The sequence below is a fragment of the Caretta caretta genome, chromosome 3 (assembly GCF_965140235.1).
Source record: "Caretta caretta isolate rCarCar2 chromosome 3, rCarCar1.hap1, whole genome shotgun sequence".
In the NCBI taxonomy this organism is placed as follows: Eukaryota; Metazoa; Chordata; order Testudines; family Cheloniidae; genus Caretta; species Caretta caretta.
Window position 1 is genome coordinate 30,667,662 of NC_134208.1, and position 144,179 is coordinate 30,811,840.

The following is a 144,179-nucleotide window of genomic DNA, read 5'->3' on the forward strand; positions in this document are numbered from 1 at the left end:
TATATTATGAACATAAGAATAGCCATACTGGATCAGACCAAAGGTCCATCAAGCCCAGTATCCTGTCTTCTGACAGTGGCCAAAGCCAGGTGCCCCAGAGGGAATGAACAGTACAGGTAATCATCAAGTGATCCATCCCTTGTAGCTCATTCCCAGCTTCTGGCAAACAGAGCCTAGGGACACCATCCCTACCCATCCTGGCTAATAGCCATTGATGGACCTATCCTCCATGAACTTATCCAGTTCTTTTTTGAACCCTGTTATGGTCTTGGCCTGCACAACATCCTCTGACAAGGAGTACCACAGGTTCACTGTGCATTGTGTGAAAAAATACTTCCTTTTGTTTGTTTTAAATCTGCTGCCTATTAATTTCATTTGGTGACCCCTAGTTCTTGTGGTATGAGGAGCAAATAACACTTCCTTATTTACTTTCTCCACACCAGTCATGAATTTATAGACCTCTATCATATCCCCCCTTAGTTGTCTCTTTTCCAAGCTGAAAAGTCCCAGGCTTATTGATCTCTCCTCATATGGCAGCCAATCCATACCCTATTAATTTTGTTGCCCTTTTCTGAACCTTTTCCAATTCCAATATATATATTTTTAAATAGGGCGTGTGACGGTGCCCCCCATAAGGCTTTATGGAAATATGCTTAAGAATATATATATGATATAACTGGAATATGTTTTATGCTACATATGCCATGTAACATATCTCTGTAAAGGTTATGATCTATTGAATCTATTAATCCTATTTGCATGCATGTAACATTTTTGTATTTGAAGTTATGAATATTTACTGTGTACTTGCTTGATTTTTAAATAGCCTTTGTAAAGCATTTGGTCAGCTTCTTGAGAAAGGAATGTGCAAATTAAGTGCCGAATCAAGAAGCACTTAAGAGACAATGGATCTTGGAAGGCTCCAATCCACATAAGAAGTCTACCTGAGGATGTTCAAGGTAGCATGTGACTGTGGCTGCTACCTATAAAAAACGGAGTCATGCATGGACATGGGACTTGCCCATGTGACTCCAAAACTCCATCTTGAAGCTGGACTTTGCATAGGAGAGAGGAGGGAGTCTCCACCCACAAGAGAAAGTCTATTTAAGCCCATGGGAGACCCCTCCATTTTGTCTTCAGCTGGCTAAAGAGATAGCCTCTCCACCCCCAAGGATACCTGAAAGAAACTGGAACAAAGGACAGTAACTACAGGGGGTGTGAATGATTGCTGGACCCAGACTAGAAGGAGACTAGTCTGTAAAAGGAAGCTTACTGGAATTCCTCTGAGGATGAGATTTTTATCTGCATTCAGTTTTCTTACTGTATTAGACATAGACTTGCGTGTTCTATTTTATTTTGTTTGGTAATTCACTTTGTTCTGTCTGCTATTACTTGGAACCACTTAAATCCTACTTTCTGTATTTAATAAAATCACTTTTTACTTATTAATTAACCCAGAGTATGTATTAATACCTGGGGGGGTGGGGGGCAAACAGCTGTGCATATCTCTCTATCAGTGTTATAGAGGGCGAACAATTTATGAGTTTATCCTGTATAAGCTTTATACACGGTAAAATGGATTTATTTGGGGTTTGGACCCCATTGGGAGTTGGGCATCTGAGTGTTAAAGACAGGAACACCTCTTAAGCTGCTTTCAGTTTAAGCTGGCACCTTTGGGGCACATGGTTCAGACCCTGGGTCTGTGTTGGAGCAGACTGATGTGTCTGGCTCAACAAGACAGGGTGCTGGAGTCCCAAGCTGGCAGGAAAAGCAGGGGCAGAAGTAGTCTTGGCACACCAGTTGGCAGCCCCCAGGGGGTTTCTGTGATCCAACCCATCACAGGGCGACCACATCTGCATGCAGTATTCAAGATATGGGCGTACCATAGATTTATATTGGGATAGCTATGTCTCTCAGGATGTAGAAAAATCAACCTTCCTGAGATGTAGTTAAACTGACCTAACCTTCAGTGTAGACAGTGCTAGGTCAATGGAAGAATTCTTCCATCGACCAAGCTACTGCCTCTCATGGAGGTGGGTTACCTACGACAGGAATACTCCTCCCATCACTTTAGTATCTATGCTGAAACACTAAAGCTGCGCAGCTTCAGCTGTATCCTTCTAAGTATAGACATAGCAAAGTGTGGTGTACTGCTTTAACTATCCAGCATAATTAAATCAGTACAAGTTTTGTGTGTAAATAGCCCTTAGTGATAGTATTACAATAGCATTTAAGACCCTAATTCTGACTCAGAACAAAATATGTTAGGTGCTTCATATACATTAGAGACAATTCCTGTCCCAGAGAACTCAGTCTAAATAGACATGACAAAGAGTGGGAAGAAGGAATTATCTCCATTTTGCAGAAGAGCAACTGAGGCAGAGAGAGTAGTAAACTTGGCCAAGCTCAGGCATGTTTGTGGCAGAAATAGGAAGAGAGGTCTCCCTACTCCTACTCAAACACTGTTCATAAAACTGTTTCCTCCCTCATCTTTTTTAGGATCATTTTCCTCAGGCGGAAATGTTGGAATAAAAGACTTCAAAAGGGACTAACCAGTCTTATTAGGTCAGATCTTGGACATTAATTGGTGTTAGAGCATTAATTTAAAGGGGCTTATGTTGTTACATTTTGGACTTGTCTGTGTAGATGGGAGAATACCTATGTTATAATTATGTTACAGTCTTAGCAAACTATTTGATAGCCACACTGGGTACACTGCTTTGCCTGGAGGCATCATGATAGCTGTCCTATTTTGGCATACGGTACACCCTTTTGTTCTACTGAATGACACAAATATGGGAATGATCAGGCCCTAAATATTTCCCTAGATGGCAAATAACCCTAGATTAGACTAATCTTCACATCAACTCCTGAACACTTTGAAGAGCTTCTTTTCAGTCAAGAATTTAGCAAGAACCAACTTTACTTTTCATATATTTCTACGTGGATGCGTCTGCACTCAGGTAGATCAGAGACCTCTGTTTTCAAGATCAGCCTAGTATAGGAGCTTCAAAAGACTGAAATACAACAGCACATTTTAGTACCAGCAGCAGGCTTTTTTCCAGTGCTATTAAACGTGATTGCAAACTTGAATTCATGCACCTGAATGCTAGCAGTGATTGGACATTCTGGGTATCAAACTTGTTCTGTGGAGAGGACTGAACTGCATTTTTAAATATGTTCTATGGGCAGGGGCATATACTAACCTTAATAACATAAAAAAGATCTTTCACATGACAATAGTTCACTTGTGCATTCAGATATCCTAATTACATGTCATCATGGTAAGCTGTTTATTGAAAGAGAAATACCCTGAAGATTAGACTCCTCATTAGGAGTCTTTATCACTATTGAGATGAATATGGCAGGGAATGTCTACATGGGGAATTTTACCAGCATAATTATACTGGTGTAACTCCCCACATGCATGCTTATTTTGGAATAAGCGTGTTCACATGGAGAGGTATACTAATATACTTATACCCCTTGTGGACAAGCCCTAAGGTCTGGTCTACACTACAGAGTTAGAGCAACGCAAGGCAGCTTACATTGACCTATGTAAGTGTCAACAGTTAAATTTCACTCCTGCTGATATAATTGCCCTGCTATACCAATGTAAAAAGAAAAGGAGTACTTGTGGCACCTTAGAGACTAACCAATTTATTTGAGCATAAGCTTTCGTGAGCTACAGCTCACTTCATCGGATGTAGTAACTCAACCTCCACGAGCGGCATAGAGTCAAGGTTGATGCGGCTAGGTTGATGCAGAGTCAGTGTAGACACTGCATTGCTTATATCGACCGTTACTGGCCTTCAGGAGTCATCCTATAATGCCCCACACCAACAGTACAATTGATACAAGTGCTCCTGGTGAGGATGCACACCCGCCAACACAAGAAGCAAAGTGTAGACATGCCCAAGAAATGTAATTACTGCGGTACCTGTATGCCGACATAAATTAGATGAATTTAATTTTGTAGTGTACACTTGGCTTAAGTCTTACATCTTTACAATACCGTGTCGCTTTATTTCCTGCAGGAGTGAATTGGAGCCGGATCAACCACCTCTGGTTGCCAACCTGTGCTCCTGGATGTAACTTTTTTTTTTTTTAAATTAAACCTTATGGTTGCAAGATTACATCAGGTTACATTTTTGAAGGTTAACAGACAACCTGAAACAACAGGTCACAGAAAAGTGTGAACTGCTCCATTTATCTCACTAGGTGTTAACTCTGAAGCATAATTACGGTATTAACAAGTTCACCAGTGATCAAAGCACACAAGAAAGAAAAGGAAGTTGCACTATGGAGTTCTGCAGGCTCTACTGTCAGCAGTATTTTGTTATAGTATCAGGAAGGGGTAGAGCTGGAATTGTAGAAACTGAACACTGGGAAAGTAACATCGCCCACACACAATTTGACCTCTGATTTCTAGCAATTTGCATGTCAGGTATTCTGATCTCTTTCCTCCCTGTGCTTGGCTTGCTGTTTAAACTCTTGAAGACACTTTGTTCAGGTGTCAAATTTCCATTAGTATGTTCTCCTCTTATCTAACTGTTCCTTCAGTGGGTACTTTGGAAGATCCTCCTCATCCTCCCATCAACTTTCTGAGGGTGTTCCTGCAACATACTTCTCTCTGGCCTTGACAAACATAACCTTGCCATGCTCATATCCGTTCAGAATGGTTCTGCAAAGAACATTTTCCTAACCTACTGCTTTGACCATCTCACCATCCTTTTGCATCCTTACAATGGCTTGGTCTTCTCTGCTGTATCAAACAGCTAATCAGCACCCTATCATCTCTCATTCACTTCAATCAGCTCATGATGTCAGCCTCCACAGCTTGACATAGAATCATAGAATATCAGGGTTGGAAGGGACCTCAGGAGATCATCTAGTCCAACCCCCTGCTCAAAGCAGGACCAATCCCCAATTTTTGCCCCCAATCCCCCCAAGGCTTGAACTTACAACCCTGGGTTTAGCAGGCCAATGCTCAAACCACTGAGCTACCCCTCCCCTCACTTGTTAAGTTTTTCAAACAAGTTACTGTGTGCTTTAATCCACCCTGCCCCTCACACTTGTGAAGAGCTACCTGTAAATATCCACAAGTCTAATTCATTATCCCTCTTAAAATTTTCCTGTTCTGTGATACCTAAAAAAACCCCCTGACAACAGTAAAGCTGTTAGCGGCCTGAGGCCGCTGAGCAACGCTATCTCCTTGCGTCCTATCTGTCATTTCCTCTTAGACTGTAAACTCTGTATGGCAGGGTCCATCCTCTTGGTCTGTGTGCATTTGTACAGCCCCTAGCACACGGGGGTGCTGGGCCGTGACTGGGGCTCACTGGCCCTGCAGCAGTGCAAATAAGGAGACAGGCGCGCTCTTTATCCCGCTGCCGCTTCCTGACTCGCCCCCTGGGGCTGCAGGCGCCTCCACTCTGATCCCAGTGACTTGTACCCCCTGCTTCGCTCCAGCTGTTGCGCTCTCAGTTCCCGCCCGCGGGCCCCCCTCCCATTAGCGGGCTTCCCCCGCTCCGGCTCTGACTCCTCTAGCGCCCTCCCCGCCCTCCGGTCTCAGCCAGCCCCAGCTCGGCGGAGCGGCTCTAGCCACAACCAGCGGCTCAGGGCCCCGGCCCGCGCTGCAGGCGCCAGACAGCCGCTGGAGGGGCGGGTCCTGACCCGCGCTCCGAGGCACAAGCCGCCACTAGGCCTCCCCGGGAGAGCCGGGCTGGAAGGAGGAGTCTGGAGGACCAGCACCTAACGGCTACTTTCCGCCCCCTCGGCGCGCGGGAGGGGGTCACTCGACACTACCGGATCAAAGGGCAGCCGGAAGTCCCGGCGCGAGGGATTCGTTCCGGGTCGCTGATCCCGTCGCGTGCGCTGACTTCCGCTTGGCCGGCCACCCGCCAGCAAAGCGAGAGGCGCGGGCCGGCAGTCAGAGAAGGCGGCGGCCATGCAGGTCTCCAGCCTCAACGAGGTGAAGATCTACAGCCTGAGCGCGGGCCGGAGCCTCCCCGAGGTGAGACAAGAGCGGCCGCCGCTGCCCGCAGCGGGATCCTGGCCCTTTCTCCGCGGGTAGGGGGTGGGGCGCAGTCTCTGCTCCCGCGTGGGGGGCGCTGCACGGAAAACACCCCCGTGCTCCCCCTCCAGGACCTGGACAGGCGTGTCTGCGGCAGGGGAACCGCTGCCTCTGCTCCGCCTCATGTCCCCCCCCAGCCGCCTGGGCGCTTCCCTCCTGGCCGGGCCCACGTCGGCGGGGGAGGGGGCGCTCAGGCTGGGAACACGGTTGCTGAAACCCCTTTAAACTTTGTGCGTGAACCTGACAGAGCGACGGAGTTTCTTCTAGAACGGCGGTTTGGCGGGGGGGCGTGTTCAGGCCTGTTTTTCTGACTCTAAAGCCTGCCCCTGTCCGGGTGAAGATCTGCTTGAACAACAGGCGAAACGGTGAAACTTCCTCGACAAAACCTGCTGCCAAATGTGCAAACGGGCCGGGTGGGGGTGGGGGGGGGGGGGCAGAGAACTCCCTACATCAGTGGTTTTCACCCTTTTTTCAGTTGCACATCCCCTAACAAATTTCCAGTGGAGGTGGCGATTGGGGGCTGTGTACACGCTACAGTTTAAGTCTGTATAAGTAATGCCACTCTGTTGTGAATAAGGGTTTGTCTACAGTGGCAATTAACAGCGCTGCAACTTTCTCCCTCAGGGGTGTGAACCCCCCACCCCCACCACCAGAGCGCAGCAAGTTGCAGTGCTATAAAGCACCAGTATAAACAGTGCCCCAGCACTGGGCGTCATGCCCCTTGTTGAGGTGTGTTTTTTTAGAGCGCTGGGGGAACTCTCTCCTGGCACTGCGCCGTCACCACACAAGGCACATTAAAAGTGCTGCCAGTATACGCTACCCCTAATAAGCTACCCCCCTGAGTGAAGTACATTACACCAACATAAGCACTGGTGTGGACAGCGCTGTCCCGATGACATAGCTGTTACTGCTCATGGGGACTGGAGTAATTGAGTTGATGGGCTTAGCGCGTCTGCACTAGCAGGGGTGCAGCTGCAAGCTCTGTAGTGTAGCCATAGCCAGTGAACCTGCAGGGGTGTGCGGACCACAGATTGAAAGCCGGTGCCCTAGAACTTTCTTCTCTAGTCTCTCTGGGATCAAGGTTTCAGTAGCCTTCAGAAGGAGATTAGACCCGTATGCAAATAATATTAATATCCAGAATTATATTAGTAAAAACCTCTAAAAAGTAAATGTTTATGGAGAAATATAATACCTCAGGTTTCAGAGATTAAGACAACCTCTAACTATTAGAGGCTGGGGAAAGGTGAGCCGGGGTAGATTATCCCCTTTTTTATGCCTTCCTGCATCATGGTTTTTTTGCAGCTCTTCCGAAGCTCATGGTATTGACTACTGTTGGTGATAGGATACTAGGTTAGATGTACCTGTGGTCTGATCCACCTCTGCAATTCCTCTGTTCATACAGATGTTATAAATTGTGGTAATAGGTCTTAAAAATTGGGTTTTAAGTTGATGGTGTCCCCTTAATATTTTTGTCCGTGTCTCACACGGATATCTGAGAAACAGAATCATAGAATATCAGGGTTGGAAGGGACCTCAGGAGGTCATCTGGTCCAACCCCCTGCTCAAAGCAGGAGCAATCCCCAATTTTTGCCCCAGATCCCAAATGGCCCCCTCAAGGACTGAATTTACAACCCTGGGTTTAGCAGGCCAGTGCTCAAACCACTGAGCTATCCCTCCCCCCAAAGACAAAGTGGAGTGGACAAATAGGAATAGAACAAAGTGAAGAAAACTGAAGAAAAAAAATTTTGTCTCATGACAAAATTGTAATAATTTTGAGTGAAGTCTGTGCTTGTTTTACCTAAATTAACTGCCCCAATAATAACCTTTTACATATTTGTGGATTATATCATTCTCTCCCACCCCATTCCTAGTCTCTTTCTTGACTGCTGTCCTATTCCTTGGAATTGTAATTTGTAGGGCTTTTAGACTTAGATAAAAGTTGTGTTGCCAGTATGTTAGCTAGCACATGCTAACTAATACATTTGAAAAGTTTAGTGTAGACTATGAAGTTTATATACTTTAACGTGTGCTAAACTGTTAGAGTTACAGCTAGGTAGGAGCCTTGTCTACACTAGGCTGTTAAAACTTGTTAGTTAATTAACATGCTAACAGCACATCTTAAAGCCTCATCTAGACAAGGCTAGAGTTGATGGCAAAGCTGGTTTTGGGAGTGTAAAGGGGCTAAGCCAGGGCTCGACCATCTCCAGGGCGGTGGGGAGCCACACCGGCTCAATACACGCAGTTATCTTTGGGGAATTTGTCTGGCCACTGGAGTCTCCCTCGGCAGTCCTTGCGGTAACTGGATTGAGCACTGTAGGTCCGGGCAGGGCACCTAATAGTCAGTAGTTCAGGCCCTCAGGCAGGGCTGAGCAAATAGCCCAATGTTAGTAGGCCAGGCCCTGGGTCAGGGCGGGGCACCAAATAGTCAGAAGCTCAGGCCCTCAGGCAGGGGCTGAGCAACACAGCATGTGTGAATTAGCCCAGGCCTCCAAGGACCTGGAAGAGGGAGAGATTGCCATCCACGAGTTGAGTGGCAGGAGGGACACAGGCCCACCCACTCCACTGCATCCCAGCCCGGGGACCTAACAGCAGCAAACAATCCGCTGCTGGGTCAGTGGGGATCCTGACCGCAACACACTGACATGGGTTCTGGCAGAATTACAGCCAGACTAGGGTCGGCTGTCCCCGGGCTACTTCCTAACTCCCCTCCTTCTGGTACCTGGGTCCCGGCAGTGGTCTCCAGGGAGGTCCAGCACCATTGGTTCCTTGGGGCAGTGGACAAGCGGCTGGACTGGTAACTCCCCTGGATAGCTGGCGCAGGGCAGATCCGGCCAGTCTTGGTGTGGACCTGAGGCCGTGGGGTTTTCCCAGTCGCGGGCTAGGCTGGCTACGTCTGGCCTCCCCGGCGGCTGGTCCTGTAGTGAGCTCTGAGGGCCCACCTTTCTACTTCTGGATTGCCGCCTGTCCCTCTGAGGGGCGGGCTCAGAGCTTCCTGGCTCCGTCCACTCTGGTGGCTGGAGGGGCTCGACCCTCTCCGGGGAGCCACACCACCTCGCTAACCCCCTCTCCCCCAAGTCTGGCTCCCGCTCGTCGGGATCAGACTCTTCCATCCCTCCTAGGCGGGACAGGAAGTCTGCGTTCACATGGTCCTTACCAGCCCTATGCCGGATGGTGAAAGCGTAGGGCTATAAGGCCAGATACCACCGCAGTAATCGATAGTTGTTATTTTTCATTTTTGTTAACCATTGGAGGGGGGGCATGGTCCGTGACTAACGTAAATGGAGCCCCGAGGAGGTAATACCGCAGGGCGTCACAGGCCCACTTCACGGCGAGTGCTTCCGTTTCGATCACGGCATAGTTCTTCTCGTGAGGGAACAGTTTTCGGCTGAGGTATAGGACCGGGTTGTCATCTCCATCCACATCCTGGGATAGGACAGCCCCGAGCCCCACCTCCGAGGCATCGGTGTGGAGGATGAACCCCCAGTCAAAGTCCGGACTGTATAGGACTGGCTCCTGGCAGAGACACGTCTGGAGTGTCCGAAAGGCATCTTCACAGTTTTGGGACCATTGCACTCGCTGGGGACTGTTCTTCGTCAAAAGTCCTGTTAAGGGGGCTGTGATGGAAGCAAACTGTGGAATGAACCGCTGATAGTAGCCAGCGAGCCCCAGGAACTGTTTTACTTGGTGTTTCGTAGTGGGAGGCGGACAGGCTCCCAGGGCTTGCACTTTCCCCACGAGGGGTCTCACTCGTCCTTTCCCTATGATGTACCCAAGGTACATGGCCTCCTGCCACCCGATGCAACACTTTTTCGGGTTGGCTGTCAGTCCCGCCTGCTGCAGTGATCTCAGGACCACTGCTATGCATTCTAGGTGGTCCTCCCAGTGGCGGCTGTATATCACGACATCATCCAAATAGGCCACCACATAGGCTTGACGGGATCGCAACAGACGATCCATCAGTCGCTGGAACGTCGCCGGGGCCCCATGGAGGCCGAAAGGCATCCGGGTAAACTGGTAGAGTCCCGAGGAGGTCGCGAATGCAGTCTTCTCCTTAGAGGTGTAGTCGAGCGGGATCTGCCAGTACCCTTTACTGAGGTCGAGGGTGGTAATGAACTGGGCCTCCCCCAGGCGGCCAAGCAGTTCATCTACACGGGGCATAGGGTAGGCATTGAACCGTGAGATGGCGTTCACCTGCCGGAAGTCTATACAAATGTGCCGGGTGCCGTCGGGCTTGGGCACAGAGACCACCGGACTACGCCACTCACTCTGTGATGGCTCAATGACTCCTAAGGCTAGCATGGCCTGTACCTCTTCCTCCACTTCCTGTCGCATTCGGTATAGCAGCGACCTGGTCGTCTCCCAGATTACCTTTCCCGGCTCTGTCTGAATGGAGAGATGGACCAGGGTCGTATAATCGGGTAGGGCCGTAAAGGTTCTCCAGAATGCCTGTAGCAGACATTGAGCCTGCTTGTGCTGTTCCTCCATGAGGGTATTGCCGAGCTGGGGGCTGGCAGGGTCCTCGGTCAGGGGTGCGCAAGGACCCAGCTCTGGCGGGCAAGGGTTAATCAGCAGACCCTCCCGCTCTCGTCACGGTTTCAACAAATTCACATGATACAGTTGGGTCTTCTTGCGCCGGTCGGGCTGGTGGATCTTGTAGGTGACAGGCCCGACCTTCCAAGCCACCTTATAGGGTCCCTGCCATCGGGCCAGCAACTTTGACTCGCTCGATGGCAGGAGGCGCAGGACCCGATCCCCTGGTTCAAAGGCACGCACCTGCGCGTCCTGGTTATAGGTTTGTTCCTGTATCTCCTGCACCGCCTTCAAGTTCTCACGAGCTACGGCTCCAGCCTGAGCGAGGTGCTCCTGCAGCTGGAGGACATACTTCAGGAGGCCTTGGGGTGGAGAAGGGGACTGCTCCCATGTTTCCTGCATGAGGTCCAACAGGCCCCGTGGATGGCGTCCATATAGCAGCTCAAACGGGGAGAACTTCGTCAACGACTGGGGTACCTCTCGGATGGCTAGCAGCAAGGGAGGGAGCAGCTGGTCCCACTGGCGTAGCTCCTCTGGGGGGAACTTCTGCAACATCTCCTTCAGGGTCCGATTGAACCATTCCACAAGCCCATGCATCTGCGGGTGATAGACGGAGGTGCGTTATTGTTTCACCCCTAGGAGGTTGCATACCTGCTGCAACAACCGGGAGGTGAAATTGGTGCCTTGGTCTGTTAAGATTTCCCGGGGCAGGCCCACTCGGGCAAAGACCTTCACCAGTTCACCAGCGATGGTCTGGGCGGTGGTGCTCTGCAATGGCACGGCCTCCGGGAACCGGGTGGCGTAGTCAACGATGACCAAGACATACCGGAACCCTGAAGCACTTTTTGGAAGCGGACCCACCAGGTCCATGGCCTCTTGCTCGAATGGTGTCTCTATTATGGGCATGGGAACTAGAGGGGCCCTGGGTACTCGCGGGGGACCGGCTAACTGGCACTCTGGGCAGGAGCTACAATAGTTCCTCACTTCCTGGTGAACACCGGCCCAGAAGAACCGCGTCAAAATCCGGGCGAAGGTCTTTTCATGGCCTAAGTGCCTGGCAGTGGGGATGTCATGCGCAAGCTTCATCACAGCCCGTCAGTGACACCGTGGTACCAGCAGCTGCGTTTGTGGTTCCTTCGTGCGGGGGTCGCAGTCAATCCGGTACAGACGGTTCCAGCGTAGCTCGAAGTGGGGCCACCTGATTGCGCACTGAGGGTCGACCATAGTCCCATCAAAGGCCGCTAGGTATTTAAAGGCCTGGCTCAGGGTGGGGTCGGCTTTTTGGTCCTGGCAAAAATCAGCATGGAGTTGGGATTCGGCAGAGGGCCCCAGCAGGGGGCCGTGTGTTTCCTCAGTCCCTTCTCCAGGTTCCGGGGTCCCGTCCTCCTCCTCCGATAGGGCCTCAAATTCTCCTTCCAGCATCGGGGTAGAGCGGAGTCCTCCTCGAAGGCGGGCCAGTCCTGCCCCAGGATCACCGGGTATGCAAGTCGAGGGGCCAGGCCAACAACGATTCGTCGGGTGACCCCGGCCACTGTCAATGGGATCCAGGCACTGGGGTAGGGCCGAACATCGCTGTGGATGCATTGCAGCTGAATTGTTCCCAAGTGGGAGTCCACCGGTGGTCCCAAAGCCTGGCGAATCAGTGTCTGCCCGCAGCCGGAGTCTAGCAGGGACTGGGTGGGATGGTCCCCGACAGCTACCGGAACTGTGATCTTGGGAGCCTGTGGTAGCCGGGCCCCGGTTTCCCCCGCACAGACAAGGCCGAAGCTGCAGTCCATTTCTGTGCAGTCCTGCTGCAAATGTCCATACTTCCCACATAGAAAGCAGGGCCCGAGTTCAGGGCGACCACGCCGGGTGGGGGCTCCTGACGGGCTCCTAGGTGCACTCCAACTGGTCCCTGGGAAATTCAGCATGGTGGTTGCAGACCTTTGTTGAGGGGGGAGCTCAGGGCGTCTGGCCTGAGGCCCTGAGCGAACCTTTTGCCAGCGGGGGAGGTTCCATCGCTTGGTCGGGGTGCCCCCTTTTCTTTCGGTGTTAGTGTGCTCTGGCCCAGGGGTTTGGGTTCGGATGACGGGCCTCACCAACGTTTCAGCTGTGAGGAAGTCTTCCATCAGCGTGACGGCGGCTGCTAACATTGCTGGCCGATGGTGGAGCACCCAGGCCCGTCCTCGGGCCGGGAGGCTGTGTACGAATGGTTTTAAAATGATTTGTTCCATGACCTCCTCTGCTGTCTTCCTGTCTGGTTGTAGCCACCGCTTGCACGTTTACTTCAGGGTTTGGGCCACCAGCTGGGGTCTGGTGCCTGTGGGGTATGTCTGACTTTGGAACCGCTGTCAAAAGGTGTCTGGGCTGACATCCAAGGCGTCCAAGATTGCTGCTTTTAGCTGCTTATAATCCTTTGCCTCACATGTAGCCAGCCCCCGGTATGCCGTTTGGACAGTCCCGGTCAAATGTGGGGCCAAAAGAGTGGCCCATTGGTCAGGGGCCCACTCAGCAACCAGCGCCACCCGTTCAAATGTCACCAAGAAAGCCTCGGGGTCATAGTCAGGTCCCATCTTGGTTAGCCGGACTGGCACTGTGGTGCGTGAGGACCCGGTCGCATTTCCCAGCTGCGGCTCCGCAGGGCGCGGTGATGCCGTCACTAACTGCTGGAGCTGGGCGGCGGCTTGCTGTCGCTCCTGGGTCTCCATCAGGAGCTTAATTAGTCGATCCATCTCCATGGCTCTCTCTCCCTTCTCACAGGGGCTGAGGGATCGTGCCTGCATTCTCCACCACGTGTAAAGGGGCTGAGCCGGGGCTCGACCCCCTCCGGGGCGGCAGGGAGCCACACCGGCTCGCTACACACAGTTAACTTTGGGGAATTTGTCCGACTATGGGAGTCTCCCTCGGCAGCCCTTGCAGTAATTGGACTGAGCACTGTAGGTCTGGGCGGGGCACCAAATAGTCAGTAGCTCAAGCCCTCGGGCAGGGGCTGAGCAACACAGCATGTGTGAATTAGCCCAGGCCTCCAAGGACCTGGGAGAGGAGGAGATTGCCATCCACGAGTTGGGTGGCAGGGGGGATGCAGGCCCACCCACTCCACTGCGTCCCAGCCTGGGGCCCTAGCAGCAGCAAACAACCCGCTGCTGGGTCAGTGGGGATCCTGACCGCAACACACTGACATGGGTTCTGGCAGAGTTACAGCCAGACTAGGGTCAGCTGTCCCCGGGCTACTTCCTAACTCCCCTTCTTCTGGTACCTGGGTCCCGGCAGTGGTCTCCGGGGTGTCCAGCATCATGGGTTCCTCGGGGCAGTGGACAAGCGGCCGGACTGGTAACTCCCATGGATAGCTGGTGCAGGGCAGGTCCAGCCAGTCTTGGTGTGGACCTGAGGCCGTGGGGTTTTCCCAGTCGCAGGCTAGGCTGGCTACGTCTGGCCTCCCTGGCAGCTGGTCCTGTAGTGAGCGTGAAGGTCCCACCTTTATACTTCCGGGTTGCGCCTTTCTACCTCCGGGTCGCCACCTGTCCCTCTGAGGGGCGGGCTCAGAGCTTCCTGGCTTCGCCCACTCTGATGGCTGGAGGGGCTCGACCTTCTCCGGGGCAGCGGGGAGCCACACCGCCTCGGTACAGGGAGGCTGTGATTCTTAAGATTTTATGTGGGGAAAAAAAATGTATAACTGCTCTGATTGCAAAGATAAACGTTCTGAATTTAAAAGCTGTAATAATCAGGTGAGTGTTGAGAGACTCACAGCACACTCAAATTTTCAATTACTTTTTTTCTTAAGTGTGAAATTATTAAATATCTTCATGGAAATGCTTGCTTTGCTATACATAGCACAATAAACAGAAAAAGAATTAATTTGACTGTTAAATCCCAGCATTGTTTCACTGGCAAATTTGATAAGTCTAACTCACACTTTCTTTTCCTAGCACTTTAAATTAGTACTGACAGCAATTATTTTCCTTTTCTTACAGTGGCTTTCTGATAGGAAGAAGAGAGCACTACAAAAGAAAAATGTGGGTAAGTTGTCCTTAACACATACTGTTCGGTAATGGGTTGCATTTACATAGCATCCTAGTCCAGAAGTAGATCAAAAAACTTTATAAACTGATTTAAGAGCTACAATTATATCTTGCTTATGTACGTAGATAGTTGGCAGCCACCTTTGGATTGAAGAGGCACAGCTGTAAATTGTTGTAGATTATGGGGTCAAGAACTAAACTTTCTCATGCGCAATATTGTACAGTTGACTGGATGAATTATGGGTTGTTCTTGAATTCCTATGAAGCATCAGGTGTCGGCCACTGTAGGAAGTGGGACAGAATATATGCTGGACCCCTTTTACATATACATTATGATAAGATTATATCTGCATCAGAAATGTGACAATTATGATCCTCAAGGACAATGCAGTTGATTATACTCACATTTCTCAGCACTGAGTACTGATATCAGAGCATTCTTTTCTGGCAAGAAGTCCTGTCACCAAGATCTGTTGTTTAATTAAAATGTGGATTTTACATTTTGAGTTGAAGCCTCCTCTTCTTGTCCGAGACTCTATGCTGTTAAAAAATGCCCAGCAAACAAAAATTCCTACCCATGTGTAGTCATGCTCCTCTGCCTAGAGATCGGGAGAAAAAAAAACCACCTTTTTACTCTGGATTTTTATGCTCTTTTGTTTTTGGGATAAATACCATAGTGATAACTGCCATACGGAAAGCTAAAATAGATATATATATTGGATTTTATTGCATGAATCTATAAAAGAGGGTAATGTGATACACTATATCAGGGTTTCTCAGCCCATGGGTCTGGACCCAAAATTGGTTCGCCAGAATGTTTCAGAGCGTCGTGTGGCAACTCCTGTGGCTACAATCCTGTGAAGCTGGCTGGGCTGCCTCCCTACTCCAGGAAACCTCCGGGGTCCCGGTGCCACTCAAGTTCACTGCAACCCTAGAAGTTGCAATGCCTGGAGTGGAGAGCCATGCCCAGCCAGCCCCACAGCACAGGAGCTGCAAGAGCCGCCACTGTGGGGTGAGTGCTGGGCAGAATCTGCCTGAAACTACCCCAGGGCCTCCATCCCCAGATTATTTACTGGGTCATGACAGGCTATAAACATTTACAGCCCAAAAAGGTTGGGAACCACTGCACTATACAATGACAGGTTTCAGAGGAACAGCCGTGTTAGTCTGTATTCGCAAAAAGAAAAAGAGTACTTGTGGCACCTTAGAGACTAACCAATTTATTTGAGCATGAGCTTTCGTGAGCTACAGCTCACATCTGATGAAGTGAGCTGTAGCTCACGAAAGCTCATGCTCAAATAAATTGGTTAGTCTCTAAGGTGCCACAAGTACTCCTTTTCTTTTTGCACTATACAATGTTTCTGCTATATAAGGTAAAAAGCTGTTTAACACACTGTCTGTACTATAATTATACTACTATACCATAACTGAAATGACGTGATTTGTTCTATATTGATATAGTCTACTTCTGAAAATTCACAGAATTTACTCATCTGTAAATTTATCACTCAGCATATTTTTGGAAGCAGTATTAATTACTCCTAGGAGAATTCTGCGCATCTGTGGACTAGCAGAATTCATTTGTCTCACATAATCTTGTAAAAAGAAAAGGGGTACCTGTGGCACCTTAGAGACTAACAAATTATCCGATGAAGTGAGCTGTAGCTTACAAAAGCTGATGCTCAAATAAATTGGTTAGTCTCTAAGGTGTCACAATTACTCCTTTTCTTTTTGCGGATACAGACTAACACGGCTGCTACTCTGAAACCTGACATAATTTTCGGTTTTCTTTTGACATAATTTTGTATTTTCCCACATAAAAAACACTTTGCCTAAGAAGTGCTGAAGTTCCGCCTTTTGCCCAGAAGAGGCCGCTGTGGCACTAGAACAGCCAGCATGAAAGCAGCTGGCTGTTCCGGCGCCACAGCGACTTCTGGTGGACAAAAGGCGGAACTGCAGCACTTCTTAGGCAAAGTGCTTTTTATGTGGGAAAATACAAAATTCTATTCCCAGTGCTGCAGAATTCTCCCAGGAATAGAGTTCATCACAGCACCCTGCCCGCAGAGCTAGGTTAGGACAGAGTGGGGCACACAGGGCTGCTGGGGGTCACAGACTGGGGTTCAGAATGGCTCGTGGGGCGGGGGGACAGACTGGAGCATGGGCTCAGGAGCTGGTGGGGTGACAGCATTGAGCCTGGGGGAGGGGCGGGGCGGGGTCAGGGGCAGACATGCCTGACTGAATGAGAGAGGCTTGGGGTCAGCCAGGGTCTGCATGGTGGAGGCTTCGCAACACCCTAACAATCTTTCCCCCCACCCCTGCAAAGAAAAACCTCCCACCAACACCCTCCAGGTTCACTCCTAGGCTCCTTCCCTCTCCCTCAACTCCCTGTCTCCCCCAAGCCTTTGCACCGTTTCTGACAGGTGCAGGAAATACAATTCTGTATTGTAACTTAAATGACTTACACAAAGTTCTGTATTAATTTGCCTCGTAAGGAATCTGTCAAAAAAAATTACCAGAATCTTTTTTTTTTTTTTTTGTCTGTGTTGTTACAGACATACTTTCTGACAGATATTTTGAAACAAATTACCAAAATAATTGTAACTGGCTTAATTATATTGTGTTATTTTGACAAATAAAATATGCAGAATTTCAAATATTCCGTACCAAATTTTAAATTTTTTGGTGCTGAATTTTTAATTTTTTTGCGCAGAATTCCCCCAGGAGCATTATATTAAATGTTAATCATGCTTAAAATGAGGATTTTTGTCCTTTGTTTAGTTACTAATGATGCTGCCTTAGAAAACTTTGCCTGTCAAACAAAAGATGTTACCAGTTTTCTTTAATAGGAATGTTTTCTCTTCAGATGTTCGCAGAAGAATTGAACTTATTCAAGACTTTGACATGCCCACAGTTAGCACAAAGATTAAGGTATCAAGGGATGGACAGTATATTATGGCAGCTGGTGAGTTAACTAAATGTTTATGTATGCCAAAGGCTAAAATATTAGAAAACCTTGACCTGGAGCTACCTTACTGAAGGAGAGAAGACGTTCTAGATAATTTTTAAGTGTCAATGTATAGGTGCTTTTTCAGCTTACTGTTACCAGGTGGTGATCCTGGTAGCTCACATGTCATGATGCTCCATGAAGCACTTCTTTGTAGCACATGGGTATTTGTAGAATTTAATTAAGTTATTTTTTGCAAATGGAGGCTGCCCTTGACACTTCTATTACATGTATATGAATCTGGCTTTCAAAATAAGTTTTTAAAGTTTAATTGATTGAAAATCCCAATGGCCACCAAACTATTTACTGATCCAAATTTGCATAAGTAATGAAACCTGGTTTTGATTGATTGTTTTTTTTTTTAAATCAAAAGTAAAAATCAGTGAAACTCTAAATATTTAATGGATTGGCCCAGGTAAACCATATATTATTTGATATTAAATGTACTATTTTAAGACATGATAGCTGCATGTCTGACTTGGTGAATGAACAGTAAATGTGGTCTTTAGTTATGAATCTCACTTTAATGGTAAAGTGTAAGGAAAATGTTATCTTCCTATTCCATTCTATGGGTACTTCAGCCATTTTGATTAAAATGCTCCTGTTATGATTATTATTCTTGTACAATAATCATATCTTCTTTTAAATTAATCTGGTATTCTTTAAAAGGATGGAGGTATAGTACTACAACTAAACTTCACAGAGAGAACAACTGAGAATTAGTTATTTAAGCAGACCTGGGCAATCTAATACAGTACACAGGCTTAGCCTTTCAGACTGATTAGAAGGTACTATTGTTAAATCCAGTCACAGAGACCGTTATCTTCAGCTTAGATGTGTTTGTGTGTGGTTTTCAGAATAAATCTGCAGCACCAAGATCAAGGTTTTCAAAAACGGGTCCCTAAAGTTATGTCCCTACGTGTCTTGATATTTAAAAGTTGCAAGCACTCAGCAGCTACCATTGATTTCTAGGGCTAAAGGTCCCAACAGTTGAAATAATGGCAAAAGTAAACACTGTGCATACTTAAGACCTGACTCTGTTTAACTGATTGTTTTGAAAACATATTCTCTGCTTTGCTTATGTCAGTGATAAAACTGTTTTGCAGGAACATATAAGCCAAGGATCCGGTGTTTTGATACCTATCAATTATCCCTGAAATTTGAAAGATGCTTGGATTCTGAAGGTCAGTAAATGATATGGCTTTAAACTGTATATGGGAAACAGTGTAGACCTGTGAGTAGAGCACTGAAGTGGAGTAAAGAGACCTGTGTTCTGTCATTAACTTCTTGTGATTTATGCAAGTCACTTTTTCGTACCTCCATTTTCCCATCTGTAAAAGGGGGATAATGTTACTTAACGTATGTTGTAAATCATTTTGAATTCTGTGGGAACTTAAATAACATATCTAAAGCAAAGCACAGGCTATCTGATTTACCTTGTAACTTAAGTTTGTAAGATCATAAGGTTTTACATTGCACTTTTCTTGGTAATTGTTAGATCCAAATGTCCATGTGTATCTTTGGTCAACCCAAATGGGATTTCCGTAATCAATAAGATTGCTAGAAAGTGAGCCATCAATCCTAGATAAACATGCTTTTATGGCTGGCTGGCCTTTTACAATTTTTTTTTTAATTACAAAAAAAATCTAATCAAATAACCTTTATCTAATCAGCTATCAAGAAAAGCAATAAGTACAGAGTAAAATTTACTAATTTGCCTACTCCTGTCTTGAATAGTAGAAACTGTCACACCAGTATTGCAGTTTCTTCTTTCCAAGTGAATCAATCTAGTTAGTGTTCTAGAAAACTGTAAAAAGCTTTAATTTTTTTTATTCGGTATCAAATTTAAATCTGTAAGCTAGTTAAGGTTATTAATTATATGTTAATTGCTTACATTCTGAATGGAATTTGAGCTTATTTGCCTTCTTTCCTATCTGAAAAGCACTTTACATGTTGTGAGTGCTACTAGAAATGAATAAATAATTTCATCTAAAAAACTAAATTAAGATATTATTAAAGTTGTGTGGTTAAGTGCTCAAGATATGACAAAGGCAAGGTTGTACTTTGTGCATATTCGTTATGATAACTTTGTGCATATTCGTTATGATAACCTTTAATTTCATCATTACATCTCCATTTGTTTTAAACACGTGTATAGTCTTCTAGTATTCCAGAAAAACAATCTGTGAAAGTCATTAATTTACAAAGAACTCCTTCAGAGTAAGTACAACAGTTTAATAGTGGACACCTGCTGGCATATAAAAGCTGCCTAAATTCACCAAAAAAAATTGCCTTTCTCTGACTTAACTAGCATCTAACTAGACTGAGTCAAAAAAGATATACTTGAGTATTATTTTAAGGAAAATACATTGTTTACAAGAATGATAAAACATTACGAGATGCTACATGTGTATCTCTAAGGCTTTAGAAAAGCATATGAAGATTGTATTTGATCATGTAATTAAAGATTGCATACATAATGCATTGACGTCAGTGTGAACTACTTACATGATGAAAGTTAAGCATCAAAGATCTAGGTCACTGTTTGTAAATCATGTTTACATAATTGATTCTTAAACTTCCTTTATTCCTCCTCCTCCCCAGTGGTTACATTTGATATTTTATCAGATGATTACTCAAAGGTATGTTTAATATTTTATTTTTAATGTCTATTGAGAACTGAATTATTTTAGACTTCTAAGTATTAAAGGGATACTGCCAATACAAACTTTTGAAGTTGATGAGTTAAAAAAATGAAAGTCCAGTTTCTTTAAATAGCATGTCCTGACTCTTTAAAATGATCTTTAAAATGTTTTATTTTTTTCTGCCTCTGTTGTTTGGATGTCTTCTCCTGAATAGTCAGGATACAGGACAAAGAACAAAACTGGAAGTTAATGCAAAGTTTGGTCAAAAATACAAAAAAATGAAATGTGAAAAAGAAGGAAATGTCTTTACTAATTTCTTTCAGTTATAGACATTTTAGGCTTCGTCTATATTAGTAACAGTGTATCGGGTATGCGTACCTATATGCCTCAGTGACTAGCAGGCTGCGTCCACACTGCAGTGTACAGCTACACATGGCAGTGGATGGTCCTCTCCTCACTGCTTCTCCCCTTTCCCTGCTGCCAGAGCCTTCAACTTTGACAGGGAAAGCTCCCACAGCAGGAAAGGGGCAAGGCAGTACACTGCTAAAAATAGCAGGGTAGATGTGGGAGGCATTTTTCAGGTGTGTAAAGAGCTGTGTAGGATAGATACTCCCGCGGTTCTGGTGCATCTTTACTCGCCTAAGCAGTTCCTCACCATTTACAGTACTGTTTATACTCGTGCTGGGGGCTATTCTCTACACACCACTGTAAATATAGACATAGCTTTAGTCACAGTCATTCACAACTACAAGGTAGGTACAAATTTTTCAGACAGAAATGTGATTTTTTTTCAAATTGACTGTTCCTTTAAATGTGAATGTATTTAAGGTGCTGATTGATCAAGTTGTTAACATGTGTCTAATGTTAAGCATGTGAGTAATTTTGTTGACTTCAATAAGACTACTCAGATGTTTAAATTTAGACATATGCTTAAGTACCTTGCTGAATCAGGACCTCAGTTTCCCTGGACAGACATTGCCATTTTATTGGATACATAATCTTGTTGCTTTTCTAGATTCAGAATGTCTAAAATTCTGCCACCTGCTAAATAACTAAGAATAACTGTGTCGGCATTGAAGGGGAAAAGGAGGGAACTGATTCTATGAGTTACAGTAGTCTTCCACCTGCTTTCTCTCTAAAGGTACGTCTACACTATGGAGACTATACTGGCATAGTCCAGTAGTGTAGACGCAGCGTACATTGACAGAAAGGGGTTTTCTGTTGGTGTAGGAACACCTCGTCCCGAGCGATGTTAGCTACATTGATGGAAGCACTCTTCCATTGACATAGCTGCGTCTACACTGGGGTTTATGTTGGCATAGCTGTGTTAGTCAGAGGTGTGATTTTTTTTCATACCTGTGACCAATGTAGCTTTCTAGACAAAGCCTAAGAGAAAATGCTGGCCATCTTAAGGACTGAAAAAGAACTTGTGAGGTTATCAGAAGACATTTTTGTTTACAAATTAGTTTCCTGTCTGGTTACTAAATATAGTCTTGCTTTTTTGTGTTTAGCTGAAATTGCCAATATATTCAGATGTAGAAAAACTATCTAGAGAACTTGTCTAACTCCATATTTTCCTTGTTGTATGTCTTTTTTTAACTTTATTATCCAAAAACATACTATATAATCAATAAGGAGAAAAACTGAAAACCAGTCCAAATAATCCTACCTACTTTAAATTAGCAAAAAAAAACTAGGAGTACTTGTGGCACGTTAGAGACTAACAAATTTATTTCGGCATAAGCTTTCGTGGGCTAAAACCCACTTCATTCGCCCACGAAAGCTTATGCCCAAATAAATTCGTTAGTCTCTAACGTGCCACAAGTACTCCTAGTTTTTTTTGCTGATACAGACTAACACGACTACCACTCTGAAACCTGTCACCATTTAAATTAGTAGTGCATTCAAGATATTTTTAATCGAAGAGGCATTACTCTGGAAGTATTTACTATTGGATGTTTTTATGACTCACTGTGTAGGTTTAGTAAGGAATGGTGTTTTTGTTCCCTGACCTTTTCAAAGAAGGTTGTCTTTCCATTTGTCTGTTACCCGTAGCAGTAGCCAGATACATTAGGGAAGTTGATCTTGTCATCCAGTGGTTTTATTCTCTAGGAATAACTCAGTGGTGGCAGAAACTGACATGATGCTAAGGGAAAACTAATATAAAAAAGTTCCACTGAGTTGGATCTATTTATTAATAAAGGAAAACCTGAGTGTTTTCCGTTCCAGTATTGTAGAGACTTTCCAAAAATATCTAAAACAACAATTATTAGAGATTGAGGGAAACTTCAACATTTGTATGTCCTTTAATTACTCTGAGCTTACTTTATGGAGGCATGAAATTTGATTGTGTTTTATTTTTTAGGTACATTTTGAAAAGTCTTTAAAAATTCTTTTTGTGTGGGAAGTAAAGGAGGATGAATATTCAGATTTGTCCTTGAAAATAAACTGCATCTCTGCTCCCCGTGAGAGTGATCCTTTGATGTCTTTCCCCCTTTCCTTCTGTCGGTGGACTTAAAACATGCTGTTAAAGCTTAAATTGAATATGATCTCATTTTGCGTTAATCTCTTTAACTTATTTTCTATACTGCTCCATGCTTCAGAAACTTCCTTTAGTTTTACTAGACTGTCAAGTTAGAACAGAAGAGATTCTAGTTAGACTAGAGAAGAGAATTGACCTGGGCATCGTTGTAAAAAGCTGAATGAAGAGCTCTGCTTAATGTGCAGCTGTGGTCAAAAGCCAAGCAAGATGTCATAGAATCATAGAATATCAGGGTTGGAAGGGACCCCAGAAGGTCATCTAGTCCAACCCCCTGCTCAAAGCAGGACCAATTCCCAGTTAAATCATGTTAGGCTGCATGAGGAATTGGATGGAGAATAATTTGGAAAATGTTGTTATGCCATTATATAAATGAATGAGGTGGCCTCATTTGCAATATTAATCACCCACATTGTAAAAAAATAAATAAATTGCAGAATGATCAAGGGTGTGGGAAAACTATGTTGAAGAGAGAGTGAAAATATCTGGATCCTTTATGTTAGAAAGGAGATGAATAAGAGGGGACATGATAAAATTATGTAAAATAATTAATGGTCTTGAGGATGTAGATCAGGAATTTCTGTTCTCCCTGTTTCATAACTCAAGAACAACAGATATTCAATGAAATTAAAAGGTGGCAAATTCAAGTAATTTTTCGCACAACCTGTAGTTGAATTCTGGAACACATTGCCACAGGAAATTGTTGAGGCCAAGCATTTAGCAAAATTCAAAATAGGTTTGGACTTCTATGTGAATAACATGAATATCCAGAGTTGCTATAATTAATGGTAACAAATTGTGGGGAATGGATATTCAACCTCTAGCTTCGGGGTTTAAGTCAGTCTCTAGTTCTTGGATCATGAGACCTAATGTATGGGGCAGATTATCTTGCATCTATCTGCTGCAGCATTCTTACACCTTCCTCTCAAGCATCTGGTGTGGCCACTCTCTGAGACATGAAACATGATATCAAAGGTGCACATCAGTTAGACATCGGTCCTTCCCTTCCCTTCAGGGAGTGGTGATGGTAGGGGAGCTGTTCATATATGCATACAAATTTCAGACAAATGAACAGAAAACGCCACCACCATTATGCAACTTTTTAAACGCATGTGTAAATTTCACTAAAAACATTGATCAAAGGCTACAGAAATCATTTGGAAAGATTCTCTTCAAATTATTTATCAAAATCTCTCCCCATACCCAATGAAAATAGCGAGTCAGGATCAATGTTAGTAAATTTTACCACTGTTAGTTAAATACAATGTTGTTTAAAAATAATAGCCAAATCAGTTGGTTTTGATAAAAACCTGTGAGTTTGAAAAATAACTGGAGTTTTCTTTAAAGAAAGAGTAACGAGGGTGGGGAAGGGGAGGAAACCATCAGAAAAACAACCAACCAACCCCCAAATCCTTTCTGCTTTGTGTTTTCAGATTGTCTTCTTGCAGTGTGACAGATACGTTGAGTTTCATTCACAACATGGCCGTTATTACAGGACAAGAATACCAAAGTTTGGTAGAGATTTCTCCTACCACTACCCATCATGTGACCTGTATTTTGTAGGAGCAAGGTATTGATCCAGATGGGCTGGTCTTTGTTTTCATTTTTCTTAGGACTGTTTGTTTTTTTTTCTTCAAGTATAAAATGAAGCTAAAAATATACTGTAAAAATTGACAATTCCATCTACATGCATAGTGGAAAATAATATTCTTCGGTGAAGAGTAGAAAATGTTGGTGATAGAAAATCTAAGTTGGTTCATTAAACAGAAGACTTTACAAAATTAATTGCAATAACACTCAGGAAGGAAAAATCATACACAAATACTAATTTGGGAATAACTCTGTAGACAATAATACTGCAGAAAAAGATCGGGGGAGGATATTGGATCACAATTTGAATATGGGCCAACAATGCGATGCAGTTGCAAAAATGGCTGATATCATTCTGGGGTGTATTTACAAGATTATCATATGTAATATATTGGAGATAATTGGCTCTCCTTGGCACTGATGAGACCTGAGCTGGAGTATTATGTCCAGTTCTGGGCGCCATACTTTAAAAAGATGTGGACAAATTGGAGAGAGTCCAGAAGAGAGCAAAAAAAAACAATAAAAGGTTTAGAAAAACCTGACCTATGAGGAAAGGTTAAAAAAACTGGATACATTTAGTCTTGAGAAAAGAAGAGTGATATGTCTTCAAATATGCGAAGAGCTGTTATAAAGAGGATATTGATTGATTTCCATGTCCACCGAAGGTAGGACAAGAAATAATTAGCTTAATTTTCAGCAATGGAGATTTAGGTTAGATATTAGGAAGCACTTTCTATAAGAGTAGTTAAGTTCTTGAATAGGGGACGCTGTGCAATCACCATCACTGGAGGCTTTTAAGAACAGGTTGGACAAACACCTAGCAGAGATGGTGTAGACATACTTGGTCCGGTCTCAGCACAAAGGGCTGGGCTAAATGTCCCCTCAAGGTCCCTTCCAGCCCTGCATTTCTGTGATTCTTTAAGTCCTTTCATTTCCTTAGTCTGTTACCATTGGATAGTTCTATGCCCAGTTACGTTATGTTTTTGAAAATAGCTGTCAAAAATTACAACACAACATACTGTCATGTTAAATCATGTGTATTATGTAATTTAAAAATCAGAAAAATCCAAAAGTCAATTTATATTTTTCCATGTTTGTCCTTGTTGATGATTTTGTTATAATTTTACTAAATTGAGTTAAATTGTGTAAAAGCATGAATTATAGAGTCCCTAGGAAGGCAGGGGAGTGAAAGCCATATGTAGACCTTCAAAGTTTCAAACCAAGATGAATAGTTGGTTGTGGGTTTTTTTTAAGGAAATAATTTATATTTTATCTATAAAATAAATAACAAACAACAGAAAATACTGAGAGTTGCTAAGGTAACATGTTAGAAAATTAACACATTCCTTATCTGGGAAGGTGTAGTTTTTAGTATAGTACCAACACTTTTTGTTGGTGAACATTTGGAGATGGGAAGAAAGATTAGTTGGGCATAGGAGTTTCCCTGTGCTATTCAAATTAAGTTCTGAAAATTTATATTTGCTGTAAAAATGAGATCTAAACAAGAATTGTCTTATGGTTTTCACTCATTTAAAATATGCAGCATTTAGAGAGAAATAATTAACTTTAGCTTCTTTGTAGTTCTGAAGTATACAGATTAAATCTGGAACAAGGAAGGTACCTGAATTCTCTACAAACAGATGCTTCGTAAGTAACTACAGTTTATCATGTTCATTACAATTTTTCCAGCAGGGGGAGCCAAATATTTATCTTGCTCATTATCAATAGCACATTCCATGTGCAATCCAAATGCACTTTAATGTAAATAAAGGTATATAGTTAGGAGGAAGCATGGTCAATTCTGAGCTTCATACTTTAAAAAAATCTTCGCTCTGACAGTTAGACGTGTTCAGTTTATTTCTATGGATATTTTTTAATTGTCTAATCTGCTCTTTAAAATAGATTTTATGAAACTTCCTTTTGATTAATGTGCCCTCATATAACCATCCCCAGTGCTCTTCTGTCTAGCGATCATATGTTGGCTGATTTCTTGCAGTCTTCATGGCAGAAGTGGGTCTTGAGAAGGGACTTGGAGGAGGTGATAGACTTGTAAATCATTTCAGGGAAGATTTCAAGTACAAGAGGGGATGAGAAACAATAAGATATTTATGGAAGGAATGAATAAGCAGGCAGTTGAGGGTGGGATTGTTGGTAGGATCTTGGTTTTGGGATAAGCGTGATAATTAAAATTGTTGTAGTTCTTCTAAGTCATTTTGTGGGTCATTAAACTTTGCCCCTCTTTCTATTCTAGGGAGAATAATGTCTGTGACATAAATCCCATACACTGCTTATTTGCTACTGGGACAGCTGAGGTAAATGTTTAAATTAACCTTTCTAAATTAACCTTAACTGTGGTAGTATTTCTTTCTCATTTCTTGGTGATCATATGCAGATCATAGAAGTGAATCATAATATATAGCTGAAGAATTAATTTGATCTAATGTATTACGTTAAATGTGAATTGATTAAGATGTTGGACAGCATGGCTGTTTTCAGAGCATAATGCAAACACAATTTCTTGCACTATATTGGATGTGGAGACACTTATGATTCCACAAGAAAACAAAGAAAATAATCATCACATTTAATTTTAAAATATAGACATATGTATAACTTAAGTAGCCTACACATATCCTGTTACTATTTTAGGATTTAACATTTTAAAGATATTCAGATCTGATCGTATTTTTTTAGAAAAAGAAGAAAACTAAAATGTGGCAATTAGCATGTGATCACTTAAATCCAATTCTTCCATGAGCTGTTCACCTTTACAATTAAAGTGGCTTGTCAATAGATCCAGCATCCTCTCTAATTTTGATTTCTGGTTTCTGACAGGGCTAAATAATTGCACTGTAATCTTGAATTATATATTTTTTGTCATTAATTGTTTATTCTGTATTTAGGGGAAAGTGGAATGCTGGGACCCTAGAACAAGAAATCGAGTTGGTGTGTTGGACTGTGCTTTAAGCAGTGTAACAGCAGATACAGAGTAAGTAATGATTGGCTGTTAGTGCATAATGTTAGGTCCTGATCCTACATTCCAGTCCTGCTACACATCAGTAATCTCGTCAACATTAGTGTGTAAATGCTGTAGAATTGATCCTTTATCTGGAAAGTTAGGTCTCTTATTTCATTGGTCTGACAGGCAAAGGCTAACCTTTAAAAATGCACATCAACACAATGCTTGTGAAGATGAACAATAATATTTCTGAAAAATGTATGTCATTGGTGTCCCCATTAGTTTTTGTATCTAATTTCTGAGTATATAAATAAACATTCAGTATTTTAAGCCATTAACTGTAGGCATTTTAGCAAATATTCACAGTCTTTACTAAAAGGAAAATATAATTATAAACATTGTTCTTTTCAGGATAGATGGCTTACCATCTATTTCAGCACTGAAGTTTAATGGAGCTTTGAATATGGCTGTTGGCACATCCACTGGGCAGGTAGGCGTGCTGTTGAATTAACTTTCTTTGCCGTAGATCTTGAGAGATACAGTTCTTGTACCAAAGACCTGGATCTTTTCAGACATTCAGTATAGTTGTTCTGAAGCCAGTTTGTACTAGCGAAGGAGTAAAATATACACAAACAAACATTTTTGTTTGCATACAAGATAGTAATACTCAACCTTAAGGCACAGAGTAACTGCATCAAGAGGAATTAAAGAGCTACAAAATAACAATGTAGTGATGTCCTAATGGGATGGCACAAAATCTCCCCCACATGCACAACATCTCAGTGTAACTTTTGGTTGACTCAGTAGTGTGAGGAAGTTACTGTTTTTTGTGGTTCTTCAGCTGTTCAATTCAATGTATCATATCCACTCTCCTCCTACCCCACCTCCTGGCTATTGTAGTGAAAGGGGTTATTTTTCATCTTTCTTCCAACTGCTCCCGGGTGAAGTTAGGGATTGGCCAACTCCAGTTTATTGATTCAGTATTACTTTGGCTGTCCATGTGTAGTGCAGTGTTACAATTTCTTCTGTCTTCAGTATTCTGTTTGACTGTAGAGCCCCAGGTTGAGTATTGTTTGTGTACATCTGCTTTCTGAGTACCTGTTCTGTATGTTTTGAGAGAGCCATTCACCTGAATGCTTGGGGTGCGAAGTCTAATGTTGCTGAACCAGAAGAATATTTAGTATTAGCATAGCTCTGCTCATGTGTAGAACTGGGTGCTTTACAAAGGTAAGTTAGCATTAGTCTCCACACTTCACATTTAGGAAATTGAGACACTGTCCAAGGCCCGATGGCAGATCAGTGGGAGAACCAGGACTAGAATTTAAGTCGCCTGAATTCCAGGCCAGGGTTCTTACCTACTGGACCACATTACTTCCCATAAAGGGAATGTGAACACTAATGTTTTCAATGAAAGAGTGAAAATGAAATTCCCAGGTAGTAAGTTGATTAAAAATTGCTAAATCCCAAGGGGCTTCTAAGAACCTGAGTTACATATTTTACTTGAAGTTACCTTGCCTTATCACCATCTTGTGCCATAAAGGAAAAATAGCACTGGAATACACTAGGCAGATGACAGCACAGATAACACTTCATTTTCGGTATTTACTAGGAAGTATGGTAAATGCTTACGTTCATATATGATTATCATAGTACTGAAGCATCCGTGTGGTATTGGTTTAAGACAGAGGTGGGCAAACTGTGGCCTGCGGGCCACATCCAGCCCGCGGAACCATCCTGCCCAGCTCCTGGCCGGGGAGGCTAGCGCTAGCCCCAGCCCCTCCTCTGCTGGCCGCGCCGCCATGTGGGCAGTGCTCCAGGCGGCGGGGCTGTGCGCTCCTGCAGTGCAGAGCAGCAGTGTGTCTAGCTCTGGCCGGGCGGCACGGCTGCCAGACATGCTGCTCTGAGCAGCATGGTAAGGGGGTGGGGGGCAGTCAGGGGACAGGGAGCAGTTGGATGGGGCAGAGGTTTGGGAGGGATGGGGGGCAGGGAACAGGGGGGTTAGATGGGGGGGTCCCAAGGGGTGGTTATGGGCGGGGGTCCTAAGAGGCGGCAGTCAGGGGACAAGGATTGGGGGGTGGTTTGGATGGGGGGGTTTTTGAGGGGGGCAGTCAGGGGGTGGGAAGTGGGAGGGGGCAGATAGGGGGCGGGGCCAGGCTGTTTGGGGTGGCACAGCCTTCCCTACCCAGACCTCCATACAGTTTCGCACCCCAATGTGGCCCTTGGGCCAAAAAGTTTGCCCACCCCGGTATAAGAGATTAATTCAGAGTAAACCAGGCTTATTTCTTAAACAATAATCCGTTCAGAACTTCAACTGCTTCTTAGTTATATTTTTACAGACTTGTCTAAATGCAAAAGTTGTACCAGTTTAACCTAAAGGTGATGTTGTACAAATTTAGTTTAACCGGTACAACACTGAGAGTAGGCCAGGTCTAGGTTGAACCCTCTTGATTAGATAGTACAGGGCATTCCTGTTGTCTTTATTTTTCCAGGTTTTATTGTATGATCTCAGATCCAGTAATCCATTAATAGTCAAAGATCACCAATATGGCCTGCCTATTAAATCAATCCAGTTCCAGGATCCATTAGATTTAATAATATCTGCAGATTCACGAATCGTAAAAATGTGGAACAAGGACACAGTAAGTCTATTAAATTATTTTTCTTAATTTTGTTCGTGATTTGAACTTATGTCTTATGTCTGCATTTCAATATAGTGAGGTTTTTTTGTGTATCCTAATTTGCTTAGTATTGTTAGATTCTGTTTGACTTTACAAACACAGCCTTGGGAAAATCTTCAGTAAGCTGTTGTGTATTCAGATGCACAGACTGTTTTCAGCAGTTATATAGTTGCTTATAAGCCTTTTTTAAAGAAAAGTAAAGGTCTAAAACATATGTAAAATTGGTGAGATGTAAAAAAAACAAAACACAAAATGTTTTCCTTCCTCTGTCCTTTTGGCACAAAGTCTGTTTTGCCCAAAATGCCCTTAATTCATTTCTAACCCCTGTGATCAACATTCTGTAATTCAAGGAGTCAGATGCTTATATTTATATAACTATGCCAGTACAAAGAAGGAGAAATTAAGCCTACATTCAAATTGCAATGTGCAATATGTTATATATTGCATTAACTGAGTCATTTACAGTAGATCTTTTTAACCTTATAAGCTTAAAAGGCAGAGATACAGTTGAGCTCTCAGCCTGAATATCCATATGATGCAGGAGATGTCATGTTTGTTGGATGTGTGACAATCTTTGTCTTATGATGAAGTGATATGAATCTGATGAAGTGAGCTGTGGCTCACGAAAGCTCATGCTCAAATAAATTGGTTAGTCTCTAAGGTGCCACAAGTACTCCTTTTCTTTTTGTCTTAATCTGTGCATTCATACTAATATTCTGTATGGAATTTACTATGCACAAATTAGCAGATCCATAATAGCGCTGTTGTAACTTAGTTTCATTTCAGGGTCTTGCATTATTTGCTGTTTTTCTCTTACAAGTGCTTGCATTACAGTCCTCAATGACTCACTAGCTGTTCTGCTCCTGTACTCCTCTTCTGACTTGATGATGGACTTTATCAAGAGAAGTCACAGCCCATTTAGTAGTTTCCAAATGCTTTATAGCCTATTTCAGTCAGTTTCAGGGTTGCACTATTATTTCTCCACCACAGGAAAACTACTTGCCTTTACAAACACTGAGAGGCCTTTTAGGTTCACCAGCTTTCTTACAATTTTCTATGATCACACATGGGTTGGTTGGTAACAAGCCCCTTTGCAGTAACTGTATAGTTAGTTACAAGGCTTGATAAATCCTTGACTAGTGTGTAAACACCAGTGCTAGCCTCTCTCCATTTTTCTTAATTTCATACATTTCTCTCAACGACAGTTAAGCACCATAAAGCTTAGTAGGTGGCTCCTGAGGTGGGAAGAGAGAGAGTTTCTTACTGCAGGAGGCAGCGCTGGGTTTGGACTCTTTCCTAGAGTGGGTGCCAACTGGCCCCACCTCCACCAGATGTTGGTTCCTGAATATCTCTGGCTGAGTGCCAGCTGTGCAGAGGGAGATTGGGGTGGAGAGTCTCTGGCTTTGATACCAGAGTAGCCCCGTGCTGAGACGTGCCTTCAGGTGGGGAGCGGGAGGCTTTTGTCTGCTGAGATGGGGGTGGGAGAATGCTCTTCTGTTAATCATCAGGGAAAAGACCAGAAGTGGGTGGGGTAACAGCATTCGCCTGGGAGGTAGGTGCGACTGCTGCAGGGAAGGAAGAAGAGACGAGAAATGGGATCCAAGTTTGCTCTGCTTTTGTCCCTCATTTTAGAACACTGAGGACGTGTATGATCATGCTTTTAGTACTATGGCCTAAGTCTTAGAGGCTTCTTTCTTACTGGCTGTCTTTTAGGTGCTTTTATAAGCAAACATATCTGTGCTGTCTGGGTTTTCCCACTCTTAAAATAGTCTTGCTTCTGAGTCCCTCTAAATTTGCGCAATAATTCTGGATTCAGTGCAAAACAGGTTCTGACCATTGTGGTCATTAAAGCTCACTTGGCACATTTCAGGTGAGTAGGAGTAGATGTGCCATTTCTTCAATGATAACAGAAAGGGAAAGAATAATAGGAATAACTACAAGCTGGCAAGGAAGAGTATGAACCAAGTGGGTGCCAAATGGCTATTTCAGGGCTACAGCTGCTTTTCTCTGTCCAACTCAAAGGGCCAGTCATCATAAAATTATTCTGGGAAAGTTTTCTATGAACGAGTGACCCTGTAGTCTGTGCAGTCGGAGAGAGGTGCTTGCAGAGAAGGGACTGAATTCCTACATTTTCAAGCAAATCCTTTGCCTTTAGACATCCGCATCTTTGGTAGTAACCTAATGCTTGAAATATTTTTATATATTAGAATTTCAAGCGCTATGTTTCAGTGTGTTTTTTGCTGATGTTTCTATAATGAAAATGGAGACGGACATCAACTGCTTCCCTCATTCAGTGCCCTGCCACACACGGTAGTTTCATTGTCCAGGCACCATTCTAATTGGTAATCACATTCTTCCTAGCTAAATTCCCCCTGTAGATTCTACATACGGTTTTCTTCACTTTGTCTAAATTGATGTGTAGTGTTGCTATGCGTTGTTAAACAAATCACGTTCCACTCAAGAACAGGCTGTCTTTCAGTTACGGGTGAAGTGATCGGCATATATCACTCATGTATCTCAGTTCATGGTTGAGGATTTGAGATCCTCAACTGAACGGCATTGTATAAATGCCAAGTGGTTTTAAATGGCTATTTATGATATAAGATTATACCCAGAATATACTGTATACCTAGTTTTCACCTCAGTGTAATTAAGAAGCAGGTTTGGCATCCTTCTATGTCAATTTGTTAGAACAGGCAGAGGCTCATTCCTTCTATGCTGTCAGTAAAGGGATCCATTTTAAAATATTTAAAAACAAAACTTCATTAAAAAAACCAACAGTTTGGGTCACAAAATTATTTTAATGCATATCTTGCCTATCAGTGGGATTATGTGTAGCAACATGAACTGAAAAGGTTGTTCAACAACAGATCTTACCCTTTTCTTAATGTTGTGCAGCATTGTTTCCTGTTTATCTATTTCTCCTGTTCTGTTACTTTGGATATTTTTTAAAATAGTGTCCTCTTGTCTTACTTCACTATAGTAGTTTGGCTATAAACTGAGATGTGTCTTTTTTTTTTTTCTTTTTTCTTGATATATCGAGTCAAATTCCTGAAGAGACACACAATCCTTAAACTGCGTACTTTTAATATCATTATTAAATCACTATTAACCTCTATTCCAGTCTTTCTAAGTTACTTACCACTGGATCCTTTTATTCAGACCTCTTTAATACAACGTTAATAAATTACAGGTAGTGTAAAGTGCTATGCCATGCCTTATGTTACACACAAGAATAGGGTGGGAGAACCAAAGCCCACACCCAACCTGTCATTTCAGCTCTCTAGTATAGATGGGTTACTTATTAAAATGAGACTACATAGAACTGGCACATTCAAACTTTGCCGAAACGAGGGCTACATTGGCAATTTGCCTTGAACCTGAGGGCCCCATCCAACTTAAATAAAATGGAGTAGATTGCTGACATCCCCATCTTCAATGCAGCAGTTCCAAAAGGGAGATTACAAGTCCCAGCATGCAGTGTTGTATTTTGAGTTGAGCAACCGGTAGGCCACATATTCTTATTGAAGAGCTGGTCAGCCAGGGGCTACAATGTAGAATTCCTTGAGCTGCCTTTGCCATCATAGTGCAAAGCCTTGTTTGTACCATGCCTTGCCTGCTGTACTCTTCCACTATATTTTTAATTTCCATAAGGGCTACTTTTTAATCGGTTTGTTTTATTGAACTTTGTAATTGCATCATTTGAAATCTAATGTATTCTTCCTACTATTTCAGGGGAAAATATTTACTTCCATGGAGCCAGAACATGATATCAATGATGTCTGCCTTTATCCTAATTCAGGTATTTAAAATACCCTAAATACCTATTACATTCAACAGGTAAAGCACCTCCTGCCTTAGGCTGTGATCTCCTTAGCTGTCATAGTGATGGAGAGTCAGGCTTGGTTGACTTTGGTTGGTAGACTTTTTATGGAGCTTAGTGTGGTCTTATTTGTATCCTCCTTTCCTCTGAGTCGGTAATGAATCAGTGGACACTATGGTTATAGGCCACTGTACTGTCATTCGGAGGATCAGCTGCTTTTGGCCATTGAAAATCCCATGCCATTTTTCATAAGAGTAGTGGTTTTAGCTCTGTGTCCAGGCCAGGACCTAATTTGAGTAAGGAAAGTTTTCTTTTCAGAACTGGACAAGTTTTTTTTTCGTCAGTGTTTTGACAAAAAAAAAACAAAAACACACATTTAAAACGTTTGGGTTTTGTCATAATTTCCCATTTTAAAACCGACAATTTTGATTGTTTTGAAAAGGAATAATTTATTTTCCCATTCTGTCAATTCTCCATTCCCACAGACGTTTTTTCAGTGTGTGTGGGAAGTTAGATGGGTGGGGGAATCTCAAAAAATTAAATGTTTGAATCTCAAATGAAAGGTTTTTTATTAGTTTTTTGTTGTTGTTGTTGAAAAACAAAACAAATTTTGAAAATTTTGGTCAGATTGGTTCTTTGGCAGCAGGCATATCCTTTGATTCACTATTGTTTTGCGGGAGGGTAAGAGGACTGACTGTTTTCACAGTAAAATCTGCTGTGTCATTGGCGTGTTAAGTCATGACGATGACAACACTGTGTTACAATTCAGTTTGGTCTTGCCTGTTATACGGCAAGCCAGCTCTGCTATAGTTAAGATTCAGGTGCACTTTATAATCTGCATGTCTACTTGGATTATCTTGAAATTTACTATGCTTCATAGAGGTGTAGGTGGTGTTAGTTGTCCTTGTTTGGGCTCAGAAGAGTAAGGGGTTCCTGAGATACAGCCCCCTTGGAAAAAACAGCATTTTACAAAATCTGGTTCTTATAATATTTTTTGCATGCACACCTGGGACTCTACCTACATCTCTGATCATCCTCCAACTGATCTTAGTCTGTATTTATCTCACCTAGTGCATGGCACCCATTGCTTCTTTGGGGAAGCAATATTGACGAAGTTATTAAAGAAGAGTTTAGTCTCTAGAATGGCACATACCAAAACTATCAAGTCAACAAGATTGAAATACAGATGTGCAGCAAAAGTAGGACTAGAGGGTTTCCAGACACCTTGTTGACAGTATCTGGGTAGCTCAAGAGAAGATGCTGTGGTTATTGAACAGAGCTACACCCATGCACTGAGAGTTCAAACCCTAGCCTTATCAGGAATCTGAGAATGATCTGTAGGCATACTGCTACTGTCTGTCTCTGTCTCTATTAAGGGTTTTTTGACTTTTGGGAAATGTGCCCAGTCAATTTAGAAGGAGCTCTGTTTTCTGAATGATAATCAATTACACGTGCCCTGCGTAAATATATTAGAGTAATTGCTGGGTACTTGCTACTTTTCCACCTGGGGATTATTATAGCAGAGTGCTAGCATTGATTAACTGGAAGGAAGATGAAAGGCCTTTAGGATAATGTAATCATGTTTCCTGAACAATGAAACTGAGTGTCATTAAAGGAAACCAGGTCGCAGGATCATTTGATCAAGGTGTACCTGATACACAGCCCTCTCATACAAGGTGCTTATAACATTGTTAGATTCTTATAACTTTGTTGGTGCAGAGCTAGGGAATACAAGGGGTCAGAGCAGTAAGGTGGAATGTAGGAGGATGTTGGAGTATTGCTGGAGGTCTGGGGGATGAGAGGGCAGAGGAGAGGGGTCTAGGTGATGAGGGGGATAAATGGAAGGGCGGTAGGGACAAGGGATTGTGGGTGTCAGGCCAAGAGGAGGGAGTGGGGATTAGGGATGGTAGGACGGATGGGTGGCAGGAAGTGGGTGGGGGATTAGAGGTTGGAGGCTTGTCAGCTTCACATTCTCCCCTTCTGTGTTCTGAGTCCCTCTCCCTGTTCCCCTGTGTGTGCCAGGATCTGGGGAGATCTGAGGCTGCCTTCCTTCCCCCCATGTGTGTGCTGGAATGTGGGTTGGGAGGGGAGTCTGCCCCTCTCTGTATTTCCCCATGTGACCTGGTATTTGCGGGGACCATGGTTCCCCTGGAGGATCTGAATTCCTCTCTCTGTCCCCATGTGTGTGCCAGGATGCAGGGGGTGGGAGGACCCTGTTCCTCTGCGTGGTGAGCTGAGAACAAGCATGCATGGAAAATGCACCAAGTATACAGTGCTGAGTCCAGGATGGGGAGCGGCAAGGAGTATCTGTCCCTCCCCTCAGAAAATGTCCCCACTGACTCCATGCTAGTACCTATACTGTTCCTGCAGCCTCTCCCCAGTTCCTCAGTCTGCAGCTCCCACCCTGACACCTGGCTCGCCACGGGAGGACTCTTGTGGAGGGAGAACCAGGCCATCTTGGACAGCAGAGACGGACAATGAGAAGATAGCACAGAGGGAGTGAAGGGATTAACAAGCAGCCAGTGCATTCTGTGGCCAGTGTAATTGTTGACAGGGATCCAGAGGCAGTGCAAAGGGAGTGCTGGCCTGTGGTACATGGGGATGCTGAGAAATAATTTTTTTTATAAAAACAAGGAAATTAAATGTCCCCAACGTCCATTACCTCATAATTAAGATTGCCTAGTGGAGCCTCGTACCTTTCTGGAACATGGAGGCTGGCTAAACTTCTGAAAACCAGGAAATAGAGTTACAGTAATGCAAACTTCTGAAAACTAGGAAGCAGAGTTAAGGTGCAATCCATTGCAGTCTTAACTCTGCCCTTGGAGTGATGCTCCAATGTGCCCATAATATGCCTACTAACAATCTGCCTTTGCAGTTAGTGCAGAACACTCAGGGAACAGGGCACATGATTACTGTAGCACAGAGTTTAATACTTTATGTTTGCTAAAGTAAAACTTGTATTCAGGTGAGGGGTACTAGCCAGGAGCTACCTATACCTGCCCTGCACTCAAACACAGCCTTCTCCACAGACACAACAAAAAACTTGCTAAAGTGTACAATCCCTTTGTCCTTTTGCACAGGATTTCATCAAACACTGTACTTTCATTTACCCATCATTAAACCTACAGACCACTTTCACATCCCACCTCACTATGGCAAGAAGGGCCCCTATGCACCACTACTCACACAACTTCAGAACTAGTGCTGAAATGAGGCATACTGCGTCCCTCAGGCTACACACGCACCTCTTTCCTTTTATATCACACACAGGGGGTGCCTTGGAGAGAGGCTCAGATCACTCCTTCTGTATATCTCCTTAAATCACAATCACAGTTTTGCCAAGCTACTCAGCTAATCCCTCCGCCACTCGATACAACTTCTCATAACATAATGAAGGCAGCTGGAACGCATGCACATAATTCCCAGTGACTGTTGCCATCTCGGGGGTGGGGGTGCAGAGTTAAGGTTGAGTTGGCATGTACCTTATCTGTACTTCCTGGTTTTCAGAGGTTTATATTCGGCCATTCTCCACGGTTTTGGAGGGCATGAGGTACCACTGGCCACCCTTAACTCTGAAACCTTAACTCTTCGTTATCTAAGTTGTGTTAACTAAGTTTTTGGGTGTATAATATTGATTGAGACATAATCATATTTCCATTGAGTAGAAGTCTCTCTGCCCCATCTGCTTCTGTTCACTGCAAGTTTCTAAAGAACTTGTTTTTTTCAAACAGGCTCCAAATTAATACTTCCCATTGAAAAGAGAGTTCTTGCTTATTCCAGTCTGTGAAATCTCTTGCATATAAGAAGATTAGTCTGGTCTGTGGTTTGATAGGTGTGTCTCTGTTCTCATGAAAGATGGTCAAGGCTAACAAGCTGAGACAGCAGAAACATGCATAGGAGACTTCTTTGATCAAGACTCTCTTTTTCTGTTTCTCAAATTTCCCCTGTGGTATACACCCAGGTACTGTCCCTGAGACAGTTTCCTCCTCTAATTGTTGGTGGAAACTTCCCAAGATGCTTACCTTTACTGTCTTCTTTGAAGCATTAGGCATAATTGGTAAACTGCTTCTACCGTTCTGTCTTTGGGGTTTTCCCTGTTCACTGAATGAACGGTTTTTCCTTTTCTAGTGGTAGTGAAATGCTAATGCTCCAAGGCACTGTTAATCCATGAAATAACCATAAATCGTTCTGGTTTTGTTTAGGTTGCCCGTAAACTTTTCTGCACTTGGTTTTTAACCTTGCTACTGTGACTCTCTTGGTGTTCCAGAAATATTCAGCCCTTTTTTGGTCTTCTAGAGTCCAACTGCATTGTGTATTTTTAATAAAGGGATTGTCTGGAAGGGATTATCCCCACCCATATTAATTGTGTGCCTCTATTTGGGTATAAATTGTATTTCTCCCCTCTGGCTACATGATGATTGATTGCATTATTCATAGTCTCAGTGGAATCTTTTAGAATGTTTTTAGGTCAGAAAGTTATCTAAATTGATTGCCCCCCCCCACACACACAACACACACTCCCCTTCATGCTTTTTCTTATTTGTATTATTTAAAGGTCATTTATGTAGGAAAGTCAAATGACATAAATGCAGAAATATATGCTGAATGTCCTTACCTACTAGTTTGGGGGGGAGGGGGAGGGAGGGGAGTATAGCATATCATTTGTCACATCAAGTTTGTACAGAGCCTGTTGCCAGTTCTAGGTTTGCTTAGATTTAATAATACTTGACACTTGTACCTCTCTTCTTGTCTTCAAAGCATTTCAGTTTGCACAATTCCTCTATAAGAGTAGGTATTTCCCATTTTAAAGTTGCACAAATTGAGGTACAGTGATAAACTGGCTTGTTCAACAATATCATAAATACAATTGACATCTGTGTCACAAGATCCTGGCTCCCACTTCTGTACTCAGACCATACGTCTGATTCCCAGAATGATGTATTCTGGGCCATCACCAATACTGTAAATGGCAGTTGCTTCACTGAGACGGTCTATAGATCCCCAAGTAACAGGAAACTAAAAATTGCTACCGATGAGGACCCTATCAATGCGAAGGAAATTTTTCAAAAATTTCACCCCAGAATTAACATTGTTTCATCTCCATTGGTGCTGACCACCAAGTTAAGCACAGTATTAATTAGACGCCCTCTGAGCAGAGTGAGAGGACCGTAGCAGCCCCTGGCAGCCTACATACAGTGGGGCTCATAACAGTGCTCACATCAGTGGAGATGAACCAGTATTAGCAATAATGGGATTTTTTTAAATAGGGCAATGAGGCAGGGATAAGCAACTTACTTGGGGCGCAGTTGACAGGCTCTATTCAAGTCCTAATCAGTTCTGTTTCGATATGCTGTAGTTAACACTTTTTTTTTCCTCAAAGATCTTTCATGTTTACTCAGATTGCTATTCTAATAACTGTTCCTTTTTAGTCTTATTTTATTTTATTTTATTTTTAGGAAAAAATAATTTAAGGGAAATGGAATTGATGTACAAATCTGCTTTGTATTGAATAGGACCTATTTTCTTAAAACACTTCTAAATAAAACAATAAAATAGATAAGCTAGTCTTTTATGGCCATTGTTTACACCATGTAATTGTCTCTCTCTTTAGGAATGCTGCTGACGGCCAATGAAGACCCTAAAATGAACATCTATTACATTCCAGTAAGTAATGCAAATAAGTTTGGCCCTGCTAGAAATATTTATGAAATATTGTTTTAAAACTGTCAGCACTTTAATGTAACACATTTTCTTGTCCAATTGTTCTATAGTAAATTTTGTGTGCAGACTGAATTAATTCTGGAAATTTATAAATAAGGCTTCTACGCATGTGTAATAATTTGTAAAATCTATTGCTTAATCTCATACTAAACTAGGTATTGGAAACAAAGTGTGGTGTATTTATATTACATCATTATTTTATTGAAAATCAAACCTGAAGCTTGCCACACTCTTAACAATTCCTAAATTGACTAGTGGCAGTGGGGAAATTCAGTCAGAGCCCAAGAGAGAGAATCTATCAACTTGTTAAGATAGATCATTAAATATAAAATGTGGAACTTACCGTCAGGATATAAACTGTCTTCTGAAATAATTACCCTAGCATCATAGTTCAGCTATAAGCACTATATTCATGGCTGCTGCTCTGACAGCCATCTTAATTTTGGTGGCAGTTCTTAGCACCTCGTTACCCAATGTCCTATTTGAATTGGAGCTTTTGATTTCAGAAATTTAAATATATCCTCAATCTTGAGGTATATTTTAACCAGGCTTGTACCCAATCTCTAGTTGCTCACATACAGCTACGTCTGCATTTTAGTCTAACGCATGCGTGTTTGGATTCTCTTTAAAGTGTATGCACACGTCTTTATCTCTACAGTGTTCGGGTGCTAATATACATGTGAACAATTTTACATGCAGAAAAGGAGGCCACCTCTGAAAATAGATAGGCCTTTCACCAATCATTATATTCATGTTGGCTCTATATCATGCATATAAACCAAAAATGTTGGTATATCTGACCACAGAGAGGGCCACCAAGCCTTTTCAACATTCTGGCAACGCTGCCCTTCCACAAATCTGACTTGCTCTACAGATTGGCTCCTTAATTATCATTGTTCATTCAATAATTTGTTCCTTCTGAGTCCAGCATGTAGTTTGAAAGCTTTCTGTGGTAGCATATGAGTTATTGCAAAGTTCTCTCTTTAGGAAGATTGAAGTTGTGTTAAAAATGTTTCAATCTAGTGTCTTGTCAGTGTCTTCAGTTCAACTGAATAATTTGGTGACTGTACTTCTTGTCTCTAAAACAGCTTGAAAATTTTCTGAGTATGTTGCAGTATCCTTTTTTGTGCATGTTATGAATATCACATGTGCTTTACAAATGTAGTAACTTACCTATATTCTGTTGTGATGGTGCTGGGTTTTGCAGTGACAAATCCAATGTTGTTTCATAATGAAAACATTGCATGCATGCCTTCTTTTTCACAGACAGGCATGCTATGTTACAAAATGCTATACTCAGACTTATTTTGGTTAATTTCCTTTTCAATGAGTACACACGTATAAATTGTAAAACAACTAAAAAGAATCCATTTTGTCCATCTCAAAAGTCTGAAATTTTAAAAATCCTCCTAGGACTGTTGAATTTACACAGTGTTTCTGAATGCAACATTTTGCATTATATTTTAGATTATATCTGAGAAATGTAAGTCACGCATAGCCAGACATTCCCTAGCGTAGAGCATTTGTACTTGTACTTGTGTAGAGCACAAATTATTCCAGTTACAGTCAGCATTAGCCTAGACTCAGAATTTTCTCCTTTGCCCCATTTTCCTGTTAGCATATGTCTTAACTGTGTGTGAATCTATCCACTTTTGATTAGACCATGCCTTCTTTAGGAGTTTTCCCACCACAAATACAAAATATGGTCCTGGAGAGAGAGACTAGCGCTTAGACATCCAAATGATAAATGTTCTATAAATACTTGTAATAGATGAAGTACGGGTTTTGCAGGACTGTAGCATTAGAGGAAATTGAATTTTGGTGTGGAGATCGTTGTCCAACCATATAAGAAATTTAAATTGAGTTCTCTCATTCACCTCAATGAGGCTGTTGAGTTTGAAGTCTACTGAGGATAATTTAAATGCCAACATATGTTTTTAGTACAAAAATCTGATCCATTTAAAATGGAAAGTTCTGGTACACCATAAAATATATTGAATTTAATATCAAAGTAAATAGCTGGACTAGAGGGGAAGAAAGCCTGGAAAGGCAGTGCCACATAATTCAGGGGGTCCATGATGCATATTGAATCTAACGTGTCACGTGCTGAATTTGCGGTGAACTATTTCTTGAAGTTAAAAATGTGAAAATGTTTTTACAGACTTCATACTTAGCAAATGGAAATATAAAAGACAGAGATCAGGTTAGTCCTAAAATATTTCATGGCATTTATCACCAGGATTAACTCAGCATTTCTTAGTGTCTTCATGCTACAGCTTTACTTTTTGAGCAGTCTGGCTCAGAAACAGGCGGATTCACATATCCATGTTTCCTGTAGTTTGCATGTCAGTAGATGATGTAAAAACAAAAGTATTTTTTCATTTTTCTTCACACTTCTGGCGTCCTAAGCAATGTGATGGTTCCCTTGCAGAGAGACAAAAATTGCTTTAGCCCTGTGGCTACTCTGAGCAGATCTTAACCTCCAAGACCCAGCAGCTTGCTGTTCTAACTACTCCAATTTTCCCCAGGCAAGTTTTTTGACGATTCTGGGATTGGTTTGAGCCAGGATTCAATTTTACCAACAAATAAGGGCTTAATTTATTTGTTTATTTGCTGCAAGTTAGGCATGAATAGTGCTTCAGAAACCCTGTCTTTTTGAGATGCAGACAAGAGCTGATTTATTATCCTTTAGTTTCACAACCAAATAAATGCCGTCAGAAAGGGCTTACTAATGTACAAGGCAATGTTCCTTCAGCACCTTTCGGGATAATTTAATGTGCCACACTCGAATAAAATCCGTTCAACTGATCCTGTCTCTTAATTATTTAGCATGTGCATAGTCGTCTAGCCAAGTGACGGCATCTTCAGTGGCGTGATGCCATTCTTCTACGCCACCGCTGAAGCTAGTAAGCAGGCATTCATCAACAATGTGCGTCATCATCTGTATTGCGCCGCAGCTGCATAAAGGGCTGTCACAAAGGCTCCAGTGATACTGGTTGGCTGCACAGAGACCTTGCCCGATCCAGAACCTGTTCAACAGGGACCACTGACAATGGGGCAGCTCATAACCAGGCAGGGAGATTGTGGGGTCGGCGACAAGGGACTGGTTGGGGATTATAACAGATATCCAGTCCTCTCGCCAGAGTGTTTCTGCCCTAACATCCTGGCGTGGCGAATGAGACCATAATGGGTGACGTGACTGCATACGTGCAGCTGATGGTTTAAAAAGGTCATTTTGCAGCAGCAGGCTTGAGCTGGCATGTACTTTCTCCAGGCTCCGGGAGGTGCTTAACTCAGGCAGCTCCCAGAAGTTGCCAGCATGTCCGGCTGCTAGGTGGAGGGGTCAGGGGGCTCTGCGTGCTGTCTGCGCCTGCAGGAGCCACCCCTGCAGCTCTCATTGGCTATGGTTCCTGGCCAGTGGGAGCTGTGGAGCCGGTGCTCTTAGTGCAGGCAGCACACAAAGCTCCCTTGCCACCCCTGCACCTAGGAGCCAGACATGCCACTGCTTCTGGGAGCTGCACGGAGCCAGGGCAGGCAGGGAGCCTGCCTTAGCCCTGCTGTACCGCTGACCGGACTTTTAGCGGCCCGGTCAGCAGTGCTGACCGGAGCCACTAGGGTCTCTTTTTGACCAGGTCGAAAACCAGATACCTGGCAACCCTAGATAACATTTAGTCATGTCCCAAAGGGAGCACAGAGGCAGGATGCCTTCAGGAGCTCCCTGGTACACCAGAACATAGATGCTGCTACGCTCATATATGTAGCAGGGATAGTAATGGATGTGTCTGCTCTGTACCCCATCGTCACCCCTTTTGGGGTGCAGCATGTACCCCCAGAATAGTTGTAAGGGAGTAGTGCCTATATGTCCCACGGCCCAGAGACTACAGCACTGTCAAGGCCTTGTGCAGACCTTTAAATGGTTCCTTACTCCCTCCCTGCACTGCATAAAGGCCAAGTGGAATTTGGCTCTTGATGAGACGTTTTAATTTTATTTGGCTTATATGTCAAAGGGCCTGGCGTAGAAATTCCATTCTTGTTTTATTCTGTTGGCCTTAATGAGGGCAAGTGCCTCTGAACTGAATTGGGCAGTTTGGCAGAGGCTTAATAGTTACCTACAGTTTATGCAAACATTCGGAACCTGCATCCCATGAGCCGGTTTCCTGATACATAGTTTGATGTGTGCCTCAGGAAGCTTGAAATCAAAGGTATGTGTGCTTTGGGATATTTGAAGGCTATTGATGTTAAAAGTGTGCACTGAGACTGCTGCCAGGGAGGTGAGGAGGAAAAATCTGTTGGGGCAGTGAGGTCCAATGGACTGAGATCTGAAATTGGAACCAGGAACTCTTTCGCTCTAATTGCAGCTGTCCGATAAATAGATTCATAGGTTTTAAGGCCCAAAAGGACCACTGTGATCCTCTAGTCTGTCCTCTGTTTACATAATGCCTTCTGTTCAAGGATTTCAGAACCCCTAATATAAGGGTTTGAGAGTCTTAAATTATCACTGAGTGAGAAAAACACTGTTACCGACATTTAAAAATGAGGTGGGGAAATTGAGTCTCTGAAAGGTCGTATGATGAGTATATAGGGACAAACAAGGTTAGAATGCAGGGCTGAAGCCTTGGTTGCATGCCTAGTCCTCTAGCCTCATTGGCAAATTACTTATTAGTGTCTGTTTTCCCCCATACAAATTATGGATATAAGATTGCTGACATGTAAATCCTCAGGGCATCTCTGTGAGGCAGATGTTTTACCACTGAAAATGGGAAGCTCTATATCAGGGGTCTCAAACTCAAATGACCACAAGGGCCACATGAGAACTAGTGCATTGGCCCAAGGCCTGCATCACTGACACCCCACCCTTGCTGCCCCTGGCCCAGCCCCCACTCTGCCTCTTCCCACCCCTTCCCTGCCCTTATTCCAACCCCTTCCCCGAAGTCCCCACCCCAACCCTACCCCCAGGGGGCGCAGGAGGGGTGCGGGGTGTGGCAGGGCTTAGGGCAGGGAGTTGAGGTGCAGGAGGTGTGCAGGGTACAGCAGCGGGCTCAGGGCAGGGAGTTGGGGTGTGGGATGCAGGAGGGGTGAGGGGTGTAGCAGGGGATTGGAGTGCAGGGTGCAGCAGGGGGCTCAGGGCAGGGAGTGCAGGAGGTGCGCAGAGTGCGGCGGGGGCTCAGGGCAGGGAGTTGGGGGGTGGGATGCAGAAGGCGTAAGGGGTGCAGCAGGGGGTCGGGTGCAGAAGGCGTGTGGGGTGTGGGCTCTGGCCTGGCGCTGCTTACCTAGAGTGGCTCCGGGGTGGCAGTGGCACGTACCGGGGCCAGGGCAGGCTCACTGCCTGCCTGCCTGCCCTGGCCCCTGCTCCCGCGTCTCCCTGCTCCGCGCTGCTCCAGGAAGCCGCTGGAACCACATCCGTGGGGGTGGGGGTCACACGGCTCCGTCTGCTGCATTTGCTGCTCCTCCAGGTATAGAATCATAGAATATTAGGGTAGGAAGGGACCTCAGGAGGTCATCTAGTCCAACCCCCTGCTCAAAGCAGGACCGATCCCCAACTAAATCATCCCAGCCAGGGCTTTGTCAAGCCTGACCTTAAAAACTTCAAAGGAAGGAGATTCCACCACCGCCCTAGGTAACGCATTCCAGTGTTTCACCACCCTCCTAGTGAAAAAGTTTTTCCTAATATCCCACCTAAATCTCCCCCACTGCAACTTGAGACCATTACTCCTTGTTCTGTTATCTGCTACCCCTGAGAACAGTCTAGAGCCATCCTCTTTGGAACCCCCTTTCAGGTAGTTGAAAGCAGCTATCAAATCCCCCCTCATTCTTCTCTTCCACAGACTAAACATCTCCAGTTCCCTCAGCCTCTCCTCATAAGTCATGTGTTCCAGTTTCCTAATCATTTTTCTTGCCCTCCGCTGGACTCTTTCCAATTTTTCCACATCCTTCTTGTAGTGTGGGGCCCAAAACTGGACACAGTACTCCAGATGAGGCCTCACCAATGTCGAATAGAGGGGAACGATCACATCCCTTGATCTGCTGGCAGTGCCCCCACATATACATCCCAAAATGCCATTGGCCTTCTTGGCAACAAGGGCACACTGTTGACTCATATCCAACTTCTCGTCCGCTGTAACCCCTAGGTCCTTTTCTGCAGAACTGCTGCCAAGCCATTCGGTCCCTAGTCTGTAGCGGTGCATTGGATTCTTCCGTCCTAAGTGCAGGACTCTGCACTTGTCCTTGTTGAACCTCATCAGATTTCTTTTGGCCCAATCCTCCAATTTCTCTAGGTCCCTTTGTATCCTATCCCTATCCTCCAGCGTATCTACCACTCCTCCCAGTTTAGTATCATCCGCAAATTTGCTGAGTGCGCAATCCACACCATCCTCCAGATCATTTATGAAGATATTGAACAAAACCGGCCCCAGGACTGACCCCTAGGGCACTCCACTTGGTACCGGCTGCCAACTAGACATGGAGCCATTGATCACTACCCGTTGAGCCCGACAATCTAGCCAGCTTTCTATCCACCTTATAGTCCATTCATCCAGCCCATACTTCTTTAATTTGCTGGCAAGAATACTGTGGGAGACCATGTCAAAAGCTTTGCTAAAGTCAAGGAACAATACATCCACTGCTTTCCCTTCATCCACAGAACCAGTAATCTCATCATAGAAGGCGATTAGATTAGTCAAGCATGACCTTCCCTTGGTGAATCCATGCTGACTGTTCCTGATCGCTTTCCTCTCGTGTAAGTGCTTCAGAATGAATTCCTTGAGGACCTGCTCCATGATTTTTCCGGGGACTGAGGTGAGGCTGACTGGTCTGTAGTTCCCAGGATCCTCCTTCTTCCCTTTTTTAAAGATTGGCACTACATTAGCCTTTTTCCAGTCATCTGGGACCTCCCCCGATCTCCATGAGTTTTCAAAGATAATGGCCAATGGCTCTGCAATCACATCCACCTACTCCTTTAGCACTCTCGGATGCAACGCATCCGGCCCCATGGACTTGTGCACATCCAGCTTTTCTAAATAGTCCCGAACCACTTTTCTCCACAGAGGGCTGGTCACCTTCTCCCCATGCTGTGCTGCCCAGTGCAGTAGTCTGGGAGCTGACCTTGTTTGTGAAGACAGAGGCAAAAAAAGCATTGAGCACATTAGCTTTTTCCACATCCTCTGTCACTAGGTTGCCTCCCTCATTCAGTAAGGGGCCCACGCTTTCCTTGACTTTCTTCTTGTTGCTAACATACCTGAAGGAAACCCTTCTTGTTACTCTTAACATCTCTTGCTAGCTGCAACTCCAGGTGTGATTTGGCCTTCCTGATTTCACTCCTGCAAGCCCGAGCAATATTTTTATACTCCTCCCTGGTCATTTGTCCAATCTTCCACTTCTTGTAAGCTTCTTTTTTGTATTTAAGAGCAGCAAGGATTTCACTGTTAAGCCAAGCTGGTCGCCTGCCATATTTACTATTCTTTCTACACATCGGGATGGTTTGTCCCTGTAACCTCAATAAGGATTCTTTAAAATACAGCCAGCTCTCCTGGACTCCTTTCCCCCTCATGTTATTCTCCCAGGGGATCTTGCCCATCAGTTCCGTGAGGGAGTCAAAGTCTGCTTTTCTGAAATCCAGGGTCTGTATTCTGCTGCTCTCCTTTCTTCCTTGTGTTAGGAACCTGAACTCGACCATTTCATGGTCACTGCCTCCCAGGTTCCCATCCACTTTTGCTTCCGTTACTAATTCTTCCTGGTTTGTGAGCAGCAGGTCAAGAAGAGCTTTGCCCCTAGTTGGTTCCTCCAGCATTTGCACCAGGAAATTGTCCCCTACATTTTCCAAAAACTTCCTGGATTGCCTGTGCACCGCTGTATTTCTCTCCCAGCAGATATCAGGGTGATTGAAGTCTCCCATGAGAACCAGGGCCTGCGATCTAGTAATTTCTGCAAGTTGCCGGAAGAAAGCCTCATCCACCTCATCCCCCTGGTCTGGTGGTCTATAGTAGACTCCCACCACGACATCACCCTTGTTGCTCACACTTCTAAACTTAATCCAGAGACTCTCAGGTTTTTCTGCAGTTTCATACTTGAGCTCTGAGCAGTCATACTGCTCCCCTACATACAGTGCAACTCCCCCACCTTTTCTGCCCTTCCTGTCCTTCCTGAACAGCTTATAGCCATCCATGACACTACTCCAGTCATGTGAGTTATCCCACCAAGTCTCTGTTATTCCAATCACATCATAATTCCTTGACTGTGCCAGGACTTCCAGTTCTCCCTGCTTGTACCTCCCCTGAAGCTCCCATTGGCCGCGGTTCCCTGTTCCCGGCCAATGGGAGCTGCAGGGGTCGGTGCCTGGAAGTGAGAGTAATGCATGGAGCCCTCTGCCGCCCCTCCCCTCCCCTCCCCTCCCCTCCTGCAGAGGCATGGTTCTGGCCACTTCAGGGAGCAGCACGGGGCTCACGGTGCCATGGGGTAGGCAGAGGGGCGTGCCGGAGTTGGGGCACGGGGAGCTTGGCTGGCCGCATGAAAGAACCGCGGGCCGCGTGTTTGAGACCCCTGCTCTATATTATGGAGGGATAACAATCGTTCCACATTTGAGGTTTTGACCAGCTTTCTGTTTAACACAGTCTTTACTCCCTGATGTTGCTAAAATTACATTAATCCACCTGTAGCTTCTTGTATGGTGTAATAAAATGACTGTGTGACTATGTCATTCTCCAGCTGCTAGCTCAGAGCAGTCATAATACTGCTGCAGCTCCTAGAGATTGTCATTTCAGTTGTGGAGCCAAAGGTCCTGGATTCCCATCCTGGCTGATGACTGTGTTATATGGGTGAAATATGTGGGATGTTCTCAGTTTTCTACCATTTCATAAATTTTGTTTTGTAAAGTTTGGGAGCAATTTTATAAGGCTCGTCTTAGCTGACAATTTTAAAAAAATCAGTGTGTTGTACATTTAAAAAAAGTTTTTAATGTTTTCCTACCTTGTAATTGAAAGAGCTGTGCAGATGCCAGTTTGACAGATGCCTGCCTACATCATAAATTGTGCTGAATACTTAATTGAGATCAGAAATCCAGTTACAAATATCCTGGAGTCCCTGTAAGGTGAAGCAGTTCATTAATAAATTCTAAGGCCAGAAGGGACCATTGTGATAATCTAGTCTGACCTTCTGTATAATACAGGCCATAGAACTTCCCCAAAATAATTTCTAGAGCAGATCGTTTAGAAAAACATCTCGTCCTGATTTTAAAAATTGTCAGGGATGGGGACTCCACCATAACCCTTGGTAAACTGTCCCAATTAATTAGTTATATAGTTAAACACTGTTAAAAATGTGTGCCTTATTTCCAGGCTGAAGTTTTCAACTTCTGCCATTGGATTGTGTTGTACCATTCTCTGCTAGATTGAAGAGTCCATTACTAAATATTTGCTCCCCATGTAGGTACTTACAGACTATAATCATGTCACTCCTTAATCTTCTCTTTGAGCTCCATGAGTCTATCTTAACAATCTGTTTATCACAAAAGGCATGTTTTCTAATTGTTTAATCATTCTCCTGGCTCTTCTCTGAATCCTCTCCAGTTTATCAACATCCTTCTTGAATTGTGGGCACCAGAACTGGACACCGTATTCCAGCAGTGGTTGTACCAGTGCCAAATGCAGAGGTAAAATAGCCTCTTTACCTCTACTAAAGATTCTCCTGTGTATGCATTCCAGGTCTGCCTTTCCCTTCCCCTCCCTTCCAATAGCTAGATTTCACGGCAGAGGTCTGATTTCATGGTCCGTGACACATTTTTCATGGCTCTGAATTCGCTAGGGCCCTAGCGATTATATTGCTCCTGGTGGTCTGATCTATGGACCAAGTTCATTTATGTGTTGAGGTCAAGGCTGAAGTAGTCTGTGCAGGTGCAAAGGATTGTGCCTCTTTGATGCTATGGAACAGATTCCCTCAAGTAGGTTCCAAATACTACAAGAAGGTTGTGGAAAAATTGGAAAGAGTCCAGCGGAGGGCAACAAAAATGATTAGGGGCTGGCACACATGATTTATGAAGAGAGGCTGAGGGAACTGGGATTATTTAGTCTGCAAAAGAGAAGAATGAGAGGGGATATGATAGTTGCTTTCAACTACCTGAAAAGGGGTTCCAAAGAGGATGGATCTAGACTGTTCTCAGTGGTAGCTGATGACCGAACAAGAGGTAATGGTCTCAAGTTGCAGTGGGGGAGATTTAGGTTGGATATTAGGAAAAACTTTTTCACTAGGAGCGTGGTGAAGCACTGGAATGGGTTACCTAAGGAGGTGTTGGAATCACCTTTCTTAGAGGTTTTTAAGGTCAGGCTTGACAAAGCCCAGGCTGGGATGATTTAGCTGGGGATTGGTTCTGCTTTGAGCAGGGGTTTGGACTAGATGACCTCTTGAGGTCCCTTCCAACCCTGATATTCTATGATTCTAAGTTATCTCCGCTGAACCAAGTGCTAAGGAAAGCAAGGGGCTGAAGCTGTTTAATACTGATGCCTCGAAACTGGATACATGGACATACTCAATCCTTGCTTAAGTATCTCAAAGCAGACTGATTCTCATTTCCTAGACTTAAAGACAACTGATGTGGGGTTACATACTTATACCAAATCTCGATACTTTAGTGTATTGGCCTGATTGTTAAAAGAGGAGTGTGGAATTTTTCTAAATTAGAAGTGTGTCCGCTTTAGAAGTTGTTGACTTTCCTAAAGTCTTGGCATACAGCCACAGGCTTCTCTGACTGGAAGTAGTTTAGCTTCTGGTGCAAGGAAGAGATGTTAGTCTCTAAAACTTCCTAGAACATCTTTGACTTTCAGGTGGCTTTGGAAAATAACTTGATTCCTTAGCCCTTTCCTGGTTCAGGGCTGGTGTTCTACATGAAACTTGAAAATGCTTCAAGATCACCTTCTGGGGATTTTTCCCCTTGATTCATTTCTTCAAAGAAGTATCTTTAAAAGGTTCTGGTTTTAATAGAATACTCTCTTTTAGCCTCAGTTTTGTTATGTGGGCATGTCTCCTTATGGCTCCATCCTCTGAATGTCTCTTCATTGTGATTTCTTCTCCCAGAAGGATCAGCAATTCGGTTGACTTATCCACTCAATCTTGTTTGCTTTTCCCCTATACAAGGTGCTGTTTAAATGATCAGTTCTTGTATTTTCTTGAAAGTCTTCTCTCTTATCGGTATTAACCAGGATATTTCACTACTTTGCATCTGTACTCATTAAAAATCTCATTTAGAAAAGTGGTGTTGATTTGTCAATAGCAATGCTCTAACACATTTTGTCAACATAGAACGATCTCATCAAATTCTAGGTTTATGTGTGCATGTGTCTTCCATTTAATTAACTGAAAATTGAATCAACAAATTCATGTTCAATGGGAAAATTTGTTTCCCCCCCCCCACATAGATGAAAGGAGCTTTTGACTTCTATAGTCCATCTCCCCTGCTTCACCCTCTTATCAATCCACAGCAATGCCGAATGGGTGGCGGGATTGGAGTAAGAATGAAAACATTCTTTTTATCCTGCTGTAGGCTCCTGAGTTAGGTCATACTTCTAAGGCCACATGTAACTGAATGGGTAAAGAGCTGTGTTCAAGAATCCCATAGACGGAACAAGACAATTTTCCTGAATGGTATTGTACTGTAGCAGTTTGTTGGGGAACAGGTGCTGTAAGAGATGGCAACTAAGCTCAGGGGTCTTGTATAGCTATCTTCAGCATGCCAATTCAGACAGCCTAGTGAGAAACCATCCTTTGTTCACCATTTGCCTCTGCAAGTACAGCCTTGAGTTGTAGTTGTGCCCATCTAGGGCTTCACAGATGTTTGTCATGTCTGTTTTTCATGATTTTTGGGTGTTGCTGGTCATATTCCATCTCCTGAGGCAGGACTTCTTTGAAGCAGAGTGTGGTGAAGAAGGGGCAGAAGCATCCAACCTACCCAGCACCCATTTACTCTCCCTCTTCATGCACACACCTTGCACTTTCACTCCCAACATTCAAAATCTCATTCCTGGTTTCTTGCTATGGCCAAATCCCACAATCCTTGGTTAGTGCAGAGAGTTTGCATTGCAGGAGGAACCTTTAAGTGGTTGGGCCCTGTGTGGAAAAAGTTAAGAAACACATAGTGAAGGATGCAGGGCTTGCATCCATTTACCAGTTGATGCTTTAATAGAAGTAGACCAGCAGAGAGTGCTAGAAACAATACTGATTGTAGTTGTTGCTTCCTGTAGATGGCAAGAACTGCATCCTATTTGTTATGTAGTGGCAACGCAAAAAAGTAGTCGTCTTGAAATAGACTTTATCAGTTACATTGTGCATTTATCAAATGTTAGCCCATTCTGTTTACAAAAGAAAGAAAGCTATCAATCTGGATCTTAATTCTCTGGGAGTTCCAAGTCTTTTCTAAAAACTCATTTTTTCTGCAATGCTCAAAACCATTGACCTGTGTCAGTGAAATGTCGAGCTTTATGTCAAGGTGGAGAGATCAAATTCACATTCCTTTCTCTGTTTTTCCCATTATGCTCTCTTACTTGTCTTTTGTAAATTGCAAGCTCATTGCGGTAAGATGGTTGTAGAACTAAGCACATTGACAATTCAGAAATAGTTAATAAATTGGCATCAGCCACGGTAGACTTTGATTTTTCTTTAGGACATTCTGTTGTTTTGTACTAGGTAGTATTAGATCACTGTGGGATCAATACTGTCACTAGGCCTTTTTAAAGCACACACTGTTGGATGAACTTTAGAAGACCAGTGATGTGTATCCTTCAATGTAATCCCTACTGTCCTAATTTTAGGTGAGGTGAAAGGCAACCATGAAGCAAATGAATTGTACCATAAGCTCATCGACTTTGATGAAGCACTATGAAATGTAGAACAGTCTCGAATCCCCAAATTAAAATCACTGGTAACATAAAGTTAGTGTAGTAAAGAAGATGAGATAAGAATTAAAATGCCTTAACGTTTCTTCATCAGTAATACAGCTAACAGGGATGTTTGGGGGTTGTCATGGAATCACAGGGGCTGGTCTGTGCCCCAGCCTGTAATCAGTCCCTTGGGAGTGACCCTTTTAATGTGCTGAGCCCCAGGGGTCCACACGGTTTCACAGGGGCAAGCCTGCCACCTCTACAACCCCAAACTGGGCCTTTCGGAATCCGCGATCCCCGTCTTTTCTCCGTGGCTCCCTGCCGTGAATCCAGGCAAGCCAGATTCCTGTGGGAGGCTTGCTCTTTACCCCTTCAGGATTCAGTGTTCTCAGTAAGTATCTGAGTATCTCAGTAAGTAAGTAGCACCACTGCTACAGCCTTTTCAAAAAGAAGGTAACAGTTTATTAGTCATCTGGCTACAGAATCTGAAAGTCCATAGGTGAACATAGAGAAACTAAGGTTAAGACACAATCTGTACTGGCTAAAGCCAGGGCGCCGTTGAAAGCTTTGGCCTTGGGCTGTGCTAGGAACCATCTTGGTTTGCTTTCTCTCTGTCCCTTTGTTAGTCTCGGTCAGAGCTGCTATCTCTTTCCAAGACCAGCTCTTACCACAGCCACCTGACGCCTTTCAATTTTGTTCTCTGGCTCAAGGCCTTTCTCTGATTCCCTACGGGTGGGGTGGCCATGGGGGCAATCTCCTGCCTCTTGGCTGTTGGTTGCTAGGTGTGAGTGTCCTGGCAATTGAGGTTACCATTGTCTTTTGGGATCCTCTGTTGATATGGGTTGGTTTCAGCCAGTCCTTAAGGACCCATTCATATCATCCCAGGCAGTTGCATGACCTAAACACCTCATGACAGGTTTCAGAGTAGCAGCCGTGTTAGTCTGTATTCGCAAAAAGAAAAGGAGTACTTGTGGCACCTTAGAGACTAACAGATTTGTGTCTAAGGTGCCACAAGTACTCCTTTTCTTTTCGCTAAACACCTCATGTCTCCCACTGTGCTCCAGGTGCATTTTAACTGTTGTGCCCCCACTGGCTAGTCATGTAAGTCACTGCGGTGCATACCCTTCCTAAAAAGGTTATGGAAAATTCCCACCTCATCACAGTTTAGTGCTGACAAAGATGTTTTGGGAGCCTTGAGCTAAAGGGTGGTGGCATTAAAAGCACAAAATGTTTTAGTATTAAGAAAACCACTTCTTACTAAAACCAAAGATGAACTTGTTTTAAGACTTAGTACATCATCCTCTTTAAAGTATTTGGTTGTTGTGTAAACTTGAAAATAAGTTCTATCATATCATCCTGATATCTTAAACATGAGTTTGAGTAAATACACTACGAAATGTGTTTTAGGTGAACAATATGTAGCCTGTTTTACAGTATGTTAACAAATTTAACACAAAAAAAATTGTTTGTCCATGCAGACGGAAGTGTGAGCTTCCTATCTTTTAACCTGAAGGTTTTCAGGCTGAAAAGTAGCACATTGGGCATATTCCCAACAAAGGAAATCCTCTATTTCCCATCAGCATTAATTGGTTCAGAAGAATCACACCCTTGCAGGCATGAATACCCAAACCATCAATGTGTGACATTCAGGAAGCAATTTCCTGGTCATCCTGTGGAATCTTTTTGGTGTCGATGTTCAGCTAAAATCATGTGCCTGCATTATGAAAGTATATGAAGCCTTCATATTGCTATTATATCTAATACAAGACAATCCAGTAATTAATTGTCCATTTTAAATTGACACTACTACACTGACTCATGACTATAGTCCATGTCTCATTTTGAGGGAAGTAGCCAGTCTAAATACAGACTACACCAAACAGCTCAGGTAGCTTAGTTAAGCAGGACAGCACTCCTTACAAAATACATTATGCTATGGCCACTATTTTTTGTGCTCTGATTTTTACATTAATAACAATAATTGAATATTATATCAAAAGTCCTTCAGACTAAATTCTATACAATTAGCAAATTTTACTGTGACAGTGATAAGGAAAAAGCAAGTATCTTCAGTCATCCTGTGAGTTAGAAGGGACCAGTAGTGTGGTTATCTACTTGCCCTCTTGTTTCCTAGTAAGCTAAATTGGTCCAGGTAAGACTTCTCTTTATGAGCTAGATCATATATCCATACATTCTTAACTCTAATAATAATAAAGAGGTTAAAGAAGCCAACAAGAAACTGCCCTTTTTGTTCATTAACCCTCTGCTGTGTAGCTCCCATTTTCTTCTGAGCTCTATTTGAGTCCTTAATTGCAGTGTTCTCTATCATTTCTCCAGCAGATTTGATATTCCAAATTGTGCTCAAATTTTCATTGCAGAGTGCTCTTGCTTTTTGAAGGTTAAATAATGTGCATGAGAATTTTTGAATTGAACTACAGACTCCACCTTTCGCTTGGTAGCAGGGAGGGGGCTTGAGATAGAAGTAAATTCTCTGCCACTTACATGGTATGTTTCCTTCACCACCATACATGCAGATGCTGATATTCTGCGAGATTTTGTGTTGTGCTTCTAGAGGGGTGAAGCATAAAGTTGAGAAGGGTATGGCCCCCAGAATAACTTCAGTGGTCCAGGAGGGCAGCCTGTCCCTGGCTGCTCAGAGGCAGCAGTACCACCCAGAATCCTGACAGGGCTACATGCTGTGGCCCTGCTCGCAGTCTTGTCTCGGACGCCCACCCCACTTCACCCCCAATGCACTACAGCTTGTATGTGGAGCACTGTAACTGGGCTATTGCAGAGAAGAGAATTCCTTGGACAGTCTTTGTTGTAAAGTTTGGGTAGATGGGCAGTCATTGACCTACAGATCGTGGTTGCACCCTGCCAGTTGATTCTGTGGGTCTGACTTAGTTGAATCTTTTCCACAGATATGGTGAGAGTTTGTTTGCAAAGGAATCAGTAGTATAGGGACCTCTATTCTTGGGTTCTCATTTTAAAAATAAAAAATGGTTTTGGGGTTTTTTCCCCCCCTTTCCTTTCTCTAAGGAGGCAGAAGATTTGAACTTCAAGGATCTCTTTAAAAGTTGCACTTGGTAGTTCAGTATATCTGACCTTGTACACTGTGTGTGATTTTTCTTTGTCATGTTATATAGAGACAGTGCAGTAATTTACTTAGCCCTAGCCAATGAAAGGGTAAAGGAAACCATCTGCAAGTATTTGAAGGATGTAATAATGATGGAGGGAGAGTTTAGAAACTGGTCTTGTCTAGCAGTATATAAAAAAGAGTAACTGGATACTTGTCATGGTAGACTCCTTCTAATAAAAAAAGCATTTGTGATTTTTCTCTGCAGGGTAACTTTAAATGTTTGTGCTGCTATCCAACCTCTACATTGTTTCAACTCATATAGGTATCGAATAGATTACTCTTTTTCCTGTGAGTAATTTATACAGATTATACTGTTTTACAGTGTGTTTAACTATTAAGCTAAATCCTTTCTCAGTTATGACTCCTCATAATTATAAACCAACAGTCACAGAATTATGAGGATGTAAAGATGTGTTCCCGTTTCTAACGTTTAAAGCTGTGAGCTAAATACAATCAGCAGATGCATGAAAGCCAGCTGGGGTGACCAGACAGCAAATGTGAAAAATCGGGACGGGGGTGGGGGATAATAGGAACCTATATAAGAAAAAGACCCCCAAATCGTGACTGTCCCTATAAAATCGGGACATCTGGTCACCCTAAAGCCAACATTAGGAATTATATATTTTGTTTTCATATTGAAAACTGCTTTTATATTCAGAAAAGCTATAAAAAGAACTTACTGCAAATCACTAACTGGTCCCTAACTGAAACTCAGCTATGTACAGTTGCAGGAATAGACTTTTACAGTTTATCAGTTTATCCTGGACATCTCTACGTTATCTGAATAGATGAATTGGAGACCCCAACAGTTACCCTTCCTTCCCTGTATATTATTAGGCAGGAGTTGTGAGAACTGATATGCCAGTCTTTCTTCCTTCAAGGCTTATAAGATTGCCATGCCAGTGATTTAGCACACACTTGCTCATCGCAAGATTCCCAACTAATTTTCAGTTACACAAGCTAGAAAACATATCATTAGACCTGGCATTCCTGATTCTTTGTCATCTTTCTCACACACACTTCCCATTATTCCCCCCCACAGGATTCCCTTGAACGCAGCCAACACTTCAGACTCCACAAAATATGTAGACTAAACTTTTTTGATAAATTTAATTCCAGTAGAAAGTCTAATATACTTTAGAGTAGTCTCAATAGGGAAAGTGTCATAACCCCTATTGCTCTAAATGACTTAAAACTGAGCTAGACAAGTCAGTTGATGATACAGCACATGAACAAATTTGTATTGTCAGGGCTAAGGGCAAGATGACCTGATGGAGGTTTCCATTTCTGGTTTCTAGAAATGACCCTTAGCAACTTCTATCAGTTAGTTTATATTGTATTATAAAGGCCAATACAAGCTTATTGAAATCAATCTCTTGTGTTCCTCTCCTGTGTTTTTAGATGATACTGCTTCAAGTTGGGTTCTGAGCTACCCTTAGTCTTAATGTTGCTCTAAAAATACTCTTGTCATGGAATTCTTTTGTATTTTGAGATGACAAATTCTAAAATTTAGAACAGCTTTAAAAAGTGGAATGTTGAAGGAAGCTTTTTTAAAATAAATTGTGGAAGGTCTTCATTAAATGTGTTCTGCCACAACCTGTGCCATGTTCTATCCCTTGGAATTTTAAAATACTGTTAGTGGGGAAAGGTCTCAGAAAATTACATATGAGCTGGGTTGCTGCACTTCATTATGAAGAACAGTGGGATGAAATAGTCATAGAGGCTATGGAAGCACAATGCTGATCAGGAAACAATAACACATAAGTTTCATGGATAATATTCTAAAGCCATCTGTGTGTTTGCTTGCATTAAAAATGCAAACTGTCTTGATATAAACATTACCATGCAGCTGGTGGTCAAGATAAATGAGACACACGTTTGGGCTAGGAGGTACTATCCTTGTGCCTCTAACATCCTGTATGAGCATGGTAGCCTGGGCACCCAAGGTTTTCTTCAATATACTTGGAAAACAAGGTAAAAGTTCTCTGCCAATGTCCAAAGTTACTGGGTCAGATTCTCCGGTCTGTAAAGGCTTCTTTGCCTTAATTCAGCTGGAGGTAGTCTGTGGAAACTTCCCACCTTAGGGGAACCCTCTGCAAGTATAGTACTTGTGAGAATGGATCCACTGTGTCCTGTACCAACAACAGCCCCTAGAGTAAGAAGGAGGTGGCATTGTGGGATTTGTATTCCCACAGAACATTATAGTATACTTGTGTGTCTAAATAGGATCAAACAGAAGGAAATAATTTCCTTCATTTTCCTCTTTTCATGGGTAATTTGGTTAACTAATACCAATTATCAGTCCTTAACATGAATATTCTGTTCAGCACAGCAATCAGAAAATACACAGGATACAAATACCCTAGAGGTTGTAAAGCTTATGAAAAGTAGTAATTATTTTTATGACTGCAGTACCTAGGAGCTCTAGTCAGGGACCAGGACCCCATTGTGTTACATACAGTACAAAGGTAGAATGGAAAGGTGGTCCTCGCTCCAGAGAACTTACAATCTAAGACCATATGGACCCAGAAAGGAGAATACAAGAAAACAATGAAACAGTATTGAGCAGCATGAAGGGCTATGCGTGGTCTCTACAAATTGTAAAATCATCCATTTTAAAATGTACTAATCTTGTGCTTCAAAATGACAGTTATGAAACTTGTTTGCTTTTTTTAGACTAAAGTGCTTCTATTGATGCAAAACCAGTGTGTCTCCTACTTTAGTTTAGCAATTTCATCTGCTAGGCTTTCCTGCTGTTGGTGTGTCACTATCAATTTTTAGGTAAATGGCTGGCAGCAAGAAGAAATTTAGAAGTAAGTAAATATAAATAGTTCTTTAGGTGCCAAATCTAACTGGAAATGGAATTTCTGCACATTTTAAATGTGGTAACAAAAAAAGCTCACTTAGGGAAACTTATTGATCATAAGGTTTTATACAAAAAAAGCTCACTTAGGGAGCTCACTTAGGGAAACTTACCGATCATAAGGTTTTATATTGGAATCCATTATCATAGTGTTAGTGCTTCCCAAGTTCATTAGATTGGATTCATGAAGTCTTTAGTGAGCCTTTGACTCTCCTTCCACTTCTGTTTATGTGAGTCTCTGCTTGAAGCTTGTTGTCAGGGTTTGTTTTTGTTTTGTTTTTTAAGTTCACTGTCAGCCTGTACTCCAACCAGCTTGCTTGGATGCTCTCACATACCAGTTCTTGTAGCTGCATCTGCTGCACCGCAAGTGTGTGAAAGCACACACAGTCATAGGTGTGGCTGCAGGGCATAATGGGTATAATAAGGGCATAATAAGACGATCTGCATTTGAGGCCCAGGTCAGATGTTGCACCTAGGCAAGCTGGGGATGGTGCATAAGTAATAATCTGGTATGCGGTAAAAGGAATGTTGAGTGTCACACTCAGGCTAGCCCTGGAAAAACCATTTTTTTATGGTTTGTGTGTATAAAAAGATCTTTTGTACTTTCCATAGTATGCATCTGAGGAAGTGAGCTGTAGCTCACGAAAGCTTATGCTCAAATAAATTGGTTAGTCTCTAAGGTGCCACAAGTACTCCTTTTCTTTTTGCGAATACAGACTAACACGGCTGTTACTCTGAAACCTAGCAAATAAGTAGGGAGCTGCTACTCCTTGGATGTGTGGCAAGCCCAGTATGAATGGGAAAGAGTTTGTTTTACACTCAGGTATATATCTACATAGATTTTCCTTTTCCCTTATCTTCATATTGAAATCTGAAAGGGATTATGGTGAAAACTTAAAATCCTGTTGATGATCGCTTAAAGCCACTGCTGGTTATACTGAGAAGCAAGACATAAAAGATGAAAACTGATTCTGGTACTATAGAAGGACAAAAGAGTTTTCAAAGGACTTGCAGCTTCTGACACCAATGGTGAATTTGGCCCCAAGATGTTCCTCGCAAATAGAGTAACATTTAAAAACTTCTTGAGGGAAAAGAAAGATCTGCAAATCCAAACATAATGTAGGAAACAATGAAAGTGGTAGCAAGATGTTGGATGATAAAATACTAGAGACCAAGAACCAGAATCTAAAACTAAAAAGGTAAGACAATAAACACAAAATGTCACCAACCAGGGCAAACGGGGTGACAACAAAAAGGAGAGAGCAGAGTTGACGATGATAGAGGAATAAAAAGATTGATTTTTTTTTTTTTAATTAATGACTTTGTTACTGTGGTGACACTTGAAGATCTGAAAAGACAGCTATTTGATCAACTAATAAGAGTAGAATAAATGATGCATTAAAAGGAAGAAACAAAGGGAAAATGCCTCGAAAAGAGGCTTCTATCAGTTTTATTTACCTTTTTTAAGGAGTGATTATCCTGTCTACTCTGGAAAAACTATTACTTAAACTCTTAGTGATTCCTGTTCCTCAGGGCTGCTCCCACAGACGATGAGCAACACATCCATTGTCTTAATCAGAATCCCAGAAGTCACCCACAGTATGTGAAGTTGGTCCTGTCAATGAATGACTGACTGCAAAACCCTGGCAGAGCGCAGGATATGATGCATAAAACTGTAAAGTCAAACTGGGCAGGATTAACAGAAATAATGGTTATTATCAGATAATACCAGAATGGGAAGATATTAAATATTACACATTGCACTAAATCTGTGCAAGTTCTTGCAGCAGTCTGTGTATCAATGTAGAAAAACTTTTTAATAAGAGTGTGGCATTCTTTGACATGCTGAATAAGCAAAAACAAAAAGTGGTGTTTTGGCAAAACTCCTGTACACATTGTCCAAGTTTTCAGTATGTGAATGTTTTATGCATGGGGGAGATTTGCCGTGGGGTCAGCAAGAACATAGCAATGCCCACTGTCCCATCTTATTTATTATGACTATTGAGCTAGTGACACACTAACTTAAACTACAGAGAATGAACTTTTGGCAGGGGAGAAAATTAAACTGAACCTACTTTATAAACAAGTGATCTGTTACTCTCTTGTAAATCCTCAGAAGTCTGTCTCATGCACTGGACAGGGCATATCAAAGACTTATGGAAGTCAGGTTTTACTGTGTGATGTCAAAACATCTGCAGCAATGTCTTTGAGAATACCGTGTAAACTAATTAAGAGGTAGAAGGCTTAAGAATCAAATAGGGAAAAAAATTGTCTTCTAATGCAATTCCATCCTGAGATAGAAAACTGAATGGGCTGAATGGTGTCTAAACCAGAAGGTGGAAAGGATAAAAAGATTACTGGAGAGATCGGGTATAAAAGGCCCAACAAAAATGCTGCTATATGCTTTTAGCCAATTTAAATTTCTCATTTGACTGGAGGAAGGGGAGCAAAGGATATAGATCCAAAGAAAAGTGTGGCTTTCTGGGGGAAGGTGAAGTCTGGTTTTCCTAAATGTAGAAAAATTGTGATTGGGTACTAATGTCTGATCTGTCCCACCTATTCTAAGGCTATGTCTACACTACGAAATTAGGTTGAATTTATAGAAGTCAGTTTTGTAGAAAGCGTTGTTATACAGTTCATTTGTGTGTGTCCCTGCACAAATGCTTCAAGTGCATTTAGTCGGCATTTAGTCAGCGAAGTGCATCCACAGTACCGAGGCAACCGTCGACTTCCGGAGCGTTGCACTGTGGGTAGCTATCCCACAGTTCCTGCAGTCGCCGCCACCCATTTGAATTCTGGGTAGAAATCCCAATGCCTGATGGGGCAAAAACATTGTTGCGTGTGATTCTGGGTACATATCATCAAGCCCCCTCTTTGCTCCCTCCCTCCATGAAAGCAACGGCAGACAATCGTTTGGCCTCTTTTTTCCTGGGTTACCCGTGCAGATGCCATATGACGACAAGCATGGAGCCCGCTCAGCTCACCGTCACCGTACGTCTTCCCGGTGCTGGCAGACGCGGGACTGCATTGCTACACAGCAGCAGCTCATTGCCTTTTGGCAGCAGACCGTGCAGTATGACTGGTAGCCATCGTCGCCGTACTCCAGGGTGCTCTTTTAGCTGACCTCGGTGAGGTCGGTCAGGGGTGCCTGGGCAAACATGGGCGTGACTCAGCCAGGTCATTTATGTTTCGTCTCATGGCGATTCAGTCCTGCCAGCAGTCCTACTGCACCGTCTTCTAATGAGCAGCCAGGAGATGATGATGGCCAGCAGTTGTACTGCACCATCTGCTGCCAGCAAGATGTATAAAGATAGATGAAGTGGATCAAAACAAAAAATAGACCAGATTTGTTTTGTATTCATTTTCTCCTCCCTCCCTCCGTGAAATCAGCGGCCTGCTAAACCCAGGGTTTTGAGTTCTATCCTTGAGGAGGCCATTCTGTTTCTCCTTGATGCAAAGCCACCCCCTTTGTTGATTTTAATTCCCTGTAAGCCAACCCTGTAAGCCATGTTGTCAGTCGCCCCTCCCTCCATCAGAGCAATGGCAGACAATCGTTTCGTGCCTTTTTTCAGTGCAGACACCATAGCACTGGGAACATGGAGCCTGCTCAGATCACCGCGGCAATTGTGAGCACTATAAACACCGCGTGTGTTATCCAGCAGGGTATGCAGAACCATAACCTGCAAGAAAAGCGAAACCAGGCAAGGAGGAGGCGACTGCAGCGTGGTGACGAGAGTGATGATGACATGGACATAGACTTCTCACAAAGTACGGGCCCCTGCACATCATGGTGTCAGTTGGGCAGGTTGTGGGCCACGGAAACAAGCACAGACTGGTGGGATCGCATAGTGTTGCAGTTCTGGGACGATTCCCAATGGCTGCAAAACTTTCGCATGTGTAAGGGCACTTTTCGTGGAACTTTGTGACTTGCTTTCCCCTGCCCTGAGGTGCAATAATACCAAGATGAGAGCAGCCCTCACAGTTGAGAAGCGAATGGCGATAGCCCTGTAGAAGCTTCCAACACCAGACAGCTACCGGTCAGTCGGGAATCAATTTGGAGTGGGCAAATCTACTGTGGGGGCTACTGTGATCCAAGTAGCCAATGCTGTCACTGAGCTGCTGATATCAAGAGTAGTGACTCCGGGAAATGTGCAGGTCATAGTGGATGGCTTTGCTGCAATGGGATTCCCTAACTGTGGTGGGATGATAGATAGAACCCATATCCCTATCTTGACACTGGAGCACCAAGGCAGCGAGTACATAAACCGCAAGGGGTACTTTTCAATGGTGCTGCAAGCACTGGTGGATCACAAGGAACATTTCACCAACATCAACGTGGGATGGCCAGGAAAGGTACATGACACTCGCGTCTTCAGGAACTCTGGTCTGTTTCAAAAGCTGCAGCAAGGGACTTACTTTCCAGACCAGAAAATAACCATTTTGGGGATGTTGAAATGCCTATAGTTATCCTTAGGGACCCAGCCTACTCCTTAATGCCATGGCTCATGAAGCCGTACACAGGCAGCCTGGACAGTAGTCAGGAGCTGTTCAACTACAGGCTGAGCAAGTGTAGAATGGTGGTAGAATGTGCATTTGGGCATTTAAAAGTGCGCTGGCGCAGTTTACTGACTCGGTTAGACCTCAGCGAAACCAATATTCCCATCGTTATTACTGCTTGCTGTGCGCTCCACAATATCTGAGAGAGTAAGGGGGAGATGTTTATGGCAGGGTGGGAGGTTGAGTTAAATCGCCTGGCCACTGATTACGCGCAGCCAGACACCAGGGCGGTTAGAAGAGTACAGGAGGACGTGGTGCGCATCAGAGAAGCTTTGAAAACCAGTTTCAGGAATGGCCAGACTATGGTGTGAAAGTTCTGTTTGTTTCTCCTTGATGGGAAACCTCCCCTGCCCCTTTCGATCACCACTTGCAGAGGCAATAAAGTCATTGTTGCTTCACATTCATGCATTATTTATTTATTCATCACACAAATAGGGGGATAACTGCCAAGGGTAGCCCGGGAGGGGTGGTGGAGGAGGGAAGGACAAGGCCACACAGCACTTTAAAACTTATTGAATGCCAGCCTTCTGTTGCTTGGGCAATCCTCTGGGGTGGAGTGGCTGAAGGCACCCCACCGCGTTCTTGGGCATCTGGGTGAGGAGGCTATGGAACTTGGGGAGGAGGGCAGTTGGTTACACAGGGGCTGTAGCGGTGGTCTGTGCTCCTGTTGGCTTTCCTGCAGCTCAACCATACACTGGAGCATATGAGTTTGATCCTCCAACAGCCTGAGCATTGACTCCTGCCTTCTTTCAGCAAGCTGACGCCACCTACCATCTTCAGCCCGCCACCTCCCCTCGCAGTCATATTGTGTTTTCCTGCACTCTGAGATTGTCTGCCTCCACGTATTTTGCTGTGCTCTGTCAGTGTGGGAGGACAGCGTGAGGTCAGAGAACATTTAATCACGAGTGTGGTTTTTTTCGCCTTCTAATCTTCTCTAGCTTCTGGGAAGGAGAAACATATGCAGCTGGTGGAGGGGAAAAAAAGGGAGAGTGGTAGTTTAAAAAGATACATTTTATAGAACAGTGGGTACACCCTTTCATGGTAAACCTTACTGTTAACATTACATAGCACATGTGCTTTCATTACAAGGTCGCATTTTGCCTCTTATTGAGGGTATGCTGGTTTGGTGTGAAAAATCACACACGCAGGGCCGGGCAGCAGAATTCGGCTTGCAGGCAGCCATGGTAAGCCAGTCTTTTGGTTTCTTTAACCTTCATAACATGTGGGAATGGCTTCAAACAGCAGCGCCCTCATTTCCCATATGAAGTAGCCGTTGGGCTGGATATCTAAAATGGGTTGGCAATTTAAAAGGAGGGGCTGCAGTTTCTGAGTTCACGTGCAGCAGAAACCCAACTAACCCCCCACACATACACACAATTCTCTGGGATGATGGCTTCACCCCTCTCCCCACCACATGGCTAACAGCGGGGAAGATTTCTGGTCAGCCCCAAGCAAACAGCCCAGCAGGAACGGGCACCTCTGAATGTCCCCTTAATAAAACCACCCTATTTCAACCAGGTGACCATGAATGATGTCACTCTCCTGAGGGTAACACAGAGAGAGAAAGAACGGATGTTGTTTGAATGCCGGCAAACACCGGGACCATACACTGCAGTGCTTTGTTCTGCAATGATTCCCAACTACGTGCTACTGCTCTGGCGTGGTAAAGTGTCCTACCATGGTGGACGGAATAAGGCTGCCCTCCCCAGAAACCTTTTGCAAAGGCTTTGGGAGTACATTCAGGAGAGCTTTATGGAGATGTCCCTGGAGGATTTCCGCTCCATCCCCGTACACATTAACAGATTTTCCAGTAGCTGTACTGGCCGCGAATGCCAGGGCAAATTAATCATTAAACACACTTGCTTTTAAACCATGTATAATACTTACAAAGGTACACTCAGTAGAGGTCCCTTCTCCGCCTTCAGGGTCCGGGAGCCCGCCTTGGGTGGGTTCGGGAGGTAGTGGGTCCAGGGTGATAAACAGATCCTGGCTGTTGGGGAAACCGGTTTCTCCACTTCCTTGCTGTGAGCTATCTACAACCTCGTCTTCCTCGCCCCCCAAACCCACTTCCATGTTGCCTCCCACTCCTTGGACGGAGTCAAAGCACAGGGTTGGGTTAGTGGTGGCTGCACCCCCTAGAATGGCATGCAGCTCATCATAGAAGTGGCATCTCTGGGGCTCTGAACCGATGCGGCCATTTGCCTCTCTGGTTTTTTGGTAGGCTTGCCTGAGCTCCTTAATTTTCACGAGGCACTGCTGCGGGTTCCTGATGTAGCCTCTGTCCTTCATGCCATTGGAGATTTTTTTCAAATATTTTGGCATTTCGTCTTTTCAAACGGAGTTCTGCCAGCACGGATTCATCTCCCCATACAGCGATCAGATCCCGTACCTCCTGTTTGGTCCATGCTGGAGCTCTTCGGCAATTCTGAGACTGCATGGTCTCCTGTGAGGATGAGTTCTGCATGGTGACCTGTGCAGGTGAGTTTGCCACGCTGGCCAAACAGGAAATGAGATTCAGAAGTTCGCAAGCCTTTTCCTGTCTACCTGGCCAGTGCATCTGAGTTGAGAGCGCTGTCCAGAGCAGTCACAACTGAGCACTCTGGGATAGCTCCCGGAGGCCAATACCGTCAAATTGCGTCCACAGTACTCCAAATTCGACCCAGCAAGGCCGATTTCAGCACTAATCCCCTCGTCGGGGTGGAGTAAAGAAATCTATTTTAAGAGCCGTTTATGTCAAAAAAGGGCTTCGTCGTATGGATGGGTGCAGGGTTAAATCGCGTTAACGCTGCTAAATTCGACCTAAACTCGTAGTGTATACCAGGCCGAAGAAAATAAAGTATGCAGGCACAGCAGGTCCATTTCCTTGAAGAGTAAGTTTGGTTCCGTTTCCTGCATGTGATTTACAAATAATCTACCTAAAAGGAAAGGAGTACTTGTGGCACCTTAGAGACTAACCAATTTATTTGAGCATGAGCTTTCGTGAGCTAGCTGTAGCTCACGAAAGCTCATGCTCAAATAAATTGGTTAGTCTCTAAGGTGCCACAAGTACTCCTTTTCTTTTTGCGAAGACAGACTAACACGGCTGTTACTCTGAAACCTACCTAAAAGGGCTGCTAAGACACACTGGACATAATTGGATTGAGATCCAAATCGATCCAATTTGGAATTGTTCCCTCGTTTATAATGGGAAAGTTATGGGACCATCAGACCTAAGCTCACATGGGCTGAAAACCAATATTGCTGCCAGTAGTATGCTGCAAAAAGTGAAATGTGGGGTTCCCACAACTGATTTCTTGTTTAAAACTGCGTTCCAGTGTGCTCCTGGCTGACTAAAGAGAAGCTGTGATTATGGTTATAGTGTTAAATCTCCCAGATATTGAGGCTGATGAGAATGTGAGATGTTAAAAAATAGAAATTTATGGGAGAGAGATGTGGGGCCAATCCCGCAAACCCTTATTCAGGCAGGTTGCTGCATTAAACTAATTTGGAGTACTTGCCAAAGTAACCGTTGCAGAGTTCGATCTGGTTTTAGAGATTTAGTTGGAAAGAGCATATTTGAGAGAAATCAGGGACGAGCCGGTGGAAATCAAAGGTAGCAAATTACAGTTGATATCTGATTTTTATTACTCCTTGTGATTTTGCAAAATTCTGAGCATGAATGTAACAAGTGTTGTATATGGGCTATATATGAGATGCAGTCAGACATATGCTAACAAAGCCACAAGATTTTTAGCTTGTAGGCTCTTTTGGACAGGGAGAGTTTCTTATTTGTCTGTGATGGAGATATCTCATACTGGGACCCCTTGGGGCCTCTGTTTCCTTCTACGCTGTAAATATAAATGAAGTATGGAAACATACATTTCACACTTTATTGGATTTTTGTAAAAATTACTGAGCAGCCTGACTCAGCAGTGCCAAAAAGATGGGGTAGCAGGACAGAGAATTTAGAACCATAGATGTGTCAGGGTTTTGAGGTCAATCATGATATGATTGCAGAGGTACTCTTGATTGGAATGGCGATTTTGATAATTTATACCATTGATAGGGAGAGATGGATTTATAGAGATTATTATGAGATGGTTGAAAAATATTTAATGGAAAATGAATAAAAGACTAGTCCTTCTGATCATTGATGGTATCTGAAAACAGAAATGCCTTGACCAACTGTTAGGGCTCATTGCACTAAATGAGTAGAAGATTGTTTTGTCCCTCATTAAGACCGCAACTAAACAAAGTAGCGAACGAAGGCTGTTCCTGTGCTTGAAGTCACACCCATACCATGAATTGCAGCCTAAAAAGTTAAAAAGAAATAGAAAGCAATGCTGTCAAAGATATAACTTGGAAACATTAAAGGCTTGTTTGCATATTGGTTTTATTTCAGACTAACTGCCATTTTATAAATTAAAGTGGACTGCATCCACACGATGTAATTCTTCTTCTGAATTAACTGGCTAGTTAATGTAAATTGGATAATTCACGTTGAAAGTTGGTTGAGTTCATTTCAAAATTAAATTAGTGTGGGAAAGGTTGTGTGGTCTGTATTTTGTGTTAACATTTCAGTCCTCCCTCTGATATTCCACAATGCATTGTTTCACACCAAGATCAGCCTGTCTTTTTACATGTGCCCTCTACTGCCCCAGGGTCATGATAGCGGGATGTTACCTCCCTGTTTAAATCTGTTCTTGGCTAGTTACTGTGTTAAAGTAAAAATGCCTTCTCCCTTCTCTTGCCTTTTCAATACAGATGATGGAAAGTTGTTGCACGTTCAGATCGATACCTCTAATATTAGGAAGTAGAGAAGAAAACATTAAAAATAGTACTCTTTACGTGAGTCATAATTAATCACTCATACAAGTGCGTTGACTAAACTTGGTTGTGCAATTAGAGAACTAATTATGATGAAAATGCAATTGCACATTTAAATCGCCACCCATACCCTGAGGGTCACCCATTTGTTTCTCCTCCCTCATTTAGGCTTGCTGTAGTCTCTCTGCAATTAAGCAGCACTACTGAAACCTGAAAGCATGTGCAAGTGTAATTATGTGTCCATTTAGACATACTTAACCTTTTTAACAAGTGCATCCTACTGAAAATTTAACAAGTAATTTTTTTAATGTTAATTAAAAATATAGATACATTTAGACAAGTTTTGCATGAAAGTCCTAATCCAGTAAGCTCATATACATGGATTGACTCTGTTGAAGTCACTAGGGCTCTGCATGGGCATATGAACTTGCACCGTCGGAGTCTAAAGAATATATACCTTTCATAACTATTCTAGTCTGTCAGGCTAAATACACAGTAAAAACTGTACAAAAATCCACCTTTATTAGAGAACCTTCTGTTTTAAAAAGATTTCCTCAATGTGTCCCCCAAACATAATGGGCAACGTTTTCATTTACACTAAGGCTCCTTTTAACCACATTCTGGGAGTGTGAAGAGGCCTTGCCATGAGAGTGTCTTACTTTTGCATCCATTTTAAGACCCCTGTGCATTACCAGAGCAATGTAAAGTGGCCATAGGGTATGTCTGTACTTCAGTGTAAGCCCAGGGTTAGTAGAATTCAAGTTAGCAGAGCCTGGGTCTAACTTAGGGCTTGAGTGTCTGTCTATGCTCACTTGTAACCCCAGGTTTGGAATTGTTGAAACCTGGGACTCCAGCATCAATGCTGCATTATGTGGGTCTGAGTCTGTCCGTCCGTCCCCTCCTCCCCCCATCCCAGACTTCCTAGTGCCCTCCCAAAGTGTGGTTGCTGTAGCCGTTTGTTTGTGGCTGTGTGCCAACACTGCAAAGCAATAGGGATTGAACGCTGGGTCCCAGCTTGACTCAGGTGTGGACCCCCCGCCCGCAGGGGTACTGGGACCCTGGGTCCGATCCCTGGGTTAGCACAATTTATGATGGAGCAGGGTTAGGCTTGAGCCTGAGTTCGAACCCTGGGCTTACATTGCTGTGTAGACATAACCTTACTATAAAGGAGAATCTGACCAACCAAGAACAATTCTGTTCCACCTTAATTTGAAGACCACCATTAGATAATTTTGTGTGTTGCCTGTTCAAGACCAGTCTGACTGCATAGTCAAGCTGTAGTAAAAGGCTGTCTTTGTTGTTTGAACTAGTTATTCAAACCTGATGCATTTGTATTTTTATTTTTTAAATACATTAATACCGTTTTGCCACATGGCTGAGATCTTGCATTCCAAGGTAAATAACCAGTTTGGAATCCCCTAAAAGAGAGGCTTATTTAATATGAAGAATGGAGACGCAAGTTATATGCACAGTGATATGGTGTTAACTAGGCAGCGGAGGTGGGAATTACTGGGGGGTGGGGTGGGCTGAGCATTGCAGCACCTGCCGTCTAAGCACCCTGCTGCCAAGTGGAATTCACAACTCCGTGTTAGGCACCCAGGCTCCCTATGCAATGCAAGGGGGGTTAGTTAGGCGCCTGTAGGGGCAGTTAAGAACTGAAGTCCCTCTTTTGAATCCCACCCGTAAAGCCGCCACTCTATGTGCTGTGGAACCCACAACAAAGTAGTAATTGGATGTTTTACAAGATTACACATTAATCAGTGCTGACCTAAAATAAGAATCCTAAGATTGACTGACTGATAACTTGATAGTCCATAATCCTTGTGTGTTTTGTAAAATGTGAAGTGTTAATTTGAAGCATTACAAATTAGTTTTGTGTTCTGCCTTCTGGGCAATTTAATGCAGTTTAGACTATATAACTGCATTTGGAAATCCAATTTCTGCTGCTTGCAAATATATATTTTAATATTTTTACTGCAGTAGATAAATAGTGCAAAATATTTTTTGTGCCGTGGGAAGACTTACTGCAATTTCTAGCATTCCATTTACAATTTGGTAATTCCACTATAAACTCTTTTTAGGTTCCTATAATGTGGCATTTGATAAAATAGAACTTTTTATAGAAACTTCTGCTTCCTTTGAAAACTCTTGTTAATTTCAGTTGCATGGGATTGGGCTCATAAACTGCATCAAACTGATACTTAACATAGTACTCTCCCCTTCTTAAAGTCAGCTTTATTCTGTTTATCTCATAGGGCTTGATCATGTGCGGTACTGAGCACCCTCAACTTCCTTGTGAAATCAATAGGAGTTTAGAGAGTTCAGCACCTTTTGGGATTGGTTTTGTTGTTTCTATGGTTCAAATGAAGCTGTGGAACTGACTAATTAAACAGCATTTAACTGCTCAATTGCTATCAAATGTACCAAATACAGGTTCGCAAGAACATGCTGTGCTTTTGAAATAATATCTGGTATAGCCTAACATTTCATTAACTTTAGTGGAATGTTAATGGGATGACAACAGCATGGTATTATCAGGAGAGGTCCTCAGGGATTTCATACACTTTCTTTAAATTCATCTACAACAACATAGATTAACAGTTGCATTGTATGAGAGCTGTACCACATGAGGCTCTTGTATTACAATATCATTCTCTTGGTGTTAGTTTAATTGCCCTTTAAAATACAAAGAATAGTAAATCTAAAAAAAAAATGTAATTTACAGTAACAGTCTTTTTGGGGAGGTTAATCCCACCAGAAATTTTTTCCGTTTTATAATTAATGTTTGAACAAGTTTTAGGCATATTTAAAACTCAGTTGAACATCTCAGAACATTTCAGTAATAGAGGACCCATTACATTTTGTCTTGTGTTAACAATGAAAAAGCTGAGAGAATTCTTTGCCCAAACACTATAATGTGGACTAGGAAAAATAGGCACTGTCTGTTGATTTTTGCATCTTTGCCTGGTGAATCAGAGACGTAATGGCTAGATATTTTTGTCCATATTAGACTGTAGGGGGGAGACTTAGGTGTCCGGCTCTCATTGATTTTTCACTTGGAGTTTGGTGCCTAACTTCCCTTTGTGCCTTTGAAAATCTTCCACTTCTTGATGAATGTTGCTAGTGATTTTGAAATTTCTATGTTTATAGAAATATAGAACACGAATAAAAAATGAATTTAAACGTGTACTGGCTCAGTGATTTTACAATTTGCTAACTTTATTAAAATTGTCATTTTAACAGATTAGAAATGTCATTTGTTAATATTGTACAACTGGGAACTTTCTACTTTGAGTCTAGTTTCATCACATTGTTTTCATTTCTTTGTGTATCTGCAGTTGCATCAGCTATCCTGTTCTTGACCTAATTGCAAATTTCAATGCATTTTTCTCCATTTGGATTTTGTAGAATTATGTATCTCCATGTTGGTTCGCAGGCATATTAACCACTTAGTCTAGGCAGTCCTCCTGCTTAACCTCTCTCAGTGCAAAGCCTGATCTCCCAGGTGGGGAAGGAGTCTCTGTTCCCCTGGCTGTGGCATTGGTAATAGGGAACTGGACAGTCAGACCCTCTCAGCTCCCAGAACACTTGCTGACCCATCAATAGTCTCTGTGTTTGTGCCAGGGGAGGATTTGTCTCTGAATAGGAGAAGCATAGAAACTCTCTAATGGTGCCTAGGGCCCTGTGGAGATGGAAAGGCCAAGGCTGTTTGAGTGGTTGCTGGAAGAGAGGGGAGGCGAATGTAATGTGTTTTAACGGAGAGAGGAAATAAGAGGAGGAAAGGAATTAACAGTTAAAGAGGAAAATAAAACTGCTGTAAATTTATTAAAATGGAACATATGCTATAAAGCAAAGGGAGGATGGGCAGGAATTCAGTTTCAGAGGGCTTTAGGGGAGAAACAAAAGTGGTAAAACTAATAAAGGAATATCTGTATTTAGAGATACAGTACTGTTAAATGTAAACTAGATAAAACAGAGTCTTTAAAAAAAAAGATTTGACATGGTAAAGAAACTGTTCCTGTGCTTGTTTCATTTAAATTAATATGCTTAAAAGCAGCATTTTTCTTCTGCATAAAGTTTCAAAGCTGTATTAAGTCAATGTTCAGTTGTAAACTTTTGAAAGAACAACCATAACGTTTTGTTCAGAGTTACGAACATTTCATAGTTATGAACAACCTCTATACCTGAGGTGTTCGTAACTCTGAGATTCTGCTGTATTCAAGATGTCCTTTGGAGCTCACTGTGCATCTGAAATAACCTGTGCTTTAATGGATAAATCTGTAGTTTTTAAATTTTGTTGGACACAGCCTGAGGATGTGATGTAGTAGCAATGGATGATAGCTATTTTTTAAAAAAGTTGTCCAAGTGACAAGCAGGAACCTTGCATTTGTTAAAGCAACGTGACAGCAAGATGTTATGAAGAGCTAGTTTTCTGTGGGATTCAAATATACATGAGTTAAGAACTCCATTTACTTCAAAGACTCTTCAGGAGACAGACTAAGATCATGATGAAAGAAAATATTTCTCAGCAGTAACATAGAAAAAAAAAAGTGAATAGAATTGTATCCAAAACAAGAATGTAGGTAACCACAAAACATATGACTAGGAAAAATCCTTTCTTTTAGCTATGGTAATGAAGCAACATTTAGCAGTGACCATTTGAATTAGCATGAAAGACTGGAACATTTGTACTCAGTTGACTGAAATCTAGTTTTATTAAAAGCTTTTCATTTAGCTTTGAAGCAGGGAAAAAACAGGAAATATAATTGGAGATGTTTAAGATCTAAAAGGAGGAAAAAATGTCTGACAGGAATGATGACACTAAGATTTTTCTGAATGTTACCCATGTTAGTCAAGTGGTTACTGCTGTTCAGACAGCCATGGAGATTTGGTTAATCCAACCTTATTGATTAAGTAGGCAGCTGTTTCTGTTGTCCGAGACAAGTTAATTGTGATCTTCCGAGGAAAGAGCTAATCTGGGTAAAATGAATGGCATGGTTAACGATGCCAGTGTACATCTCCAGTTGCCATGTTTGTTGTGGTTGCCAACTTTGATCACAGTTTGACCTTATTCTTATTACTTTAAAAGATAGTGCTGCAAATTTCTAAACTGCACAGGATATATATAAAGCCAGTTAATAGAGCAGATTAAACAAAACAAGGAAACCGTGCTAAATCTGCCCGACATTTTTCTCGATGAAGGAAATATTGCATCAGGGGCGTTTAAATGTTGTTGAATAAATTTGAATGTTATGGTGTGGAATACACTACTGCTATTTTAAGGCAACTATAGTTATTTGAAGAAAATACATTTTTAAAAAGGGAAATTACACTTTTCTAATTGGAGCAGAGTGTCTTGTCACCATAGACTTTGAGAGATCCTTATTGGTGTAATGCAGTCTTCTCATTAAGAACAAATTATATGTATTTCATTATCAAATGTTGCCTAACAATTTCTTTTGAACTGCATCCACTGCCGTATCTATTGCGACTTTTTTTCTCCCATTTCACACATTAGTAATGATGGAACAAAGAAGAAAATGGATTATTAAAAGTTCCACTCTGCTGGAGTTAGTGACCTCCCTTACATCCCAAGCTTCCCATTGATTCTCCATTTTTCCCCCTGGAGAGAGGACCTTCATGTTGACCTTTTTTCCACAGAGCTAGCACGCCTACTAAAATAATAGGCTCAGCACAGTGGCTGTGACTGTATGCATCAAGATTGAGAAGGATTCGTATCAGCAGTGGAAAAAGTGAGGGGTGTTAAAAAAAAAAAAAAAATTAATACATGCTTTTTGGGAGGAGGAAGCATGAATTGAAAGTACATTGATAGTCTAGCAAAACTAAGTTCAAATCTCACACATTGAGTATTTAAATTTTTTAAATGTTTCCAATTACCAGCTCACAACAGTGTGCTTTTCCTCGAATGAAAGTATGTGAAATGCGCACAGGCATCTTAATTACATGAACAGGTCAAAATGGGATTTAACATAATTGCCCAGTGAGTTAATAAATTCAAGATCCAGCTGAGTGTAAAAGATTTGTTTGATTTCTAGCATTATTAGGTAAGTTCAAAACTATCCATCATGTTTGGCTTTTAATATATAATCAGCTCAATTTGTCACATTTTGAAGCAATTAAACTAGAAGCCTCTAAATTGTTGACTTGGATTAAATTACCTAGATTGTAACAATAGTGCTGTCAAAAAGTATACAGGATTATTTCTGTTTGTACTACAAGCAGTAGGTTTGACTGTGCTGTGCTCTCAAGATGATGTCTAAGCATATTTGGCTTCAGTGTTGTTTATTTACTCTCATACTGCAGTAGAGCAGCAGATGTGAGGAGCTGGCTGTGCTTTTATCTTTTGAGTGTATGTATAAATTCAGAACTCTTCTTAACATGCCTACAGGTTTTAGGTCCTGCCCCAAGATGGTGCTCATTCTTGGACAACTTGACAGAAGAACTGGAGGAGAATCCGGAGAGCACAGTTTATGATGATTACAAATTTGTTACCAGAAAAGACCTTGAAAATTTAGGTAAAATTTAAGAGACCCCCCCACCCCCACCCTTTCTTTGTGTGTGTGTGTTTCTTGTCCTCTTTTCCTTGTTCAGTTTTAAAGCACTCACATTGCTGCATGTTGCAGGTCTGAAGTTTGGGTGTGCTGTATAGCAATAAAAGGACTGTTAGAAAGTTACTCAAAGTAGTTCTTCCTAACTCTTGCCACTGTTTCTAACATGCCAGTCCTGATTGCCCTAATTGGACAACCTTTGCTCACAGCTTGTCTCCTAAGGAGAAGGTTGATGTACAGTGATTTAGTATGTCTGTGGAAGTGCTTTGAGGTTCTTTTAGCCCAGCATTTCTCAAATGGCGGCATGCAGCCACCCCTGTGGCCAGGAAGAGCGGTGATGCGGGGGAGAGACAAAGCATCGTCCCTTCCCAGCTCCTTCCCTGTTCTTCCTGGATGCGCAGCCCTGCCCAGGTGGTGCACAATGTTGCAGGAGCACGATGAGTTCTCTACTTGGGGGGGCACAATGAGACTTAGGGCATGTCTACACTTACCTCAGGAGTGATCGATCCAGTGGGGGTCGATTTATCGCATCTAGTGAAGATGCAATAAATCGACTGCCAAGCGCTCTCCCGTCGACTCCAGTACTCCACCGAAGCGAGACTCGAAGGCGGAGTCAACGGGAGAGCGTCAGCAGTAGACTTACCGCAGTGAAGACACCACGGTAAGTAGCTCTAAGTACGTCAACTTCAGCTACGCTATTTTCGTAGCAGAAGTTGCGTAATTTAGACAAATTTAGCTACCCTCCTTCCCTCCCCCACAGCATAGACCAGGCCTCAGGCTTCAGCCCTGAGGTGCTTGGGAGGCAGGTTCCAGTGGCGGGACTTAGGGAGCCTCGCTGCGTGGACCAGGGCTCCAGGCGCCAATACCTGTCTCCAGCTGCAGGGTTTCAGGCGCTGACTGCCAACTCTGGCCATGCATCCCCAGCCTTCGGCCATGGGGCTTCAGTTCAGGCTCCAACCCCTGGCCACGCGACGGCAGGCTCCAATCCCCATCTCCGGCCATGCGGCGTCGGCCCAGTGCCCCGACCCCTGATCCTGGCAGCAGCTGCTGGCCCTGGGCACCAATCCCCGGCCACGTGCTCCGACCCCCAGTCCTGGCCGCTGACCCTGGGTGCTGACCTGTAGTGCCAGCTGCGTGGCAGCAGGCATCGCTCTGGGCACCAATCCCCGGCCCTGGGGGTGCGACGGTCCCAGGTGCGCAGCAATGGGTGCTGGCTTTCGCCTTGTGGCGGGGGGAACTGACCCCCACATCCGACCACGCGGCCTCAGGCTCTGGCCACGTGGTGGCGGGTACTGGCACTTTGCTCCAGTGCCCTGCCTCTGCCATGCAGCTCCTGCTCTGGCCACGGTCACTGACTCCCAGCTGCACAGCAGCAGGTGCCTATCCCCGGTTCCAGCTGCAGGGCTCACCACCCACCCTCCTCTCTCTCATCCATGCCCTCTCCCCATCGCCCCTGGACCCCACTGTCTTCCTGGCCCTGCATCCACCCCTCCATCACCCCAGACCCCCGCTGCCTTCCCCAGCCCACATCCATCCCACCTTGTCCCCCACTGCCTCTGTCTCTCAACCCACCCCCAATCCAGGGTTTAATTTGTCCTGAGACTTGCTGAGAAAAGTGATGTTAACGAGCATACAAATATCACTTTTCACTGTAATATTTTTATTATTGAGTCTGCAAAAAATCCCCTACATAAATAAATTACAGTGGTGTGGATGTGTATATGTGCTATGGATTTGTTTTTCCTGAAGTTAATCAAGTATTTTAGGAAAAAGCGTCAGTGCTGCCTTGGTGGCCACTCTGTGAGGCCGCCAAAAAATTTGTTGCGAGAACCACTTAGCCACACAATGAGAAACACAGGAAAGGAAGAGAAGTTGTTTCTACTTTTAAATACTTATGAGATGCTCAGATACTGTGGTGCTGAGGCCATAGTAAGTACCTTGATAAAGGAATCCACTTGCAAATGGTATCCTCAGTAAGGAGTATATTTTGGACTTTTATACAATGAAATTCATACAGCTGTCAATGGAAACTTATTTTTATGGACTTTTTTATGTATACACCACCCATAACGCTTTACCTTCATAACATCACTGGGAGATAGGCAGGTATTATCCCCCCTTCCCCCCCCCCCTTTTTTTTTTTTTTAAACAGATGGGGAACTGAGGCACAAACTAATGTCTGGTCTACACTGGAAACTTAGGTTGACATAGCTACAATGCTCAGGGTTGTGAAAAATCCCCAGTCCTGAGTCCTGCAGCTATGCCAACCTAATCCCTGGAGCACACACAGCTAGGGTATAGAAGAATGCTTCCAGTGACATACCTGCTATTGCTAGAGTTCCTACAGCTATGGTAAAAACCCCTTCTATCACTGTAGTCTCTGTCTACACTACAGGGTTACAGTCTCATAGCCACAGTGCCATAGCTACGCTGCTATAGCGCTTGTAGTGTAGACATGATCTTCGCAACTTGACCAGCATAATACAAAAAGTTTGTGGTAGGCCCAGGAATAGAATCAGATCTCTAAGACTGTGTCTACACTACAGAGCTTACAGTGGCACAGCTGTACCCATGCAGCTGCGCCACTGTCAGATCTCCCACTTAGCCGTTCTATGCCGATGAGAGAGAGCTGTCCTGTCGACATAATTAAACCACCCCCAGTGAGCAGCGACAGCTATGTTGCACTGTGCACGCTTCCACTTATGCTGGCAAAATGTATGTCACTGAGGGTTGTTGTTTTTTCCACACCCCTGAGCAACATAAGTGGTAGTGTAGACATGGTCTAAGACCTAGTCCAGTGTCTTAACCAAAAGACCATTCTTCTGTGAACTTGGAGAGGGTTCAGAATGTCCCTTTTGAGCAACTAAGCTGCAGTTTGGGATTTTCATTAACCTGCAGAAGCTAAACCAAATTCACCTAGGATTGACAAATCAGGTTTATGGGGCATCTTGCACCTAGAACTTACAGGTATTACTGTTTTGTATCATTAGATGTCAATTGATGTAGCGTCTTTCGGAGCTATACATCTGTATAAGTTTAAGTCCCTTCTATGACTAGTAGCAATCAAGTTTATAAAATTTAGTTTCATGTTTTACAATGATAGCATTATTTTTTGAACTCAGTCACGTTTTCCTCTCAAAGATGATGCCTGTGTCTTGTTTTTAAAAACAAAATTAGTTTGGGAGATAAGAGAGAAACTCAGTGTAAATCTGTTATTTTTGAAATTATCTTTTAGCCAAGATTTATTAATTTCTGGAACTATTGGATCTGTAGGTAATGTTTGCTTTAAAGAAAAGTTCTCCTTTTTCTCAACTATACAGAGCTGCCTGAAGATAAATACTCTCACAATCTTCTCCCATTTGGAGATTTTCATTCTTTCTTTAGGTTAGGGCCTAGGGTAACAGTTTTATGAACTGCTGTGGTATCTATATCCGTGCTGTATTTATATCTTTCAGCATACCTCTTCTTCAAAGGTAGTGACCCAGGGCAAAAACTCTTAATTAAAACATCAGTATGCCACACCAAAACCTGTAATTCAAATGTGTATATCAAACACGTACATACCTTCAGAAAGCTCTCTCCTCACAAATAATGCTTCTTGGTAAACTATCCATAGATTGTGGGCTAGTGGGCATCTTTAAAAAGTGTGCAGTAAACATTTACTGCAGCAAAAAGAAAAGACTATTTCTGTTGTGGAGCTGCTCAAGTACTTTGCTAGCTTAACATAATGGTTTGTAGTGCTACCGTCTCGATAGAATGGACATGAATATGGGTAATTTTGATACTTTCAAATCAGTACCGTTGTTTTGCTTTAGTCAAGTATTCAGTCAGCTTAATTGGGAGAATTTCCTATATCCTACTCTCCTTTGAAGTCCTCTGATAACATTATGCTGTTTTGTTTTTGTTTTGTTCCACCTCTTCCCCCACCCCCCCCCAAACACCCCCAGGCCTTGCCCATCTCATTGGATCACCACTACTCAGAGCATATATGCATGGCTTTTTCATGGACATACGACTGTATCACAAGGTAAATAAGGTTAATTCATTAAGGCTGATCCTTATTTTGGTACATTTTTGCCATTATGTATACTGTATATTTACTAATTTATATATTTACTCCTTCATTATTTGTTTCCTTTCTTTAATGCCTTCTATTTGTGTTTAAAAGGTGAAAATGATGGTCAATCCATTTGCCTACGAGGAATATAGAAAAGAGAAAATTAGACAGAAGATAGAAGAAACACGTGCACAAAGAGTTCAACTAAAGGTAGAAAATTTTTAGAGAAAATTGTTCATATGGAATAATGTAAAATAACTAAACCACAGAGCTGTAACTGGATTAGGAGTTTATGGTGTTTCGCCTCATACATGAGTTTGTTGATGTTACCATGTATATGGAACCCAATTTGATTAAAAGAAACCTGAGATGAAGCAGTAGAAGAAAATGGACACTTTAGTCTTGTCATGCTTCAAAACTTCCCCAGACTACTCAAGGCATAAAGCTTGCACTTTTTTTCTACTTCTACATGTAAAACTGGAGGTTTACCAAATGACTCAGATCCTTAAAATGCAGTTATGCCCTGAAAAGTGACTGTTGAAAATGGTATCATGGGCTTCCATGTTTGTTTATCAAGGCTTTACAGATCAAATCTGCTCAGCATACAAAAAAAAAAAAAAACTCCCCCCCCTAACTATCTGTCCTGATATCTTATCCCTGCCAAGGCCAAAGATGCTTCAGCATTTCAGTACAACCCTACCATTTCCTTTGGACTAGTGATCAGAGAGACTATACAGCTTCTGCAGCTTTCTAGGTGCTGTGTTAACACTGCTTTTGCCCTGTGGTTATGGCAGATGAATGACCTCTTCTGAAACCATGATATGGCTTCGCAGTCAACAATTAGAAGGTGAATACATGGTATGCCATTTGCCAGAAGACTCAGTACTGCTTTGGGGACTTTGACCTTTCTTATTAACTTGACAGGGAATAGTCCCGTGACTGTTTCTGTGCTTAGGTCTTAGGAAGCTGTTAGGTTAAACATTTTTTATAATAATGCCTGTAACTGTATTGGATGGGTAAATCCAGTTTTTCATTAATTTGGGTTGAACTTTGTGATCACAGTGAGGAAAAAAGTAGAGATGGTAGAGATTATTTTTGTCCTTGGAACTAAATTCATGATTGTCAAATGTGTAATGTAGCCAAAATTTCTTGGGCACGAAAGAATAATATACTGATGAGTTCTACATTTCCTTTTTTTCATTAGAAACTTCCAAAGGTTAATAAAGACTTGGCACTCAAGCTGATTGAAGAGGAAGAGGAACAGCAGCCTACTAGAAAAAAGAAACAAAAGGTAAGACTTTATGTAGGAGGTGTCCAAAACGCTACAGAAGCACCAGGATAATAAATTGTTCTTGTGTTCATTATTATAAATGGTTAGGCAGATTCGTAGGTCAGTGTTCCTTTGTTTTTTAGATGATCATACACTGAATCTTCTAAATAGGTGGCTTTCCAGTGGAATTCATCAGTGCTAGGGAATCAGGAATACAGTGTGATAACATCTGGCCAATTGTATAACAAACCTATAATGGGGAAGCACTTGCTGTGGAGATGAGGTGGGATGGAGAGTCCAAAAACACTCTAACTTTTGATTAGTAGAGTATCCAAAGAAATAAACCTATCTACCTTCTTACTTCTCTCTCTCTCTCTCTCTCTCTGTCTCGCCTACAATGTGCGAGGCATTGTCCATATTATAGGATGTGACAGTTCTTGTCCCAAAGAGCGAACAGTGTAAATATTGTACTTTGTTCACTCTGATGCAACAGTAACTCTTGTACAATTGATATTGAAAATGCCATATGTTTTAGATACAGGCAGGTCTGAACAAATGTTTAGTATCTGGTGGAAGAGAAAAATAGCATATTGCAAACCAATGGTGGAGCTGTTTAACACCTTTTGATGGCTCTTTCCAACATGGGCCATATAAAATCTGCCCTGACACCCTCCTGGTATGCAGCAGAGACTCCCTTTACTTTATATAGATGAGAAGGGTGACTGAGCTACAACAGAAGAGCACTGGAATTCGTATAGTTAGCAGAAAAAACATACGGTTCATGTGGTGTCTGATCAGGTGAGAGTTTCTGGCTGGCAAGTGGGATGGTAGGAAGAGAGAAAGGGGTGAAGAGGTAGATGATGGTGGTGGAGTCTTCACTGCAAACTTTCTGAGCATCTATCAAAAGTCTCAGCTTTTACTTTCATAGTATATTTGTTTGGAGATATATATTATACACTGTGCATTAAAGTAGAAATAAAATGCCATATAAAAATACAGGTTCTGAATATTTCCCTGAAACAATATTAAGGATTTTACCAAGGACAGGTGATTTAGTTTTTGTTTGTTCTGCTGTTTATTTTTAGATTAGACCATTAGCCAGACATTTGTAGATACTAAGCTTCTCTAATTTAAACCTATCCCCTCTTATGTTTTTTCCTTTCTAAGCAGCTGTGAAAACAAATAGTTGGACCAGAGAGAGCCCTCCTGGTAGAAATTTTGCAGCTGCATCAGGCAAAAGGGTGTTTTTTTTTTTTAATTAAAGGAAAAAAGTCTTGAGGAAATCTTTAATATGAAGCATATTAATACTAGTTGAAATTATAAATTCCTTATGCCTGATCCTGGGTCCAGTAAAGTCAGTGGCAAAACTACCATTGGCTCCAGTGTTGCAGAATTAGGCCCTTTAATGAGACAGACAAAATTGTCTCTTTCCTTGCTATGTTTGGGATTGGTTGGTGGGGGGGAGGGAGAAAGGATGCATAGAACCATTGTGGGGGGAGAGTTGTAAATATTTTTGATACTAAAGCAGTCTTATAAAATATGAATGGAAATGCATCTCTGAGGAATAGTGTTTCATATGTGATGGAACCGTCCTAGTCAAGCAGTTTTCTCCACCTGTAAACATGGCTGATTAGCTAACAGATGCAGAGGAATGTCCAAGTTCACATATATTCAACACATTATCGATGCTAGAGTTGGTTTCATGGAAACATTTTTTTTGTGTCAAACGGTTTCATTAGGACACAGAGGACTCTTAGATCTAGAAAAGGAGATATCCTGTCTCAGTACTAAGCACCTGTCCTTAATGATTTCAAAAATAAAAATAGACTATTTTTTTAACTATTTTGTCATCTCAGCAGTAGTAGTGCATAATGACATGTCATAACATAATGTAAAAATGAAGAAAAAACATAAAATAAATTCTAAAATAAATATTTGAAATTCCCAAATGAAATTATCGTGCCAAAAAGAAATTTCAAATTTTAAAAGTCAGAATTTCCCATGAACTGGAAAGTTGGAGTTTTGACCAGCTCTAATAGACACTTACCTTGAAATATAAAACACTGGACCTGAGGTTCCTATAGTTTGAATAGCAGAATATGTATTGTTAACAGATGTGTCAGAATAGTTTTTGTGATTTATATGAAAATAGTAAAACCATACTATAGATAAATTGAATAGATCTTGATGTAAATGGTCTGGGAGAACCAAGCAATCAATACCTATATCCAGTTGTCTTTTCTTGCTTAATTAAACCTGAGTAGTAATTGAATGAGCTTTACGTTTTAAATCATTGTACCAGCATTTGTTTCAAAATTTTGTAACTGTTGTTTTTCTTCTCCATTGTAGAATCTGCCTAACATTCTCACTGATGACCGGTTCAAAGTCATGTTTGAGAACCCAGATTTCCAGGTGGATGAGAAGAGTGAAGAATTTAGGCTGCTTAATCCACTCGTTTCTAAAATAAGTGAGAAAAGAAAGAAGAAACTAAAGATTTTAGAACAGCAAGAAGCACAAGAGCAGGTAAAACTTTTTCCTTCTAGGTTAGGATTACTTCTAGTTCTTTGTTTTTTATTACAAGCATTCAGGCTTTTCTTTTATGGACCTTAGAAAGGTGAAGAAAACAATGGAAAATTATCAATCTGTCTATAAATGAGTGTGATTAAGATTTATATACGTAACTTAATATTAAATTAATATTAATGTCTAAATATACTAATTTATTGTTATATCTATCACATAGTGTGTCTGTGAATGTAATTAGCATTCACTCTGCATGCTGTATTTGGTTAATGTATTAGAATTCTAGTTTTCTTCAAATTGGACATATGTAGAGATTGTCACGTACTCTAATTGGGCAAATAGTTTTTAAAAGAATCAGTTAATGGTTCCTTAGAGTAACTATTTTTGTCTGCAGGAAGAGGAGGAAGAGCCAGAAGGGAAACCAAGTGATGCAGAAAGTTCTGAGACTTCAGATGATGAGAGAGGCTGGGTTGAAGAGGTCAGGAAACAGCGCAAACTTCTACGCCAAGAGGAAAAAGTAAAACGGCAGGAAAGGTTCAAGGAAGGTCAGCAAACAACGTTGAAACCCCAATTCCTTGAGCTTAAAACAGGGGAGGAATTCAGAAGCTTCAAGGACTCTGCCAAAAAGCAAAAGTTAATGAAGTAAGACTAACACTTCAGTTTAATGACGTTTGGTTGGCTTGTTCGCGACTGTCTTTTTGTTATGGGGGCCCAGGTTATTTTATTTAGCAGGCACAATGGTCCTGGAATCAGTTTCTACAGCTAGACTTTTGTAATGAGGGGGCATAATTTGAAGTGACACTCATTTCATCTCTTATTCCCTTGTTATGTGAATGTGGTATGTGTATTCCCTGTGCCTTACTTTAAGGGAAAAGAGTAAGGGTTGGATACTTTGAACTAGATTGGGAGGCCCTTACCCCACACTGGTGAGAAGTTTCTCATATAGATAGTCCCATTGATGTTAGTGGGACTACTTCATGTGAGTATCAGTTCACCAGTGTGAATAAAGGGGCTTACAATTTCACCCTGTGTGATCTCTTCCCATTAGAAAACATAGAGTACCCCATGATTTCTCCGTGCTTACAAAGTAAACCTCTCTTTGCTGGGCAGGGACAGTAAAAACATGTTTTGACCTAGATAGGTCCAAAATGTCTGGATTCTATAAAAAATAATCTATTTTAGTTGTCAGAGTTCTAGTCTCCAGGCTTTCTCCTTGCAGTGCTAAAAGCCATGGTTAAATATTTTGTCTGAGTTTCATATTTTGTTTGTATATAGTGTTGTTCTAGCCTTGTTGGTTCCAGAATATTAGAGAGACCAGGTGGGAGATGCAGTATCTTTTATTGGAACAACCTCTGTTAGTGAGACAAGCTTTTGAGCTGATACAGAGCTCTTCTTCAGGCCTGGGGAAAGGACTGAGAGTGTCACAGCTAAACACAAGTTGGAACAGGTTGTTTAGCATAGTGGGTTGCACTCCCCTAGGGGACTTGGAGGAATATTTGGTGGGGGAGGTGGGCAGGGCCCAGGGCAGCCCCCAGTGGGGGGCAGGTAAGCACACATTTTAAGGGAGCATTCAAGGCGAAGTGGCCAGTTGACACTTTTCTAGTCATAGGGGTGAAAGGAGACATTAAAAATCATGGACTGAATAGAGACACTGGATTTATGGCTTATTTGCAACTATCTATAACCCACTAAGCTGCCTCCTTGTTTTTTTTTTCCTCCTTCCTTGCCTCATGACAGGAGACGTGTTAAATACAATTTTGTTTGTATCCTTTAACTCAGCTGTTAGCTAAAGCAGTAGGATTCTGTATCTAGAGCATTTCTGTCCTTTAGAGATGACAGAAAGTGTCCTGATTTTCCAGGTGTTTAGTGCCACACATTCTCATTGACCTCACTTAGATATCCGCAGCATTTCAAAAAATCAGACTTTTATTACAATTTTATTAATTGGAGAGCTGTGCTGAAACTAATTAAGAAGCCTTGAAAGACAGCAGCTGCTGAGATAGATATGTCACAGCATGCCAAGTGCTCAGCATAGCTCTGACTAGAATGAATGCTATAACAAGAGGGCGATTATACATGCCAAAACATTTCCTACACAAATAGTGAACAAATGCATCCATCCTAATGTCTGATGATCATTTTGCTACTGTTCAGATTGGGCAGATTTGTCAAGGTACCATTTTGTCACTCAGCTGCATGTTGATGGGCATTTTAGAAATAGTTAAGTAACACAGTGATGTGCATTGAAAGGAAACACTGAACCCAAAACCTCTAGGACCTGTTTTTTTGTTTTTGTTTTTTTTTAAACTATAAAATTGGTTCTGTAATATCAACCTTTGGGTTCTACTATAAGCACTATAGAAATCCCTAAGATAGAAAACAATACAAGAAACAATTTTCTTATGGAGTGCTATCTAAAACAAACACACAGCATCATAAAAACTCTGCAGTTCATATGCATGTGGGGGGGTTCTTTGCTCGTAAATGTTATCAACATGTGTGAAGAGGCCAGTGCTCAAAAATCTATGCACTTGGAGGCCAGGTTAAAGAACCTTGGGAAGAGACCAACAATCTACATGTTCTGTCTGTAAAGTGACATACACATCTTGGGCACCATATTATAAATCCTAATTGAGATTAGTACTTTAACCTTTGTCTGTTCTGCAGGTTTGCTCGCATTTTCCCTGCTCACTTTTTATTAGCAAATTTTACACACAGCAGGTTTGTGTTCATATCTTTATTCAGTGTACATGTTCTGGATGCTTCAACTCCTTATCTAGAATCTTCTTCAGCTTACGTATTAAGTTTTCAGATTACTTGCTCCTGGCTGTTTTCCTTCTTTTCATTCCAGGGGATGGGGCTGCTTTTGTGCCCTTTTGAGGTTTCCAGAGGCATACAGATTGTAGTGTAAGGTCACCGGGTGCTCTGTCAGAGGGGAGTGGATTGTGTGCATCTTTGTTTTGCTACTTCAGCCAATGATCTGAAAAGGAGAACAAATTGTGATCAGGTGGCATGTGCTCTGATTTCCATTGCAACAGGGGCAGAAATGGAAGCACGTTTCACTATTGCCAACCTACTGTTTTGTAAGTGCACGCAATGACCTCTGATTAAGGTGTTCTGTCCCACTGAAAGAAACTTTCAGATGCTTCCTTGATCTTAAATGAAATGACTGAGGAGCAATCACAAACAGATGGGAACCTTAACTGTAAGCAAGCAGACTGAAAGATTCAGTTAACAAGCTAAAGTCAGCTCTAGATAAGACTTAAAAGTTCAGAAGAAATTAGTACAGTGCAACACAGCAGGAAAGAAATTACTGTGGAAATTAAGTAGAGTAAAGAATCTTCTGTGTGGATGGGTGGTTGGGTGTGTGTCTGTGTGCATGTGGGTATATTTGTTTTCTGTTGTAGAGGAGAAAATTGTAGAGGAGCAAATACTGTAGATCTCTTCATGGGATAAAGGAGTACCTGTGATGACAAACTGAGTAGACTTTAAAAACACTGCCGTTTGGAAAAAGTGCCTATTGTACTACCAGTGGGCATGACGTTTTACAAACGTAAAACAAGACATGATTCCACCATGTGGGGCTTAGGCAAAACACAAATAAGACATAGTGACGTGATAGCAAATGAAATGAAGAAGAAATAGGATAATTAAACAAGTGAAGTGGACTGGAGTGCACATCGCATCCTTTTCCTTTTTCAGTGAACTGCTGTTGTCATGTCACGTGAAATTCTTTCTCCGCGGAAGAAAATGTTTAAATTACGAATTCTGTGAAGAGTGATCCCATTTACACTCAGTCAAGAAGCATTCAGATTGCACATGGGGTACTCCCCAAACTCTTCCAAAACCTTAAATTATCAGCTGCTGTCAGTTTATAATACCATATAGCTGATCTGATGCAAAGCATGATTTGTCCTGGTCTCTGCTTATCATAAAGGCACAATCATCATAGTGTCAGCTAGCTTTATTATTTAGAACCATGTTTGCACATGGTAGAATTTTGTAAAGAAGACTAGCCCTAAAGAGAAGTCTACTGGCCCTATAGAATGATAAATGCTCAGCACTTTTATCCTGACTCCTTAAGCAATGTACTGAAAATTGGAAAGATTGTAGTGGCATGTACCATCTGGTGATTCTGGCATGTTTGTCTTTGATTTGATTTAACCAATTTAAAGAATGATGGTCTGTGACCAACATAATTAAGTACCTTAATGCCTCCACTACCCACTTAATGGCAAAGCGTTTTTTCTATAGTTGTATAATGTTCCTGGGGAAACAGTTTATGACTTATATAAAACTGGGTGTTTCTTTGTCAAGTTCCTGACTCAGCGCTGCTCCAAGCCCAACTTCTAAAGAATTGGTGTACACTTAAAAATTTCTTCATAAATTCAAGGATTCTCAGGACAGGAGCATTCTGAAGCATATTCTTAAATGCAGCAAAGTCCTTAAGAGTAGTCTCCAATGACATTTACGTAGCGAGCAGACTGAGCTCAGAACCAGTACTCCATCCTCATTCTACTTTGACTTGTCAGCCATGTTTGACACTGTTGACCATGTTCTTCTTGAAATTCTTCTTTGGTTCCATGACACACTCTCCTGCTTCACATCCTACCGCTCATCACTCCTTCAGAGGATTCTCCTTATCCCCACTCCAACTTTTTGTGAGGATTTCACAGGACTCTGTCTGTGGTCCCCTTCTCTTCTCCCTCTACACCTTATCTCTGGGTACTTTATTTGCAAACAAATTCAAATACCATCTCTGTGCTGACAGCTTCACAGATCTATCTATCTACTCCAGGCATGTCTCCTGTCCAAATTAAAATCTTGGCCAGTCTTTCTGACATCTCCTCATAGATGTCCAGCCATTAGCTCAATTTCAACATGGCTAAAAGAGCTCTTAATTTTCCCCTTTCCTTTCCCTCCAAAACTAATCAAAGCAAAACAACCAAAACCCTCCCTGCTACTGCCTTTATTGGTCACACTGGACAACACGAACATCCTGCCTGTCGCTCAGACCCACAACCAGGGTGTCATCTTCAATTCAGCCTGCGCGTGAAGACATAGACCTCTCTCTATGTCCAAATCTTTCAGACTCTTTCTGTGTAATATCTCTTAAGATACAACCTTTCATATCCGTCTCCTATAGCTAAGACTCTCGTCCAGACTATCATCATATCGTGTCTTGATTACAGTGACATCCTTTTCTCTGGTCTTGACAAATGCAGTCGTGCCCTGCTCATATCCATTGAGAATGCTGCTGCAAAGACCATTTTCCTACCACAGTGCTTTGACCATGTCTTCCAATCTCTCTGCATCAAATATAAGTTGCTTGTCTTCACTTTCAAACCCTTCCCAATCTATTGCAACCCTATCTTTCATTCTCTGTCAACATGTCAGCCTCCATCATCCACTTATTAAAATTTCAGATAATTCCCTTTGTGTCTTCTCACATGTTGCACCTCCTTAAAACTCCTCTGCTCTGATGCCTGCAAAAACTCCACAACTATTAAGCCGCTGGTGTGCTGAGATCAGCCTATTATGCTGACCATTGTTTCCTTGTGCTCCCCTGTCTGTCTGTATCCATCTGTTGATTCCTGTCTTACGCTTTGTTTCTGCCCCAAAGAGCTTACGATCTGTCATCTTTTTCTGTCTTTGTACAAAGCCTAGCAGGAGTCCTTGGCTGGGACTCCTACGTGCTATGGTAATACAAATAATAAATAATAATTGAACAGCAATCTTAGTGTACCCGTTGGGCCATGTTTTTGGAGGAGATAAAAAGTATGTTTCCTTCCCCTTCGCTATGTATGGAGTAGTTGTATGTCACAACATAGATGTTTAAGCAATATTTTTGTGAGTGCATACCACACAGATACATATATGCACCACCTTATTTATAGAATAAAGCTATTATCCTATAGCATTTTCCTACTATCTCCCGCACATTAATTTTCCTCTGACTGAAGCACCATCCAAGCAGTCATGCTAAAGAATTGCTGGGTAGTAGCCACATTTCTCTCATTCACTTTCAAAGGGGAGAAAAGTGAACTTCAGTTTAAAGTAGAAATCCCGCTACACTGTCAGTGACTGATCTCCTGCCATAGTTAGCTCTGAGGCTTAGCTTGTCTTCTCAAATAGCACAGATGGAACAAGTTTTTACAAGTTCTCACTGAAAAATATACTGGAGAAAAACCAGAGTCAAAATAGCTAGTCATGGGGGGAAAGCAATTCTTGACAGTAATTTTGTATAGTTCATATGAAAAAGCCTTTCATATACATAAATTATTTTTTAACCAACATCCTGCAAACTCCCCTGGCTCCATACTGAGGGCCCAGTCTTTCAGCCATTTGTCTGTCTGTTTTTTCCCTTCATAAAAGTAATCTGTGAAATATATACATCAGTACCTTGCTGATAATTTGCACAAAAAAGGCAGTCTCTCTCCCCATCTCAACAAAGATCTAATAGTGAGATTGTGGATTTCTAAGACTTCATTACAGTTATGAATGAATGAAGTATACTTCATTTATAATGAATGCTTTAAATGTAGTTTAAAAGTAAACTACAATTGTCAGACTAAATGATGTATATTGCATAATAAAGTTTAATCTTCCTTATTGATTGGTCATTTAGGCCCTGTCCTATTTGCAGTTAGTATTACAGTACTGTACTACATAGGGCCCCAATCATGGATCAAGGCCGCATTGTGCTAGGGACTGTGCAAACACCTAACAGACACAGTCCCTCCCCCAAAGAGTTTAGACTCTGTTTCAGTGGGAGAAGGGGTCTGTCCACATAGAGCTCCATATGGAATCAGGGTCTGTCTTGCTAATTCAGAAAAATTCAGTCATTCACAAAGGTCTTCCATTCATTAGTGCAGAATCATGAGGTTTGACTCTATTTTTAAATTTTTAAATCTAAACCTATGATAGGTATAGAATATTTTCTCCTGATATAGAAGTAGGATGAAACTTTTAGAATCACTTACATTGGGCTCCCATACCGCCAGTGTTATTTTAATCAGCTCAGGTAGCTGCTACAAATAAGGGAGTCAGAAATGCCTATTATAATGGGGGGAAAAATCAAAATAAATGTTCGTAGAAGGTAGAAAGTATTTTTGGCTTTAGAAACTAAGGTTGCTAAGCAAAATGGGTGCATTTTGCTTTAAAATGCCTGTCTTACATTTTATTTAAGATCAATACACTAGAATATCTACTGCAACTGAATTACTTGGCACCTGCAGATATTCCATAGAAAACTGTTGTCATAGCACATGTTGGTTCAGTGGGAATGGCATGGACTAATTGGGTCTGGTTTGTGTCTGAACTAAGGCCTGAATTTAAAAATTAAAAAAATCTGTCAGAAGTTGAAAAACGGCTGTACAATGAGCAATGCTTGAAGGGAATAACTGAAACTTGCTTTTCATATGTGTTGGCTGCATGTATGTTGCTTAATAATGGGGTGCAGAATGACAGAAGTACAACCCAATTGCAATTTTTTTGCACGTTATAGGATTTGACTGTTTTGTAGAGTTTGTGATTTCTTCTGTTTGCTATTGTAAAGACTGATGATACAATGTGATGTGACAAGAATAGAAACAGGCTTTTCTTTAATTGTTCTCTGCAGAAAAACTCTTGGAGATCGTTTGAAGCTTGAAGAAAAGCTTGGCACACTCAGTGTATCTGATACCACAGTAGGCAGCAAACAGATGACATTCAAATTAAAAAAGGTGAGTTAAAAAATATCTTCTGTAAATAAGATAATGCACAGGATGATAAATTTGTCATCTGAAAAAACAGGGAGCCCAAATCCATCCAAAACAGATGTGCTTCTTGATTTCTTCATAAATTGACTGCACCTTTACTTTTTTGCACACCCGTGTGTGTGTGTGGGCAGCCCCACCAGACTCATATCGTGGTGGGAAACACTAGTTCCCTCTCTTAGTAGATCATCTGTAGCTATATCATCCAATGCTAGCACCTTGTCAATTCTCACAGTATTGTGTTTGATCAGTACTTGATTGATAGGCAAAAAATACCCAGGATGCTGAAAGAAGTGGTGATGATGTCCTGTAGGTGAGAGTCTTCCCCCTGAGTCGTTAGTGATGGGAGTGTCTCATATTGATAAAACAGAACTTCCGACGACTTTGATCACTGAAGTTCCATGGCACTATTGACAAGAATAAGAAATGTAGTTCCAATGTACTTGCCAAATTACAATTTGAGTGAGTAACTGCATTCTTCCCACCTAACTTTCCCAAGCAATTTCAACTGGATGGTGTTTTCGTAATTTCTTTCCGGAAACAGTTGTGTAGTTTCTAAAAAGCTGTTTCACCCTCCAGGTGATTGCATTTGGGGGGATGGGGAGGAGGCAAGGAGGAGGGAAATTGATTGCGTATGTGTTTACATATTCTGTAAACCACTTTGGGATCTCTGGGTGGAAAAGTGATGCACATGTAAAACATGGTCGGAGATGGTGAAAGATAAAGATTCATATTAGTTGATTCTTCAGCTGGTGAAATCTGTTTCAGTTAAAACTGGTCTTCCTCTGGGCAAGTTGTTCATCATCATCCATTTGTGTTCAGCACCTGTCAATTAACTCTCATCATGGAAGTAAAACTACAATAGTGTGGTCAGAATGTCTGAAGTAGTTATTAGAATGTGCCACTTTGGATAATTGGGACACAAAAGGTTAAGTAAACCAAAGTCACTGGAATTTCTTATTGTACTTCCTATCACCAATTTTTCACACGCGTTTCTCATCAACATTTCTCTGTATCCACTTTGGAATTTAAAATGTGTGGACTTTGGAATAAGTCACAGATTCCAGTGAAGCTCTGGAAAGGATCACCATTTCAGGAGCATTACCAGCAGGTGTAACTCCTTACAGCTAATTAAATGAGCGTTGCAGGGCTTCCCATGTATACCCTCTTTATAGTAGCTTTATATTAGAAAATGATGAGACAGAATGCTTCCTACAATTGATGATGGGGAACAAAAGAAAGATCAGCTTCCATAAAGATTTTTGCGGGAGGGGAAGATTTGGGAATAGTTGGAAATGCCATTCTGGATTTGATCCCAGCAGAATCAGTATATTACTTTGTTACAATTCTGTTGCAAGTGACTCCATTTAAAAGTTCTTCTCAGTGTGGGTGCTTTATTGAATATAGAAATGTACACAATTTATAATGGTAAGAAGGCCTAGTTAAAAGTAAATATGACACATAGTTCAGTGAATGTGGGCCCCCAGTGGCCTCTCTGTGAAGTGGGGAGAAGAGAGATGAAGAAAAGTAAAATGGGATGGAAAATCCCCCCTTCCCTGAGCCAATCCCACTGTAGTCCATGGGAGCAGAAAAAAAGTAGGGCTGGAAAGGAGCCATGTCATATGATATGATCTTTTCAAAAGATGAAGAAAATGCAGTTGGCAAGCCTAGAGGGAGTTTAACACTGCTAGGACCATCATTAACTCCTGCCTTTCATTGTCCCATCTCCAAGGTTTAGACACCGATATCATGCCCTTTTGGAAGAGGGCATAAAATTAATACATAGCCTTCATAAGAACAGCTGTACTGGGTCAGACCAATGGTCCATGTGGCCCAGTATCCTGTCTTCCAACAGTGGCCAATGCCACATGCTTCAGAGGTAATGAAGAGAACAGGGAACTATTGAGTGATCATCCCCGTTGTCCACTTTCAGGTTCTGGCAATTAAAGGCTTAGGACACCCAGAGCAACTATCTTGACTAATAGCCATTGATGGACCTATCCTCCATGAACTTCGTTAATTCTTTTTTGAACCCATTTATACTTTTGGCCTGCACAACACCTGTTGGCAATGAGTTCGACAGGTTGACTGTGCATTGCGTGAATTAGTACTTCCCTTTGTTTTTTGTTTTTGTTTTGTTTTGTTTTTCAATCTGCTGCCTATTAATTTTATTGGTTGACCCTTGGTCCTTGTGTTATGTGATGGGTTAAATAACACTTCCTTATTCACTTTCTCCACATCATTCATGATTTTATAACCTCTATCATAGCCCCACTTAGGTCATCTCTTTTCCAAGCTGAACACTCCCAATCCTTTTAATCACTCCTCAGATGGAAGTTGTTCTGTCCCTCTAATAATTTTTGTTGCCCTTCTCTGTGCCTTTTCCAATTCTAATATATCTTTTTTGAGATGTGGCAACCAGAACTGCATGCAGTATTCAAGGTGTGGGCATACCATGGATTTATTGAATGTCATGATATTTTCTGTCTTCTTATCTATCCTCCATGGGTTTGTATTTTTAGTTCTTGTGGATCAATGTAGTTTGGAGGTTGAACAGGTTTTGGTACCTGAGTGGCTCTGTGGTATCTGCTTCCCTCCAAATCCCAACTTCCCCCTCAAAGGAATTGATCATTGTTAACGTTACAAAGTTTATCTCCTGGTATTTCCTAGATGGTCTGTCTTTTTCCATTGTTTTTACTGAGGGGTCCACAATATTGTCCAGTGCCTTTCAATTCCAATTGTTTGCAGTGCTGTTGTAGCTGTGTTGTCCCAGGATATTGGAGAGAGAGGGGAGACACACAGTAGTTGAGATAATATCTTTTACTGAATCAACTTACACAGGGTTTTCTTCAGCGCTGGCCTTCTAATGTCCTTCATAACAAGTGACATTTGACTTAATCGGTAAAGTAGCATTTCTAATGTGCTGGATAAAGATGTGAAAGGGACTGTGTGGAAGCAAAGTCTGGTCATCAAAAGAGAAAAGCATGATTCAAGTCAGTTCCATATTAACAAGCTAATGCTTAAATCAATGCAACTTTATTTTCTAAAGAGTACTTTAGAATGCATTCTGGACAATGGTAGGAAACCCCTTTTTATGCTATCACATAGCAAGTTTGATATCTGCTTATAGGGTAAGAACAGCGGATAAATTTAAAAGTCCAAAAAGCAATAACTTTTGGCAGTATAGTAAGTGTTGCAAAGAAATACTGTGTGGAGATTTAAGGTACTTAGGAGAGTTTCTTGAACCAAGAAATGTATTAACAAGGGTTTTATGGGGTATTCAGATGCTCTCCAGGAAAAAATATTTAAAATGCAAGAACAGTCATTGCAAGTTATTTAAAAACAATTATAATTTGTTTTAGGAGAGCTAGCACATGTTATAAAGACGTCTATTAAATTAGTCAAAATGGAGGTAGCTGAACAGTTAAAGCGAGGGGAATCTCAGGGTATGTTGACACTGCAGTTAAAAAGCAGTGGCTGGCCCATGCCAGTTGACTTGGGCTCAGTTTAAGGGGCTGTTTAATTGCAGTGTGGATGTTTGGGCTCAGGCTGTTGCCCAAGCTCTGGGACCCTCCCACCTCGCAGGGTCCTCGAGCCCGGCTCCCGACAAAGCCCGAATGTCTACACTGCAATTAAACAGCCCCTTAGCCTGATCCCCGTAGCCCGAATCAGCTGCCATGAGCCAGCCACTGGTTTTTAATTGCAGTGTAGACATACCCTTAGTAACTTTTTTTTTTTTTTTTTTTTTTAAGGAAAATCTTTTTGGATTAAATTGATCAGTTAATAATACTCATCCCATGCTTTGTGTGCCTTTCAGCAATCAAATTGTATTACTTTTTTTTGCTTGTTAGTGTAAAATGTTGCTAATGTACCAAAATGCTGAGTGGTGTAGTAAGTAAGTTCTTGATACGCTCATAAAAATATCTATGAAACTAAAGATACATAACTGGAAGGAATAAACTTCTGAATTAACTGGTTCATATACATTCAAAAAAGTGCTAAAAAGCAAAATGGCATGTATTGATTTAATGAATATAGAAACTAGTTCTTTCTGCATCTCCAATAATTGGCTCTTCGCTGTAGCAGACAAAGGTCTACTGGCTAGAAGCCAAATCTAGACAAATTCAGACTAGAAATAGGGCACACATATTTAACCATTGGAACCACTTACCAAGGGTCATGGTGGATTCTCTGTCACTGGCAATTTTAAAATCAATATTAGATCTTTTTCTAAAAGATATACTCCAGTTCAAAACAGGAATTATTTCGGGTAAAGCCTCTGGCCTGTGTTATAAAGGAGGTCAGACTAAATGATCACAGTGTGGTCCCTGCTGACGTTATCTATGAGTCTGAGTATGAGACAGATTGATTAATACAATAATATTAATACAGTGGTTAGTATAGTGTCCCTCCTGTATTGCATTGCATTCCTGACAGAATCTGAATAAAAATAATTCAAGCTTCTTGATTTATTTTCCATGTTATTTAGGGTTTGACAGATATAAATAATCTTATCGCATCTAAAGTATACTAGTCATTTTACAGCACACAGAAAAGATACTTCAGTGCTTTGAACAGCTTCCAGACAAAGGCCCTGATTTTGCAGTGTGAGCCCAGTGGGCAGATTCCTGCTCTCAGGTGGATCATGAGAGTCCACTCATATTAATCAGATTGCAGAAGCAGGGCATAAATATTCTGTATGCATAACTATTAGGTTTGCTTTGGTTTTATTTCCCTATTAATGTGATTTCTCTCCCCCCCCCCCCTTTTGTGTATTTCCATGACTTATTGGTGGTGATATGTATTTTGTGCTCTAAAGGGAAAACATTTCATTTAACACTGTGAATTCACACTCTAGTGAATTTCCAGGATTGCAGTTTATTGCTAAAATACAAAACAGGTGAGGTGGTGCTCGTGCCTCTGCCTCCTTCCAATGTGGGTGGAAGAGAAATTGTCACCACCGTATAACCCATCCCTGTTCTGGCTTGCGTGAGTCTTTGGGGCATGGGGTTATGCAGTGCTCCCCCACTGGCCCATGGAGAATGTGCATGCTGGCCTCTCTGCCCATTACCACGTTTTCCAGTCAGTTCTTGGGCTGGCCCTACAAAAGTGCTGACTAGTGAAGCTCTACTATAGTTTCTTGTCTTATAAAGTAATACTTGAATTTCCTGAAGTTACAGATATGATTTGTAGAGAGGCAGTTTAATTTGCACTGGGTAACTACGTACCTGCCTTGTTCCTGTTTGTCCTGAAACGTACAGTGTGCTTTTAAGGTTTTGTTGAGCTAGTATTTGTAGTCAATGATAAATGAGAAGGAGGAATAACATTATCAACAAAGCACAGAAACATGCCATGTTGGTACAGAAATTTAATCAATTTTTTTGTAAAAACATGCCTAGTAATGTAATCAATAGCAGAGCTATTGTGTAACATGATACAAGTTTAAAAATACAAAACAAAACAAAAACCTTTGTTTCCTGGGAGTTTCTCTTATTGTCTTTTGAAATACTCGTGTGTAAAGTGTGTGTTAGCCATCTTTAGCCAACAGAGGAACAAATTCTTCTGGGCTTGAACATGAGTAGGTGGAATAGAACACATGGAAGCCTGCAATGAACTGTAAACCGTGTGTCTCCATTCTGAAGTAGAGGTGACGTCAGGAAAGCACAAAGTAAAAATCTTATGTATGTTTGGAATGTAAATAATTTTGAGTTCAAACTAGAGAGGCAGAAGATTTGGAGAACAAAAGGACTGAAGATTTTTTTTTAATCATTACATTAAACTGTGTGCCTCTAAAATACACTGCATTTTAAAGCTGCAGTGCTAGAACCTAAAGCTATCGTGCTAAACAAACTGCTATAACATCACCTTAATGGTAATATTTTTACCACTAGAATTCTCTGCTGGAAACATAGCTTTTTATGCTCAAATAACATGATGGATGCATGTATAAGAACCTTAGTTTTACACAAATTCATGCAATGTAGATAAAATAAAAAACATCATTTCTGTGGTACCTGAGTGCTTGACAGTTTAATGGGGAAAGTTTTTGTAAACTGTAAATATTACACATAAATTATCTTGTTCCTTTTCGTGTTTATGTCTAGAATTGTGCAGTTTTTACTACATGTAGCTCAGGAACTGCCCTGACTTTGTTAATGTTGTACCATTTTTGCGGGCCAGCTGGAATTCTAACTCGTCTGTTTTGTAAATATTCCAGTCAGGGCAGCAGAAGAAACAGCAGGAAGCTGAGAAGCAACATCATCAGGAGAGGAAAAATATCAGGCGTTCAGCAAGCCACCTCAAGAGTAAACGTGGTAGAAGAGGGCCATTTTAATTATGTTTTAAAGAAACTGGTTTACTTTCACTTGCTACCTGGAAGGTGGGACTTTACAGCACAGACATACTCCTTTTTGTATCTAAAAGGTGGACACAAGAAAACTAGAACCTGTTAAACTGTATGCGAGCTAATGAGAAGTTCACAAAATACTTGGAGTATTTGGAGAAGACACCATGAGGACAGTGTTACAAACTCAAAGTCTTGATTTTGACTTGTGCATGGAGCAGCAGTGACTGGTTATTGTGTAACCCTGGATGTGATTTATATGAAAGTCCTGTCTGTGCAAACAGGACGTTAACTGTCTCTTTAATTTGAGAAACAGCGATTTTTTTTTTTATAGCATCATGAAATGTTCACTGTTTAAATGTGGATTGAAAAGTTTTAGGCTGCTAAGACCTGAGATCAAGGGTTAAGTCATTTTTCCCTATAATAGCTGACATTATAAACACACAAAATAGGAATCACCATAGCTTTGGGTATTGCTGTTGTCCTGATAGCAGATTAAATCAAACACAACCCTGAGCATTGGCTTTGGTATGTACTGGTAAGTAAGGCCATAATTCAGCAAAGTAGTTAAGTGCCTAAATGTCTGTAAGTTGAAGTCAATGAGACTAGTCGCATGTGTAAAGTTAGGCACATGATTAGTACCTCGATGAATCAAGGCTTAAATTAGGAAGTGACCAGTATGTTCAGTGCTGTGTGAACATGGGGCCTGATCATGCAAACCCTTCATTTATGCAAGCAGTCCTCACCCACATGAATTAGTACCATTAACTTCAAATGTTGCAGGATTGGAATCATGTCAAGGAACATACTGTAAATGGGATGTCTATCAAATGCTTTAAAGAGAACTTAGTTGTAACTTTAAATCCTACACTTTTCAACGGGGGTGAAATTAATTTCAGTGCAGAGAGGGCAAATACAAGGCTCTAGGCAATGGAATGAATTCTGCCTTAAGTGTTTTGAATCTTAAAATAATTTATTCATCATTTAAAAAAAATCTGATACCTCTTTGGCTAGTCCAAATAAATTGTGAACTTTCTGGATAGAGCCAGTTTTCAAAATCTCCTTAATTCAAAGCACTGAGCAGTGATCTTCAGACTTGGGACAATGAGATCATCTAGCCTGATTTCTAAATAACACAGACTATATAACTTCATCCAGTGACCCCTGTATTGATCCCAGTAATGTGTGTATGACTAAAGGATATAATCAAGAAAAACATCCAGTCTTGATTTGAAGATATCAAGAGATGGAGAAACCATAATTTCCCATTTTAGTTTTTTCCAGTGGTTAATCACCCTCCATTAAAAAGTTATGCTTTGTTTCTAATTTAATTTTATCTTTAACTTCCAACTCTTGGTTCTTTATATGCTTTTTTTTTTTTTTTTTTTTGGTGGGGGGGGGAGTGCAAGATTAAGTACCAGGTATTTTATGTCAAGTTGCCTTTCAGTCTTCTTTTTGATTGAGGTCCTTCAGTGTCTCTGTGAAAGAGTGTATTAGGTCCAGAGGCCCTCGGCTGGAGGCCTCAGGGTCCTACCACACCCTGTCCCAGAAAGGAGCAGTAGAGAAGTCTTCCAGTCTGCCTAAAGGGGCTGTGGGGGATGCAGCTAATTGGAGAGAGGCTGCAGGTAAGCAGCCAATCAGGGCCCACCAAGGCCATATATAAAAGAAGTTGGCGTACAAGAGATAGTCAGTTGCTGCCTGGAGCTGGAGGCATGAGGGCTGTGTTCCTGGCTGATTGCAGGAACGGCAGGACCACAAACAGTTCAGTTGCTGGCAAGATCTGGGGGAGCAAGAGGGAGCTCCTGGCTGGCAGCTGGGACTGAGTAAAAGACTTCAGCCTTATGGAGTTACTTTCACCTGGTGGCATACACACCTGGTTTCCCACTGGCAGCTTGGAATAATCGCCCAGGTCTCCAGCGGTGATTTAAAGGACCTGAGGCAGCGGCAGCCGGAGCCTCGGGCTCTTTTAAATCGCTGGCCCCGGAGCAGCTGCTCCCTTTGCCCCACCATTGGCGGCCGGGGGGAGAGGGGGAGGCAAAAGGGGCAACGATGTTAAAGCGTTGCCGCGGCAGTGCTTTAAAGATGGTCCTTTGCCGTGGCAGTGCTTTAACTATAGGGTTATTATGCCTATTAAGTAAGTCTTCGGATTTCAAGAACTGTTCCGTCCTCCAAAATGTGCAGTTCCTGAAATGACAGGAGTAGGCTTCTGTAGGCTACCAGCCTCCCCACAACTCCAGTTGCAGAGCCTGGGGGGGGAGTTGTGATTTTTAACTTATGATTCTCTCAGCACTTCTTTCACTGTGATTAAACCAGCTGTGCCTAAGGAGTTTGTGCCCTCTGCCAATATATTGAAGTTCAGTTTTCAAAAAGTAACATTTTCTACCCTTGATATTCCAAAACGATTTTTTTCTGTGCTCTGGCACTGGGCTATTTGAGACAACCCTCTGTCTTGTCCTATTCCAAGCCCTTCGCCCTCTACAAGCTATAATACCGCCAAAGCTTCCCCACACTGCAGAAGCCTGGCTCCCCATAGCTTCTTGCACTGTTACAAGAGGAAGCATTTGTGTACTTACGTTGACATTCTGGCCCAGGCCAACAGGCAGGTTGAGTACCAAAGGCAAAGCAACTTGCAGCAAGAGGAAAGATATGGTGAGAGGCTGGCTTGGCAGCTTGAGCATAGGGTAGCAGAACAGGAGCAGACATTTGTTTGCAGTTCCTGGAACAGGAATGGCAGTGAAGGGAGGATGATAGAGTGCACGAGAGAGAACTGTGAGCAGCTGCTGTCTCTAATAGTCATAAGACATACCCCTCTGCAGTAACCTGGTCTGCATTCCAAGAACAGCTTGGACAATTGCATAGCTGGGTGGGCCATGCAGTTGGGCCATATGAACAGTGGGATGCATGCAGTCCTCAGTGCTGAACCCCTCCCTTGTGGATGCCTCCCCCCTTGCTCCAGCCTCAAGTGTGTGGCAAAAGTGGAAGGAATGGAAAGGAGAATGGGAGGACGGGACATTCAGTAGTAATGAGGGGCGGTGTCTTGTACATCATTCCACTGATTGTACTTGTTTATGCACTTTGTGCTTGGTTACTTTAAAGCTTTTTGTGTTGCTGGTGTAATGGCAGCTGGCTTGCCAGGCAGTGGTTTAATAGTGTACTTGTCCAATATATGTGGGAAAAAATTATAAAGAAATTTTATTGCCCTCATTGCAACACATCAGCTAATGTGTTTTTCAAGTAATAAAGGTCAACACATGATCAGGGACAATTTGGGGGCTGTATGCAAAATCCATGTCTCAGTACAGTTATATACATAAATCCATATGGTTTCCCTTCTGCCCCCCCCTTTCATAAGCAGTAATGTCATTCAGAAATACAGTGCAATGCAATCAACACCCCACCCAGACAAACAATCAATGCCTCCCTCTTCCATTGGGCCATGCAAACATCCCTGATTTCTGTTGCTGGACTGCATCCAGCCGCAGCTGCGGTAGGTGCACTTTCTGGCTCAGTACCAGTTCAGCTGTCCCTCGCTGTCATAGGTCCATTCAGCTTCACAAAGACTGTGCAGAGCACAGCAAGCTACAGTAATGCAGACAGCATTGATGACACTGAAATCCCATTGGCAATGTCTACAGACCTGTTTGGATTCCAATGTGCAAAACACACATTCCACCACCATTCCACACCCCCTGAGAGAGTAATTAAATCATCTTTTGTCAGGGCCTCTGAGATCAGGGTATGGTTTCATAAGCTGTGACAGAAGGAGGTCTGGGGGGCTGTCTCCCAGAGTAACAGTGGGGACAGTAACTCTGTTTATGACAATGTCATGTGGATGGAATAGTGTCCCAGCTTGTCCATGAACGTAGTCGCCGAAACGTCAGAAAACTTTGGCAGCATGAACTTTCCAGAGCAGCCAACACTGGCATTCATAAATCAGCTTCTGTGGCCCACCAGAGCCAGCATAACTATGGAGTTAGTACCCTTTGCAGTTTATGTACTCATGCTCCTTGAGGAGGACAAACTATGGGCACAGGAATCCCATCAATGGACATGGCGCAGCAAAGCCAGCAATTACTTCAGGCATGTCTTTTATGCCTACCACTTTGGGGTAAGCCACATGACTGGTTACCTCAGAAACCCTCTGCCACCATTTTCCTGCAGTCAACTTCCCAACACCAAACTGGTTAGTAACGGACCTGTAGCAGTTTGGGTAGCCACATTCTAGGTGGTTATAGCAACCTACTTGTGGACCAGCATGGCTGCCCTTATGCGCATCTTTATACTGGGCAAGCTATTCACGGTGCTTCAGAACCTTTCTTCATGCAAATGTTTTGGACCTATTGCTTGTCACCCTGCCCCAGAAACACTGGCTGCATACGGGGCAGTGGACACTGGCTGCATACGGGGCAGTGGCTATACTGAGTGTCATAAGCAGCATCAGCCAGTCTGAGTCTTCCATGACTGTCACCTTCCTTCTTCTTCATTAAATCTGTCAAGTGCCTTTGGTGGGTCAGGAAACACCACTGAGCTTCCCACCAGTGTCTCATGGAAGCTCTGTTTACTTGCTGAAACAGGAGAAAAAGCCCAAGTTAGAAAAGTTCTTGAAATAGCAAGTCCCCCATGTTGCTGAATCTGGGAGCACTCAGACCAAAATGGTGACTCGGCAGGATGTGTTGACAGCCTGTTCAAACTTCCTGTAACATGCGGGGTGGACAGTCTAATTTTTCAGCACTGCACCACGAACGAAGGGCTAGAGCAGCCACATTTTGGGAGTTTGGGATACAGTTGGCTGGACATGGCAGTGTAGATGCCAGAGCCCTCGGTTCAGGCCTGGGTTAAAAAATTCTTAAGTCTTCCTTAAGTCAACCTTAAGCTAGGGTTGGCAATCAGTGTGCTTAAGCCCTGGCTTCTCAAACGTGGATCCGCTGACTCAAATCCCACTAACCCTGGGATTACATTGCAGTGTGGACATACCTATGGGGACGAGCACTCACAGAAGAAATGGAGAGGTTACTTACCCGTACCTGGAGAGTCTTTGAGATGTGTGGTCCCTCTTTGCATTCCACTACCCACCCTCCTTCCCCTCTGCTTCAGATCATTATGATTTGTGGTAACAGCAGAACTGGAAAGACGTCAGCCTGAACTGCCTCTTATACCCTCAGTTCGGAGCATGAGGAGAGCAACTGTGCAGATGCGGACAAATGGACACTACTTGCTAGAAATCTCTGATCTCAAGCACATGCTGCACATGTGTACCCAGGTCTGGAATTCAGATAGGGACCACACATCTCAAAGAACCTCCAGTTGAAGGTAAGTAACCTCAATTTAAGAGGTAGAACTCATTGCCACAGGAAGTCATTGAGGCCAAGACTTTAACAAGAGTTAGACTGGATATGGATACAGATATCAAGAATATCCAGAGTTGCTATAATTAATAACGAATTTTGGAAGGGATATTAAACCTCATGCTTTAGGATTTAAACCAAACTCTGATTAGGCTGAGACCTCTGTGTGGGCAGATTATCCCACATCAGCTAACTGTGGGTTTCTTACACCTGCCTCTGCTGCATGTGATGCTTGCCACTGTTGGGACAGGATACTGTCCAATGGACCTCTGCTCTGACCCAGTGTGGAAATTCCTAAGAGTATTTTGACATTTATTGAAATTGCTTTGGGCATCTTAGAGAAATTAATGATTCTAAATGATCTGTGAGGAGTGACCAGATAGTATGGCCTTTTAGAAACCAACTGCTCAGTATGTACTTGGAGTTAGCAATACTGCTCAAGTTTCAAAACTGACTGTAGAAAAAAGGCATACTTAGTAGCTCCACTGACTTCAGGGGCACTATTTGTGGCATTAAATTACTATCCCACTTGGATAAAGTTCAGAATCTGTCTCTTAATGATTAAAGTTTAATACCCTTCCCAAAATACTTATGAAGATATTTTAATAAATCAAGAAACATGTTGAGCTCCTATGACGCAAAATTCACTCTGAAATCTAAAAACAACCATGGACTTACCCTAAATAATGAAATAACATTGCCCTCCATTGAGACAAGTCCTTTGCCAATATGCCCCCTTGCTTGAATAATCTTAGTGAAATAGGATCCAAAATATTTCACTCTTTTAAATGTTTGTTTGTAGATGTATTTTATCATAAGATTTTACAGATGAGTAATCCACCAGCACACAGAGCTTTAATGTATTGGTTGTAGAATGTAAGGGAGCTACATTAATTGAAATATGGGTTTCCATAATATATTCCTCCTCCCCCGCTTCCCCCACAGACGGTCCCTCTGAATTGCAAAGCAAACCACTTGCTACTTTTGCCTTCCTACTTTTCTTCATAATAACACTTTTCTTAGCTTTGTTACACAGACAACGTGCTTTGTGTCTGATCTCACTAAGCCTAGCTTTTATATGCTGAATGGAAGCACTGCAAACTTCTATTATTAGCTTGTAGTCCTTGATCATATTGTTTTCCCTCTAAGCCTTTGTGTTAAATAACTGACTCTGTGATGAGCCTTAAGCAGTCCTGTTGTATCAACAGAGGAGACAATCTGCATTACAGTCTCCAAAATATATATATATATATTAGAATCTAAGGCTTTTACAGTAAATACATATTTAAAGACCATTTACTGGAGTACACGGAATCCAAGTTGTTTAAGTATTAATGCAACAGGTTGAATAAACATAAAGCTCTTAATACAAAGTGCTGCTTCAGTTATTTTGGCTCTGAAACTGCACAGCAGACTCTCTGGTTTAGCTGATTTTTCTCCCTGCTCCTCCCTAAATCCACATCTGACACTCGTCCTTATTGTTTTCTTTTAATGTTTACTTCCTTCTTCAGTCTCCCTTTTAACTTTTCCTGTATTTTCATCTAATTTTAGGTATAGCTTCCCCTCTGCTCCCTTTTTAAAATTTTGTTTGGGACATATCCTGGTCCCAATTCAGTCCCAGTGGCAAAATTCCCATGGACCTTAATATGACAGGGTTTGGCCTCATGTGTATGTGTAGGCTTGGAACCCTTTTATTTTCACTTTCCTCTCCTGTTCATTCTTCTTTCATTTTGTGTGTGATTTCTTCTCTGCTCACACAGTGCTCTTTGTTTGTAACAGATATAGCCTACGCTTATGGAATACTTGTGCACAACCTCAGGTACCTCGAGATAGCTTATTAATATAGCCCTGATTGAGGGAAAGAGGTGAATTGTATAAACCAGAGTAAAAACTACATTGGTTGAGAATACTCATATTTTAACGTAAACTCCTGCATATTTTTATTTCTCTCCTACAACATCCAAGAAGGAGAAATATTTGTCACGGAATGTTAATTTATCAATTAGACATCAGGTGTGCACATGCAACAGATTATTACAATTCAGTATAAATGAAGGAGAGAATCTTAGCAAGAAAAACTTAGTGAAATCTAGCATGAGCCCTCTGTACACAAGGCTCCCATGCCTGGACCAGTGTCTACCGCTATAGAAAGTTTGGATGAGACTATAGTGTTAAATAAGCATTTATTATAATCATTTATTAATAATAAATTATTATAACACTACCGTCTCGTTTAAACCTTCTCTAGTGGAGGGCTCACGCTAATGCTCCCACAGGTTTAGCTGGACCAGTGGGAATGTGTATAACATTGTTTATTTTTCCCAACTGTTATATGGAGGCTATAGTACTTACCTATGGTACGGATGTGTGGCATAAACATGAGGTTAACACATTTTTAATACTTTAAAAAGTAAAGATGTGTGTTTTCTGTCCAAAAAGAGCCTCCAATTTGAAACAGAACAGCTCTTTATTTCTAGAACACTGTATTTGGTGGTTATTGTTATATTGCAATAATCTGCCCAATATGTGCCAGGCACTTTCCAAACAAAGGAGGGGCACAATCTCTGCCCTGCAAATTGTACACTAGAATGTGTGCTTTACACACATTTAAATAATTTGCAGTCTAAAATAGTGTACAAGCAAAGGAGGAGGAAAGGAGATATCACAAGGCTATTCATCACAGAATGTCCCCAGAAGTGGGTGAGTGTGAGTGTGTGAGAGAGAGAGAGACTAATCCACTAAACTAGTTTGAATTTAAGGGAGGAAATGAAAATTATTAATAAGCTAGAACTGATTTCTGGGAGACTGGGTTGTAAGGAGATGGAGAGGAACCAGGTGTAATGTGGTAAAAGACTCAAATCAAAATTGTGAGGAAACACCAAGGGCAGGGGGAAATGAGAGCTCAGACGGAGGAAGAAGGAGGCAGCAAGATTATCCAGGACTTTGTAGAGGGGGAAGAAAAGCTCAAATGTGATGCAGTAGGAGACAGCAAGTTAATTCAGAGATTCAATGAACAACTGACCTGGTAAGATTGGTGGGAATGAAAGAAAGCTGACTCCAGTGGTAACTTTTTGGATAGACATGAGGGGGAAAGAGTCAGGATGACTACACTGGAAATTGAGATTAATCAAGACAAAGGAATGAGCACTGCAGGGAAAATAATTTCACCAGTGGGAACAATGAGAAGAGGGCAGATTTTGGTGATGCTAAAGAGGAAGGAATCAGACTTCATGAGAGGCTAGACATGTAACTCGGTCATCACTGAATGACTGGAGGTGCAATCTTCCTTAAGAATCTATCTTGTCTCCCATGTTTGAACAACATGTGTGTGAGGCCTCTTGAAATCCTTTCTAAACATTATGAATACAGTATAATAAACACACTGATGATACACAATTGTGGGTATCCTGGCACTCATGGGTCCTGCAAGTTCCCTTTCTATCCTGGCAAAGTGATTAAACTGTATTGTCCTCTAGATGTGTGAAGGAGAATGGGGAGGAAGAATACCTTACCCTAAACTCTGGGAAAACAGAACTCTCACTACTCTGCAGAGATTGCCCATCTTGCTCACTCCTTTGTGGGATTCCAAGTAGAGAGAATTAGTTTGACGCTGTGAGTCACTTTCAGCTATGATGGTGAAACAGCTGAAGGGGAAAAAAAGTCATTTGTAAAGCTGGTTAAAATGTTTCCATCAAAACCTTTTTTTAGTTGGAAAATGGCTTTTTGATGAAAATGGAAATCTTTGCAAAAAATTCAAGTTTCATCAAACTGAAACAATTTTTTCACTGTTCAGAGAAAATAATTTTCTGACTTGATCTAGTCACTTGTACAAACTGTTCTCAGTCTTCAAGATAGAATTTTGGATTTTTCCAGCCAACATGCAATGTAATTAGAGCTGATAAGAATCACAGAAACATGCTCAAACTTCTTGTTTCAATTTTCATTGAAATTTGGACTCATTAGGAATTTTCCATTCAGCTCTATGGAATCACAAGATTTGTCAGTCATTCCAATTGGCCACTAAGCTTCCTTAAGCTCCCAGAACTGTCTTCCAATGCACTCCCTTCTGGGTTTATGTATCCACCTTCTTGCACTGTCTGCAGTAGAAAAATGACCAGTTGTTGATAGTGGTTGTTATCAACAGGTCCCCGGTCTCCCCTCAGCTGGTTGAAAAACGTTTGTGTTAATACCACAATAGTCCAAAGCAGTTACAGAAAGTTTGATAGGAAACCTCTTCTGTATTTCATGCTGTCTGTATTTGTTTTGTCCTAGCACCTAAGTGGGATGTAGTGGGAATGAGTTGGTGACAACCACTATCAGCACTGAGGGTTTTTGCTAGTATAGGCAGAAATTGATGACAACTAGCCCTGATAATCTAGAAGCGGGGATGATTTCATTTTTAAATCACAGGAAGTTGTGGCACCTCTGACGATTACTTGTGGCAGTATTTTTACCTCCAGCTTGCCAAGCATTATCCAAGGTCCATCTGCCCTGTGAAATTGACAAATCTGTATTTATAAAATTCAGTAATTTCAGGGCATCTTGATTCATGCACCAAAATAGAAAAACCACTTAAAAAGAAATGTTTAGAGAATCCAGTGTTGTGCAACATGCTTATACAATCAACAAGCTTCCACTACACTTAAGTTACACGGTCTCTACAGATCTAAATGTTTGTCTGTTAATTAGAAGTGGGTCCAAGCCTTGCCACAAAAATACAGATCATGATCCCAAACTTCTCCAAAGTTCAAAGGTGTTTTGAATCCAGAGCATGGGCCCATCTCTACTATTAATAATAGAAATAAAAGGACACTGTCCAGTACTCTTACAAATCTTTAGTGTAACACCCTCCTAAAAGCTTGAAAATAACATTTATCCATTTGCTTTATCCTGTTCCATTTAACCAGTCGTCATTTCTGAATGGATCAGAAGCCAATATTATGTTGTACCTTCTCAGATGGCTCCAAAAAAATTCCTTTGTCAGTTCCAATCTCTTTTTAGGCCTTGTCTACATACACATGTTGTACCACTTTAATTATAGTGATATAAAGTGCTACAACCCACACACCCACCCCAGTGTGGATGCAATTATAGTGGTCTAAATGTGCTAGACTAGTATGGCAATTCTGACACAGGAAGGGGTATAACTGTATCCAGGCAAGATGTGGTTACCGGTAGGACTGGGGCCTCATCTATATTCAAACCAGGATGATTTTATCACTCCAAAGAGAAGAACTGGCTACAGTTTCCATAACTTTCTAACAAAAGAAAGCTATTGTGAGAACTGTATTATAACCATATTATAAATCCATGCAATAAGGTTACCTCACTGGCTGATCTGTATCAAGGATTGACTAGCTTGTTTTAGCTGTGCTACTTAGACATGCTTTTCTTTAAATTAAAAATACACATTTGTTGGGTGCATAAGAAAGCCTGCCCAAAGGCAGAGAAGTAATTTGAGCGACCAGTACTTTAAATTATATTGGTTCTTATGGACGTTGGTTGCATTAATTACAGGGTTCCTCCCTGCAAAGTATGAACTATTACTGAATCACTTCTCAGATTTATTGCACACAAGAAAGCTTTCATCCTACGTGCACAGGGCTTTGAACTGTTACTGAATAATTTTTCAATTTTTTTCAGGCTTTCATTCCCGCCACTTCTCCCCTCCCCCACCCCCGATCTTTTCCTTTCCATCTGCATTTTCTCCAAAAAGGGCTTGATCCTGCAGTCCTGACACAGGCAAAACTCCCACTGATGTCAAAGGGTCAGGATTGGGCCCAGCGTGTAGGTATGTTGTGAGGCAAATCACACACTCCGGTTTTCCTATTGCCTTTCTTTCTTGCAGGGTAGAGATGGAAGTAGGAGATATTGTTCCACTGAGGCATTGCACCTATTGGCTGGAGCCGAGGACTGGGAGTTAGGAGTCCTGAGTGTTATTCCTAGCTGATTTGCCCTGTTGGTACCTCAGTTTCCCCTAGGATAAAACCCTTCCCTACTTCAGGAGGGTGATGAGCTTTCCAAACACAAACTGAGCCACACTTTCAGATCTTTAGCAGAAAAGTGCTACTGTATCAGAGTGCAAAGGATTACAAATATGCTCTGTCATCTCTGCAATCATCTCCAGTGTAACCTTCTAAGCATGTTACACAGATGTGGGTTATTGCTAATGCAGTAGGGCAGGTTTTTTCCCCCATGCTGTTGTTCGCACTGCTTAGCTGACATCTTTGAGAATTATTTATAAGACCTTTAATGCCAAGGTGGTGTCCTTTGTAGAGAACATAGGAAAAAGACAGTCCCTCCCCTCATGAGTTAACAACCCAAATAGAACCAGTACTTCCCAAAACATCTGGGTGCCTCCATGACTGTTTCTGAGTATTTATAATATGTACACCTTCCTCCTTGGAGAAGTTCAGCTGTTTGGAGCAGCTCGCTTTTCTTATAAAAGAAAAAAAACTTTTAAAACCAGCAAGGGGCAATTAATTTACCAACTAGTGTTACTTGCAGCATTAGAGATGGTTAGAGCTGAGATAGATGGGAGACGTCTGTATTTTTCAGCTGGTTTGCTCTGTACACTTACCAGCGTTGTGTATAGTCCGTTTCACCGTTTCCCTTGGAGAGTAGGTTCCATTTCCCTGGTTGGTTGTGTGGGTCTTTCATACGGCAACAGAGGAGAGAAAAGCAAGCTAGGTTTTTGTTTTGTTTTGTTTTTAAAAAGGCTCGTGGGCTTGCAATATGGAAAAATAGCAGAGGGCTTGTCAAGGTTCCTTCCCCATTCTGAACTCTAGGGTACAGATGTGGGGACCTGCATGAAAACCTCCTAAGCTTACTTTTACCAGCTTAGGTTAAAACTTCCCCAAGGTACAAACTATTTTACCCTTTGCCCTTGGACTTCCACTGCCACCACCAAACATTTATCTGGGTTTATTTATTAGGAAAGCGTTGTTTGGAAAAGTCTTTCCCCCCAAAATCCTCCCAACCCTTGCACCCCACTTCCTGGGGAAGGTTTGGTAAAAATCCTCACCAATTTGCATAGGTGACCACAGACCCAAATCCTTGGATCTTAAGAACAATGAAAAAGCATTCAGTTTCTGAAAAGAAGGATTTTAATAGAAGTAAAAAGTAAAAAAGAATCACCTCTGTAAAATCAGGATGGTAAATACCTTACAGGGTAATTAGATTCAAAACCTAGAGAATCCCTCTAGGCAAAACCTTAAGTTACAAAAAGACACACAGACAGGAATATCCTTTCTATTCAGCACAGCTTAATTTTTCAGCCATTTAAAGAAATCAGAATCTAACGCATATCTAGCTAGATTACTTACTAAGTTCTAAGACTCCATTCCTGTTCTGTCCACAGCAAAAGCATCACACAGACAGACTCTTTGTTTTTCCCTCCCCCCAGCTTTTGAAAGCATCTTGTCTCCTCATTGGTCATTTTGGTCAGCTGCCAGTGAGGTTATCCTAGCTTCTTAACCCTTTACAGGTGAGAGGATTTTTCCTCTGGCCAGGAGGAGTTTTAAAGGGGTTTACCCTTCCCTTTATATTTATGACAGGGCTCCAGGGCAGGATTAGCCCTGTAATGATTTTCATTTCCTTCTCGGAAATTCACTACATGTTGAGTTTACGGTGACCCTTTAAAGTGCTCTAGGAACACTTATTTTGGATGGATGTGCGATAGCTTAAGTGGCCTGCTGGAGAAGTGCGCAGAGGGCTGTTGCTTTGGGACTGTACCATATTTTGCAGAGATGCTTCAGTCTGTTTCATGGACAAAGCAGCAGTGTGCCAGGGGAGCTCAAAAGAGACCAACACCTTTTGTTCAGTCATTTAGAAGAGCCCTTCCAGTGATACTGGGCTTTAGGACCGGTATACAGTGGGAGCTTTGATCTGCCCAATCTAGGCTCAGAGCAAGTGAGAAGATCAGGCCTACAGTGATAGAGGTGGTTCAGTCACGGCTGGGCAGAACCTCTCTCATTGCCTTTGCCTTCTGGCCACAGATGAGAGGGAGAAGAACCACTTTCCAAGAATTAGAGCTCCCCCTTCTATGGCCTCCAGCATTGGGAAGGGGAAAGAAACACCCAAGAGTGAAGATGTCTGCTTTTCTTATGTTCCACACCCCTATTCTGTAGTCACTAAACAGGAGTAGTGCTGCTAAGAGGGATCTGGGAGTTGTGTGGATCACAACCTCAACATGAGTCAACCATGCAATGCTGTTGCCCCCCCCCCCCCCCAAAAGCAGCAAATGCAAGTGTAGGTTGCATTAACAGAGCATAGCATGCAAGTCATGGAAGGTGATAGTACTGCTTTATTCGGCACCAGTTAGGCGCTGGAGTACTGTGTCCTATTTTGGTCACCAGTGTATAGAAAGGATGTAGAGAAACTGGAAAGAATCCAGAGGCAAGTGACAAAGATGATCAAAAGGATGATATGCAAGCTATATTAGCAAAGGCTGAAGGAACTGGGTATGTGTAGTTTGGAAAAGAGGAGATTCAGGAGGTATATGGTAGTGGTCTTCAAATACTTGAAAAGCTGCCATAAAAAGATGGAGAAAAAGTTGTTCTCTTTCGCCACAGAGGGCCGGACGAGAGGCAATGGGTTCAAACTACAGCATAGCAGACTTGAATTAAATCTCAGGAAAAACGTCCTAACTGTAAGAGCAGCAGGACAATGGAACAGATGCCTCGGGACGTTGTGGACGCTCCTTCACTGGAGATTTTCAAAAGGAGGCTTGATGGCTTTAATGCAACAAATCCTGCATCTTGGGAGGGGGTTAGACTGGCAGTCCCTTCTAACCCTGTGATTCTGTGAGAGAAGAACCTCTGGATGTTACAGGGGAAAAAAGTAGGATAGCTGGGGCTAGGGAAGAAACTGTGGCAGCTTGTCTGAAGAATGCAAGTAATGGAACTGGCTTGCTCAAAGCCCTGTGAGAAAGGAATTACAATACAATAATCAAGACTGCTGGTCCCATGGACATGTGGTGATGCTGCAAGTTCCTACTGGATAGACAGAGTCACAGATTAAGCAGTTTCATAACATGTCTCACACTCAAACTTTCCGCAGTTGAAACTGAAGCAGTCCATTGACTGGGTGTTGTTAAGTGACACGTAGGCAACCTTATTTCTAGCAAATCTTCACTCTGCACCTTTAATAATGTTCTTTCAGTGCTGTTCTTTGTGTTGGATTTATTATTTAGACTGCATGGCTAACCAGCAGACACTTTCCAAAGGGAAAGGCCCTGCCCTAAACAATGTACAACGTAAAGGGGAAAAAAGATTAACATTGAGAACTATGTATTTACAGTCAAAGATTAATCAAGCGCTAACGTAATTGGCATAAACATAAGAAACATTAACAATTACAAAAAGAAGAGTAGACAACATCTGTGAATGTGTACATATTCCTCTAATTAAAGTCCTATCCAGAAAGAGGCTGTGGTTTCTGCTACCTTGTATTTTACCAGTCACGCGGTGCTTGTCTCTTACCTTGCCACGCTAGGATAACTGCGCCTTTAACACCCAGATCCAGCTAATCAGCCCTATAAGCATAAATATCCACTTCCTTTGGAGACTGTTTGACCACAGACTCCCAAGCCTGGACAACCTATCTCCAGGCACAGTAAAACTCCAGACCCAGACTGTCTATACCAGTTCAGAAACCAGAAGATGCACTCTATGCCTGCTTCATTGCATATTATGAGCCAACTACACAGCGTTCCAAGTCTACCACAGTGTTCACCACATATAAAATATTAACATCCCAGCTTTGAACTACAAATAAACCACTTTGGTGCAGTTCCAGAGATATAAATCCTGTTCCTATAGCGACTGCCAGCTGCTACTCCAAGGCTATTCATGCTGCCCATGCTCTGCAAAATCTTGATTTATCTTTCCCTATTGGATAAGGCCTTTCCTTATAGGCGACAATCCAGTGGAGTACAATGGAACTCATTCACAGCACCCTTCATGTGAAAATATCCCTAAATGCTGCTCCACTGAAACAAGTAGCAAGGAGGCCTAGCAGAGGAACACTGGGAGGTGAAAGGTTGTGCTTATGAAACAAAAGCTAGCTGGAATAATAATCCTCCTTGTATTATCCTTTATGACAGTGTTCCTGCAACTACTGGAAAATTCAGCAGAATATTGGCATAATATGTTCAAACAGACCTGTGTGAGTTTTTTGATATTTTTTTTGGCTGAAAAGATTGATTTGACAAAACCAAAACTTCTCCTGGGGAACGTACAAAAACTTTTGTTGGCAAAGGTTTCTCAAGTCCAGGAAAGGGAGAAAGAAAGGACTTGAATCAGGGTCTTCTGCATTGCAAGTGAGTGCTTTAGCCACTAGGCGCTTAGAGTGTTATCTCTGTTAAACTCTGCTGTTCAACTTGTTCACCTTCACATGGTGCAAGTGTATGCAGAAAGAGTGCAACTCTGTAACCCAGTAGTGAGGGTTCTCAGCTGGGATACAAAAGACTTGGGTTCAAGTCCCAGGTCTTTGTGATTCAGAGAATTTTGCAAATTTTTGAAATCTTGAAAATTTTTGCTAAATGGGACAATTGTTTCCTGCCTAGCTCTATAAATAAGCCAGCCTAATAACAAATCTCTATCTTGTTCTCTTGGAGAGGAATTGTATCTAAATGTTTGGTTTTGGGTCTGGGTCATTGCATCATGGTTGCAACATGGCAGTGAAGTACTATTATTCTATTATTAGGGTTGTATTTCTGTTGCAGCTCACAGAACTAGTGAAGTCAGAAGATTAGATTTAAACTTGCTGGGGTTTGCTTAAAGGATTATTTACGATTCTTGAAATGGCTTCTGTTGCAGCTGGATTGTGAGATGATTATTGGGTTGTCACACTTCTCACACACATTCTTGGAATGAAAAAGCAGATCTCAAAAGATTAGCTAACATGCAATTTTATAAAGTTTAAATATTGGACCCAAACCAGGTAATTTTTTTTAGTGTAAGCTGTAACTTTTTCATTTGATGTGAAGGTTTTTCCCCTTCAATTTCGATTTCATCATAGATGGAAGAATGTGTATTGTTTCTTTAAATTTATAGAACGAGGAGTATGGGTATATTTCTAGGAAGAAGTTCTACAGTGAAGCCCAGAGAGAGACAGAATAGTCTTAGGGATAATTCCATAGGTGCTGGAACTAAGGGTGCTGCGGCACCCCCTGGCTTGAAGTGGTGTCCAGCATATATAGGATTTAAAGTTTGGTTCAATGGCTCTCAGCACCCCCACTATACAAATTGTTCCTGCACCCCTGGATAATTCTGCTTTCTTTATTGTAACAAAGTTCTTTGGTGAATGGTAGAAGAAAGATTCTTCTGTGAGTCTTTACTATTATCACATAGAATCACAGAAGATTAAGGTTGGACGAGACCTCAGGAGGTCATCTTGTCCAACTCCCTGCTCAAAGCAGGACCAACCCCAACAACATCATCCCAGGCAGGGCTTTGTCAAGCCAGGCCTTAAAAACCTCTAAGGATGGAAGACTCCACCACCTTCCTAGGTAACCCATTCCAGTGCTTCACCACCCTCCTAGCAAAATAGTTTTTCCTAATATCCAACCTAGACCTCCCCCACTGCAACTTGAGACCATTGCTCCTTGTTCTGTCATCTGCCACCACAGAGAACAGCCTAGCTCCACCCCACCTCAGGTAGTTGAAGGCTGCTATCAATTCTCCACTCACTATTCTTTTCTGAACACTAAATAAGCCCAGTTCTCTCAGCCTCTCCTCATAAATAATGTGCCCCAGCCTCCTAATCATTTTTGTTGCCCTCTGCTGGACTCTCTCCAATTTGCCCACATCCTTTCTGTAGTGGAGAGGCCAAAACTGGATGCAGTACTCCAGATGTAGCCTCACCAGTGCCAAATAGAGGGGAATAATCACTTCCCTCAATCTGCTGGCAATGCTCCTACTAATGCAGCCCAATATGCCATTAGCCTTCTTGGCAACAAAGGGCACACTGCTGACTCATATCCAGCTTCTCGTCCACTGTAATCCCCAGGTCCTTTTCTCCAGAACTTCTGCTTAGCCAGTCGGTCCCCAGCCTGTAGAGATGCATGGGATTCTTCCGTCCTAAGTGCAGGACTCTTAGTGTCACCCGCGAACTTGCTGATGGTGCAATCCATCCCATCATCCAGATAATTAATTAATGCCCCCAGGCCACTGCTAGTAACAGCTCCCTGCATGGCTGGTCTCAGAGCAGTATGGGGATGGGGGGAGAGAGTTACAGCGCTCCCACAGCTCATTCCCCTCCCTGCTACTCCACTCAGTCTCCTTAGCTAGGGTCTCTGTGACTGTCTCCTGTTTCTTTACAGCATCTGATTCCACAGGCCACTTTTGCAGGATATGGTCCCACAGTCCCCTTCTTACCCCAATGCCCCCTGCAGGCTGCCAGCTGACCTTGGTAGTCTTCAGTGGCTTGGGGCTGCAGCCAAGTCTCCAAGTCCAAATGAATCCCTTCTGAGGTATTAAGAAAATCCAATAAACAAACAGTCTATTTTTCCTCACTTCGGTCTTTAGCCCTGGCTCTGGACCCTTTAAATTCAGCCCCTTTGTTCAGGCTCCCAAATGAGCCCTACCCTCTTCCTGGGCTTTATGCCGCTTTACCTGTGCCTGGTAGGGGATCCCAGGCCCACCCGCTACTTCAGGTTCCAACTCAGGGATCCTATGCCCAGCAGCCGCATACCACTCACCTCAATCCATCGTGGCTATTTCCCTGGGCCTCTTCCTACAACATCCTCAAGTTCTTCTCTCAGCATTTCCTGCTATGTAAGGTCAGCCTGCCATACTTCTGTCTGGTTGCCAGGCCCCCTTAGAGAGAGAACGGCCCCCCTCTGAGTCCAACCAGGACATCTCTTTTCATCTGGGCCAGCAGGGCCCTGATTGGCTGTTGCTAGCTCCTCTAGCCCTTGGAGGACCAGGCCTCTTTAGTCTCCAAAATGGCTGCCCTGGAGAGGGCTCTCTACACAAGCTTGGAGGACCTACTTCTGCGGCTCTTTCCCTCTCAGCTTGCTGCTTCTTGCAGGGGGACTGTAATAGCACCACAGAGGCCCCAGCTGCAAAGCCTGAATACGCCCTGTCACACACATACAATGGGGACTGAAGATGAAATCATTTTGCTTTCACTGAGTGAGGAAATAAGAGTAAGTAAAAAGAAATAGTCACAAAACACCTGGCCTAGTTTATCAGCTCTGAATTCCAAACTTTTGTGATAGTCTGATTTAAGTGTTGCTTCCAGCCCCCATTGCTTGCAAGGCAGTGGACTAATGGACAGGAGAGCACTGATTTCTAGGAGAGCTCTCCAATAAAATGGCTCCATATTTGTTCTACTGAGCTACAAAATTAATCCATGTACGGCACTAGAGGAAACCCTGCTTAGCTGCTCATGGGTTCACAGATCAGAACAGCAGCCCCCAGCATTAAAGACTTCTCTAATTTTTTTAATGAAATAAAAACTACTGGGAATTGTGTGATTATGGGACACGTTAACTTCCCAAATATAGATTGGAAGACAAATGCTACTACTAATAGAAGGGCCCAGATTTTCTTGGATGTGATACCTGACAGATTTCTTGAGCAAATCTATAAGAGATGATGCCATTTTAGATTTGCTATTGGTGAGTAGCGAGAACCTCATAGAAGTACTGGTTGTAGGGGACAACTTTGGTTGGAGTGATCATGAGCTTATTCAGCCTAAACTAAATGGAAAGACAAACAAAAATAGATCTGCAACTGAGGTCCTTGATTTCAAAAGGGCAAACTTTAAAATTTTAAGGAAACTAGCGGATTGGATTAAAAAAATCAAGGATCTGAATGTGGAGGAGGCTTGTAATTACTTTAAGTCAAAGTTGAAGAAACTTTCTGAAGCCTGCATCCCAAGCAAGGGGTAAAAATTCATAGGTAAGGGTTGCAGACCAAGCTGGATGAGCAAGCATCTCAAACAGGTGATTAAGAAAAAGTAGAAAACCTACAAGGAATGGAAGATGGATAGATCAGCAAGGAAAGCTACCTCTTGGAGTTCAGAAAGTGTACGGGAAAAGTGAGAAGTCCCAAAACCTAAGCAGAGACAGACCTTGCAAGGGAAATTAAAACAAATAGGAAGAGGTTCTATAGCCATATAAATAAAAAGGAAACAAGGAAAGAAGAAGTGGGACTGCTACACATTAAGGATGGGGTAGAGATGAAAGATAATCTAGGCATGGTCCAACACCTAATACCTTGTCTCCGGTTTTAATAAGGGTAAGGAGGAGTTTAGGCTTAGTGGCAGGGTGGCTAATGGGAATGAGGATATGGAAGTTGAAATTACCACATCTGAGGTGGAATTCAAACTGAAACGGCTTAATGGGACTAAATCAGATGGCCCAATTAATCGCCATCCAAGAATATTAAAGGAACCAGCACATGGAATTGTGAGCACAAGAGCAAGGAGTTTTAATGAATCTGTAAACTCGGGGGTCATACCCTGTGACTGGTGGATTGCTAATATAGTACCTATTTTTAAGAAGTGGGGCAGGGGAGGAAATGATCCATGAAACTACAGGCCTGTTAGTTTAACCTTAATTATATGTAAGGTCTCAGAACAAATTTTGAAAGTGAAAGTAATTAAAGACGGAGTGGTAAACAATAACTGGGATAAAATACAACATGGTGGTACAAAAGGTAGATTGTGCCAGACTAACTTGATCTCTTTCTTTGAGAAGCTAACAGATTTTTTAGACAAAAGAAATGCAGTACTAGATTTCAGCAAGGCATATGATACAGTTCCATATGGGAAATCATTAGTTAAATTGGAGAAGATAATTAATATGAGACTTGAAAGGTGGATAAGGACCTGGTTAAAAGGGAGACTACAATGGGTCATACTGAAAGGTGAACTATCTGGAGGAAGGTTAGTAGTGGGGTTCCTCAGGGCTCAGTCTTGGGACCAATCTTAAATAACATTTTTATTAATGACCTTGTCACAAAAAGTGGGAGTGTGCTAATAAAATTTGCAGATGATACAAAATTGGGAGGTATTGCCAATACGGCGGAGGACTGGAATATCATACAAGAAGATCTGAATGACCTTGAAAACTGGAGTAATAGAAATGGGCTGAAATTTAACAGTGCAAAGTGCAAGGTCCATGTACTTAGGGACTAACAAGAATTTTTGCTATAAGCTGGGAGTGTAACAGTTAGAAGCGACAGAGAAGGAGAAAGATCTGGGTGTATAGTTGATCACAGGATGACTATAAGCCACCAATGTCATGGAACCATGAAAAAAGCTAATGTAATCTTAGGATGTATCAGGCAAGGTATTTCCAATAGTGAAGTGTTATTACCAGAGGCACCGACTCCATGGGTGCTCCAGGGCTGGAGCACCCATGGGAAAAAAATGGTAGGTACTTAGCACCCACCAGCACCCTCCCCATCAATGGTTTTCCCTTCCCCCAGCTCCTCCTGCCCACTGGTGGGCCCCGCTGATCAGCGCCTCCCCCATCCCTACTGCCTGCCATGGATCAGCTGTTTCGCGACATCTGGAGGCACTGGGGAGGAGGGGGGAGGAGCGAGGGCGTAGGGCGCTTGGGGGAGAGAGCAGAACTGGGTGGGGAAGAGGCGGGGTGGGGGTGGGAAGAGGTGGGGCAGGGTGGGGCATTGGAGGAAGGGGTGAAGTGGAGGTGGGCCGGGGGGAACTCCGCCTGGCAGATTAGAAACTTGGTGCCTATGGTTAGTACCATTATACAAGGCACTGGTGAGACCTCATCTGGAATCCTGTGTGCAGTTCTGGTCTCCCATGTTTAAGAAAGATGAATTCATACTGGAACAGGTGCAGAGAAGGGCTACTGGGATGATCCAAGGAATGGGAAACCTACCTTATGAGAGGAGACTCAAAGAGCTTGACTGGTTTAGCCTAACCAAACAAAGGCTGACAGGAGATATGATTGCTCTCTATAAATACGTCAGAGGATAAACACCAGGAAGGGAGAGGAGTTATTTAAGTTAAGTGCAAGTGTTGACAGAAGAAAAAATGGATACAAACTGGCCATCCACAAGTTTAGGTTTGAAATTAGATGCTGGTTTCTAACCATCAGGGGAGTGAAGTTCTGGAACAGTCTTCCAAGGGGGACAGTGGTGGCAAAAAACCAAAATGACTTCAAGACTGAGCTTGAAAAATTTATGGAGGGGATGATATGATTGTACTGCCTACAATGACATGTGGCCCATTGGCAATTGCCAGTAGCAAAAATCCCCAATGGCTGGAGACCGGACACTAGATGGGGAGGGCTCTGAATTACTACAGAGAATTCTTTCTCAGATATCTACCTATTGGGTCTTGTACACATGCTTAGGGTCTAACTGATCACCATATTTGGGGTTGGGAAGGAGTTTTCCCCCAGGTCAGATTGACAGAGACTCTGAGGGGTTTTCACCTTCCTCTGCAGCATGGGGCATGGATCACTTACATGTTTAAACTAGTGTAAATGATGGATTCTCTGTAATTTGAAATCTGAAAATCATGATTTGAGGACTTCAGTAACTCAGCCAGAGCTTAGGTGTCTATTACAGGAGTGGGTGGGTGAGGTTCTATGGCCTGCAGTGTGCAGGTCAGACTAGATCATGACGGTCCTTTCTGGCCTTAAAGTCTATGAATCTAAGGTGAATCTTTGCTCTGGCTTCCCAGGGACCAGCCAGATTTTGCGTAGAAGCATCTTCTGGTAGGAGTAGGAGGGAAGGGGAAAACCTCTTCCAGAGCCCGCTTGTTTGGCTTTTATTGAAGAAGATGATTCTCAGGGCCCTAGTGTGAATCAAACTTTTGGGAGCCATGTTTGAGCCTTTAGGCTTCAAACACCCTTTTGACCTTCTGAGCTGGAGTTTTAATAGCTGAAATATACTGTAAAATGGGTTAACATTACTGTAAAAATATAGGACCAGATTCTTGCCTCTGCATCATCATGGTAACACTATAGATTCAATATTCAGTTTGATACATTCATATAATATTTGCATATATCATAATGTCATTGTAGCAATTAGCTGACTTTCCTAACGTCCATAGGCTCCACGATGCAAATGTGAAATGTAACGTGCTAATTTGTCAGAGACCAAAGTGGCATTTACCCATTCATTTTGCAGTCCATTAGCTCATCTGTCAGTTTGCTCTGTTTGCTAACTTTCTACCTGATTTCTTTCAAGAGCAAAGGAAAATAATATATTTTTGTATGAAGAGGTTGACTCTAGGGGGCCAGGTTATCAGCTGGTGTAAATTGACCTAATTCCATGGAAGTCATTGGAACTTGACTGATTTATACCAGCTAAAGATCTGACTCTGTCTTGTGGTATGAAATCTTGTCCAGCCTAGATTTAGTAGCATCTGGTTTTAGGTATCCTTTGATTTGTAAGGGATTTGTTACTGCTCCATCTGAAATGTTTTACTCTTGTATAATAAACGTAGTATTGTATTATCTGAACATAGTTTTTCACTTTAGCCAGTTGCTGTGAAGATGTATTTGTGTACACACGGCCAATCTCAGATAAATCTCTTATAAAGAGATAATCATAATCAGTTTAATCTGTCAACCCTGGATAATCTAACTACAGGAAACCTTAACAGGTCAGCACAGCTTCCAACATTCTTCTGACTAGCATTTGCTTTTCAAGGCCATTATCTCTAATTTCAGAATCTTTTAAGGCTCTTTAACATCAGCTTGTTCTTTTATTTGCAATTGTTGATTTCACCTGTGTTGTGGCTGGTGTTACAGTGAGCTGTTAGGTAAATGGCTTTATGTGCTTAACTGTGTGAACCAGAGCTGATAAAATGCTGCAAGCATACATATGCTATTTGTTGTAGACAAAACCTAAGAATAACTTGTAAAGATAAATAACAGATTGCCAGCATGCCTTAATCATGATTTAGTACCTTTTGAAACTCCATTAAATGACACAGTACAGCAATCTCTCTGCTTAAATAACATGCACAATGTGCACATCTGATATTAATTGGCTTTGCTTTTAATGTCATAGATGTTATTTGATGATCCACCTACATGTATCATTTATTACTCCTGTCATAGATGGTGCCAATGGCTCATTGTCATTGTACATTTACCCATATTAATAAGAACCTATTTAACTTATAGGTGCTGTGAATCACACACTGTGCTTGCAACAAGTCCTTTTTATCTGACTTTTTGGTCACTTCTATGGCTTGTACAAAACTCCCATAAATGGATTGATTCTGAGATGTGCTGAGCAACATGGACTCCCATGAGAATGGTGAGCAGTCAGCTTATTTCAAGCCCAAAATGGAAGGAAGTGAGAAAGAGGGGGCAGAATTTATGACCAGAAAAACTGGCAGTATTGTTATCCCACTGAAAATCTGTTTCATTTTTTTAAACTTGTTGTTAATACTATTGAAACTTGGCATAGGTTATGTAAAGCAATTGTTTCTAATTATTTTGCCAGTGGTTCTAGTATCTCAGCTATTTGTCTGATACATTAAAAGCATCAACACTCTGGCAGAAGTAAGGAAATCAAACACAGTCTTGGCAGTTATAGAGGCTGGGTATAAACTGGCAAAAGATACTTGGGTTGTATATGAAGCATTAATAAGTCAGAATTTGGGCAATCTGATGAGACTAAGAAGGTGTAATTAAAAAGAAAAGATCATCATCACCATGGCAAATCTTAAAGTGACATGGCCTCCTCGAAAATCTAGTGCCATGCAGATTGACCTCTGGCAAGGTGCTTAAGGTGGTCTGATGGTATATTCAGTTTATGTCCATGACTGGCAATCTTGTCATGCCACTGAAGCTTTTGTCGCCCAAGTGATCACCAGCCATGTAGCAGCATTCCTTGGTACGCACACTTTGGGATTCGTTGGTTTGGCATTCTAATAATAAATCCTCACCAAGAAAACTGCCAAAACTGAATCAGTGCTGAAGGATGCTGTTGCTGAATTTGGCTTAGAATATCCTTGTTTCTGACCTGGTCCTGCGACTTGATGTGAATCAGCTGACAGAAATGATGAGAATAAAAAATGTCAATCTGAAGGGATGGAAACATGGCAGCAGCTGCTTCTATATACAAATGTTCACACGTTTCCAGCATCCTCCTGTATTGCCTGTGACACTGCCCAAATATTTGGTAGTTGCCACCTGCTCACTGTTATAGAATCATAGAATATCAGGGTTGGAAGGGACCTCAGGAGGGCATCTAGTCCAACCCCCTGCTCAAAGCAGGACCAATCCCCAACTAAATCATCCCATCCAGGGCTTTGTCAAGCCTGACCTTAAAAACCTCCAAGGAAGGAGATTCCACCACCTCCCTAGGTAACGCATTCCAGCACTTCACCGCCCATCCAGACAGATTAATATTGAGGTGCTTGTAATCTGGAGCTGAAGGCTGAGAGCCCCAAGCTTTATGGGATTTGTCTAGGTTTGATAATGAGACAAAAGAGAATATTATGATTTTTATTTATTTGGTTTATTATTCCTTGATTAATATTTCACCCTTCACAAACCTTAAAGCACCTAACAGAATTACAAACTGTGCCCAATCCTGCAACCCATACTCGTGAGACTAGCTGTCACTCTCCAAAGCGATCCCATCAAAGTGAGTGAGACTGCTCATGTGAGTGAGTTCTACCAGCATAAAGACCCTTAATTCAAATGGGGGATCTCCCATCATGTTACATGCCACTAAAATACAGCCACCTCTGGAGTGGAATGTGGCCAGCGTTATAACAACGATAGCTATGCTACACGACAGATTAGAGTCAGGAAGTGACGGGCTATACAGCTGTGACGGAAGTGTCAGGCAATTGAGGGCTATACAGTTCTCTGAGAATGGGCCAGATGTGTAGTGTCACAGGATATTAATGTTCATAAATGTCCAGGATTTCCATTTTAACAGGGCACCTTCACTAGCACATTGTCCCTAGAAATAGGCTACCAAGGTTGGTTCTATTTTTACTCAGAAGAGTGATGCGTATAGAACAGCCCATGCTAAATAGTGTTTCCTGCATCGCAGTACTTAGATATTATAATAATGCTGTGATACATAGCAGGTTTGGTAAAAGATTGCACATTGTTTAGCGGATCCCATCCCATGGGAAGTTCTCAGAAGGAATGATAGATGGTTAAACACTAGCGTAGGACTTGGTAGATCTAGGTTCTATTCCTAACTCTGAGACTTCCTGTGTGACTGTGGGAAAGTCACTTAATCTCTCGCTGCATCAGTCTTCCTATTTTTCAAAATGGGGACAATAATACTTTCATAGAATCATAGAATATCAGGGTTGGAAGGGACCTCAGGAGGTCATCTAGTCCAACCCCCTGCTCAAAAGCAGGACCCATACCCAATTAAATCATCCCAGCCAGGGCTTTGTCAAGCCTGACCTTAAAAACATCTAAGGAAGGAGATTCCACCACCTCCCTAGGCAACGCATTCCAGTGTTTCACCACCCTCCTAGTGAAAAAGTTTTTCCTAACATCCAACCTAAACCTCCCCCACTGCAACTTGAGACCATTACTCCTTGTCCTGTCCTCTTCCACCACTGAGAATAGTCTAGAACCATCCTCTCTGGAACTACCTCTCAGGTAGTTGAAAGCAGCTATCAAATCCCCCCTCATTCTTCTCTTCTGCAGACTAAACAATCCCAGTTCCCTCAGCCTCTCCTCATAAATCATGTGTTCCAGACCCCTAATAATTTTTGTTGCCCTTCGCTGGACTCTCTCCAATTTATCCACATCCTTCTTGTAGTGTGGGGCCCAAAACTGGACACAGTACTCCAGAGGAGGCCTCACCAATGTCGACTAGAGGGGGACGATCACGTCCCTCGATCTGCTCACTATGCCCCTACTTTCCTGCCTCATAAGAGAGGAAAATTAATTAATGCTTGAGGTTTGATCAGATAATATGTCGACGGAAGCCCAATGAGCATCTAGAGAGAGTTGGGATGGGTTAGGATCACATGTGTGGGTAGGAAACCACCTCAGAAAGTCTGATTTGTGTAAGCAAGGCAGCATTTACAACAGATTTCTGTTATGTCATCTCCCAATATTAATTATTTTTCACCTTCTTTCTGAGCTGAATTTCACCATAATTAGTAGTTTTGATTGATCTGGATTGGTTGCCTTTACCATGCATGTTCCTCTGTCGGCAGGAGGCACTTTAAAGGGAGCATCTTTGTGCCATTGACTATGCAGTGCTCATTGAATCAGGGAAGGGAGCAATTTATAGATAAAACACTGACACCCAGCCCAGAACAGGGTGGGCAGGGGATGCCCCGGATATATGTATGTTTGCTGAATTAACAAGCAAAGGATCACAAGACCTTCCAGAAGAGTATTTTATTGTTGCAAGGCCAGATTTTCAGATGGTTTTAATCAGTGCAGTTCCCTTGAAGTCTGTAGATGAGTAAATGGAGATCTGGTAGTTGCTGAAGACAGATAACCTAACAGAGTTGTTGGTGATTTTTCAGAGGGCTGGCGGTTGGTCACTAGTTAAATAATATAACATTTATTGTTTGGTTTTTTTCAGTGGTTTAGGTGGGGTTCTCCATAAGTGCCGGAACTCGAGGTTCTGGGGGTGCTTCCGCACCCCCTGGCTCAAATTGTTTTCCATCATATACAGGATTTACACTTTGGTTTAATGTGTCTCAGCACCCCCACTATACATATTGTTCCAGCACCCCTGGGGTGCCCCTACTCTACTTGCGCTACATTGATGACATCTTCATCCTCTGGACCCATGGAAAAGAAGCCCTTGAGGAATTCCACCATGATTTCAACAATTTCAATCCCACCATCAACCTCAGCTTGGACCAGTCCACACAAGAGATCCACTTCCTGGACACTACAGTGCTAATAGCGATGGTCACATAAACACCACCCTATACCGGAAACCTACTGACTGCTATGCTTATCTACATGCCTCCAGCTTTCATCCAGACCATACCACATGATCCATTGTCTATAGCCAAGCTCTAGGATACAATCGCATTTGCTCCAACCCCTCAGACAGAGACAAACACCTACAAGATCTCTATCAAGCATTCTTACAACTACAATACCCACCTGCTGAAGTGAAGAAACAGATTGACAGAGCCAGAAGAGTACCCAGAAGTTACCTACTACAGGACAGGCCCAACAAAGAAAATAACAGAACGCCTCTAGCCATCACCTTCAGCCCCCAACTAACACCTCTCCAACGCATCATCAAGGATCTACAGCCTATCCTGAAGAACGACCCCTCACTCTCACAGATCTTGGGAGACAGGCCAGTCCTTGCTTACAGACAGCCCCCCAACCTGAAACAAATACTCACCAGCAACCACACAACAAAAACACTAAGCCAGGAACCTATCCTTGCAACAAAGCCCGTTGCCAATTGTGTTTACATATCTATTCAGGGGACACCATCATAGGGCCTAATCAAATCAGCCACACTATCAGAGGCTCGTTCATCTGCGCATCTACCAATGTGATATGCCATTGTGTGCCAGCAATGCCCCTCTGCCATGTACATTGGCCAAACTGGACAGTCTCTACATAAAAGAATAAATGGACACAAATCAAACGTCAAGAATTATAACATTCAAAAACCAGTTGGAGAACACTTCAGTCTCTTTGGTCACTCGATTACAGACCTAAAAGTGGCAATTCTTCAACAAAAAATCTTCAAAAACAGACTCCAACAAGAGACTGCTAAATTGGATTAATTTGCAAACTGGATACAATTAACTTAGGCTTGAATAAAGACTGGGAGTGGATGTGTCAGTACACAAAGTAAAACTATTTCCCCATGTTTATTCCCCCCCCCCCGCCCCTACTGTTCCTCAGACATTCTTGTCAACTGCTGGAAATGGCCCACCTTGATTATCAGTACAAAAAGTCCGTTCCCCTCCCTCCCCCCCCACCCCCGCTCTCCTGCTGGTAATAGCTGACCTTACCTGATCACTCTTGTTACAGTGTGTATGGTAACACCCATTGTTTCATGTTCTCTGTGAATATAAAATCTCCCCACTGTATTTTTCACTACATGCATCTGATGAAGTGAGCTGTAGCTCACGAAAGCTTATGCTCAAATAAATTTGTTAGTCTCTGAGGTGCCTCAAGTACTCCTTTTTCTTTTTGCGAATACAGACTAACACGGCTACTACTCTGAAACCTGTAAAGATGATGTCAAGGTTCCTTCCCCACCCTGAACTCTAGGGTACAGATATGGGGACCTGCATGTAAACCTCCTAAGCTTACTTTTACCAGCTTAGGTTAAAACTTCCCCAAGGTACAAACTATTTTACACTTTGCCCTTGGACTTTCGCTTCCACCACCAAACGTCTAACACCGGTATTATAATTATTGTTAGGAAAGAGTTCGTTTGGAAACGTCTTTCCCCCCAAAATCCTCCCAAATCTTACCCCCTTTTTTCTGGGGAAGGTTTGATAAAAATCCTCACCAATTTACATAGGTGAACACAGACCCAAACCCTTGGATCTTAAGAACAATGAAAAAAGCATTCAGTTTCTTAAAAGAAGAATTTTAATAGAAGAAAAAGTAAAAAAGAATCACCTCTGTAAAATCAGGATGGTAAATACCTTACAGGGTAATTAGATTCAAAACATAGAGAATCCCTCTAGGCAAAACCTTAAGTTACAAAAAGACACAAAACCAGGAATATCCATTCCATTTAGCACAGCTTATTTTCTCAGCCATTTAAACAAACAGAATCTAACTCATATCTAGCTAGATTACTTACTAAGTTCTAAGATTCCATTCCTGTTCTGTCCCCGGCAAAAGCATCACACAGACAGACCCAGACCCTTTGTTTCTCCCCCCTCCAGCTTTGAAAGTATCTTGTCTCCTCATTGGTCATTGTGGTCAGGTGCCAGCGAGGTTATCCTAGCTTCTTAACCCTTTACAGGTGCAAGGGTTTTTCCTCTGGCCAGGAGGGATTTTAAAGGTGTTTACTCTTCCCTTTATATTTATGACAGGTGACCTGCAAAGGAAAAATAAACTTGGGCTTGTGCATTAGGTTTGCTTCACTGTGATGTAGAAAGAAGGTCTCTGAAGTAGGGTTTTAAAAAAAAAAAAAAAAAAGAATTCTGCTGTTTTTTATATTAAAACTTGTCTACCTTTCAACCACTCGTGCTGCCATGGCTACATTCTATTTTTAGCATATTAGCTCAATCAGACCTAGTGGGAGTATAAATTCTTGAGCAGGGAATCACACCCCCAGCTTGAATTGTAACTTACAGTTTGTCTTAAATCAGTTTCTGTGTCCATTTTTAAACCCATACATCGGTGCAAACACTGTGGGTAGAAATCTTGTATCGGTTTTAGAGCTGGTTTGCATTGGCTGGCAAGCATGTGAAAATCAAGAGTCAGGTGCCAAAAAATCATGAGATTTAATAAATTTTCAGTTCTTTTTATTTCCTTTCTGATTTATGAGCCTTGAGGGCACACTCAGGTCAAGGTTCCAAGTTTTTCTACTGCAAGCACAAGGCCTAGAAACCTCCTTTTAAAGTGTAAATCAAGATGCTCACCTAATCACATGGCTGCAGGGGTTGATGATTTAAGAAATGCACCAAACATTGCAACACTTGTGATCAAATTGCAGGAGTTGACAGCATTGCCAGTACACCTATGTGTGCAGATCAGGCCTAATTTGGCTTAATCTAACTCATTATAAACCAGGTTGATATTGTTTTAAGAGTGTCCGCATAGCCTTTTGCACCAGTTTAATTAAATTGATTTGAAATTGCACTTCTAATTCAACTGGTACAAGTTTGCATGTAGATAGCCCTAAAATAAGCAAATATGAGGATAAAGGGAGTGTTCAGGTGTCTTGGAGTACATCTACACTGCAATTAAAAACCTGTGAAACTGACTCTTAGAGCCTGGGTCAGCTGGCTCGGGCTTGTAGACCTCGGGCTGTGGGGCTATAAAATTGCAGTATAGACATTTGTACAAGGGCTGGAGCTCAGGCTGAGACTCTCCCTCCCCTTGCTGGGGTCTCAGAGCCCAGGCTCCAGCCCAAGCCCAGCTGTCTACACTGCAATTTTATAGCCGTGCAGCCTGAGCCCTGCAAGCCTGAGTCAGCTGACCTGGGCCAGCCACAGCTGTGCCATGGGTCTTTTATCACAGTGTAGATGTACCCTTGTTTTTTAGCTATTTAATTCCAATGTCTAATGTATATTTCGGAGAAGGGATGTCTTTGTTAAAAAATTAAATGTCCCACTCCTTTACCTAAGGTGTAAGAGACCACACTGTGTATCTGAGATATCCAAGAAATCCTCTAGCAAAACTAGGAATACCAAACTTGACATTCTTGGTATTACCAAGGTAAAAAAATATATTTCAACCCTTTGTATATATCCTAAATCAGCAAAAAGAGCTCAAACCCAATTTTAAAAATCCTTTGCAAGTTAAAATTAAAGCTGTTTATCTTTGCCTGGGTGTTTCCACTCTCTAATCTTCCTTTTTTGTCTCTTTTGAAATTTATTTTGGTTCTGCTCCTCAATGATCTCCCTCCCTTATTCCACACCAAAACTAAATGGGCTGTGATTTTCTCATGGTTCATTTCCACCCCTCCTGCTCTTGTTGACACATACTCAGAGTGATTGTGTCATTTGTCGACAGAATGGAACTGCAGCCATGATGACTGTGGTTATTTCCAGAAAGGGTGGCTGAAGTTAGTTTCCATGGGACTGGATGAACCAGGGGATGGATAATGGATCCTTCCACCCTCTAGATTGCTGATTAGACTCTGAATCAGGTCAGTAGAGATCAATATTGCCCGTTGGTGGCTTTTTAGTAGTCTATTTGATATGATTTAAATTAATCTTAATCCAATTCCATTCGTGGAACCACCACCACAGCTAAGACTCTTGGTACTAATCCTAAAGTGCTCAGGTAAGAGGCCATGGATGGCATGGGCTTGTGTCAACTGAACTACTATCTCATCCCTAGATGAGTTCAAATCTGAGGCATATTGGTGGGGCAGTGTGAGGAAGCTGGCGCGCCTACTGCCTGTTCCATGGACACAGCACTTCATATTCCCGGGGAGTCAATCTAGAACCTTTCATAAGCACGAAATTTGCTGTATCAAAACACAAAGCTGTGTACCTGCTGCAAGTGTTGGCTCTAGGGCTGAGTCTAGTGCATTATACAAACTTAGCGTATGGCTACCCTTCGAGCTGGGGATGTGATTTCCAGCTCAAGGAGACATACCCAGCCTAGCTTTCATCGAGATAGGACACTAAAAGTCGACTGCAGCCGCAACAGCATGAGCAATGGGAGGGGCCAGCTGCCATGAGTGCATGCCTAGTATCTTGCATGAGCCCCTCTTATATCTTGCAGGTAGCCCCTCCTCTTGCTTGCATCAGCATGGTACGCTCTAGTTTTACCATGCTACCTCAGTCAGTGCTTGCATGGGGATGTCTTCCCAGCTCAAAGTGTAGATGTATCTATGACTGAAAGCACCCCTGTATTCACACCCTCTGTACCCTCTGAAACCCTTAGAAGACTTCACTTCAAAGGTTAACTAGACTATAAAAGACAGGGGTAGAAAACCCCAAGCTATCTCTCTCACTTTCTCCTAAGACAACAAAGGAACCAGAACTTTGATTTTTGGGGGAAATCCTGACATGAGAATTTGGCTAGCCATGATTCTGGGAACTTGTGGGAAGGATTTTACTCTAAACCAAGTCTAGCTTGTTAAATTTTAGCTACTAGAAAGTGTTTTATCTTTATTTCTCTTGTAACCATTTCTGACTTAATACCTTATACTTGAATTCACTTAAACTCCTATCTTCTTTTATTAATAAACTTCATTTATTTTTTAATCTAAACTAATCCAGGGCTGAGTTTAAACTGAACTGTTCGGTAACTACAGTTAAAGTAGGAAATTGTTGAATATTGACCCTTTAGAGGGACAACAGACCTCTAATACCTGAACCATCCAGGCTGGCTGGGGCAGAACACACATTTTGGGAAAATTCGGAATTGGGAGTATGCTGGGGTCATCCTGCAGGTAATAACCCAGGCTGGTGGAAGCCAGCGTGTGACTGGTGTGTTGCTGACAGGCTGCAGGGGTCAGAGCTGCTAGACCAGGGCTGCAGCTCTACACAGACACTCAGGGCGTGACCTGCATGCTGTTAGGCTGTTTGTGAGCAGCCCAGCTTGGGAGTTACAACAGCAAAGCATTGTGAGGCACCCAAGGTTGCAGGGCAGGTGGTGACACAGCCCCTCACTGGTCTGGATTGCATCATGGAATGAGACCGTACCCTTTGGGTCTACGCAGCCCACGGAGGAGAGCCTTCCAGCTGGGGTCAAGAGACTCAGCCTAGTGGGGCTCACACTAGCAATCTAAAAATAGCTATGTAGACAGCACTTTGAAGTTGTGGCCCTAGGCTTCAGAGCCTGAGCTCCAGCCTGAGCCACAACTTCAAAGCACTGTCTATACAGCTATTTTTAGAGTATTAGTGTGAGCCCCACTAGGCTGAGTCTCTTGACCGAGGCTGTCGACCCAGGCTGGGAAGCTCACTTCTACAGGCTGAGTAGACATCCCCTTAGTGACCCCAAAGAGAGGCAAGTGTGCTTGACCAGATGAGGAACTGGACTGGGAGTCAGGAAGCCTGGATTGTCTTCATGCCTCTGCCATTGACCTGTGTAACGTTCAGCAAGCCACTTCACTGCGCTGTGCTTCTATTTCCCCTCCCACCCTTTGTCAGCCTGGCCCATTTAAATGGAAAGCTCTTCTGGGGGGACAGTCTATTACTATGTATTTGTACAGCACCTAACACAGTGGGACCCTGATCATGGTTGGTGCTTCTAGATGCTGCAGTAATACAAATAATAATACAAGAACCACCATGCAGAAGTTTGACATTTGATTAGCTTTTGTTACTGAATTCATAGATTCATAGATTCATAGATATTTAGGCCAGAAGGGACCATTATGATCATCTAGTCTGACCTCCTGCACAATGCAGGCCACAGAATTTCACCCACCACTCCTAAAAAAGACCTCACATCTATATCTGTGCTATTGAAGTCCCCAAATTGTAGTTTGAAGACCTCAAGGAGCAGAGAATCCTCCAGCAAGTGACCCGTGCCCCATGCTACAGAGGAAGGCGAAAAACCTCCAGGGCCTTCCAATCTGCCCTGGAGGAAAATTCCTTCCCGACCCCAAATATGGCGATCAGCTAAACCCTGAGCATATGGGCAAGATTCATCAGCCAGATACTACAGAAAATTCCTTCCCGGGTAACTTGGATCTTACCCCATCTAAAAACCCATCACAGGCCATTGGCTCTTTCGTGAAACAACTGAATAGTTGATTCTCACATCCTTCAGGTGTCTTATCAAACCTTAGTTGGCTTGCCTGCCAGACATTATGCAGAATTTCCATTGTTTTTCTGGAGGTGATTATGAGCAGGGCCAGTCAGAGGGGGGGCCAGGAGAGCCATTTGGCCTGGGCATCAAGCTCAAAGAGGGCCTCAGATTTAGACACTTGTTATTTTTTTGACATTTGATACGTTTTGAAAGTTGTTTTTATGCGCATCCCTATCGGACAAAATGTGACACTCTCTCAGCTTAGAGCTGCAAATTTAAGCTAGTAAGAGATGTGGTTTGGTAAAAGACATTTTTTTGTTAACTGATATAGATTTTTGTCATATTAAAAAGTTAAAAATGTTCATAAATATTGTGTATTTTTGTCAGTTCGCCTGCATCAGTGGAATCCGGTGAACACACCTTCAAGGTGTTGAAGCAGGTAAAGAACTATCACTGTTCAACTATGGGACAAGAGCATTTGAATGGGCTCGCCAGGCTTAATATCAACTGTGACATTGCATGAAAACTAGATTTTTCCTCAATAATTAGTGCATTTGCACAGAAAAAGGCTAGAAAAGCATTTGTTAAATAAAAAAATATTCAAATGATGTCTCACTCTTTTTGTGGTGCCTCATTTCGTTTTCATGTGTTGTCATTTTTTATTTTTATTATGGCTAGGGGCCTCAAAAGCTGGAAGTGGCCCAGGCCTCTCTGGACCTCTGAGAGGGCCTGATCATGAGGTACTCTGCTCTTACAATCAATTCTTTCCTTTTCCTGGTCTTAGTCACTAGTAATTTTATTTATTTATTTTCACTGTGTTCTCTATGCCTTTGATCTTGTGGTTAAGGCATATGACTGAGAGCTGGAAGGTTTGAGCTGTTTACTTGCTGTCACAAACTTGTTGTGTGACCTTGGCCAAGTTACACCGTATCAGTTTCCCCATCTTTAAAATAGGTGAAATACTTCACAAACACGGCTGTTGAGAGACTCAGTTCATTGCTAGTTGCAGACCGTTTTTAAAGTCTCGGATGGAAGTTGCCACAAAGTAGTACTATTTCTTTGCATTATTTCTTTATAAGGCTCCTCTCAGTTCATTAAAAGGTCTCTCTACTTTATTTAACCTATCTGGAATGTGTGGCTAATGATGCTTTGCCATTCACATAGTGGTGCTTCATCTTTGGGTTTAAAAGTCCCTTGCAAGGTTGGCCTCAGATATTACAGCCAAGCACATATGTGACTGGCTGGCTAGTTACTGTCTCCTAAGGCACAGGAGTGGGTGTGCCCCCCTGGAGCACAGAGGACTGTTCGGCAAGGCATGGCGGGGCCCGGATCAGGCCCCGTGGGGAGTGGTGAGGAAGCACTGGCCAGATCCGCTCCTGGCTGGCCTTGGCCCCCAGCTAAGGCTCCTCTCCCACCCCCAGCCTTGGCCCCCTTACCCCATCTGCATCCCCCCCTTCCTGCAGCCCTGCTCCTGGCCCAGGGTCTGGCAGGTGTGGGGGGCACAGACGGGGGTAAGTGGGGGCACAAGGTAAAAAGTTTGTCCCAAATGTACTATGGACAGGCCCAGGGAGTAGCACAGACCCATTAACCCAGTGCAGAGCAGATTCAACCCAGAGGGCAGGAGAGCAGCTATGTTTGTGCCTGTGTGTATGGCCTGTGTGCTAACCCCAGGCACTGGTGATGACTCCATAGTCTCAAATCCACATATTTCTTCATATCCTTAAATTTTCCTTGGCACGGGAAATAGGAATTTTTCCCAAGATTTGTTCAGATTATTGAGCACAAACCTTGCCCTAAATATTGGTGCCAAGCACTGGCTTCAGCTATAAAATTGTGCTTGATGGAGAGTGTGATGTTGCACTCCATATGTTTATGGAAATATGTTTCTGAGTGTGAATATAATGTAACTGGAATATGCTTTATGCAAAAGGTCTCTTGTAAGGCATCATTACAAAGCTTATAATCTACTGTGTCAGGTTTCAGAGTAGCAGTTGTGTTAGTTATCCGCAAAAAGAAAAGGAGGACTTGTGGCACCTTAGAGACTAACAAATTTATTTGAACATAAGCTTTCGTGAGCTACAGCTCACTTCATCCCCTTTCCTGGGGAAGGCTTGATAAAAATCCTCACCAATTTGCATAGGTGAACACAGACCCAAACCCTTGGATCTTAAGAACAATGAAAAAGCAATCAGGTTCTTAAAAGAAGAATTTTAATTAAAGAAAAAGTAAAAGAATCACCTCTGTAAAATCAGGATGGTAAATACCTTACAGGGTAATCAGATTCAAAACACAGAGAATCCCTCTAGGCAAAACCTTAAGTTACAAAAAGACACAAAAACAGGAATATACATTCCATTCAGCACAACTTATTTTATCAGCCATTTAAACAAAACAGAATCTAACGCATATCTAGCTAGATTACTTATTAACCCTTTACGGGAGTTCTGACCTGCATTCCTGCTCTGGTCCCGGCAAAAAACAACACAGACAGAGAGAACCCTTTGTTCCCCCCCACCTCCAGCTTTGAAAGTATCTTGTCTCCTCATTGGTCATTTTGGTCAGGTGCCAGTGAGGTTGTGTTAGCTTCTTAACCCTTTACAGTTGAAAGGGTTTTTCCTCTGGCCAGGAGGGATTTAAAGGTTTTTACCCTTCCCTTTATATTTATGACAGATTGTAAATGGCTCTGTTTACTTGTAAGCCTAACTATGTTCATGTGAGTCAGGCCAGAAAGAATGGAGGCTTGGGGTCTCACAGGACATGTAACCATGTCACCTGGTACTGGAATCCATCTTAAACCTGGTGCTTTTCCATTTAGAAGGAGAGGCGGGGACCCAGAGAGACAAAAGATTCCCACCTTGTGCCAAAGCCATAAAAGGGGGTGGAACAGAACACAAGGGGCTGCAGTCATGAGAAATCCCCTAGTTACCACCTGAGCTGGAACTAACAAGAACTGTACCAGGGGAAAGGATTGGGTGCAGACTAAGAAGGAGTCTAGTCTGTGAAAGAAGCTTATTGGAACATCTCTGAGGGTGAGATTTACCTGTATTCAGCTTCTTAAATGTATTAGGCTTAGACTTGCGTGTTTTGTTTTATTTTGCTTGGTAACTTACTTTGTTCTGTCTGTTATTACTTGAAACCACTTAAATCCTACTTTTTATACTTAATAAAATCACTTTTGTCTATTAATTAACCCAGAGTAAGTGATTAATACATGGGGGAGCAAACAGCTGTGCATATCTCTCTATCAGTGTTATAGAGGGCGGACAATTTATGAGTTTACCCTGTATAAGCTATACAGAGTAAAATGGATTTATTTGGGGTTTGGATCCCATTGAGAGCTGGGTGTCTGGGTGCTGGAGATAGGATACCCGCTGAGCAGTTTTGGTTAAAGTCTGCAACTTTGGGGGCATGGTTCAGACCCTAGGTCTGTGTTGCAGCAGGCTAGTGTGTCTGGCTTAACAAGACAGGGTTCTGGAGTCCTACGCTGGCAGGAAAAAACAGGCTTGGAGGTAGTTTCAGCATGACAGGTGACAGTCCGAAGGGGGTCTCTGTGGCCGAACCCGTCACAGAGAGTAAATATAAAAATGAATAAATCCATGTGTGGAAGCAAAAAAAGAGAAAAAGGAGGATCTGGGGGTAGAAGTCTTAGTCAATGTAAGGATAGAGTGAAAGGAAACCCTGACCTTTATCCTAATAATGCGGGAGTTGTAAGAGATGCTGTTTTCGCCTTGTTTTTAGTTTTTAAATATGGAATGCTGACTTAAGCAGAAACCTTGAGATAAGGTAGCGTCTGGAGGGAATTTGTATAAACAAAGGATAACTGTTAGCCGTTGATGTATGTCACAGGAAAGTATAAATACCTGTCTTACACTGCTTGTAGGAGGAAGATCTGCCTAAGATCAGGGGACCCCCTGTTCGACTGCAGTCTTCCCTTGCAATTGCTCATAATAAACTGTCTGACTTGTTGCTAACAAACACAGAGGACTTGTTTTCTTCCACAGTTGTCACAATTTTGCAATATTCAGACCATGCACAAACTTAAATTCCTGGCTTTCTCTAGCAGTTACATTTGCTCTCAGCCACTGGTGTTGATTTCTGTGGTTCTTGGTGCTGCTGATGTGGACTTAAATCAACATGCTAAAGATTTTTCATCCATTACTTGATCTGAGTCATGTTCAGCAAATTTCCCTTCAAGGGTGCAGGGGGGGGGGGACACACGACACAGTTAGGATTTGAGAATTTTTATGGGTTTGTCACTTGCTACCTTTTTTTTTTTTTAAACACTTTGGCCTCTCTGATTGTTTCCTTGTACTGATCCCTTGCTGTCCTCCTTTAACTCAGGTCACCATTTGATGGTCACAGATGTTTTGTAACCCAGAAAAACAGAGCCCTGCCTTACTAGGGGTTGTGACAGGCTCCACGTGAGGCAGTTCTCCAATGTTGTGCCCCGTATTAGTATGCTCCACTTACAAGCCATTTTGTCAACAGAACAAATCTCCCCGATACCGTGAGGATCTTAGGCTATTTAAGGCAGAGAGTTGTTGACTAGAACTGTACTGGCATGTACATGCCTCCTGATATCTGCAGTCCCACGTCTATCTTTTGTGAGGTCTTTGCCAGTAGAATGCAATTTGCTAGAGTATTCTCTATATTTTTTCTGATATCCTAATAAATTGTTTCATACACCAGATTCTTAAGTGGCCAAATTTTTTCAGTTAAAACAATATTTGAAGTGAACAAACAGAGGTCTCAAAACCCAAAATAGTGAAATTTAAATTTCAAAGGATACATTGACTGAAACAATCAATGAACAGCACGTTTTAATCTAAGACATGCACAGAAAAGTAAGTGTTATGCTACTGGGAAATTAACAATTAACCCCAGATGTTGTATTACACCATAATATTCTTGGCCACAGGCAAACCAAGAAGTGTTTTGTGTGGTTTCGTTTACGGGAATCAAGTTTGCATGGACAGTAATACACCTTCATGTTCCAATAGCTCATCTTTGTCCTGCATGCTCAAGGATGATTCTGTCTGTCCACAGGCTGTGCCTAAGCTGCACAAATCTACGAACAGTTGGGCCAGTAATTTTAATTATATTTAACAACTAATCCCTTGTTGATGCCTTGGCAGCATGCCTAGCATAATGCTGGAGCATCGCACCATGACTATAAGATCTCAAGTCTTCACATTTTTAAAGGACTCCAGTGAACAATTATAAAAATGTCTTGTTTCAAGACTAGTGAATTGAAATTACTCCAGAATGTAGTAGGCTATTCTGTTTGTCAAGGGAGTGTTCTGGTCCACTTTCTAGCCTGTGCTGTCTACAACTAGAGCGTAGCAATCGGAGCTCAGACAACTCTGGGTACTATGTGTATGCCAGGCACTTCCAGCCACTGTGTGTAACTCTTCTACCAGTCAGAGTTGGCAGCAACAAGGGCCGTGTTGAGCATCTAGGGGTTCCTTTTCAACTATACAACACAAAACAGGCTAAAGCCTCCCTCCCACTCCCCGTGACCTGGAACAATTATACACACCTCCTGGGTGCCTCTAAGAGGCAGTACTTCCCCTCTTGCAAGCACAGAGTCTGAGTGTAGCAAAGAAACTTTCAATAAAAAGTGGGGAAGTAATCCGGTGTCAAATTGGGAAAACACCACAACTAGGGCTCATAAACATAAAGCATGAGCAAAAGACCCACCCCAAGGTAAGTTGGGCAGTGCCCTTTTCCCTCAGGTTCTTAAGTCCAGCAACCAAAAGTCCCTTTAACATGCCCATCCCTTCTCTGCACCCCACTCACAGTTGCTGTCCTTGGTCAGTGCAGACCCGGAGTTCAGAGGTGCATCAGCAGAGTTCACCTCCCACCCTGGGTGGAGGGTGTGTGTGTAAGAAGGCACCTTACTTGCTCCGCTGCCCAGGCACTCACTTGCTGCTCCTCTTCGCCAGCCACCCTGCTGGCTGATCACCATGCCTCTCTGCAGGGCTCCACTCTGGTGGCTGCCCTGCCCGCCAATTGCCATGCCTCTTTGTTGGCCACCCTGCCAGCTGATCACTGATCCACCCCGATGTCTTCAGGTCCCCTTAACACTTAAGGTCCCACTTAACACAGCTCTCAGTGATTTCAACTGTTAGGGGGAGAGCCTCACTGTTGGTACACACTGGGCAATCTCTTGCATCAGAGACACTGTCCCAAAGCAGGTCTAACACTTAAACCTAGATATCAGTGATTTCAGCTCTATAGTGGGTAACAAGACTCTTAATTGAATCTAAATTAACACTTTTATTACACAGTGGAGAGCCACATTGGTAGCTAGTACAAGTGCCTATCCTCCACCCTCTCTCAACTCACTGGGCTGCTGCTTTGGAACTCATGTCCCCTACCTAGCAAATGCCATTTAGTTGAGGGTGAGTCCCTCAATCAGGGCATGCCAAGCACAGTTCTGCTGCCCTTGATTCACACAACAGGGATAACAACCTTTTATTACTCCTGCCCCAATAACAAGGAAACTGGGGATCTAACACCAGCCAAAAGTGATCATTTGGGCAAGCAGTCCCATCATATTGAGCACCTAGGTAGAGTGGGTATGCCCATGCAAATGAGATCAGCTCTTGAAGTCCTCTTCCACAGCTCATGACTAGATGTCAGGGGAGAGCTCATTCAGACTCTGCTTATATGTGCAAGATCTAGTGTCTGACTTACAAAGTGGCCTGCAGAATAAAGATGAACATCATGGTCCAATTAGGGCACGGTTGGTGGAAAATTATTATTTTCGGGGGAGGAGGAAGGCATCTAGTAAAAAAACAAATGCACACTTGCTTCCAAGTATTGGACAAAAAATGACCCCATCTCTCCCTTTTTACTTTTCAGGTAGTGTTTGTGGCTTAGCAAGACAGTGTGGTCCAGTGGCTAGTGCACTGAATAATAGATAGGGCACTGGGCCTCTCAACACCAGGGTTCTATTCTCATTTCCACCTTCTCTGACCTCAGGCAAGTCACATCCCTTTGCTGTTTCTTTTGAGATTATGAACCCTTTGGGGCAGGGATCATCTTACTATTTGTTTTAATGGTGCCTAGCCCAATGGAGCCTCAGTTGTGGTTGATAGATCTCTCCTTTAAACATAAAGAAAAGGAGTACTTGTGGCACCTTAGAGACTAACCAATTTATTTGAGCATGAGCTTTCGTGAGCTACAGCTCACTTCATCAGATGTTTACCGTGGAAACTGCAGCAGACTTTATATACACACAGAATTCATGAAACAATACCTCCTCCCACCCCACTGTCCTGCTGGTAATAGCTTATCTAAAGTGATCAACAGGTGGGCCATTTCCAGCACAAATCCAGGTTTTCTCACCCTCCACCCCCCCACACAAATTCACTCTCCTGCTGGTGCTAGCCCATCCAAAGTGACAACTCTTTACATAATCAAGTCGGGCTATTTCCTGCATAGATCAAGGTTTTCTCACATCCCCCCCACCCCCATACACACACAAACTCACTCTCCTGCTGGTAATAGCTCATCTAAACTGAACACTCTCCAGGTTTAAATCCAAGTTAAACCAGAACATCTGGGGGGGGGGGGTAGGAAAAAACAAGAGGAAACAGGCTACCTTGCATAATGACTTAGCCACTCCCAGTCTCTATTTAAGCCTAAATTAATAGTATCCAATTTGCAAATGAATTCCAATTCAGCAGTTTCTCGCTGGAGTCTGGATTTGAAGTTTTTTTGTTTTAAGATAGCGACCTTCATGTCTGTGATTGCGTGACCAGAGAGATTGAAGTGTTCTCCGACTGGTTTATGAATGTTATAATTCTTGACATCTGATTTGTGTCCATTTATTCTTTTACGTAGAGACTGTCCAGTTTGACCAATATACATGGCAGAGGGGCATTGCTGGCACATGATGGCATATATCACATTGGTGGATGTGCAGGTGAACGAGCCTCTGATAGTGTGGCTGATGTTATTAGGTCCTGTGATGGTGTCCCCTGAATAGATATGTGGGCACAATTGGCAACGGGCTTTGTTGCAAGGATAAGTTCCTGGGTTAGTGGTTCTGTTGTGTGGTATGTGGTTGTTGGTGAGTATTTGCTTCAGGTTGCGGGGCTGTCTGTAGGCAAGGACTGGCCTGTCTCCCAAGACTTGTGAGAGTGTTGGGTCATCCTTTAGGATAGGTTGTAGATCCTTAATAATGCGTTGGAGGGGTTTTAGTTGGGGGCTGAAGGTGACGGCTAGTGGCGTTCTGTTATTTTCTTTGTTAGGCCTGTCCTGTAGTAGGTAACTTCTGGGAACTCTTCTGGCTCTATCAATCTGTTTCTTTACTTCTGCAGGTGGGTATTGTAGTTGTAAGAAAGCTTGACAGAGATCTTGTAGGTGTTTGTCTCTGTCTGAGGGGTTGGAGCAAATGCGGTTGTATCGCAGAGCTTGGCTGTAGACGATGGATCGTGTGGTGTGGTCAGGGTGAAAGCTGGAGGCATGCAGGTAGGAATAGCGGTCAGTAGGTTTCCGGTATAGGGTGTTGTTTATGTGGCCATTGTTTATTAGCACTGTAGTGTCCAGGAAGTGGATCTCTTGTGTGGACTGGACCAGGCTGAGGTTGGTGGTGGGATGGAAATTGTTGAAATCATGGTGGAATTCCTCAAGGGCTTCTTTAGACACACACCGTTACTTCTGCCTATTAGTTGCTAGGTGGAGTTTAACCTATAAAGCCCTGAATGCCCTGGGATATGTCTGCCTGCAAGACAGTCTTGTTCTCCATGCTAAATTGTTGCATTTACAATTGTCAGAGGTACTGGGGCCCCCCCCATGTATGAGAGAGGAGGCTGGTGGCAGGGTATTCTCCCAAGAATTGGAACTTTCTCCCTATTGCCCCAAAAGAGCCAGACTCTGTTCACCTTTAGGGGATACTGCAAAGTCCATATATTATTCTTCCTGACTTTTGTGGAGGAGGGAGAACTCTGAGGTGCTGAGTGCTGGGAAGAGGAGTGGATTTCCCATTGTTTGTTTCTGTTTGCCTGGCTGTGGTTGGTTTGGCATTGCGGTGAAATCAGTGGACCTGTAAACTCGATTAGTTATTTTGCTAAGTATTTTTGTCCAGGGCACCTAGAATACAGCCTAGAATAGAGACTTTTTGTTTTATCTTGGTTATAGATCAAACTCAATCAACACTGTGGCTGTGAAGAATGTTACACTTTTAGGGTCTTCTTTTCTCATTGTGCAATCATGATGCATGGTCTTCAGGAATGTTGTATATCCCCAAAATATTAGAGTTAATAAAGGCATGTCCTAGACTGTAAACTCTCTGGGGCAGGGACTGTCTGTTTTATCTGTAGAGCTGATCAAATATTTTCCAACTGAACACTTTTACATCGGAAAATGCTGATTTGATGGAATTGAAACATTCTATTGAGAACATGTTGATTCTATCAGAACTTTCAATGGAAACCAACCAGCAGGCTGCCTGCCTCACCAATTCCTTGGAAGCCTGCTTGATGGGCTCCCCAGCTTCCTGGACTGGCTGACCGGCAGGTGGGCTGCCCTACTCTTTGGGTTCCCCAACAAGTTGGCAAGGAAGTTTGGGGAAGCAGTTTGCCAGCTGCCTGAAATTTTAAATAATTCAATTTTTCAAAAATTTCCATCCCATGGAAAATTCTGTATTTCCAATTTTTATTCCAATTCAGAACACAGTTACTTTTGGAAATGTGAAATTTTCCAAATGACAGAAATTCTGATTCCTGCACAACTAGTGATGTATTTGTGCAATTCCTGGTACGACTGGTCTCTAGGTGCTACTGAAACAGAATCAACACAAATGTTGTTTTTTTCTATTGTCACTATCTGGATAAAGCTGAACTTTAAAACAACAAACCTTCCTGTAAAAGGCACATTAGGGGTGAGGTAGGTTAGTTTTGATATTATGGCTGACTGTTTCTCATGGCAAGAAATAGGAAACGCAAAAGAGTCATACCAAAAGATGCAAATGTGATATAATGTTAGTGTTATTTAAAAAAAAATAAAAGTGAGAGAGAGAGAATGTTCCTTTTAGGCAGAGCTACCAGTAACTTTTAGTGTTTGTTTAATATTCTAGCAAACAGTCTGATCCAAAACCCACTGAAGTCAGGGGGAATCTTTCCATTGACTTCCATGCTGTCTAGAACTAGCTCTTTCTGATTATATGCAATGACAATGTCACATGATTTTAAGTCCTGTGGAAGGCTTTTTCCCACGGCAGCCAGTTTATCTTCTGGTGAATGCCTGTAGAGCTGTGGAGGTAGCTTGCAGGGGCTGTGGAAGGAAATCCATAGCATTTCTGGCTCCAGACAGCCTGGAGCTTGCATTTTATCAACAGGCTTGTGGCTTCTAATTTCCACCTCCATTGTGGCTGGCAACTGACCTCAATATTGCGAATGCTGTAACCAGGCCTAACAAGCTCTGCCACGTCACTCAGGCAAACAGCAAATCACAGTGAGGAGATGATAATCCTTCTGCAAGGGAGTGCAAATTAGAGAGGCAAATGCTCATTTTCGGTAAATGGCTTTCAAATAAAACATGACAGGACTGTTTAAAGGCCTTTAAATCAGTCAATTTCTCTTCCACTGTTTCGCACTTTTTTTTTGCTGCTAAGCTTTTTATTGCTTTGTGTCTCTCTGCCAGTTCGCATGGTAATGTGGTGATCCACACAGCCTCTGATGTTAGCAATGTTCATTGTTGGCCAAAAGCAATTGACATTTTTTTAAAAAGGAACCTCCAGAATTTTCTCTGTGAAACAAAAACGCAGGAACAAAGGGAAGTTCGGTTACAGTGTTGAGAAAAATGCTTTGCCTGTGGTGTACTTTAGAGTTATCAATACACTGCGAGGAAACCGGGAATGAGACTAGTTCTCTCTGTGTTCTGATGACATTTTGGGAACTACCAGAACAAATCCCTCTTTCAAAGGACACCACTGACCTGAAAATCACATTTCTACTGGAAACAATGCACCTCCTTGTGTCCAGATAAAACAGTAAGGAAAGGGTTAAGGCAAGGCGTCTCCCAGCAGAGGGAGCTGAAAGGGGCAAGAGGAAACCTGGGGGCTGCATCCTGCATTGGTCAGGGCAAAGGCTTTGGTTTTGTGTTATTCATTAGTTTGTGCTGTTGAGTAATGAAAAGGGCCCTGAAGCAAGGGTGTGAAATGGACTTGGGTGTGGTGCTGACTCCCTTTCCGGGATGGTGAAAGCACCTACCAGCTTACTCTGTACCTGTGTCCATTTTGTCATTGCTGTCCATTCTCAAACCATCCAGTGACACATAATATTACGGAGTCTCTGCTGATTCCCTTCTTTCTCTAGGTGCAGATTTTCCTCATTTCCTTTTTGATGAAACAACTCTTCATTATTTTTGGTGATTCCTTATATTTTGAGGAAATATCTTTTCTGACATTTCCTCATATTTCAGACCCTGGATTAGAAAGTGCCTCTCCGTCTACATCGCTTCTCAGGTGTGACTTTGGTTACAAACTCCCACCCCCTTCAGGGTTTGGACTGGACTTTGTGACTCCCAATTTCCACCTCTAGTTTAAGGTATTTGGTGCCATGGTTTGGCACATTAACTGTGGTAAGGGAGTCTGCTAGTACAGTGGTTCTCAATCTGTGGTTCGCCCAGGGGCTCCATGAAAATGCAAGCAACCATGGGCAATGCGTGACTCCTGCACTTGGGGAGGCTGGGAGTGAGCGCCGGAAGCTCCCTAGAAGTGGGGGCACCCACAGTGCCTGGATTGTTTGAGAACAAAGCACAGAAATACAAGTCTGATGTATTTAAATTACTGAAGTAAAAGCTGAGGTTCTGCATTTTTTAAATTTATCATGTGCCAATCACACATCTGGTTTACGCCAGTTGAGTTAGATGTTAGTTTAACATGGACCTTGTAATTCAGCATGGAAAGAAAAATGCTATTTCATGCTACAAAAATACTATATTTTTCACAGCTGCAACTGTGAAATATAATTAATTTGTTTAATTTCTATAATGGATAAATTTTGTTATTTGTAAAACGACTCCATCTACTTTGGCAGTTCATGAAGCAGAAAATGTCTCAAATAAGACAGGAGAGAAAAAAAGCAAAATTGAACCACCTTCAAAAAACCAAAAACTGAGGAAATATGATGACAGCTACATTAAACTTGGTTTTATGTGCATATGTGTCGGAGGAGAATCAAGACCCCAGTGTGTAATTTGTGGAGACATACTTTCTAATGAAGCACTTAAGACTGCAAAACTTAGAAGACATCTGCGATCTTTGCATGCGGAAAGCATTGACAAGGCAGTGGAGTATTTTGAAATGAAGCGGGATTGCTTACTAAAACAAAAAAAGACTATACAAACTGTGTCAACTGTACAAGAAAAGGCTCTCAGAGCATCCTACTGGGTTGCAATTAGAATTGGTAAAAACAAAAAGCCACATACAATTGCTGAAACTTTACTGATGCCAGCTGCAATTGATATGTGCCATGAAATGTTAGGGGACGAAGCTGCTAATAAATTGAAAAATGTGCCAGTAGCAAACAATGCCATTAAAAGGCGAATTACAGATGTTACAGCTGACATGAAAGACCAGTTGTTACATGGAATTCAAGCAAGTGGGAAATACAGCTTACAACTGGACAAATCTTTGGATGTGCCAGGTGAGGTTCAGCTGTTGGTTTATGTGTGATACATCTGTGATGGGAAAATGGAAGAACTGCTGTTTTGCAGATCCCTACTGACAAAAATGACAAGTGATGAGATTTTTAAGAGTCTGGATACTTGCATGATGTGCAACATCCTAGACTAGGGACAATGGTATGGTGTTTCCACAGACCGTGCTGCTGCAATGACAGCGAGGCACCATTCACAAAAGTGTAACGCACTGCATGCTTCACAGGGAGAACCTAGTCATGAGAAAGATGCCAGATGACCTGAAAGATGTACTTGACAAGACCATAAAAGTTGTTAACTATATCAAAGCACACCCATTAAATGCATGTATTTTTTGTGCAATGTGTGCAGAAATGGGTGAATTGCACCACATCTTCTCCTGCACACGGAGGTCAGATAGCTTTCAAGGGAAAGGTTTTGAATCACGTTTTTGAGCTTCACGAGTCTCTGAAGGTATTTTTGGAGGAGAAAATGCACAAATCAGCAGGTAGATTCTCAGAGGAGAACTGGCTTGCTCGACTTGCTTATCTTGCTGATATCTTTGAATACCTGAATCAACCTAATATTAGCATGCAAGGATGCCAGCCAACTCCTGTCACACTGTCAAACAAAGCAACTGCGTTTGTTGAGAAACTGGATCTACAGCAGAAACGAGTACACAAAGGGAATATGAGCATATATCCTCTCCTTCAGGAATTTTTGATAAATTTGACTTTGACGAAGTCAAGACCGACCACCTGACTTTGTGCTATTATCACAAAACACATGGATTCCCTTCTTTACCAGCTCAGAATCTACTTCAGTGACTAGGTAAGCAATACTGAAATGCTGTGGCTCACAAATCCCTTTTTATCTACTAATGCTTGAAGTGATTCCTAAAGAGGAGGAGGAGGATTTTATTGAGCTGAGAAACATCATTGATAAGAAATGTGCAACGAAACCATGCCTGTTTGCCGAATTCTGGTTGCACATGTCTGGTGAATTTTCTGAACTGGCTACCTGTGCTCTGGGAGCCCTCCTTCCATTTGCTACCACTTACCTTTGTGAAAATGAATTCTCAGGCTCCACCTGCATTAAAAACAAACACCTTTCAAGAATGAATGTTGAAGATGACCTTTGCACTTGCCTAAGTGAAATTACTTTTCAGCTGGACAAGCTGTGTGCTGTCAAACAAGCCCAAGGATCGCATTAATATCAGATAAGCTGTCAATATTTGAACTTGCTGTGTTTTTTGTTGATCTGTTCAAATAAAAAAAACTTCTCTACAGTAACATTTTTGATTGTGAAAGAAACAAATTATGAGCAACAAAATAAAAGGGGGGACCTGGGGATCCACAGGTTTCTCTGTTTAAGTTTAGGGGTCCCTCGGTTAAAAAGAGGTTGAGAACCACTTTGTAAGTGGGACAGTTTTGTGCAGGGTTCTAGCTTGCACGACTGTCTCAGCTTTCATTTTTTAAAAGTGAGCTTTTGCCCTTCATGGTTGTAGGGAAGAACTTGTAAATGTGAACCCTAAGGGCTGAAAAACCAG

At 42.5% G+C, this 144,179-nt stretch overlaps 1 protein-coding gene across 1 annotated transcript; it reads left to right on the forward strand.

Moving 5' to 3' along the window:
• Positions 1-5,846: 5,846 nt before the first annotated feature.
• On the forward strand, positions 5,847-99,572 carry NOL10 (nucleolar protein 10). The gene is made up of 21 exons (XM_048845474.2): positions 5,847-6,013; positions 14,557-14,602; positions 17,468-17,566; positions 18,715-18,792; positions 20,213-20,250; positions 24,226-24,362; positions 25,964-26,029; positions 26,634-26,694; positions 27,286-27,371; positions 27,753-27,831; positions 29,831-29,980; positions 33,755-33,821; positions 39,454-39,506; positions 74,198-74,324; positions 78,305-78,384; positions 78,526-78,624; positions 79,619-79,705; positions 82,034-82,207; positions 82,602-82,849; positions 89,829-89,931; positions 96,182-99,572. The coding sequence occupies exons 1-21, from the start codon at positions 5,948-5,950 to the stop codon at positions 96,296-96,298; spliced, it is 2,061 nt and encodes a 686-aa protein (XP_048701431.1). The 5' UTR covers positions 5,847-5,947; the 3' UTR covers positions 96,299-99,572.
• Positions 99,573-144,179: the final 44,607 nt, after the last annotated feature.

Coding starts and splice junctions, on each gene's coding strand:
- NOL10 (XM_048845474.2), top strand. CDS start 5,948: ATGCAGGTCTCCAGCCTCAACGAGGTGAAGATCTACAGCCTGAGCGCG. Junction 27,372..27,752: donor AGTGTAACAGCAGATACAGA/GTAAGTAATGAT, acceptor TGTTCTTTTCAG/GATAGATGGCTTACCATCTA. Junction 78,625..79,618: donor CACAAAGAGTTCAACTAAAG/GTAGAAAATTTT, acceptor TTTTTTCATTAG/AAACTTCCAAAGGTTAATAA.